The sequence below is a fragment of the Amblyomma americanum genome, chromosome 9 (assembly GCF_052857255.1).
Source record: "Amblyomma americanum isolate KBUSLIRL-KWMA chromosome 9, ASM5285725v1, whole genome shotgun sequence".
In the NCBI taxonomy this organism is placed as follows: Eukaryota; Metazoa; Arthropoda; class Arachnida; order Ixodida; family Ixodidae; genus Amblyomma; species Amblyomma americanum.
This window is the reverse complement of record NC_135505.1, coordinates 26,588,557-26,732,735: the sequence shown is the minus strand read 5'-3', so window position 1 is coordinate 26,732,735 and position 144,179 is coordinate 26,588,557. Positions and strand designations below refer to the sequence as shown.

Here is a 144,179-nt window from a genome sequence, read left to right as displayed (position 1 = left end):
CCGTGCTCGCCGTTGCAATTTGTTTTTCTTTGGGCTCTAAGACACCAGCCAGGAAACGTGTGCGGAAAAAGAAAAAATAATCACCGAACTCTGCAGCACTAACCTCAATGTTTCAACTCAACCATTGGACATCGAACGGGCACACCGCCTGAGCTGTTTTGACAAGAATAAGAGCAGACCCACAATAGTAAAATTCGTACATTTCTAGCAAGTCATTACTAACGCGCAGAATTTAAAGAGGACCAACTACAGCATCTCTAAAGACTATTGTCCCAACACTCGTATGACACGTAAGAACCTTCTCCAATTTGCAAAGAGCCAGAAAGAAAAATTCACTCTCTGTCACAAAAAGATGACCATTGCAAATGCCACATAAACTTTTGATAACGCGTCACAGCAGGCAGTGCCACGTACCCCGTGGCTATCGGCTTGTCACCAACATAAAGAGATTTCCAACCCCATTTCATTTATTTATGCTAACATCAGAAGCTGTCACCTAGACGTTATGTACTGACTAGTATCACTGGCACAACTGAATGCAACAGTCATAATAACTGAAACCTGGCTAATTGAATCCATACGTAACAACGAAGTACAGGCCATATTTCCTAAATACGGTGTTTTTCGCCGCGACCGCATAGGCAAACGAGAGGGCGCCGTCTTGATAGCCACTCATCGCAACCTTCAATGCTAGAGCTTAAAAGTAGACTCACATTTAAAAATTTTATTCATCTGCTCTAACGCCTCATTCCCTCCCACCGTAACCAGTGCTTGTTACCGTCCTCCAGATAGCTACGCTTCCTTCTTCCCTCCATTTCACAGCGCCCTTCACATGGTAACCACGAAGCTTCCACGTGCTACTATTTTCGTACTAGGTGATTATCTTCCCCGCAATAGATTTGTCTAACCCGTCGGAGACGTCAAAAAATTTCCGATCGTGCGATTTCATCAACACGTGCAAAATTTCGTTTTAACCCAGCTGGCGTGCTCTCCAACAAGACAAACTTCAATCGTTTAGCATACTTGATCTAATTCTAACGTCACACCCAGAAACCCTATCTTCACTTTATTATTTGCCAGGACTTAGTGATCATTCAGTCATCCACGCCACGTTTTTCAGCCACCTGCCCAAACCAAAGAAAGTATCGAAAACAATCACACTTAAAGATAAAGGCGATTACGCTTGCATTAACCAAGAACTCGAAGCTTTTTATAGTTGATTTCTAATCCACGTTGAACAAAGCACTCCTGAGACTAACTGCGCACTCTTCAAAAACCAAATGTAAAGCCTCATTAAAAGATACATTCCTACAATTACCATAACCAAGCGCCTTACATCGCCGTTTTTCAATAATACACTAAAGCGCCTTAACAAAAACAAAAAAAGGCTTTTTCGATCCGCCACACGATCTAAGAACCTGAACACATGGAAAAAATTATTATGAAGATGGCAAGTCTTATACATACGAAGCTCTCAAAGCCAAACATTAATTTTTTTTCGTCTACATTGCCCAATATGCTACGCAAAAAGCCCCCATCAATTCTGGTAATACATCAATCCTAAGTCGAATGATACGCTAACACTTTGCGACGATGATAGCAATCCAATTGCGGAGCAAGACGTTGCAGAAATCTTAAATTTAACCTTTAGCTCTGTTTTCACTCGCGAACCAGATGGTGACCTTCCTGAATTCCCTTCCTTTAATTTCCCGTCCATTCCTGATATTACTTTTGACCCTAATGGTATTTGTAAAAATTGTAGACTGTGTGAAACCAACGTCATCAGCAAGTATCGACGGCATTAATGAAAAAGTGCTCTAAAAGACAAAGCCTACTACTAGCGTCATATTGTCCCATATTTTTTGCCAGTCTCTTTCATTAGGTGTCATATAACATCACAGGAAAGTGAACAAAGTCATTCCAGTTCCAAAAAAGTGCACATCGTCTTCTCTTCATAATTACCGACCCATATCCTTCAATAGCATTCCTTCAAAGTTAATGGAGCATGTAATATTCTCAGATAATATGAAATTCCTAGTTTCTGTTAATTTTTTTCAGCCTACTCAACACTGTTTTCCAAAAGGTTTATCATGGGACACTCAATTAGCATTGTTCGTTAACGACTTAAGCTCCAACCTCGACTTTAACAGCCCAGTTGACGCCCTGTTCCTTGATTTTTAAAAGGCATCCGACAAAGTTGCTCATAAGCGGATTTCTGTAAAACTTTCACGCCTAAATCTTAATTGCTTTGTTTTGGAATGGATTAGGAACTTTCTTACTAACCGACAGCAGTTTGTTTTAGCTATTAAGCGTACATATTCTTATGGTTCTGTTCTGTCTGCTGTGACCAAAGCCACCGTCATTGGGCCCCTTTTCTTCCTTATTTATATTAATGACTTACCAGCTAGCTTATGTTCTAACGTACGTATGTTTGCAGGTGACTGCGTTATTTACCGCCCAATAACGAACAGTAGGGATATTCCACACCTACAATCTGATATTGAATGCGTAAGAACTAGGTGTAACAGATGACTAATGTCTTTACACGCGAAGAAAACATCTCTCCTATCCTTTCATAGACGTCACTTCCAACTTACATCGAACTATTCAATATCCACTTCCGAAATCACTGCTCTAATGGAACATAAATACTTAGGTGTTCATTTAACCTGCGATCTGGTCACATTAGATAACACAGAATATTAATGATGCTAATCGAGTACTCGGTTATTTCCGCCGAACCCTTTGCCTAGCATCACGATCAGTAAAGTTATTAGCTTATTTAACATTCATTCGACCCAAACTAGAATACGCATGCGCGGTTTGGGACACCTATAAATGTAACCTAACTTACTGGAAGCAACACAAAACCGCGCAGCAAAATTCATCCACTCGGCCTATTCCTATCATGTGTCACTGAACTAAAACGTAATGCTCATCTTACAAACTTAGCATACCGCCGTACTATTGCAAGACTATGCCTTTTTCATAAATTTTACTATCACCTTATGATCAAGTTTATTATCAGCCCTGCCCACCGCATCTCCAGCCGCACAAACCACCAGAAGGCCGTTTATTCTCCCCCTGCCCGGAATAGTGCTTATCTGTCATAATTTTTTTGTCCGCATTGCAATTAACTGGAATGACTTGCCCAACGCTGTCGTAATTCACTCCGACCCATCATCATTCAAACAACCTACCGAATCAACTATTTCCCCTGAACTCCACTACCTCATGTAATACCCCATGAATGGGGCCTTTGAGGTTGCAATTAATAATAAATAAAATAAATGAAAAGCACGAACAGTCTCTCATAGCAAAAGGGCGAAGAGATGCCGGAATAATGAATCTTAGGTCGTTATAAGGGAACAACAAATATGAAGTACTGAGAGGGATTTGAAATGGAACAATGGTGCCGGGGCTTATTTTAAAGAATGCGGTTCTGTGCTTAAGAGCAGAAGTTCTGTCGAGATTAGAAGTAAATCAGAGAGCAGTTGGAAGATTAGCGCTAGGTGTCCACGGAAAAACCACAAACGAGGAAGTACAGGAGGATATGGAGGGCATCGTTCGAGGCACGGGAAGCTAAGAGTAAAATACGAAGTATACGAAGAACGCCTGAGGAAATTGGACGGCAAGAGGTGGGCATCTAAGGCATTTAAATACTTATACACAAAGAGCGTTGACTCACACTGGTGAAAAAGAACTAAGAAGCTAACCAGTAAGTATGCCAGACAAGAGGACGGAGAAAGACAGCATTAAACGACAGGATAAAAACGCGAAGGTAAAAATTGGATGAAGTTAATGTAAAAGAAGTATAGTGTAGAACAATATCGATACTGGAAACTGCAGATCGGGAAGGAAGCGTTTTATGGTAACTCTAGAAGCAGTACCCTACTCTTTGAAGCTAGGTCAGGGTGTCTTAGAACGGGCAGCTACAAAAATAAATTCATCGTAGAAGATGACGCATGTGCTGAGAAGACGAAATGTCCCTGCTAAGGTGGATGCACATCGCTGCAGCTAAAAATCTCGCCATCCGCGTAAATACGTTCCTTATATCAAGAGAATTGGCTTCACACCATCTGAGGGAGCTCCCGAAGCTCATGCGTCGTCTGACTGGGTGGCAGTGAGCAAATGTCCTGCAGTCATCCCGGCAGCTGGACTGGGCTCCGAGGCTAGGCATAGGGCCACGGGTGACGCGCTGGCAGAGATGGCTTCGCCGGCGTCGGTCACGACGGCTTCAGCAATACCTCTTTTGACAACTGAGCCTGGGTTCAGCTCCTGGTTCCTTCTCTCGGTCCATCAGCGGCAGCGCACATCCCGCCTTCTCCAAATGCACCTCAGCCCGTGAGCGATCTGCCCTCTGAGCGCAGAACTCGGCAAACGGCTGCCCAGGCTCCACTGCTGGATGGGGCTTCAACCGTGCAGCGTGAGGAGAAGAGCTCTCCAATGAACCTGTCTTCAGCACCTCCATCCGTGCCACCGGCTTCCCGCAATTCACAAAAGCGCCCATCAGGGGACACTGCGCATGATTCTCTTCTACCAACTGCAGCTCACAAGGCAAGCGCTCCTGTCCCGCGTATGCCAACCAGGTGGCTGTGCTGACATCGGCACCGGTATCATATAAAGTGGCCATTAAAGCTCTGGCAGCCAAAAGCCTGACAGACATTCCAAACAGGATTCTTTATTAGAACCTGGACGAGTGTCTTGGGACCAAACGTTTTCTTGGCTTCACGTCTAGAATGAAATCTGATACCATCGCTGTGTGGCTCCTTACTTTGGCTGCTGTCGAGCGTCTGAAACGCTCAAGTGAATATCGATTACAAGCGAGATCTCGGTACCGGTCCAGGTGTCCCTAGTAGAAGGTTCGGACCTACAGCGCTGTGTTGTTTGCAACGTCGACGTTGCCGAAGACCAGACGACCCTACAGAGTGAGTTGTACTGTCCAACCCGCCGTGTCTTCCAAGCGTGGTATATGGGAAGGGGGCGTTCGTGCATCGTCACAATACAAGGCCCACCAACTCTCCCAGAACGACTTTACTACTATGGCTGTATTCTGCGGCCTCGCCCTTACAAACCGACTGCTGTCTATTGCTATAGCTGTTTCAGACCTGGCCACATGCGCCGATCATGCCCTTTTGCAACGAAAGATGAGGCTCGGCCACAAGGCACATCGTCTTACAGCTGCGGACTTTAAAATACTGACGACCACGAGATCACCTCTCCAACCTGCCCAAAAAAAACAGAAAGCAACTGAGAAGGTTCGGCGTGGGATCAGTAAGGAAGTGCCTCCGAATGAAAACAGAGCCCCGATACAGACATTCACTAGGTTTGCGCTCTTCAGTGGGATGAAGACGACTGGCCGGAGCTTTTTGAGCCCAATCCACCTGCAGCCCCTTCCCAACAGTCGTACAGTGATAAAGTGCATTCGTGGACGCATTCGTGGATGCGCTGTTTGTTTTACTCAACCATCCAGATTCAGCAACGCGGACTGTGCGCCATGCTCGCAGTCTAACATATGCTCCGGACATTACGTGGTGGTCAGGACCAGGGACTCCCTCGTGGCACCTGGAGCCAGACTGCTGGGGTAGTAACCAACATCCTATCATCATCGGTTTCCATCCATCAAGGGCCCGCCGATTACGCCGTAGGTGTTCTGTGGATAATTGAGACACGTTTCGTACTACCTTCGAAGATCTCTCTCTCTCTCTCTCTCTCTCTGATATCATTTAAACTACTTGCGGACTGCATACAAACTGCGCTGAATAAGGCTACTACTGTCACCGGGACGGGCGTGAATCACCCGGCGCCGGATGTGGGTCTTCTTAACCTGTGGGATGCTCGCCGACAAGCGGAGATGGCAGCTTCCCGAGACCCGACTTCTGCGCAAGCACGGACAAGGCTGAATTACCTTACTCCGTAGGCTCGCAGATATGAACGCGATCTCTCGCGACGGAAGTCGCATGCGTGGTGTGAGCAGTTCTCGACAAAGTCATCGAATGCTGCTCTCTGGCGAACGTTTCGTGCAATGGAACATGATTCCCGTCGTCCTGACGCAGCGGCCACAGCATGCTTCGCAGCTAACTTAGCTCCGGGTGATTTCGCCAGTGAGGCACCGCGGAAGTTTTTTCCCCCAAGTATGATGTGTTGCGTCCAAGGGTCATAGGAGCCCCCTTGGCTGCCATTCCAGCATATGTCGATAAGCTCCCATTCACAGACGATGCCGAGGGAATTGCAAGCCCATTTTCAATGTCCGAGTTGCTTGCAGCAATAAACGAAGCCCGTCGGAAGAGTGCGCTTGGTCCGGACTCCATTCCGTACGAGGTTTACAAGAACTTAAGTTCCGCTGTACTGCCCCAACTCCTCGCCACCATTAACAAGGTATGGATAGAAGGCGTCGTAGCAGAAACCTAGAAATCGGCTATTTTGATCCCCATGCCAAAGCCGGGGAAACTGCCGACAGACCTCGGAAATTTTCGGCCTATATCCCTAACGCCAACATTATGCAAGCTTACCGAAAACATGCTTGCCACACGACTGTCGCGGTGGCTTTAGATGGTTTCTATCATCCCGCCCAAATTGGCTTTCGTACGTCCATAGGTACAAAAGATGGACTGGCTGTCTTGGCGTCAGCAGTTCTGGCCTGAACTCGCAGCCACAATTTACGTACTGTACTGGCCATGGACTTTGAAATGGCATACTATAATATCAGTCATGCTGTCATCCTGGAATCGCTTCAGATGCTGCATTTCCCCGTTAGAGAGCGCAATTTTGTGAAGTCCTTCCTTGAAGGTCGACACTTTGCAATACGCCTCAGTGGCGAGGCCATCGAATCATTTGCGCCTCTTCGCGGCGTTCCCCAGGGATCGGTGTTACCGCCAACATTATTTAATATTGCTTTAATCCCCCTTGCTTGGCGCTTACATGATGTCTCTGAGATTAAGTTCTTATTGTATGCCGATGACGTAACGGTGTGGAGCCCTCACGACGACCTGATGACTCAAGCAGCAGGCCTACGATCAGTCATACGTCGACTTTTGCTTCTTCACTTGGTCTGCAGCTTTCAGCAAGAAAAACCACGTACGTGTCAATTGCCAACCTCTGGGGGTGCCGTAAACTCGCTGCAACGCCAATTCGTCTCCATCTATCCGGAACTCCAATTCAAGAAAGTTCGACCGTAAAAATCTTGTGCTTGACAATACACCATTCTGGAACAGATACTGCTTGGCTTTCTCTTGCTAAAAAGCAAGCAATTCAGCCGTTGGGTCTAATTAGACGCGATGCTCGCCGCCTAAAGTCAAACCTTACACATACAATGTGTGCACTCAGGGCGTATGCTTCATCGCACTCCATTCTACATCCGCCCCCGCAAGTTCTTCCTCCCTGGCGTTTTGTGCAGCTAAGCGACACCAAACCAACTGATCTACGTCGGCCATCATCTACCCGCGCGGCATCGTCGTTTCGCGACCGAATTATAGAGCAAGACGCCAATCTGCCGCATGGCTCCATCATTATTCATCATCCAGGCCTGCGAAACAACTGCGGCAGTTTACTGTCGTTGCAAGCCTGCCCTGAACAAAACGTCAATGGTTTCGCCTCTCAGAATCTCTTTCTTCCTTCTGTGCGCAGATGCTTGCGGTTCAAGGGGCACTTTGCTCTGTGGCCGCCGTTCCCATGCTACCTACGGCCCACATTGTCATTCGCAGCGACGCCCTTCACGTCATCCGCCTACTATGACGAGTCAATCGCATCCCAGAAATCTGCCAAGACATCCATCGTCTAGCGGCACGTATCCCGCAGCAAATCCGTATTGAGTGGGTCCCGCTTCACCTCTTGGGCGCACAAAGCCGCGCAGATTCTGCGACCCGCCTTTCGACCCCAACCTCGTCTCTGCCTCGAGTCCTTACTCTGATGACACCACCCTCCTTTTAACAAGAAAGGAACAGCTCCGGCGCCGTACACGTGCTCTAGTCCCTCCGTGTGCGGTAACCCTCCCCCGTGGTCTTACCCGTTCAGAGGAGGTTGCGCTTCGGAGGATACGGGTAGGGATTGCCCTAACTCCAGATGTGACACGCAAGTGGCCGCATTTCAAAGATTTATATCCCGTCCCCGGGTGTACAGTCTGCAAATTCAGAGCCTGTGAGGCGGATATCCACCACCTGTTGTGGGTTTGCCCGGCGATGAAGCCGACGAGAATTCGGCACCTGGCGGCGGTGGGTCGCGCACAGGACAATCCGAATTCCTATATTCCCTGGACACAGGGTCCATATCATCGTTCACTACATGTTTTCATTAAATAAGCCCACCTTTTTTCGCTTATTTAAGCATCTTACTCATCTCTCATTTCAAAACTTTTATGAGCTGAGGCAATAAACATCACTTGAAAAAAAAATGGCGCATGTGCTGTGTGTTTTAAATCTGTAGACACAAAAGAACACCTCATACTAAAATGTGATGCTATCCATACCGATGTCGATGCAGGCACAGGCACTCTTCCTGAGGTGCTAGGGTTTAGAGATAAGAATGGTCTTGTAAATAAATCTGCGGTTGAAATTAGGAAAAGCGATTGGAAGTTTGGTGGTTCAAAAGCAGAGAAGTGACATAAGGTAAAAACTTTAGGAAGACGCATTTAAAAAAAATGATGCATTTTAACAACTTACAACAAAGTTAAACAAAAATAAAGGCGAAAAAAGCTGAGCATTGTGCAACTGCCATCACTACGTTTCAAAGCGGACGCTCCTGGCTGCCATCCATCCATCCATCCATCCATCCATCCATCCATCCATCCATCCATCCATCCATCCATCCATCCATCCATCCATCCATCCATCCATCCATCCATCCATCCATCCATCCATCCATCCATCCATCCATCCATCCATCCATCCATCCATCCATCCATCCATCCATCCATCCATCCATCCATCCATCCATCCATCCATCCATCCATCCATCCATCCATCCATCCATCCATCCATCCATCCATCCATCCATCCATCCATCCATCCATCCATCCATCCATCCATCCATCCATCCATCCATCCATCCATCCATCCATCCATCCATCCATCCATCCATCCATCCATCCATCCATCCATCCATCCATCCATCCATCCATCCATCCATCCATCCATCCATCCATCCATCCATCCATCCATCCATCCATCCATCCATCCATCCATCCATCCATCCATCCATCCATCCATCCATCCATCCATCCATCCATCCATCCATCCATCCATCCATCCATCCATCCATCCATCCATCCATCCATCCATCCATCCATCCATCCATCCATCCATCCATCCATCCATCCATCCATCCATCCATCCATCCATCCATCCATCCATCCATCCATCCATCCATCCATCCATCCATCCATCCATCCATCCATCCATCCATCCATCCATCCATCCATCCATCCATCCATCCATCCATCCATCCATCCATCCATCCATCCATCCATCCATCCATCCATCCATCCATCCATCCATCCATCCATCCATCCATCCATCCATCCATCCATCCATTCACAGAGGAAAACAATTGAGAACTCAGGCATTTTAAACATGTCATTTCCGGACACATAGGTGTGGTTTACTGCATACACTTTTATGTGAAGCTTCATAATTTGCCAGATTGGCCGCTGTATTAATGACCGGCATGCGAAAAACGTAGAAAATATTAATACTAATGCGAATATCGTGCGGAACTTTGCTTCGTGTGGCAGCACGTGTAGGGCAGGATTCGTGAAGGCCATGATTATTGACAAAAGCGGTAATAAAGCTAGGTTCCTCCTAGAGGCTTATTATATCAGAAAGTTGATGGAGCGTTGTGTGGGTGACACGTCTGTACACGTATATTGTGCTGAATGTGCTTTTTAGATTCGTTTTTTATGAACTTGTTGCTCGGCTGATGTGTTTTGTCTGCCCCCTCTACGCACATGCTCGTCATTATCGTCTTGTATGTCTTGTACGACAGCATGAATAAACAGTTGGTAGCAGCGCTCGTAAACGTCTTTTGTGTCCTCTCTTCACAACTTAGTTGTTAGCTCAATTGCTATTTTTAACAAAGTAATAAACTAGAGATATAATTTAATTAATGATGCGCACGTACCATGAAGCTCCTTAGTGCAGCCGTGGCCTACGGTTATTTTTCTCCCTACGCCAAACTTTCCGGCGCTGAAAAATGAAAAGGATTTGCGACTGAAGGAATATTTAATTATGCATCATAATTTTGTAGCCACGACTGGACCGATAGTCTAAGTGCCTAGGACAAACAGAGGAGGGCAATTTGACATGCTCGGCGCGGCAGCTGCTATAGACCAGAATCTTGAGCCATTCTTCTGCGCGGCCATTTTCCACCGAATGGAGCGCCGCGTTGCGGGCGTTTCTTTTGGGGACGGCGGGGCTGCGGCAGCTACGCGGTCTCTCCTGCAGATGGCTGCGATTTACTTTTTCTGGCTACAAAAAAATATATTTCCGAGCACACTTTCACAACGTGGTTGTGTTGAAGTTCTTACGTTATCAAAGGGAGAAAATTGTTGTGTTAATCTTGATATTTAGAGTGACATTCACGTTAATTGTGCCGGCGCTTAGCTCATATCGCTGCCGTCTTGGTGCTCCAACGCAGGTAAAACTTTTCGGCCAATTTCAAGCATTAGCTGTACGGCTAGCATGCAGTTTTCAATTCCAATGCACTCTTAATCTTTCCTGCCGGCCATACAAGAATCCCCCACAAATACGGCTTTGTTGTCGTCTGCGTGATGGTGCGCCAGTTTCATCTACAGGTAATCGTTGTGAGCTTAACTGAGCCCCAGGGCTAACAGAAAAAAAATATTGTCATGGTTTCTGCTGTCTGGCGCATAAAGGCTTATTTTTGGTTAATATATCAAAGCTTGAATAAATATTAGCAGAGAAGCCAGGTTTCATGGATTCTGCAACCCGAAGTTGCGTTTAATTTATCCAGAAGCTCTCGGTGCGTCTTACAGCGTCGCATAGCCGTTTGACCAAGTTTAATAATATGTAATAAAATATTGTATATTTTGCTGTGATTAGGGCAGATACAAACAGGAGAAAGATACCACGGATAACCCTTTGTTTCACCCATCTCTCTGACATACGTGTGGAAATAGCAACTTTAACTGGTAGCAGTCGTGCTTACATTCCTGTACAAGAAATGTATTTAATGGGAACAACACCAGGATCAGCGCAACGGATGCCGAACATATATTGGTGATCGAAGACAAGCGCTTCGCCCGGACTACCTTCAATCTGCAGCTGGCCGATCCAGTTACCGCTTGCACATCACTGCACCGTCCAGTCAAATGAATAAACTTACATTCCGATGCGTAAATTTATCATGCATGGTAGCGCACGTAAAACACGGCAACAAATGACACGCCAGCAAAGAAATCTGTTTATAAGTACCGGTTTCTAGTCAGCGCCCTACCTGGTCACCTAGGATGTTACCTTAACGAGTAACAATGTTTCTCGGATAACCTTACAACAGACTGGTAGAGGGAAAATTTGAGTAGTGATGCACAGCACATACCCACACACGTTAGGTGATGGAGCGCATCAGCGACGGTAACGAAGAGCTTGTCCACCCGCGTTCTACGCGTGGCGCGACCCGCACACCGCGAGTAGCAGCGCACCCACAGCCTGCGTGCGAGGGTAAAAGAATCTGGAAGCGGATTGCTGCCGCGCTATCTTTCAACATGCTTAGCGCTCGCTTCGCGATGCACAAATGTGTAGATGTCGTGGGCACCATGAATACGTGATGTAATTAAAAAAACTACTTAAACGCAGCTCTACACCATTGAAATGATATTACTCAGTTGAGTGCGAGGCGGACAGGCGAGAACACTGAAAACTTACTAGATCAGCCATGGTCAGTGCGAGCCATCGTACCGCCTACTTCTACTGCGCACTCCATAATATTAGCTGTGAGATTATCGTAGATTGTTTGAACATTAAGATCGTCTTCCTCAGTTAAAGCCAGATACCGGTTCAGAAGTGATATCCTGAATTCCTCTACTTTCCCTTCACCTCTAACTTGTTAATGGGCTTCCGCTTGACTAGTTTCTTCCATTCTCTTCAAGTCCGAGCTAATTCGAGGCCTTACCATCCTGTGGTCGCTACAACGCACCTTTCCGATGACCTTCACATACTCCACAATTCCAGGTTGAGCGCTAGTGTTAAAGACTTTCATTTTTGGTCTCACCATTGGGTTCCTCCAAGCACACTTGCTGTTGTCTCCTTTCCTGAAGAAGGTTTTCATAATCCGTAAATTACCTCTCTCTGTAGTAACATCCAGGACATGCCAGAACAGAATGAACGTTTATTGATAATGGCGGTTCGTTTTGATAGAGGCTGCCCGAAGCAGGCACGCGTCTGTGCCATCAGCAGCGGGCGATACGGCACGTGGCTGGTACACACAGGGCATGCGTATCATGAACTATACGTCTGTGAACTCTGTTATAACTTTCCCCTGCTATTCCTGGAGCCTGTGCCATAGTCACCTACCGCGTGGTATTCGGCCTGCTTCTTGCCTACCTTAGAATTGAAGTCCCCCATCAGTACAGTGTACTGTGATTTTACTTTGTCCATTGCCTATCACACGTCTCCAGAGAAACTTTCAACGATCTGGTCATCATGGCTGGATGTGGGCGCGTAGGCCTGCACCGCCTTCAGCTTGTACCTCTTATTAAGCCTAATTAAGATAGCTGTCACCCTCTCGTTAATAATATAGAACTTCTCTATGTTGACTGCTATATTCTGATTCATGAGGAATCCCACACCTAGTTCTCATCTGTTCGCTAATCTACAATAGTAAAGTTCTTGCCCGTCCCTCAGTACTGTATAAGCCTCATCTGTGCACCTAACCTCACTAAGCGAAGGTTCTTCGTGTATACTCTTCCCTTATTTCCCTCGGCTGAGCCGGTTGGAGACACCTTATCACATCAAATTTCCCTCTGGCCAATATTTCAATCAGTGCGAAATAAGACCAGCAAGAAGAGAACAGCACAGTACTTAGCTTACAAGTTTTTATTGGAAAAATCAAAAGCAGATGTTATTAAAAACTTCATTCATGCACAAACCACATGTGGTTTCTCCGTTTTCTGCTGTAATCATTGCTTTTATAGGTTAGTAGTGACTAGTTCAAAGCCATTCCTCAGGCTTCTGACATGCAAAATACATCGTAAAATTAGCGTGAGATCACTATTTCGATGGGTAAAGCCCGAGCTAAGTCTAGCGATGTCTGTTGGTTTGTGACAAGTAAACAACCGTAAATCAAATAAATATCGCGACTAGGATTCGAACCTTAGGCGGCATAAGAGTACTAAGCTATCACCGCAGCTGAAGATTTCTCGTATTAACTTGAAACACACTCTCGCACTTTGGATTGTACGTCGTCTACTTCATCAACTAATACTGCTATCAAACTACTTAGGAACAGAGATCATCGAAGCTGGTGAGAATGCCAAGTCCGGTAGCTCGTTTGTAAGCAACCCTTAATTTTGCTATCAAAAAATAACTGAAATTTTTCGCGCTGTAAGATAACTAGGTGCATTTGTTCACTTTGTGCGATGACGGAATAGTAGTTGTTTTGATTTCTTCTTTCGTTATTTTGCCATTCTGCATTGTTGATATGAGCAGCTGCTGTATATAAGCGGCTGATTGGTCAGTAAAATGCTTGAGCTGTTAGTCAGCGCTCTGTTCTGTCACTTCCTTTGTTCCTTTGTTTTGTCTGTCTGCGCTGTAAACGCCTTTAAGTATGCACCGACTAGCCTGCAAAAACGTTCTCGCAACTTATCACGCTTTGAGCTATGTGGCGCTTGTGACAGAGAGATGAGCGCTGCATGCGTTGGCGCGGACAACGTTGTGGCAGGAACATGGCACTAGAGCAGTACGCGTTGGCTCTGACAAAATTGCTGCAGAAACGCGGCACTTGAGTATAGGCCAAACGCGTACGTTGGGTAAATTGGCATTGACGATGAAAAAGTTGGTGTCCGCAGTGGCGTCCGCCTGCAAAAAAACTTTGCATTCGTACGATATTTCGTGCTGAGCGATGCTACACCGCCAGCCATTTTTCTCCTTCTCTTCGATATTCTAAGTGCTTGGGATGGGCTAATAGGACCGGTATTGTGCAGGAGCTGCGCTGCTTATTTTTACACAGATACACAGCTACGGAAGGCGGAGAACAACGGTTACGCGTGTTTTATATGAACTGAGGTGTTATTCCCTTACTTCTTGTGTCTTCGTTGACTGTGTCCGTGCAAATGTATGCAGTACAGCTGTAACACAGCTTTCGATAGGCATCACGCTGTCCGCCATTAGCAAGTTTGAGAATAGGGTAACCGAATTCTAAAACTCCCAATTACCATCTTCTGCTAACTCATGCCGACGGTTTCACGGTCGTGTCGGCACAGCGCTGGCCTCGGGCCACAGACATCGACCACTCTCTTTTCCGGCCACACCAGGGGTGCATCCTCTATTTCAAAAATTTCTGGCCGCGAGCGTAAATGCACAGAACTATGCGGCAGACGTTTCCAGAAATACCGATTGCATATGGTCGTCTCCACAAGTAAGGGCGTCGGATCATTTCAAGCTGAGCTGTGCTGACTAGTCCCGCCCCCTTCGGTTTGCTCCCCGCGATGAGTCTTCCCAAGTTTCTATTTGCTTCAATTAACAAGAGAGGGCCCCGGCGTCGCAGCGACACGAGCGCCACAGACTGCGTGATTGCTGCCTGCGCTTGGGGGGGATAGCTCTTTCTCTCAGGATAGGGCACTCCACTCTCCACGCGCTCCACTATCCGCCAGCGGGGCGAGGCCTCGTGGTGGGCACAATCGCCCGTCAGCTCGTCCCGTCCGGACTTGAAGTTTCTTCCTTGTCCTAGAGTGGCCGAATGTTTGCTGGTGACCTTGCATCGGACGACTTCGATTCCTTAGTTTATTTTGTTTCTAGCTAGCGTTCTTGATGTTGCAGCAATAAAACCCTTGTTTGTGTCAGCCAGAGTGACGTTCCTATGCTCCCCTCAGAGCAAAGCCCGCCGGAGTCAGCATGCGCGATCACGGAGTGGGGTCCGATGGTTTTGACCTTTGTAAGGTGTGGTTTAGCGGGCAAGACGTTTTATTCCTCAAATTCACCCACACTGAGTCAACGTATATTTCTCCAGTAGAGTCGTACGAGTGCGCCTACCCTCATCGGCCCCTTTTTCTGCAAGACACGGTCGCGGCACGTGTTCGCCCATGACCGGCGTTTCTTCGATTAACTGCGGCACAACAAAGACATCGTTGGCAATTTAACCCTGTTCGTAAATGCGATTTACGCGCGACAGTATATTTCGGCCCCTGTGCAAAAACTCTGTTGAGAAGTCTTGGTGAACGTGCGATATTGACATCTTATAACATTTCTACACTGCCCGAAGACCACACATCTCCACGGTATTCTTCCATGTCCTACCGTGGTTGACAATACTCAGGTTTGAACAGTACACACAATGGTTTGTGATCGGCGCTCTCATGTAACGAACATCGTCGCATCAGCTAACCGGTCATTGGGTTTTTTGAAACGTCACCTACGGCACGCCCCTCAAAGTATTAAACTTCTCGCCTACCAATCACTCATTCGACCAAAACTAGAATACGCATCTGCTATCTGGAGCCCGCAACAAGCATATCTCATCAGTTCACTAGAATCTGTCCAAAATCGCGCCACGAGGTTCATTCATTCTGCCTATTCATACGACATCAGTGTATCGTCACTTAAACGACAATCAGGTTTATCAACTCTTGCCCATCGTCGTCGCATTGCTTCTCTTAGTCTGTTTCATAAGTTTTTTTACAGTTACCTCGGACAACCACCCTACATCACACCGCCCGCTCGCATATCTCATCGCACCGGCCATCCACTGCAAGTGTCATGCCAACGCTCCCGCACCGTCACTTTTTCCGCATCCTTTTTTCTTCGCACTGCTAAAGACTGGAATGGCCTTCCCCACGACGTTGATGCCATCACCTGCCAATCAAGTTTTGTGAACAATTTAAATATGCATTTCATAAATATCATGTAAGCAACCATATTCAACCCATATTTGTACTCCCACCCCTTATGTAACACCCCCAAAGTGGGGTCTTTAAGGTAATAAAGTGAAGTGAAGTAATTTACCAAAAGAAAACACTTCTGAGTGTGGAATTGTTCTGGAAAACTGGTCCTGCACATGTTTTGCGATCGGCTGTAACAATGTTTGGCGGCGTTGTTAAAAAGGAGCCGTACTCGTTTTCCCACCGTTCTTTTCAGTGTTTTCTCCTGAGAGCAACGCAGTCACGGCTGCGCCTTGAAACCCGCACAATGTCTGCCATCTCCTCTGCCGCCCCCTTTGTCGACCCCTCCCGCTGCTACAGTCAATGTAGTCAGTGTTCAGCGTTCTCTCCTGTCCTCCTCGCACTCTTCCGAGCAATATAATTTAATGATGTAGAACTCCGTTTAAGTCGTCTCTTTAATTACATCACGTATACATGATGTCCACAACATGTACGCATTTTTTTTCATGTAATGTACACTTTTTGAGCGATGTAGGCTACGCAACTGAGTTTTTTTCAGACGTGTGGTCCGTTACTTCTGTTGAACCCCTACGGTGATGCGAAACGAATGTATCTAAACAGTCTATGAGGCTGGCACTCACGACAAGTGTGACCTGTTACTCTGCAGCGCTCATTGTTTACCTTGCACGTAGTTTAAGCCGCGGCGATATGTGGCACCAATTAGGCGGGTATTCTTATATTTTGCTTGTTTTTTTTATAGCAAGAAGCAATCCTTATAGACACCTTCAGGTAGCCGCTGCTTGGTCAAGTGAGCTTCCTTTACGCCATTTAATTGCAGGTCACAATTGACGTCGCTGCACACGGTGTACACATAGACACATAGAGCACGTCGCTTTCGGGTAAAACTCGTTTCCACTCGTTCACTACACCCCGAGCGCATTTGTCAGAAATCGGGTTAAACCGGTTTCTTAACCAAAAGATGCGCTTTCAGAAAAATTCAATTGCTCAGAACCGAATATTCAGAGGCCAGACTTGAATTAACGAATGTCATCCACTTAATATGGAGCGGTGTTATTTTTTATTTTTTTAACCATTGTCATCCATGGCTTGCCGTAACCTTTAGATACGTTCAAAAAGTCTACGTTTCAGGAGCAAGAGGACAGAACAGAGGTACTGTCCGGGCGTCTTATTTGCACTATTGCTTAGTAGTACCATCTGCTTCGCACGGTTTTCTTTCCGTTGTTTGTTCTGCGTGCTATATGTTCTTTTTTTTTTGCTTGCTGCAGAGTAATTATCGAATTCCGTTATTTTTCTTCTTCTGTCACCCATTCATTGTTTTCTTTGTGACCCACCTCTCCTTGAGCCTAAATGGCTTTCGGACAAACAATATAAATGAAAAATATCACGCAGGAAAAGCGAATACAGGACGGGCGTCCTGTGCAACGAATAAAAAAATGGTAGGGTTCTAACCTGGCTGAATCGAGTAGAAGTGTGAAATCATGTGTTCAGCCTGGTTGACTCACGGTTTTGCTTTGTTTTAGCTATTTGGTTTTGCTCCTGTTCTTACCTTGGCGTGACTTGGTTTTACTATGGTATCCCTTTTGCGCACAGATTAAAGCTGAAGAAGACGACGACGTGCAATCCACACCGAAACAGTGTGTTTCGCTGTGCAAAAGAAAATCAAAATTCGTTATGTCTTTTCTCTCAGATTCCCCGTTATTTATGAGCCGCTTGAGATAAACCTGGTGAGTTTTTTTCCTTTTTGGATGTGCACTAAACCCTGACCAATCCCCCACCGTGCGTAAGTGCCATCGTATTTCAGGCAACAACAACAACAACAGTGTGTTGCAGTTAAACACGAGCCGTGCTTGCCTTCGGTGATAGCAGAGTGCTTTCTTGCAGCGGTCAGTGAAGCTGATCTCGTCGCGCCGCCGCAAGTTCGAAGCCCAGTCGCGGAAATATTTTTTTTTATTTCTCCAGATTGGCAAAGGTCACCCTCAAGGTAAAGCTTCACACAAGTTCCTTGGTTGGACCCGCGTTATGTACAGCTTTCGCATTAAAATGTAGCGCCCATCCTGTCCTCGCCTTTTCTGCATGACGTTTTAAAGCTGCATTCTTAGTTCTAGTCCCAGCAGGAAAAATATCCTCTCGCCGTGCGCTGTCGCTCGCAAACTGTGCTTGGACAGAGTTTTGCCTGAGGATGATTTCGGCATCCTGCAAGTGCACGGGAACACAGATTCACGAGAAAGGAACGTCAAGGCTTGCGTCGGGGGTAAAGAAATTACAGTCAAGGTTGACACGGACTGCCAAGTGAACTTTGCATCACATTCGACATTCCAGAAGGTAAGAACAACCACTAGTGTGAACAAAAGCTCTCTCATCCTGCGCACCTATAGCGAAGACGCTGTAGTGTAGCTAAGCACAGCCGCAACCCAGTGATGCTCCGAGCAATGGCAGGAGACTTTAATGTTTATAGTGAAAAAAGTTCGTCGCACATAGCTCAGTCTCGGCGCAAGTGAATTTCACGGCCTTGTGCATTGTGCAGAAACTGTAGCAAACCCGAACCATCTCCAGGCTGCAATAATGAAGTATTTTTCCGCATTATTCCGTGGCCTATGCTGTATTAAGAAGAGGCATGGTGCTCGAAGAACCCAAGTAACGCAGAATGTTGATTCAACGTTGTCCGTAAGTAGACTCCCTGGCAACGCTGGGCAACAAAATATGAAGTTACGTAACGTTGACTCATGGACGTTGTCTGAATTTTCACAGATTAAAACACATCGGTGTTTATGGGCATACATTGCACCAACATTGGGTGCATAAGTGTAGCCAACGTTTTTTAGTCTATGTTCAGACAACATTTGAGAACAGGTTATTTGCAGCATTTAATACTGACGAGGCCATTGGTGCACCGGTAGTGTAGTTTATTGAATCCTGCTACTGCTCTGAGCCAAGTGAATGCAGTGTAACTGGAGGATACTAAAGCAACTTAAGAGTAGTGCTCGGAAAGACACCTCCTTGAGAATTAGCATGTTCGTTTTTATGGAATGCAGTTCGATAATTCTCGCACAAAGACAGCAGCGCGTAATAATATGGCTTTTTTAATAAAAAAGTATTATCAACATGACGATGCTCACTTGTATTTCTAATTTTTGCCATCTGAAGTTCCAAAACGCACAAAACTACTACGCTTGATTGGTGAGCTTCACTGGCTCTAATGCCAGGGCCCCATGTGGGGAATATATAAGCTTGCTGAAATACACTCTCATACGTATGTGAGCGTAGCGCGGTGGCGTTTTCTGGTTCGTAATGTTGCTGTAGCATAGTGTTTCATGCATTATTGATGTCTGCCGAGGCAGTGCTTGCTGTGTAAATTACGTTCGTGAATGCACTGTAAAAAATGAGCACGTTGCGATCAGTTACTTTGGAAGGCTCTCTGCGCTGCACATTCGCAGAGGGTCATTATTTTTTTTTTCACGTAGGATATATGGGCGTAGGTTTTGCCCGAGTGCCGACACACATTAAGAGGCTATGTTACTTTGTGTACTTTTTGTCAATCGGGCGTCATAATCTCATATCAATGTTACCCAAATGTGGGCTGACGGTAGTCTGCAACGTTATCTGGTGACCAACACAAGTTACATTATCAACATTACGGCAACGTTTCACTCTGCCATTTGCGGCCATTCAGATAACGTTTCAGCAACAATTTGCGTTAATTGGAAAGGTTCTCAGCCAGTCATCACAGCCGCGCGGTTTGTCCCAGACATGCTACGAGAGCCACTCAGACAAGAACTTGACCACATGGAGGTCGAACGCATCATCCGAAAAAGAGACAAACCAACGGGCAGGGCGAGTTAACTAGTAATAGTACTGAAGAAGGTCCCATTAGAGTATGCATAGACCCGCGCCTGGTGAATGAATCGCTTAAGGGCAAACATTTATAACTGCCGAAGAGGGAAGAAATCACGACGGACCTCGCTGATGTACGCTTCTTCTCACGCCTAGGCGCTAATGCTGGGTTTCACCAGACCGCGCTCACTGAAAAAAAAACGTCCCGGATCTGCATTTTCAGTGCGCCCTTTGACCGTTGTCGGTGTATACGCTTGCCTTTTGGCATAGCGAGCGCACTAGTAGTCTTCGAAAAAGACATGTCATATTTTTGACCGCCTCCAAGGCATACATGTGCACATTGATGTTATTGTGGTGTGGTGTGCCACCAGAGCGGAGCATATCAACCGTTTGAGGAAAGCCTTGGAAAGAGTTCAGACCCATGGCCTGTCTACACTCTAACAAATGCAGTTTTGGCGTGCAAGAACTCCTTTTTCTGGGTGACAAAATCCGTGAACAGGGTATGCAGCCTTTAACTGACTGCGAGCGGCGGTACTCGTCGATAGAAAAAGAAGCGTTAGGCTCTGTATACAGGTCTGAACCTCTGCACGAGCTTATATATGTAAAGCACATTTTAATTGAAACTGGCAATCAGCCACTAATCATACCGCAAAACAATATCGGCGACATGACTCCACGCCTCGAAAGATTCTTCGCCTCATGAAGTACAGCTATGTCTTTAAGTACGTTCCTGCAAGCATCTTGTGCTTGTGGATGTTTTCCTTCAGGCGCCAGTGAGTGCTTCATCCCTCCAGAATTCACATGACTACGCTGAGATTCATGTCTCACTCTTGCTTGATATGGTCACAGAGGCGACATATCATCGATTGTCAGCAGAAACGGCAATGTCTCGGTGATGAAATATCTTATTCATAATGAGGCTGTGCAAGGGTAGTTAAGCCATACGAGTCGGAACTGAGTGCTGTGAATGGCGTGCGCTTCAAAGGCTAAAAATTCGTTTTCACTCAAAGCCTTCGGAAGGGAATGCTAGCTAAATTGCATGGTGGTCATATAGGAATAAAGAAATGCAAGCAGAAAAATAGCCTATTACTGTTTTACCTGGGATGGTAGCGTACATTGAAGGCATGATTAAAAGGTGACTCACATATAAAGAGTATGCCTACCGCCAACCTGCTGAGATATTCGTGATGAGACCGCTGCCAGGACACCCTTGGTTTCAGATGGGTGTAGACCTTTTCCAATACGCAGGCAAATCATACATCGTCTTGAACGATGCATTCTCAGACTACAAAGAAGCGGAATACCTGGAGGATACCAGTTCTTGAACTGTAATTTCCAAACCCACATCAATTTTTGCACGCCACGGCATACCAGTTAAAGTGTGCTCTGTTAATGGGCCCCAGTTCATTTTCGGTGAGTGTCTAGCATTTGCACGATACTAATATTAACCGCGTCACATCTAATCCGAACTTTTCACGCTATAAAGGTTAGGCCGAAAAGGGTGTCAACATTATAAAAAGGCATCCTAAAGAAGACTAAGTACTCTAATGAAAACTTATTTTTGGTGAGCTGCTCATGGGTCGCCGACTGCGCACTTGTCTTTCAGACTTCAATGCAGTGCGACCGGAGCATGTGCAAAACCGTGAGCCAGCCCACTCTGGATTGCCTCTGACCCCACTGCTTGCTGGCGACTGCGTTCGCTCATGGTACACCAATGCACAGGCTCGAAACATGATCGCGCCACGCTCATACTATGTTGTCACAGAGTATGGTAGAGAACAGAGCAGAAATTATCGTCTTCAGCCTTCGCAAGAAATGTCTATAATCCGGAACAAGTCCTAGCAGAGACTTCCGTCTTCTAGGAAGACTCGCACACCAGCGAATGAACCATACAGCGCTACTGTCTGTGCTCTGGATCTCAGCCCACCAATAAATCTACCACACAGTGAGGCCCTGTGCCCATTCACGCTACAGTCAGCACCTGCAGGCCCGCGACCATCATCAAGGACACGTCGTCCATGCCATAAGTAGATGTATGATGGTCCTTTCAGAGAAGTGGGTTGATTTGAGAGTGGCAGGCTTCCCAAACACAGAGGAATGTAGCGGAGTCTGCGCTTGTATATCCAACCATGCGCATCTCGCAACAAGGAAGCTAGACATAGGCTGTCAAAATGAAGCCCGCTTTCGCTCCCGTCTTGGGAACCTGATTGTGATGTTTTGATGATTGTTGCAGCCTGAACAGCCGTATACGATACAGTGAATGTATAAATAAATAATAAACGCCGACTGGCTCTAGGGCTGTGGAAAGAGTGAGAAGGGAGGAAAGCTATCAAGATTCTCCTCTCCAAGGCCGGTCACTTTGGTGTTGAATGGGAGTTTTCGCACTGTAACCAAAGAAGCCACGTCTAGTAGAGGCGAGGAGATGCTGCACAGAGGTCTATAGTTTATCAACACTGTGAAATAACTTTAACGAATGAGAAAAAGAAAGAAATATCTTATTTGATTAACAATTTCTTGATGCAACCTGAAACTTCTATGCTCATTGCATTAAAAAAAACATTCATGTATCGCGCAAAAACGAACCCAATTGTTTATTAGTTTTGATAAAAAATGAGCCCCAATTTTAAAATGTAGTGTTTTTCTCTATATACCATGAATAGTTTGCCCTTTCTTGATTTTTTTTCATTTTTCGCCTCTCATTCCTCAGCAGTGTTGTTTTACAACAGCATATATACTGCATTCGCTCAAGGTATTCTGACGATTGATTTCTCTCATGCTGGTGAACTATGATTTCATATATGTGACATAAGCAATATATAGTGATGTCTTTAATGACGACGCTGTGTAAAAAAACCTGTTAATTTCCTCATACTGTTATTTTTGTAGCTGTTTTTGTTCGTTCTCATGCTTAACCGACTATCATGAACCGCACACAAGCGGCAACGCTTAAACGGGCCGGCTTATAGTTGTGTAAATATATGAAAATTAACACTTGCTGTATTCTTATTGTGAAACTGTTCGTCTCACAAGACGAGTTGTACTTGAAATAGATATGCTCCAAAACCGCATTTCGACCCCAATGGTGAAAAAAAATAGAAATAGACAATGAGGGGCTTTATGTGCACAGTGAGTTGCATCTGGCACAGGAGAAGGCGCGACGTGCACACTCCTAATATAGTCCATCCATGCTCTCAACATACGCCAAGTATGATTCCTGCACACTCCAATAGCACGCACCGTACATTTTCCGCCCTTACACCTGGCGAAAGCCTCGCACAGTGTAAGCATTATCCTAGAGTACACTATTTGTTTCGTTGAGCATATATCTTGCGTTGCGCTAGGTTTTGTTTCTCAGAACACGTGGAATTTACAACATATTCATGCACTCTGAAAGCGCTGACAATGCTAGAAAAGCAGACTTTCTGTGGCGGAGTCGAACCCACCGTTAAAAAATAAAGGGATTCCTGACGTCACCTCAATACTCGAATGGGATAGCATTACATTTCACATTTGTTGAAACTTATTTTGCAACTTCAGTGTGTGTTTGAATAAGGTTCTTTGCAATAGTAGGTCCATCAACTGCAATATTTCGATTTCTAGCTGCACTAGCAGGCATGCTCAATGCTGTGAAAATGCCGGCATTTGCATATATCACATTTTTTTCTCTCATTTTTTGGTTTAGATTCTCTATCTGGGTTGCTGTTTAGAATTTTGGTTGCTCACAGCCCGGTGGGCAAGTTGTGATGACGTCAAATGTTACGTGAGCTCTCTGGACCAATCATATTGGCCCATCAGGGTAGATAGCGACGACGTAACAAGGGAACGTGACCTCTCTCGACTAATCAGTGAATTTTGTGACACCAGGCATTGGCGGGGTTTGGGTGTGGCAACTCTTTACTGTCGCACTAAAACTGTTGCTCCTTCTGCTTCTTCACTGAGGTCCCGCGAAGGTCCGAGTGGGCCTCCGGTGTCTGGAGAAGTGAACGAGGCGGCAGGCATTCGGAAACAGGTCATATCATATATTTCAAACGTGTACAGCTCTTCCCCACGAGGAGTCCGGAGACGGGAGAGAGAGAAAGAGAGAAAGATGGGGCAGGCTGAGCAACGCGTGCCTCTAGCAGCACCTAAAGCACTTTGCCGGGGGCCGCCGGCTGTCAAGGAGAACGAGAGGCTCCTCTGGGCGCCGCGACACTTTCCGACCGTCGTTGGGGCTGCAGCATACGCAATGCCTCTGCGAGAACATGTGGTGCTACTTTCTTACGCCGAAATCAACGCGGCGGCGTCTTATGCTCCTCTTGACTACTTACTGCAGTGGAGTGGATGCTAGGAGCGTGATGCGACGACTTTCGTAAGTGTGCTGTTCTCATGCGCTCACGACAAAATCTCGCTAGCCTGGAAGGCATCGTCTCACGCAGGTATGTTTGAACTGCGCTCCAAGTAGCCCTGAGGTCTTCAGCAGCCACCACCACAAGCGTTTATATAAAAATTGAATGGATATAAAGGGAAGTAGGGTGGAAAGAGAAACTAGGAATGAGATTGTGTTCTGTGATTAAGGGTTAACCTTACTATTTGACGAAGGGTGTTCCTGTCTATAATTTTAGGCTATTCTGGTGAAAAAGTCATAACATGGCCGTAAAAATTTGCTCAGGCATCTATAGCTGCTGAGTTACACAGGCAGGTTTATTGCCTTTCCACATAAACTGAATTGTTAAAAAAAAGGTCATGAATCTCGGAGACCTTTTGAGAAGGCTTGAAATAAGTTCTTTTATCTATGAGCAAGTACTCAAACTTTTTCCAGCCTGCAAGCTCAGGTATGAATTATCAATCCATCACTTAATCTAAAGATTTCAGCGCTCGTTATTGTTTCAAGTGGCTCTTGATAGGGCGCAAGAGTTAACATAAAGTATTTTCAGTTAAAGGCTCCTTTCTGAAGAGGGGAATAGAGTTCAACTTAGCTGGTATCTCTGAAAAAGTAAAAGCATAGCCGAGACGTCGATGCGAGCACCGTATTTTCACGTTATTCTTACGTCAAATACAATAAATATGGTAATGTTACCAGTTGACTGCATCGCAAGTCCGTGCCACTTGAAGCAAAGTTTTCTTTGTGAGATTGGCTATGACTACTGATTTATATGTCCAAACTAAGCGCAGCACCAGCCACAGGCGCAGTCATTGCACAGACTATTCGTGAATTGGTGGCGTATCACCCCTTTCTGACGCCTGTACTTAGAAACAGCACACGTAAAAGTACACAATCTAGTAACCTCAGAGATGAGTCGCAGCGCCTAGGAGAGCCTCTCCCACGACTGCGCACGGAGCACAGCGCGCCGTCAGCCTTTTTCTGGGCGGACCCGCTTTAGCCTCAACATCAGCCCAGGGGGCGAAGGAGGAAAAAGCTAGGAATGCTTTTGTGACATGTCGACGTTTCTTTTTCCTGAGCTTGCGTAAACAAGCAGAATGAGGGAATGAGCTGCGTGATGATGTGTTATTTCATGTGTCCGACCTTAACATCAACAGGAACATTTAACGTAAGATCTACACTAACAAAACTCAGCTTAGAACTCTAGTATATCGCAACGTGTGCGCATATATTTGCGGCTGCAGTTTAGATTTCCCGCTGATTTAGTGCACAAAACCTCAAATACGTCTCCATATGCCTATGTAAACCTAAATGAAGCTCACAAAGTCTGCCCTCAACACCTTGATCAACGTCCAATGCCAAATCAGTGCTCTTCATTGTGCATGTTTTCAATGAATGCAAATAGTACAAATGTCCGCTCATTAAACGGAAAAAGATGCGGGCTCTACGTGACCCATACTAGATTTTCAAACTAAATATTGGCTGTTTTGGCGACACGGCGAACTGAGCCAAGAATAATTTCAGCGTGCGACTCGAGTTCCTCGCGAATGCGAATAACAGTGTGTTCATGGTGGACACTTTAAATGCCGCACAGCAACGGGAAGGACGTGTACTGTAAACATCCGCAGAGCACTGTGAGCTATCGCGGTAGCGAACCAATTAAATCGTGAAGCATGTGCTCGAAGGTCTGCGATTTTCATGCTGCTTGTCACGATAGGCCTAACCTCGTCTATAAATGCAATGGCGAGCCTCGGGGAGTCGGCTGAAGGCGGGCGCCGTGCTCCGTCCGCGCCCTCGTGCGTACACAGAGGCAGACACTCAACGAGAAACGCACAACGCCAGCAGCACAGCAGTAGCAGCAGCAGCAGCAGCAACGCTTTGCATAAAAACACTTGGAAAAACTTTGACACTGTACATATGTTTCTGATATGTATGCGAAGGACATCAGAGAAAACGAGAGCGTGGACCGCAAAGAAAGTGCGCGGCGGGAGTGCGCGCATATCACAAGGAGGCGTCCCCGGGGACGGGAGGGACACGACACACGAGCAGGGCACCGACAGCTTTGCGCAATGGCGGCGGCCGCCACTGGTGGGCACCCATTCGCTAGCACTCACGGCCACGGAAAGTGGGAGTACCCTGTTCCTTCCTTGCACCAGTGGCGACACTTCATAGATCTAGCAGCAAAGAGTATCACAACTTCATGTAGCGGTCATGTCTGAAGAATAATTTCCGTGCCCTGAGCAGCACTGCCAAAACTTTCCAGATCTTGTTTCGGCCTAGTAAAATTGCCGTATACTACGCAGGTGGGCTCCCCCGAAAGGGTTGGCTGTAAGAGATTATCAGCCGAAGCGTCTTGAATGGTAGGCTTCACTCTTTAACACCATGTACTCTACTGCCCGCTGAAGGTTCATCTTCCTTTTTGCTTCAGAACACGTTGAGGCACAACGGCTACTGTCATATGGGTGCTTAGAGGGGAAAAAGAAGCTACCTGTATATTTCATGCAGAATTTATGGTGCGGAATAACTGAGCAGTTTGGACGGATAGATGGGAATCAATAATGCGCCTTGGGAATTAAATATTTTGGGTACGAATGTCTGCTGAAGTGAGATTCAGCGCCAGCTCAACTACCACTGCCACCTTCACCGCAACAGCTTCTCTGACTCGGCATTACAAGATTCAGGCATCAACGGGGAATAGATTTCACCGGAAGCTGTTGGTGATGAGTGAAATCTGTCGAAAAGAAATGCTACGGTTTTGCTAGATAATAAGTGAAGTCGGTGCTTTAGCTAATAGGATACCTGTTTTTCGCAAACGTTGAGGTGAAAAGTTTCCACACTTAAGTAGAATACCCGTCATTCTTAATCAATGTCTTCGGAACTGGCTCAGCTTGTATGCATAAAAACAGCTAGTTCTTTCACTTTTTTCACTTTTTATCGAGAGTCTGGCATAAAGACGTTCGACATCGCCGTCGATCGAGGTAGATACCAGTGATACAACGGAAAGGCTCCAGTTCCTGTGGCCGCCGGTGACAGCGAATGCGCGCTCCGAACTCAATACGATTCACAGTGCGCCCTGCAGCCATACATAGCAAATGAGCAACTGGATGGCTGAAATGAAACATCGTCACACCCTGTGGTAGAAAGGAAGTGGGACCCTGATTACTCGACATCTTCCACCACGATGACGCAGTTGTTCATGGCTGACGACAGAGTTCTCCGCGGGTGACATCGCTGGGTGGCAAAACAATTACACATGCGCTGAGTGAATATTAACAAAGCAGCGCCATACGGGGTCGCAAGTCTTCAACAGGGTTGCGAAGTAGGATCATCTCTTCTATATTTACTCCAGTCATTTCAACGGAGGTCGCCTCTGTCTAATCACTAAGTTCCCACATTTCCATCATTTATGCCATAACAGCTACCTCAAGAACCCCTTCTTATGATCTGACTTTGCGGAGCCTGTTTCTCGCAACGTCTCAAGTAGATATGCTCCCATGTGGAAGATAATGTCTCTCTTTTACAGAGCGCAGATCCAGGCAGCAACGTTATAACAAAATAAGATGGTAATTCAATGTGAGGTGAGGGAGTTTTTTTTTCGCTATTAATTTGCCTAGTTTATGTCCATATACTGATATCAAGTGGGAGCTTCAACTTTGGAAACTCTAGTGCTCTAGGCCAATTGCCTTGTTCCTTGTGCACTTTTTAGCATCATATATAAAAGAAGTAGTTATTAGCCCAAGCTTAGCTTCACTGCTATGTTCCAATCATTCAGTTTGCGAGGCCCCAAAGATAAATGACACAGCGACTCCACATCCCCGACAGGCGACTCCACACACTGCTCGTGTGATACAGATGGCACCAACAGTAACAATGCTTAGTAAAGATCAAGCGTCATGCGTGCACAGAAACAAGAATGACTGCATGCTGTCCGCAGACGCAGCATCATTCGTCCACCCCTTTCAACTTCATTGCAACGACATTCATGAATAACCCGTCGATGCAACGGCGAGCATTCCTTTGACTCGACGAACTGTGTCGTCGCTTCGGCACCATAGTTTAAAAGCATCAAGTGCACTCGCTCGAAGTGAAATCTCTGTTGGACGTGACAAGGAAACAATACAAGAGTAATGATTTTATGTTGTTTCGGCTTCACGGCGAGTCCAACAATTGCCTAAGTTGACTCGATGCACCAAGCGCGAAAAAACTATTTCGAAAAAAGGGCAAATTTGCACATTTGTGAGGTGATGGTGAATGTAAAACTCTGTTTTAAGGCCTTATCCTTAACAAGTTTTAGCGAGTTTATAACCACTGCAAAGTTAATGTCCTCCAACTTCGCTGCAACAGTGACTACCATGGCCAACGAGAACAGTAACCGAGAGGTTCAGGAACACTTTCGTCCCGTCTCAAGACGGGCATCACACACTTGGCTGAAAACATGGCTGAGAACTTTGTCCGTGGCCTTCACTATAGCAGGTTTAGCGGAAGGCATAGATTTAAAATCGTGCGCGGTTGTGTCTTTCGCACCGCTTAGGCTTCGCAAGCTTTCTCAGCTTAGGTCTTGAAGAACACGTTTAGAGGTCGCGGCGAAAACACGCGTCTGCAGAGTTGATTCGCCTGCGTTACCATGAAGCGAAGTGACCAGGCTAGGCTGGGTCTGAGGTATGCACGAGTTGAGACAATTGGGCTAGTTAATACGGTGACATGTTAGGGAATGCATCTTAGACAACCGTTGCATCCTAGAGATGTCTCGTCTCATGCCTGATTTTCCACTTTACCATTGTGCGTTCCCAAAAATGCCAAGGAGCTACACTTCGTCTCACTGGTTCTCGAACAGTGCACTTCCAGCGGGCACTTTTCATATCTTCCCTTTCACCACAAGGACTTTGCACCAGCACTTTTCCAGAGCATGGTTGCGTGAGTGGTAGAAATGACCTATTCCAGTATTGGATCTCGGACAACATTCTATCAAGCCTAAGATCGGTGGCACGTTCGTACAGGGCTGAGCCTCTTGGGATCTGAACAGACAGAGTGTAGTCACAAGCATCGGCTGGAATGTTTCCGAACTTTACCACTCCTTCATGTTGAAAAATACAGTGTGAATTCCGTAAACACGCCAAGATTTCGGTATTACTCTGCTTATATATCTACGGATGATAAAAATATAGGCAACAGCACGATGACGACGCAGTCGGGCAATGAGAGTGGCCGGCAAGGACAGTGATACGAGACCGAGGCTGCTGTCAACCTACTTCCCAGTGCTGGGAAGAGCACCTGTTATAACCTGCTTTGCCACCTCGCCACGACATCAAACTTTCGTCGTGTTGTTGCCTGCACCTCTGAGTAGTCTGTCGTGAGGGCGGCGTTGCACGCCATCATCCTCATTGTTTTCATAATGCACGCGTAGCACTAATTCACATTGTTCTGCCAATAATGTGCGCTGCTTCTCAAGAGTGCTCTGACCCTTCGCGTACTGTCGCGTCACTAGAGGATAAATGCACAAGCCGCGTCTTCTAGGCGCCAGAAATCTGACCTTCCTCTGAGGCTTTTCAGTCTGTACCTTGTCAGCAAAAAGGAGAAACTGCTTCCCAACCTGGCACCGCGAAACAGCAGATTTGGCACAAAGCTACCACGCGCGATGTCCCCGCAAGCTACCACTGAAACTGCGGCCAGTAATTTCGACAAAAGCAAGATTAAACTGTCTTTACGCAGATATGGTGAGATGAGAACAATAAGAATTGATACCAACTGAACACGAGGGTGATGCAGAGAAAAACTATTTCCGGGGAGCCTTGCATCCCTGCTCAATCCGTACTCTCATCCCGACATCGCTTTATCCCTTCTGGTTCATTACTTTATCACTGTCCAGCTGTCAGTTGGGAACAACTACATACGTATGAATGCAGGCCTTTAGTAACAAATGTCAACGAACTTTATAAGAGACTCGTAAGATTCTGCACTTCGGTTTTCAGCAGTCAACAGAAGCGAAATTTTGCGTTGGAAGACCTTGGTGTCGCAATCGAGTACAATGCTTTCCGGATACAGTACATCAATTCTTAAGCACTGAACCGCTTGCCTCTCCAGACTGCGCTGTTGGGGTTGAAAAACATGAAGCATCCGTGCCTTCGCTAATGCAGCCAACTGAGCTTATCGTTTGAAAGAAACAGAAAAAACAAAAGCAGGTTCTCTAGATGTGTCGAAAAACAGAACATAAAATTTTCTGTCGTGAGAACAGATTTTTGCAATATTTCCGCCCATTCACTTGTAGTAACATAAATTTGTATTGATGCGTGCTGTGTCTTGTTGTAGCGATAGAACAGCAGGAACGTTCTACAGAACAATACTACAATAGTACAGAAACATTTCTCATTACAACAAGACGACGTAATATTGTGTCGTATTTTGGGCAAGGTTCTGTCGTTTTTTTAAAACTAAGAGCAAGTCTACCATTGCAGTTACTATTGCTCGAATGGAAGACACCATGACAGAGACGTGTTCTGCGATGCCACTGAAATAAATCTGTCAATTTCACGAGCCGGAAGACTCGCATGACGAATTGCGACCTTAGCGTTGAGCAGGATACATTTATGAGTCAAGAGGTTATGGCATCAATGTAATAAATGTTGCGTGAAGAATACAGGCTCATATCGACTGCTGCATACTTTTGCTGTGGCCCTCTGTACATATACTGTATTCCTAAATGAATTGTCGCCTGAATTAAGGTTGTTAAAAGAATTTCTTGCCAAGCAGGACATGCTTTTCATGCTCCCTCATCATGATATTTCCGCCTGAATTAATGTCATTAAAAAGTACTCCTTGTACAGCAGCCTGTGCTTTTCATGCACTGTCATCGGTTCACCGAATTAAAAACTCTTTTTCGGGGAACCTAGCTTAGGACTAAACTTATTAAGATTGTTGGCTCTGTCCTCAGCTAACTAATCTTACACCCCTCACACACAGCAATCCTCAAAGGCGTTTCCAGCAAAGGCGCCTTGTACTACCTCAGGAGCAAGGCCAGAAAAGAGCAGCCAAGGTGGTACACGTAGCATTTAAGAGAAGGAACAGTCGTTGGACTCTAGCACTTCAGCGACTTTAGCGCCCTAGCGTTGCATAAACGGGCAGAAGTGAGAGCTACAAAACTCAAGTGGTGTATTCATTCGTCGAAATGAGAAATTTTTTTAATAATACTTTGTTCATGAAAGGACTACTGATAGCTGAGCACTTTTCTCGTCATCAGGAGCGGGTTTTTTTTTTGTTGACCTGGCCACCATGACCACTCGGTGCTGCTGCAAAATTTTTTCAACCTTGAGATCATAGCATAGTATAAAGACACGTCAGAATACTAGATCCGTACAGACTTTTTAAATTTGTGGGACGTTTTCAAAGATCGCTAGCGGTTTAGATTGCCTTTTTGAGTTTAGTTTTCTGTGCGTGATGGCGCTGCGATCGCGGCGTTTCGAAGGCCGCTCCTCTGGGCGTCGAAGGTCTCTGACGTCCGCCTTCACATTCAAAGAACTTTGCGGAAAAGGTGCAACAGTTCTATGATGTAGATGCGCACCGTACGCCTTTGAAAAAAAAAACTGATTTTGTAAGGTCTTTGCAACGCCCAGGTGACGGGTATTACTATTACCGGAGAAATATTACCCTGTCGAGAAATAGTGATATTGCATTTGAGCACATCACTCCCATAAGATGTAGTCAGCATTGCGAAAACACTCTATATATGTGCAAATTTTTTGTATATATAAGCCACATTATTTCCTCAAAAACAATTACGCGGTCTGCATGTGTTCAGTTACGTATCTCCAAAAGATTCACGTCGCAAGCCATGAGCTTGTTTCTTACGCAAGCAAAATCCTTGCAATAAATCAGCTAAACAGCGAAAGTGAAATGGGTTTGGAGTAGCCTGAGAGGACAATCAGCCACACATTGAACTTACTGCCGCTGTGCTTAACGAAAAACAAGGCCAGCTGCGCAAGCGCTCTTCTGTAGATTGTTTCCAGCTCATATCCGTAGCAACTGCCTTTTCCTTATGAAGGAATCCCGCTGATAATATTCCTCAAGTCATTCAGAAATAATATAGGCAATTAGTCTATTGCTTCCTCCGTGAAAAATCACTTCAGCCACAAACAAAATTTAGAGGAAAAATCAAATCTGAGTGCGCCTAAGGTTTTCCCTTATGCCTGGTAGAAACTAGCTGTTCATGTCGCGAACAGAACCTCGAAAGTTTTCACCAATGACCCTGAAACATTTCCTCATCGCGATCCGAGAGTATTCGCTTTACTTCCCACGTTTAACCCTTGCGATGCCTGCCAAGAAAGGGGCATACCATGAAATATCCCACATAGTTATATGGCGCGCCAAAAGAACATAAAAATCGTGTTGCGAGTAAAACATCCACGAGCCTAAAAATGCGTTAAAAATGAAGCAAGCAGCACTGATGAGGGTGGCCGGGAAAACGGCCTTTTAAATTAAGTTTTTCATGTCTCGTGAAGTGCCTATTTACTATTGACAAAAATAAATCTTGAAGACAGGCGCAAACAACTTCTTTGAAGTGTAAAACTCTGCCAAGGCCCTGTGATTCGACTCTACCGTGGGCAGGAGGTTCTCAAGATATATCGGATACAAATCATGACGTTTTCCTTAGTGTGGCTTGCGATAATACACTTATTTGGAACCTGCTGTTAAGTTTAAAACTGCTTTCTGAATGACTAATTAGGCAAATTTATGGTGCCGTCAGTTCTTTTTTTTTCCTCATGTTACCAGCATTCCTGAATGAAGCTAAATGAACCTTAAATTCAGCGTTAACTGAAGTTACCGAATGAGTTCAAGGGCTTTGTCACTTTTTCACTGTGGTATTTGGTTTATGATAAGCTGTGTTTAAGTTTACTCTTGAACCTGATTTTTAACATATAGTCTGCTAAATATGTGTGATCTGTTTTCAAGATGTCAGTTCTTTTTTTTTCCTCATGTTACCAGCATTCCTGAATGAAGCTAAATGAACCTGAAATTCAGCGTTAACTGAAGTTACCGAATGAGTTCAAGGGCTTTGTCACTTTTTCACTGTGGTATTTGGTTTATGATAAGCTGTGTTTAAGTTTACTCTTGAACCTGATTTTTAACATATAGTCTGCTAAATATGTGTGATCTGTTTTCAAGATGTCACAAACTTTATAGAGGCAATGACTTTAAAAACGCTATATATAAGAACAATAAGACAGTGGCCCCTTTTTTGAACATAGCAGGGATGAGCGGACATACGGTTGAAGATATCTCGAAAAGATTCCAATCTTAAGTAGGCTCACTAAATCTATCTCAGTACAAGCTCTTCCCTTATCTCTACGTTCGATGGCAACAGGCGTGTCCAACCTGAGATTGAAGGACGTCAAATAAAAGATAAAACTTTGGAGACTCTTACCGGCATAGATCTTGAAACGATTACAACCGAAATCTCCACAGTGACCCTTTTTTGCCTTGCGCGCTAATATCGAGTCCAAACTTGCCATTTAGCGGCAAGAGACATCTGTCGAAAGGTTTGTACTTGAATATTTATTAAACTATTATCGTTGAGGTGGCAACATACTTTTCACCACCTCAGGCAAGACGCTAAAATTTTACCACAAACCAGTTGTCCTCAGGCAGATATGCTGCCTTGAAAAAGTGAAAAGGATAACTATGGCCTGCATCTTTCGTTTTCTTTCTACTCTTTTCCATCTTAGCAAATGTCATGGATCGCACAGTTGTATTTTTTAAGATGACAACAAAGGCATGTTGCGTGCACGTGTGATCACTTATCGTGACCACTTGGTATCGTAACAGCACGTCCACAAAGTGTGTCGGGACTGATCTGATAGACACCGCAACTCCACAGTTCTTTCAGGCAAAAAGTATCTCGGATATAAAATACGTACTATACAAAAATGTACCGCAATACCGACTGAGGCAGTCCGATATCAAGGAACACAGGTGCCGCCCGTGGAATAGCAGTGAGGGAGGGCATCACAACAGGTGCCGATAAATACTTAGTGCCGTTCCTTAAGCTTAATGTTTGATGGGATAAAGCTTTGAACCACAGACTTAATTTTCAATATTCTTATTAAATTTTCACGGCAACTTATGGGGAGCCGAAGTTAGGACACTCACTGTGCCCCAGAGTCGCATCGACTTTTTGTTCATGCGACGCTACTTCTCTTGAACCTCTTATCGACAGTACGCCATGGGCGCAGAAAGGAAACGCCCTTGCACTTTCATGCAGCGGTATCGAAAACATAGGTGTGATACCGAAGAGCTACGATTCGTGCGAGGTTCGCCATTTCGGTATCTGCCACTGGCGACCAGTCAGAGTTAGCCCGTGCCCGCACGGCTGGGGCTTTGGCTACGGACTGGGCTGGAGGGCGTGCCAGCGAGCCACGGCGCGACGCGGGTTGGCCAGCATGTCCCGCCAGTGGCGCTGGCCTTCCTCGGTGGCGTCGCCCCCGGGTCCCAGCTGGAAGCCGCCCAGCGACGACGAGCAGGAGACGCCGGACGAGCCGTGCCTCCACACGGCGACGCAGAGCTGGGCGCGGCCCAGCTGCTCCTCGGACACGTCGAAGCTGAGCGCCTCGTTCCAGGCCGGCTGGGCGCTGCCCTTCTTCACGCTTGTCTTGCGCTTCTTGGGCTTGCGCTCGCCGCAGCTGAGGCTCACCTTGACGTACGTGTCTGCGAGTGCAGGCGCCACAAGAGGGTCGCAATAAAGCACAGGTTTAGGTAGACTTTGAGAGATAGGGAGGGACGCGGAAAGAATAATGCGCAACAAGCAGCTTGACGCACCCGTCAAACTTTTTCTAGAGGCAGCAGCCGGAGGCATACTGATATAACGCACACATGACACTCGTTATTGGAAAAATCCAGTGCGCGGAGTTCTACGCTGCAGAATAAAACACTGCATGCATATATATATATATATATATATATATATATATATATATATATATATATATATATATATATATATATATACATATGCATTTATTGTCACGGGTTGTTCAGACGACACTTTCACTTCAACTATATATAATCATACTATAATGAAGAACGCGCTGCAACTATACCCTAACGTAAACACAAATAATATAGAAAATTCATGAGGGTATTATTAGGAGCAATGCACAGAAAGAAACAGTGAAATCATAGGCTACACTGGTGAAGTAGCCGCATGCCGACAAGATGCTCGCTACAGTCACAACACAGGAAGACTGAAACAAAACCATCACACCATGCAGCTGTGCTTTTAAATGTCTGCGCTAAGCGAGTGAAACTATATACATCCTCGATTACGTGCATTTAACGTTCATGTTGTTCAATAAGGGACACAGGGGACAAACTGAGGATGAACTGCGTCGATTGGTTAGCGCGTTCTAATGCACATATGCTACTTTCGGTTAATATTGAGCTCTTATAAGCAAGAAAAGCCCAATCAATTAAATGCAGCCATCACTACCACAGACAATGATGTCCTGCTATGATGCAATACTTTGCTTTTGTATCCAAATCTCTGACGCTAAAACACATCGTCATCAACTTGCCATCATGGAGTCCTTAATTCTCTCGATGTCAACACGAACGTCACGAGTTTTAATTTAGTGGAGGAAAAATAAATTTTCGGGTCAACTCCAAAGTACTCCTATAAATACAAGTTGTGCAGCAGAACTAGCGTCAACAAAGACGCAATCAACTAAACAATACAAAATTCAATACTTGAATACAATTGGTAATATATTTCCGGGAATCCCCAAAATGCAGTAGATTTCTAATAACAGGGTAATCAATCACTGAGTGGTCAGAGAGTCTGAATCGAGAGCTTCGAACCAACTCTAAGACCCGAAGACAGTAGAGAATTTTTATCCGGAAGATGCAATCCTGAGTTTCCCGCAATATTGGCTAGAAAATGAGAGAGGAGGAGTTTTTGGGCACAAGCTGGAAGTCGCACATTCACAGGCCTTTTTTCTTGACACAACTTGCTCACAACTGACACCAAATATTTCGAATAGCCAATCGCTGGTTTCTGAGGACATGCAGACATCAGACTTTGCATCCAAGCTACACGTATGAGTACATGGTGTACAAGAGGTATGTCGAGAATTCGCGACATTAGGCAGTAAAAGGTCGAACTTGCTTTGAACTCCCGATGAAGGAGACAGACATCTGTGGCAGTCAGCCTAATAGAACCGACGGACTCTATCACTATGATTGCCACTGTGTAATTAAATGCATAGGTGAGTTCAGGCAGTACGTTGCAATTTTTACTTTTTCATATTCCTTCTTCCAGTGTACTTCACTCGGCCAGTGAAAAGTTTAGGGGAATCTCCCAAGGTGCAGTAGATTTGTAATAAGAAACTAATTGCTCACTCTTATCCACCCATGCGCATCCGGAAGGCTACAAAGGAAAGCTCTACAGCTTCCATAGAAACGTCGTAGTTAAATAAAAAAAATTCTAGATGCGGGGTTCGAACCCGGGACCACCGCTTCACCGGAGCCGTCGCTCTACCAGCTGAGCTAAGCGGGACGGCTAGTATATAGTAGAGCGAGAGCGAATTTATTAATATCTCCAAGTGGGAACAGAGTTTGTGAAATGTTTACGGGAATCCCCCAAGGTGCAGCAGGGGGGGGGGGGGGGTGCTGAACTCACCAGGCTTGTCCTTGTCCGATTCGGGCACCAGGTTGGCCGCCTTGAGCACCACTACGGTGAGCCTCCCTGCCGATGGCAGGTAGCTCAGCGAGAGGAGCAGCTCGGGCCAGTCGCGCTTCGCCTGCCGAGAGAGAAGGCCACGCTCTGGAGAAGAACGGCTCACGCGAACTTCATGCTCGTCCCCGGAGCGCTCAGCTTGCACGCTAAGCATTTATCGCAAACTAGTTTCTTCATATTGAAGTGGCAGCGACTGAATGTTATGCGCAGCACATTCTTGAAAGTCGAACTCAAAGGACTGCTTAGAAAGCCTTGGAAGCTTGAAAGACGTCACGCAGGAAAAATTGCCGTTGAAGAATTTTGACTGCGAATGTAGGAAATGCTACCACGGGACTGTTATTGATGCACGGAGAACCAGACACGTTGACAGCAGTACGCTAAAAGAGTAGGAAATCAGAGAAGAGAAAAAGAACTGGGCGCATACCTTGGTCGAGAGAGCAACTCCTCAGGAAAAGGAATGAATAGGGGACCACGAGCTACAGGAAACAAACCATGTGTCTGTCTGTTTGCACCCTACTGTGGCGAGACCTGCCATTTCTGTTGAGTTTGTTTTATGTTTGGGCCCTTTGCCTGTCATAACAACTATGGGTTCAAACAAGTGTGTGGATTCACTATGAAAAATGGCAAAAATGAGGCTGCAAGGAGATATTTCTAACGTATTTAGGGGAATTACGCGGGGGTAGCCTCCGGATGTAAACGGAATGTGAGCATATTTATGAAATCTTAGTAGCCGGAAAGAAATTCTTCGTTTTTCGGAGCTAGACTCAGGAATCATTGTCGCATTATTAAAATCTGTCAACTTTGGTACAAGACCTTTTAGAAATGCTGTGTGCTAAACAGATTTTCACAGGAAAAAAGAGAGACGAAAGGACCAAAGCCCAACTTTAATAACCGACAAACGAAGGCAGGAGCGCTAATATGGCGGCTGATGTCCACGTGAGGGCTGCATGAAATAGTGTGGACCAAACCAATAAACCAGTAATATGCTCTCTCATGCAGCTGGCGTGTAAGTGGACAAAGGAACTGAGAGTCACTCTTTAGTGGCGTTATGGACAGGACTGAAATAGAACATGTTTGTACACGTGCAGTCAGGTGTCAGGAGGAACTCGGCATGTCATTTTGTTTATGATTGTATTGCAAAATTAACATATTTGTTATCTCAGCCTAAGCGAAGAAATGATTGTACAATTAAAAAGTTTTAGTTATTAAGCACAGTGATAAGGCATATATAGACCAACTCTACATAAGTCACATCCAGGCCACTCATGGTCCGTGCATGGCTGTTGTGGTCGAGCTGGAAATCGCGGGGACGCCACAACAACGAGTGTGGACGCCAAATGCATTCCTGCATGAAAACATGCCTCGGAAGAACCAAGGGAGCAAAACTGCCAGAGAGCGGGTCTTCGTTTCATATGCACAGATTTGTGCTAAACGGCGGCTGCCGTCACAATTATCTCATCATTTTTCTTTCTTGTCTTAAATCAACGGGAAGTGGTGTTATGACCATGCATTGTATACAGGTAATATTTGTGCGATTTTATATTAAGTGAAATCTGCATACTTCACTATGGTAGGCGACTAGAGTGTGAATTGCATTAGTTTATGTATGTCTGCCAGAGTAACATAGAAGTCCCCCAAACAGCATACTTCTTAACAGAAAGGTTTTTTGCATTTTTAATCAGTCAAGCACATTAAAAATAGCGAAGGCTGCATTTATAACATGTGTAAGTATTCTAGCTCCTTTAGATTAATGTAACAAAACAGACATTCCGTAGAGGCCTTCATGCTACCGCTCAACAACGGAAGAGGTATATAGTAAGGAGGCACATACCTGTCAAATTCGAGCTAATATTAAATTGTGACTATGGCAATCATTCATAATCTAACAAAAGCAAAGTACACGATGTATCTTAGACTGCTATCAGTACCTCATTACTGCACCGAATGACGCAGAATATAAAGGGCCCGTCAAGAGTGATATTTTTAACATCGATGAATAGCGTCGTAAAAGCGCCACAACTGGCCGCTTCACATACCACATCGCTTGAGTGGAGTGGTTGCGCTCGCTAGGCTTACAACTCGAGAGAACGTAACGGTGGTGATAAAATAACGTAATAAAGTTGAATGGCGCAAAGGAACAAACACAGGAATACACAGGTACAGAAAGAGCGCCTACTACCAAGTGAGTTTGTTGCGGAAAACACCACCTTTATACGCCAATATATTATCACTATCAGTGCGTTAACATAGCCAGGACAAGCTAACAAGAAAAACATATATGTACCGAAAAAGATCATATTTATGCACAAAATCCAGTGAATTGCTATTCACAGTACAAGAGATAAAAAACTAACGAACAGGATAAAAGGATGGAACGACATGATCTACAGAGGACTATCTAAACAATACAGTTCCCGGCTGCTCAGTTTGACCGACGAAGTGCTTATGCACGTGGGCCCACCTTTCTGCATGTGGAATGCTTGGATAACTTCCCTTTAACAAGCTCTCTGGCTTTGCCGATAAACTTTGCCTCTTCCAGCACCGGTCCGCAATCTTTACAATTTCTGCAGTGATCAGGAAGCTTCCCACTTTCACTGCTTTTTATTTTCCGCGTGTGATCACTTGCTCTCTCGTTGAAACAACGGCCAGTCTGCCCAATATAGACATGCCCACACTTGAGCGGTATCTCGTAGATGACTTCAGATCTGCACTCCGTATAACGCTGCCTATGCTTGATAGCATATGCTTGGGGGTTGTTTGTCCATCATAGAGCAAACCTTGTCAACCTTACATGATGCTGAAAACACCACGTTCACTCCATAACGACCCCTTATCTTCTTTATGGTCTGCTCTATTTTGTGCAAATACAAAATCGGCACCACAGGTCTCTTATGTCGCTGCTTGCTTGGTGGAGCACCGCTCGAAGAGAGTTTAATCTTCTGCAGCAAGGCTTCACAAAGATAACCAGCTTTGCTTAATCTCTGAAGTTGCTTTTCAAAGTCAGCCTGCACACAGTGGGCACATGATTTTGAGAGAGCGGCGTGTAAGCACGTCATGGCAATACTTCGTTTCACCAGTTTCGAATGGGCACTGCTGAACCACACGAGGCTTTTCTGGGAGCGGGGGTTATACACCCAACACACATAATCTACGCTAGTGAAATCAAACTGAATGTTCAGAAATTGGATCCTGCCCCCTTGCGACAGTTTCCAAGTGAAGGTGAGGCCTTGGGAATTGTCTCTAAAAATGTTAAGAACATCAAGAACAGTTTCGTCAACGTCAAAAGAGGTAGGCGGGTAAAAAAAATAAAATAACCACCAACAAGCCAGAACCCCGTCTGACAGGTGTCCGGTTTAACTGCGCACAAATGCGCTGGTCAATAAAAGCTAAAAAGATGTCACATAAAATAGGGGCTATACATGAGCCAAGGCAAATTCCAGCACATTCTTTGCAAAAAAAAAAAAACTTCTGGTTAAAATCAATGCCAGTGGATTGCAGATAAAATTCAAACAATGAAATCAAGTGGTCACTGGTGATTCTAATAGCGTTCTGGAACCTTACTTTATCAATATCATTTACGCTCTCACGAATGGCTGTAAAGAGGTCACCGTGAGGAACAGAGTTATACAAGTTTTCTACATCTATAGAGAATGTTCATGATGCTTTGTCCAATCCAGACCTCATTTCAGTTAAAACCGAATCAAATTTCTTAAAAATAAAAACGTTATCCACAGAAAGGTGCTTCAAGGAATGTTGCAGAAAATTACACACATGGGATTGCAATGTCCCCTTTTCCGATAAAATAACCCGCAAAAGACACTCAGGTTTACGGGTTTTACAAGTGAGGAAAACGCTTAACACTTTTTTTTTTGGCCGAGTGTACCAGCTTCTGCACAGATTCTAAATTTAGATCTTCTAGTAATTTTAAAGCAACTTGTTTGTACTTGTTAGGACGAAATTTGTTTGGTTTAAAACCCTTTTCACATACCTTGCTCTGGTTTCGTTCGCATAAGGCTGTTGGGAATAACAACAAAGCCTCCATCTTTATCAGCTTCAATTACAGAAAGATTGGCTTCTCTTAAAGTTCTTACCACACGCTTCAACGGCGGATTACTAGAAGGTCTTTCACTCACACAGCGGATAACGTCGTCCACTCCGTCACCTAATGCTCTCTATCGGTGTTGTACACTGGCTCGTGTGGCGACATTCCGTACCATCCAGAGGAGTGGAGGTTGCTGGCTGAAAGCTGTACTTTGGGCCTAGCTGCAAAGTGTCCAGTACTTTGAAGGGTGGTTCAACGTTGCCCAGCTTGCTGACCAGATAGCGAGCAGTATTTTTTTTTTGGTCTCTTGGGAAGGTGAAGTCTTGCCTGTTGCCAGATGAACTCTGTTAAAATGGCCGCTTATTTTTTGAAAGCCTCTATCTTTTCCTCGGTGCTTTGAGGGCTCTGGGCGTCACGCACTAGGACAAGCAACCAGTGTTGTAAAATACGGATTGTCCCCGCATTTCTGATTTGAAGATCTTGTAGATCTTCCGGGCGTGGCCCCATGACGGTTGCACGCCACCCAAAATGCCTTGAAGCTCAGGTATAATGATCCGATGCTTTATGCAGTAGGCAAAGATCCTAGCATAACAAGTGGAAACTGCGATAAGGTTCGTGCGAGAGATCACAGGCGTAAGTAACAGAGGTGTACGCAGAAAAGAACACAGAGTAGAAGAAATGCGTTGCAGAAGTACTTGCTGTTGGGCTAGTTGGTTCATCATAAAGTTCAATGGCGCAAAGAAACAAACACAGGAAGAATCTCCGCATCGCAAACATCAAAGTATTTTAATTAGGACAACGCAGTTAGTTGCCAAGTGAAAGTTAAAAATCATTAAATGCACAACCATAATTTCATACATATTTTATTCTCTCTAGCATAGCTTTACGTGCCGTGAGCTATCTGTAGCAGGCCATCTTTCGTTAGGGCCCATTATTTTTTTAGGATCATAACTCACGCTCAATCGTGGCTTTCTGATGCTAGATGCGACAATGATTGACGCAAATATTCGGTCTTCGTTCCATGCTTACGTCCCTCGATTGTTGCATTGATGCCCGGCGCCCTACTGGCTACGAAATACTTCAAAGGTGAGCATCTGTAGTACCGCGTTCGGCTTCCCACACTTTATAGTGTCGTTCCCAGTGCACACCCTGTGTTGGGCGATGCGTTGGGATTCTCAGCGGTGCCTCTCTCACAAGTGGGCTCAGACCGTCACGCGGGATGTATTATACGATAGCTTTTACAGAGAAATACCACTTGAGCGGATTGCAATCCACTTTATAGAAGTGGTGGCGTAAGTGAAAGTTCGCTGAATTTACGTGTAAATGTAGGCGCTCATTTTGATCAATCGAAATAAAAGGAGAGCATTTAAATGGAGGCTAGAGGCGTTTATTTTACGGTACTGAAAACTAAAAGCATGTACTGCGCACCTGACAATTTGGATAAAACGCATTATCTTTGTACCAAGCTTTGGAGGCCCCATTTCGAATTTTGTAAACTGAGCGAGCTTCTCTGTGCTTTCACGCACCCGTTTAATAATGTTTACTGGCTGGCAAAGGTTTCCAGTACCTATTTACACATGAATGCCTGTCTTCCTGAGGCTTCCGTGTCATTTTATTCAAACACGGGTTCTTTCTCGATTTCTTGATACTGATGGTAAGGGAAGCGTACTAGCCAGTACTTTCGGGTACTTATAAGGCTACAAACCAGCTGCGCAGCCATACGAAGCTGAAACAGACTAGTAATGACGAAGTTTTCAAGTTTGGCGCTGCGAAGCTTCAAACTTGCTGTGCCCGAAATTTTATAGGGGAAAGTTGCTGCATGTCTGCCAAAATAATGTTCTGTAACCTGCACGGAGGGCGTCATGATTCTCCAAAATTTTCGCTGAACTGAAACTTGCGCTATCCTAAGATTGATTCAACACAAATTTTCATTTCGTAAAACAAATTTCTGGTGCGGAATAGAGAAAAGTTCGTTCAGCTGACGTTTGTTCAAGCAAGCCGCCTTGATAGGTCAGTGGTTATAGTGCTCAGGCTGCTGACCCAGAAAACGCGGGCTGGATCCCGGCCGCGGCAGTCCAATTTCGATGGAGGCGAAATTGTAGAGGACCGCGTAATGTGCGATGTCAGTGCACGCTAAACAACCCAGGTGGTCGAAACTTCCAGAGCCCTTCAATACGGCGTTCCTCATAGCCTGAGTCGCTTTGGGACATTAAGCCTCCATAAACCATAAACCAATTGTTCAAGCGGAACTTCACTGTATATCGCAGTTTTCGGCCTCAGGAGTCCTTAAGTATTTTTGTGCGTTCTTTCCTTGGAATGATGGCGCTTTTTTTTTCATCACCACTGTATATCGCAGTTTTCGGCCTCAGGAGTCCTTAAGTATTTTTGTGCGTTCTTTCTTTGGAATGATGGTATTTTTTTTTCATCACCACTTCACTGTATATCGCAGTTTTCGGACTCAGGAGTCCTCAAGTACTTTTGTGCGTTCTTTGTTTGGAATGATGGCTTTTTTTTCATCACCAGGGCCCGATGGTGTGACGTACTCCGCACTTGCCAACCTTGGCCAAGAAGCTCGAAAGGTTCTTTTGGACACTTATAACAAGTCATGGACTGCTGGCATAGTTCCTCATGATTGGAAGACCAGTCGTCTGGTTCCACTTCTTAAGCCGGGGAAATCACCGCTCGACCTTTCATCGTACCGTCCAACTGCACTCGCCAGCTGCGTCGGCAAAGTCATGGAAAGAATGCTGCTCACACGCGTGGAATGGTACTTGGAGCGATATCAGATTTATCCAACCTTCATGTCATGTCTGGGTTCCGACGGGGCCGCTCTTCTATCGACAACGTGGTTGACCTTGTAACGTGGGTGCACCACAGCAAAAGTTTGAAAAGATTGACCGTGGCATTGTTTTTGGATATCAAGGGCGCGTACGACAACGTAGCGCATCAGGCCATTTTGGACGCAATGGAAGCTGCTGGGATCGGAGGCCGCACGTTCAGCTGGATACGCAGCTATTTATCAGAGAGGTCGTTTTTTTGTCCTGACTGCGGACGGACCAACGTCCTTACACCGAAATTCGCGCGGAGTCCCTCAGGGTGGAGTGCTGAGCCCAGTTCTCTTCAACCTTGCTCTCATCGGCCTGGTCAACGTATTGCCACAATCTGCTCAGATCTCGGTATATGCAGACGACATCTGTATTTGGGCATCAGGGGTGACCCGTCCTCAAGTTCGTGCAAGACTTCAAAAAGCGGCATTGATATTTACAACTTATCTTCGTTTGCAGGGCCTGGACATTTCGACCGAAAAGTGTTCACTTGTGGCGTTCACGCGCAAAATAATGTCACGTTACACCATTCACATCAATGGCGACGCCATTCCCTATGAGAGAAGCCACAGATTCCTTGGTGTTGTCATCGACTGGAACCTCTCGTGGAGTCCGCATACCTACGACATGAGAAAGAGGCTAATTTCGATTGTCCACGTCCTCTCCTTCCGCGCGGGAAAGTCCTGGGGCGCATCAGTGCGCTCGATGCTACAACTGTACCGTTCCCTATTTCTGGGTTACATGCGGTACAGTCTTCCGATATTCAGTTCCATTAGAAAAACAAATATCAAGACTCTTCAAAGTGTGCAAGCGCAAGCTCTCCGTATCTGTCTTGGCCTGCCTAACTGTGCATCAACAGCAGCAACGGTCCTTGTTGCCCGGGAACATCCTGTTACTACATACATTGCTGTTGACACCATGAGAACACATATTCGGCACCTCACACGGATTCCCTGTCAACACCTGGCACACTCCAAATAATTAGGCAGCGTACTGCATTCGCCAAAGTCATTCAAGCCCATCGCGGATATCTTCCATCGCAGTTCACCCCTGCGTCAAGACCGTGCTCACCCTTATGGAGTCTTCATGAACCTCGGGTTCACCTCTATATTCCTGGCATTACAAAGAAAGCTGGTGTATCACTGCCCGCTCTCAAACAATTGACATTGAATCACTTGCATTCTTACCACAGTCACCGCATACATATTTACACAGATGGATCAGTTCACTCGACCAGTTCTGCGGGGTCGGTGGTGATACCGGCCAGATCCGTGTTCATGAAAGTGAAGACGACCTATCCAACATCTTCAAATGGTGCGGAACTCGCAGCCTTACGGGCTGCGGTAGAGTTAATCACTCAAGAACCTCCACATGACTGGACGGTTTTCACCGACTCTAAAGCAGCCCTTCAAGCCCTGCAAGCTGCGCTACGCCGCGGGTCGCAGGAGCAACTTGTTGCTGAGATCCGTCTACTGTACCACGGCACCGTTTCCAAAGGTCATGACATCATTTTTCAATGGCTGCCAGGACACTGTGGTATTAACGGTAATCACCCGGCCGATGCGGCTACGCGTTCTGCTCACAACGACGGACTTCCAGTGAGGATCCCAATATCGAGACCTGACGCTGCGACCGCAGCGGTGGCCAAGTGGTTGAGCATCCGCCTCGTATGCGGGAGGTGCGGGGTTCGATCCCCAGTGCCGCCGGGTACCCACCGGTGATACAATGGGTACAAGCTTTCCCCTGGTCTGGTGCTCGGCTTATTTAGGGTGAAATGCTTGGGAAATGGGTCTTTGACCCCACCTTGAGAAAAAGAAGAAAAATACCTTGTGACATGGCGCTCTTTGGCCATAGCTGCCCTTGCGCCAAAAAAATCCATAATCATCATCAATCATCATCAGACCTGACGCTGCGTGTGGGCTTCGCCCTTTGGCGCTGGAGCTCACACTTTCAGCGTGGAGCACGGGAGAGTTTTGCAACCTACGCCTCAAGGCACTGGAACCTGAACTGCGCCTTCGTCTTCCACGTAACTTAGAACGTCGCGACGCAACACTGTTATGCCGTTTATGGATCGGTGTTGCATTTCTTAATTACTATGCTTTCCGGATGGGGATGGCCGACCGCCCTGCCTGTGAGAGCTGTGGTTGTGAGGAGACCATCGCTCATCTTCTCTATGAGTGCCCTGCATTTGCGAGTGCAAGACATACACTGTGTTGCGCCCTGGACCGCCTTGATCCTCGCCCATTAACAGAGCAAAAGATCCTCGGTCCGTGGCCACAGCAGTCGACTGCCCTCAAGGCATACAAGGCACTCTTTGCCTACTTGAGAGCGACTGGATTGAGTGACAAATTGTGACAGCGTTGTGCGTGTGTGTGTTATGCCTTTTTTCCCTTCTCTCTTCCTCCTTTTAGTCCCCTAATCCCTCTTTCCCAGTGCAGGGTAGCCAACCGGAACCCCTTTCTGGTTAACATCCCTGGCTTTCCCTCCTCCTCTTTATCTATCTATCTATGGCATGTGAGGCGAGTGGGGCGCTGCAAGCGAAACGGAAACCGTATTTGGAAAGAAAAATAATCGGGAGTTACTTGTTGGGAATATAAAAATTTCCCGTAGTGATGAATGTTTACTAAATTGTTATGCAAAATTCTGAAAAAAATAAAACAGCAGAAAACTGCCAAGTGTTTACCCTCCTGCTGTGTCCACATGCAACGTAAGGCACCGCCGTCTTGGGCTCCGTATAACTTTCGCAGTGAAATTTGGTGTCCCTACTCTGAATGGCGCAGTGTATGCGGCTCCGCTTTTACGCGACAGCGTATACAGCTCGTTCGGTCGAAAAGCCGTTGGCGCAGTAGTATTCGGCACCGGGGGTCGGAAATATCTGGGGCTGCGTAAAAAAATTGTATCATGGTAATTGTGGTTCCAGTGATTGATGACTGATTGGTGTGTGAGAGGCGACGAATAGTTATGAAATCTTTGTAATTAATTGATTACATAAAACAAAAAAGTGAAAAATTTGATAAAGGGGTTTACAAGTGTCAACATGTTCAGAATGAAAAGCCAACGCTTGATAATGCTAATTACAAAAATTTAGAGTGCGTAATTGATCACTTAATTAATTTGAACAATTGAAAGAAATGAAAAATGGGCTCAAAGGTGTCCTACTGCTCAGAATTGAAAGCCGAAACCACATCGCGATCGCGTCATATCCTTAACGAGGAGCTTAGGCGTCCACTCCAATTTTTATACTCCCCCTTTTCACTGCATTCATCCCCCCCCCACCCGGTGGGGGGGGGGGGGGACGGCTCTGATATGCACCAAGTCAAAAACAGAGCTCCCGGCTCGCTTCTTCATAACCCCCTTCACCCGCTTTCGAAACTTTGCGAGTTCCGTCAGCTTGGCCCGTAGACACAACTGTTAAAAAAAGCTGGTGCTTAACGCGGGGTCACGTGACCCGAAATGACCAGTCGAGAACACCGCGAAATTTAAAATTTTCTCTTAGTCAAGAGCTGTCACGTGTCTGTGATGTCACCACAACTTGCCGTCCAGACTGTTAGCAGACTGCCCACCACTGCCAAATTCAGTGTGGTCGCCGCCTGCTGTGTTTGACACAGCCGCCTGCTGGGGCAATTGCGCCTCGCTTAACCGCTGCACCATTGTGCCATGTGGGGTATGAGGACTCCCCGCTAAATATGAATACGATTGAGATGGTTATGACGCCATAAACATCGCGTAACGCCCAGTGAGCAAATCATAGGGCACCGCCAAAGGTGACAATGTGAGGACCCCCATAATTTCGAAACAGGTCCATGCCAGGAAATGGATTAAGGTGAATAAGTGGGTTGGATTAATATAATTCCACATGAAAAATTCATTGGAACGTACTGTAACATTCTAGGCTGTGATGACTGATGGACACCTAATAAAGGCAATGAAAGCGGTTCCAACCGGAGCTTTGGCGGTAAAATCGCGAGATCGTTGGACACCCATTGTAGACACCACAGCAGAGAGCCTAAAGACTGATGCATTGTTTTTAAAACTGTGGCTAAGAAGGTCTAGAAGTTTTGCAACCCTGAAGAACTAACCCACGGTAAAATTTAGTAAGCCACATTATACAGTCTACATTTCACATTCAACGCTCTTATGAAGACCTAGGTCATGAAACAGATTTACACATCTTTATACTGCTAGAAGCCAGACAAAACACAAAGCCCTGCCCAAACAACCTGGGTTACGTGAGTACTACGCCAGCGTTCTGCGAACTGCAGCAACAGCCGCTGACGAGACGACAGTATAATCATGGTGACTGTTGATAAAAACCACTATCATGAACCGCACCAGCGTGAGATGATTACAGGAAATGTTGCACACTTTTCGAAGCTCTTTCGAACAAAGTGTCCGCGCCACAACATACGTCCACATTCATCATCATCATCATCATCGCCAAAGTGCGAACTGATGCTCGCCATAGATGTTTTCTCTCTCACAGCTATGTCACAGGCGTCAGAGCTTTTGGGGTGGCAAGAAAATCACGAGATTCATGAAAACAATCTCAGTGTGTCTTTGTACATGAATGGTCGGCTAGTGACGTAGCTAGCCATAGCTCTTACATTCTTCAGTAACGAGAGCCAGCCAGACAATGGGTAAAGTGCCGACAGATCATGAAGCCATCCTACGTAATAAGGTGTCCGATATGATCAGCAACAATTAGATGCGTTGACAGGCTAATCTGTTCACGATCGTGCAGGAATGGATGATTAGCAATAATGGGGCAGGACACAATGATGCAGACGTTGATCGGCAGCAGAGGGTCACTGAATGAATCAGGGCTATTTATAGGTGAAATTGACGAAAGGCAAGTTCACGTCTAGAGTTACAAGCGAAATTTTCAAGGCAAACCAAAACACAGAAAGAGAACAAAAATGAATGGGAACTACGCCGTAGGCCACAGGAGAAAAAACTTACTCTCAGCAATGATAAGGCTACCCTGGCAACGACATGTTCTTGCGCTTTTGCATGACCTTGTCACTTTATTTTCTTATCCTAAATAGCACGCCGGGCTTCTTTCATGTGTTCCCGTTAGGCGCCTTTGTATACTTGAAATCAGTTCTGACCAGACTTTTGAAAGCTAAGGCTTTAGTTTTTCTCTTCTATTAAATGCTTTATTTGGTTTCACTTCCGCGTTTGTTTTTGGCTTTGTGTTTTTAGAATTTTGATAACAGCTCCACGCGCGGCCTTACCTTTTGTCTGTTCCTATGTATAGCGGAGCCTATGTTAGTACCCTTCGGAAGCTTGAAAGAGCCTGCGTCGTGTGTGTCGTCCAGTTTCGCACCATATTCGTAAGATTTTGACCGGCACTGGAGGCACCACCTCAAGGTTATTCAAATTTATTTGTTTATTTGCAATACCTACTAGATAGTGACGAAATATTACAGAAAATGGAGCGAAAGTAGTAGCCTTGCTAGTTATCACCATCTTCAATATAATGATTATGAGACTGACTACGCCCACTGCAGGACAAAGGCCTCTCCTGTATCTGCCAATTAACCCTGTTCTCTTATAGCAGATGTGCAAATAATTATCGAATCCTAACTGACTCAAAAGCATTGACAGCAGGGCTGACAGCACGTACGACAGAGGACGAGGTGGCCAAGGACATCAGGAAGAGATTGTAACTGGTGCGAGACATCGGAACAAGTATCCAAATTATACGGACACTAGGCCACACTGGCACGTACGGGGGAAACACAGCCGTGCAAGCGGGCGGGCTTGATCAAACGTACAGCGCCCCACACCGCAACTTTCTGGCGAACCTGGTAGATCAGAATCCCCACCGAAAAGTGATCAAAGAATGCTCCCCCGGCAGAGCACTTATGCACTACGTTAGCACCAAAATAAAAGCAGACAGCAGGCGTCGGTTATCGCAAGGAGCACCAGCGCCGGTGATCTACACTATAGGGACAGCACACTCGGCCGCAAGAGAACTTCTTAAAGTTATTGCAAACGCTACGTACAGCCCGTGTATACTTAACAACGGGTGTCTTGCCGTTCACGACGCACCTAAGCACAACAGATGCACCCACTACCAAGAACACTGCCGAGAAGATCTAATACCTCTAAGATGGACTTGCCTACTTTTTCGCGAGAAATACACGAGACACGAAAACATGCCGCATGACGACATACCCACCTTAGCAGAGCAGATATGGTCAAGCACTGCAGCACAACATGCCATCGCGGCATACGGTAGTGAAGGCAGCCTGCTCCGAGTAGTGTAGGAGAGGTCAACGGACTTACGACGCGCAGCTCTGAAGCAATGAACCCGACCGACTAGAAGTTGCTCTTGCACCTACACCCCCATGCCTCCTCCTAATTCTCCAACAGCGACAAAGTGGCATCCCTCCCTGCAATAAATGCTACATTCATTCATTCATTCAATGCTTTTCATAGCTCACTGCGTTGCCTTTATTTAAGTTGAACCGTTTTCGTTAGCCGCCACGTGTCTGCTCCATAGGTGAGTACTGGTAAGATAGAGGTATACAATAATAAAATAACGCCAGAATAATATGAATGGTGTGCAACAAGAAAATGCAATATTGCGTATAGAGGTCGACGCTGACTACACAAGGCTAGGTACCGCGCCAAAAAATGGCTGGTGACCTTGACTATTGGTATTAAAGCCGAGAGGGTGGCTGAACTGTTGCGAACTCCTTGGCATGAAAGACTGAAAACACGCTTTGGTACGGATTGACAGTCCTCCTACTCTATGACGGTTATTATTATGAGACAAGTAAAAACTATGATTGTTGATTTAGATAGGAAAGGAGGAGGCCGGTTTTATTCGTCATGCGGGCAACTATTGAAGGCAGGTCAGGCTCTGGGACATGTCAAATCTCTTCGCACTCAGATGTTGATGTGTAAGGTGTTTTTTCTAAGTGTGTATTTGTGTCCATCTACTCACTGCCGTGCAGCTAGGCATGGATTTATTTATTTATATATTTATTTATTTACCCACAGCGCCCAGTGGCATTACAGTGGCGGAGGTGGGTGGGGGGGGGGGGTCGGTAAATGCAGTAAATGCCGGAGAGGCCACTCACCTTCTCGGTCCTGTCAATGTCGCACCACACCTCGGTCTCAGTCGTGACGTCGACGTCGGCCAGCGGCACTCGAACCTCTCCTGTCACGTCGTTTCTCGAGAATCGGTCGTAGTCGAACACCTGCGAGCATGGGGACAAGAGTCAGCATCGTGGTCTTACATTATTGAGCACCTGTGTGACATAAGCACTGCATGCTGATCATGATGGCCCTAGCAGTAGAGCATGCTGCACGGAACACAGTACAAGCGTGTACCAGTATGCTTTCATAGATAGCGAGGTAACACTATGCAGGACACTTGATCCTCTGTTTCTCTTTTGTTCGTAATTGCCTATTAGATGGCACTCTAGACGTTGCAGGAGATGAGGACACAAAGAGGACGCGGACAACTCTTGTCCGCTGACACTCTTGTCTGCTGACTCTAGGAGACGCTCTAGGATTCTAGTTTTCTGCCATTAGGTTAGGTGGGATGATTTTCAACGATTTCCCTGATCAGTTGCCTTCAATATAAGTAGAATGCATCTCAAAATCGCGCAAAAAAACAAGAGACGAGGAAGGAACCAACAGGACAGAGTGCGGAACTTTAACTGGTTTATTACAACAGTGCGTCACATTAGTACAATAATCTTAATCACTTTGTAACATCACAAACGATTATCACGTGACACTGGTGCGCAGACATGTACGGGACATCATGCTATCTAGATATGAATACTCTTTATCAGAAAGGTTTACCGAGGTTTTGCTGACACACGAGCCGGATTCCTTCTTCGTTCAGTAGGCCTCGTACCCTTTTCTGCTTAGTTTAGACCCGAACTTATTCAGGATAGTGGTATCGCGGAACCGAGGCATGCAACCATGGCAGTGGCGACAATGGTTGGCCGTGTGTCCTCCCCCCGCCAATGCGCCTACTCTTGCGTGGTGCTCCTGAAGTCTGACGTTTATACAACATCCAGTTTGTCCGAAGTAGCTTTTGCCACAGGACAGGGTTATACGGTAAACAACTCCACTTTTGCACGGGACAAATCTTTCTGCGTGCTTGATACCGCATTCTTCCTTGTGCTTCCCCTGCACCTTGTTGCATAGGCCGGCCAGTTTTTGGGGAGCGGCGAAGACCACCCGCACGTAGCCCTTCTGAACCACTTTTTTCAAGCGATGCGAGATCTGGTAGTAGTATGGGATGGCAACGGGTCTCTTGCGTTGCTCTTCTTCCCTACGGCGGCGCTCAGGTACGCCCCTGGCTTCCCTGGCAAGGGCCTCTAGCACAGAGGTGATTAACTCCCTGGGAAAACGCGCACTGGTCAGCCTTTTTAGCTGGAAACCCACGCTGTGTGCCATTTCAAAATTGCAGGACTTGTCCAGAGCAGCACGCAGGCAGTTGTTTTGGGATACCTCTTTTAACAAGCTTCGAATGAGCTCACTGGTGGCTTAAATTAGCTTTTTTTGAGCGAGGCTGATACCTCCAGCACGCTTGGGTTTCGCGGACAACAATACAGATATGAAGGAATTGCAAGGATTCTTGCGCTGGCCGCTCATGGGTGAAGATAAGACCAAAAAAGCACTCGGAGAAGATTTCTAGAACCAGGCGCACCGCAGCCATACCCCCTCATGCATAACCTCTTTCAGGAAAATAGCGTAATCATCCCCGTATCTAAAAACCTTTGCCGAATAGGCTGTGTCAAGGCGTTCAGCAATTCGCTTGTCAAAGTAAGATAAAAATATCTCACTCAACAAAAGGGCTATGCAAGAGCCAATACAAACGCTACGCTTTTGAATGAAGTTCTTTCCTTCAAAATTGGCAATGGTCGATGAAAGATAAAACCCAAGCATTTCTAAAAAGCAATCTACACTTAATCCGCATGCATTCTAGAAGGCCACAGGGCCGTAGTCATCAATAGTATATTTAAGAGCGCAAAAGAGTTTGTCCTGATGTATAGAATAAAACAGGTCGGCTACGTCTATTGAGAAAGAAAACAAGGATTGATTCGAGCTTTCGTGGTCACGAAGAAATGCTATAACCTCTTCAGAATTCTTTATCATGAACGGGTCCGCTATTCGGAGTATACGCAAAAGTTTTTGTAAAAACTTGGATAAACCCCCTGCCATGTATCGCGCTCTGAAACAATGGCTCTAAAGGGAACGCCTTCTTTTCCTAGATTTGTCAGGTTGTGCCTGTCACACAAGGCCAACGCTAGTTTTTTCAGCCTAGGAGCGCTACACTTCATGGCGGAAAAGTTTTTTGAAACGGCTTCCTTCGCTTTTTACGATAAAGTGGAATAGGTAGAACAGCGAAGCTACGCTCTTTATCTGAAATCAATAAGGCGAGATCATTGTGCTGGAGATAATCGATGGTTTCTCTAACTTGTAGTCGGTCTTTTTTTTTGGCCTTCTTTGACACAAGACAGTTAACACCTTCCGATATGCACCAGCCTATTTCATCTTCAGACATACGCCTAGCTATATCCTTAACCAGGGACAAGAGTTCCACTGGAGAAACCTTAGGCTCAGTGCAGAATTTTGGGGCCATTAGACAACTTATCAACAAATTTCGGCACAGTGCACGGACCGACATAGGAAACTTTTCCTGGTTGAGGATCGACACTTCTTCGACACTCAGGGGCGTACCTGAGCACCGCCGCAGGGAAGAAGCGCAATGCAAGAGACCCGTTGCCATCCCATACTACGACCACATCTCGCATAGCTTGAAAAAAGTGGCTCAAAAGGGCGACGTGCCGGTGGTCTTCGCCGCAACCCAAAAACTGGCCGGCCTATGCAACAAGGTGCAGGGGAAGCACAAGGAAGAATGTGGTATCAAGCATGCAGAAAGATTTGTCCCATGCAAAAGGGGGGTTGTTTACCGTATACCCCTGTACTGTGGCAAAATCTACATCGGACAAACTAGACGTTGTATAAACGTCAGACTTCAGGAGCACCACGCAGTAGTAGGCGCATTGGCGGGGGGAGGGCATGTGGCCGCCCATTGTCGCCACTGCCGTGGTTGCACGCCTCGGTTCCGCGATACCACTATCCTGAATATGTTCGGGTCTAAACTAAGCAGAGAAGTGTACGAGGCCTACTGTATTAAGAAGGAATCCAGCTCGTGTGTCAGCAAATCCTCGGTAAACCTGTCTGATAAAGAGTATTCATATCTAGATAGCATGATATCCGTACACGCCTGCGCGCCAGTGTCATGTGATGATCGTTTGTCAAGTTACAATGTGATTAAGATGATTGTATAAATGTGACGCCGCACTGCTGTAATAAACTAGTTGAATTTCCGCGCTCTGTCCTGTTGGTTCAATCCACGTCCCTTGTCTTTTTTGGGCGGTTCCAAAATGCATTCTACGAGTAGTCAATAACTAGCCCGTCTCTCCCTAATTTACTTCCATATAAGGCCATGAAATACGCTGACAGGCAGAATACATGTACGTGTATGTCGAGGTATAGCTAAACTAGGAGCAGATATACATGGAAAGCTGAACAGAGGGTTAGGGCGAAAGGGCGAAGCGATGCTACGATAGGGCATAACGGGGGTACAACAAGTATGAAGTACGGAGAGTTACATTTGGAAAGGTATAATGGTCGCAGGGCTTGCTGTTCGAATGCTGTTCTGTGCCTAAGGGCAGAATTTCAGTCGGGACTAGAAATAAATGTGAGAGCTGTTGGAAGATTAGCACTAGGTGCCCACGGGAAAACCACAAAGAGGCAGTATAAGGTGATTTGGGCTGGGCATCGATCGAAGCACGGGAAGCTCAGAGTAGAATACTATATGAAGAACGCCTGAGGAAATTGGACAATAACAGATGGACAGATAAGGTGTTGAAATGCATAGGCCGAAAGAGCGTTGTCTCACAGTGCCAGGAAAGGAGTAGAAAGCTAATCAGTAAGTGTGCAGGAAACAATGACGGAGGAATAAAGAGCTTTGAACGACCGGTAAAAACGCAGAAGGTAAAAACTGCATTAATGCAGTAGGAAAACAAGCAGATTCCACAACAGTAGAGAAAATGGAAATGCCACATCAGGAACGAATCGTCTTATGATAACTCAAGAGGCAATGCCCTCTATGCAGCTAGATCAGAGTGTCCTAGAATGCAAAGCTACAAAATAAATTTAATCAAGAAGATGACACATGTGCAGTGTGCCGGGGTAAATCTGAAGAAATGAAACGCCTCGTACTGCAATTTGGAGGCATTCATCCTGACGTCGATGCAGGCCCAGTCACTCTTTGTGAGGCCCTAGGGTTTAGAGATGACAGCGATCTTGGAAATGAATCAGAGGTAGAAGTTAGCAAAAAGCGATAGGAATGTTAGTGGCTCTCAAGCAGGGAGATTCCGTAAGGTTACAAATGCAGCATTAAACTTGTAATAAAAGATTGGCGAATTTATAGACCAACTTGCTACACCGATAGCACGAGTAAAGAAATATAAAGAATGAAAAAAAAAACGAGATAGAGGAAACTGACAGCACCCGGTTTCAAAGGCGACGCTCCTATCTTGCATTCATTGATCTATCCATCCTTCGGAAAGGGCAAACGGGCTATTCACTTTGCGAACCAAAGTTTTCAAACTGGTATGATCTCAAAGCTCTCGCAACAAGGGCTCTGGAGCATTTATGACAGGGAAGATGGGGGGGGGGGGAGTACAAGGGAGGAGGTTTTTTCAGATTTTTTTAAAGTGTTTCTATTAGGTAATTCGGTATTGCTATTTCGTTTTTGCTGTTTGGCCATTCGTTTATTTATTTTTTACCACCGTTTGATACAAGATGAGTGTATATTTACTCCTTCTTTAAGAATGGTAGGAAACTTGGGGTGTTCTCAAACCACGCACGCACCCCACTAAAAATAAAAATGATTGACAACTTTAAAAACGTCTTGCAAGTTGGCTCCCAGAAAGATATTTCCCCAACCAAAATTCGCCGCGTCAGCAAACTCGGTTCGCACATCCTGCCTTGCCCACAAAATGAGTTAGCACGAGTGGAGATGCGTTAGTCGCGCTCCGTTGAATTCCTTTACGAGAAGAGAAATGGGGACATAACCTTAATCTTCATGGACTGAAACTCCGGGCAGTTGTCACCAGATTTAAATATCGCGTGTAAAGGGCAGTAGTTGAAACAGAAGAATGTGGTACCTTCCCGTCATCGGTGCTCGTATCAACTTGTTCCTCGCATTCGCACTTGAGGTGCCTCGATGAAAGAAGTGCGCAACAACGGCATCGTAATTTCACAGATAAAAAGTGCCACTTTCGCAGCAGCTCAGGTGCCAGCTTAAAGAGCCAAAATTGGTGGGACGGCGCTTGAGCGCGATATTCCGCCATCAGCAGAGGGAACACTTGAATATCGCCGGCTTTGATTTGTACTCGGCGCGGCATCATATAGCATGTGGTCGAACTAGTTGGGGAGTGGAGAACATGATCAGCAAACAGCATCTGTTTTGTCGCCTCTGCTTGTGCCCTGCGTGTGCGCGCTGTTTTCTAATAAAGTTAATCGTATAGACGACAGCCAAATGGCTTCTAAGCAGCAGCCTGCTGCCAATAGAGTGCGTTAGCAGGCAGTACGGTAAATAAGCTGACCGCGGTAACTACTGTCGAACAGGCAAACTCGGTTACAGTGCCGACGACACGTTAACGATTAGTTGTGCGGCTGTGTGTCAGCGCTGAACTTCGTAGTAAAGACAGTCGTAAACTCGGCGTTGAAAAAAAAGCACAGAAGGTTAATCTGGATACCTTTTGCACTGTCGGTGCCTAATATCCTGTTCTCCTCATCTAAGCACGGCACACCTTTCTCCTCATGTAGCCGAGGGGCGCTCGTTTCCTGCTACGGAGTGGCATCAACATGGCGGGTGCCGTGCAAGGGACGTCAATGGACTCCAGAACTGTTTTTCCGAGTGCAGGAGCAAGATTTTGAGTTTTATCATTTATTCATTTCATGTTATGTGTGCATAATAAATTTTGTATTTCCTAAATATCTTTTTAATTTGCACTGTTCAAAGGTCTATCTGTCCATGCATAGCAAACTAACTGAAATAGACAGCTTTATAAGTGTACACAGAACGAGTGATAAACTGCACTGAAGAAGTTGGGGCAGAGTCTGTTTCAATTCTGCTAATCTTCCTCATGAATGCGGATCAGACAATCAACGACATTTGTTGCGTTATGATTAGTGTAGATCACCGAAATACAATGCTTTACGACTGGCTACGCAGTAAACTACAAGCAATTGAGCTCCACTGCTTTACATTATTTAATAATGTATTACAGCTGAAGCGGGTGTCAGAAATATGATCCAAACCTGCACAGCTTAACAAGCTGTGGGCTTGCAGTGCACACTGGGGCCCATACGCTCTAAGCAGAAAGGGGTAAAAAAGGGATTAAGCTGTCCTCTAGCATCCTCCCTTCCATGAAAGGAAGTGCCCTAGAGGGCAGCTTACACTCTTTTTACTCCCATATATCCGCATTCATGTTTAGAGTGCACGCAAGGGCGACCAAACGCGATCGGTCTAAATTGCCTTGTAACTGCATTCTGTAGCCAAATTCGTAAAGCTGCTTATGCTCACTTCACTCCATGATTGGCTCGTGCGTGAAGTCATCTAGAATAAGTTTTGCTTGCGGAAATGTTTTCCCCTCCAGCTCCGGAAGGCGTCTCATAGTTGACTCGTCATGCATTGAAGGAAGCAATTTTTGGACTGTGCATCAGCAAGCTTCATACTTTGCTACGTCCTTGTTCTCGTAATTTGTGCTGCTAAAACTAACCCCAGCCTTGCAAACTAACCCGACCTTGCAAAGGCTCTACGCAAAGACATTCCAGAGCGGCAGTTGGTTCCTGTATTACGTCAGTGCAATAAAGAATATTCTCTAAAGTGCCCCTTACGGCTGTACAGACAGAAGAAGCAGTCGCGGACCACGAAACAAGCTTTATATTACACACAACTAAAAAAGAATTAGCTGTGGTGCAACCCGGCTTAACCTAGTAAGGGGAACGAAAGCGCTGCTAGGGTAAACACACGCCACTCGCCATAATGTACCGAACGGCGCCTCACGCGATTTCCGGCAGTTGCGATAGTGCTGTAGGCTCCGCATACGTAGCTGTGGTGAGTCACGTGACTCGATAGTTGCGACAAGCGAGCGTCGTCGGCTCAACGCACGTAGCTGTGGCCAGGCGTGGTTAGTCACGTGGCGTGACGTCAGAGACAAGGCTCTGCACCCTTCGCTCCTTCTGGTTTGAAGGTCGAATTTCATAGCCACATGAACTTCAGCTTTGTACGGGAAGAGTAGAGCTTTCGCTCTAAAAAGGTCGCTTGGTATTTGTAGCGCATTCTTTTGGCTGTATGAAGCGCCTCCTGTTAGTCATGTCGTCTTTTGACACCACACGCCACTGTTATATGATCAAGAGAATTAGTCGGGGTGCATCAGCAGAGCTGTTGCATGCGGGGGTTGGTTTGTATACTACACAAACCAGGTGATGTTCTGCCTCAACATGACGTACGTTGATTAAAGAGACTCCAGGGACGACTTCAGCCAATGCTGGCTTTCAGAAAAACGCAATTCAGTCCATGTTTCTGGCTATGTTGGTGTTTGTTCGACAAGAAAAGAAGGTTCTTGCACTGATAAATTTTAATTTAAAGTTGCTTCTAAGAGTAGGACCTACCGCTATGCGCGCCCCTCCGACTAACTTCGAAAGCAGCTGCGCCATCGACGTCACACTCCTATAAATTCAGTGGCTACAGAGAACATGACACCGAAGAACCATTTGATCTTTGGTCCAGGTAAGAACAAATTCCCGTAATTATTATTGCAGCAACGACGTGTTTCTTGTGGTGCTGGCGTGCTCATGGCAAGTGTGTTCGCTTCTTGCCGATGTCGTTGTTTCACTCAAGCATCTCTTATTATTGGCAGGTGACGTACAGTGCAACCCTGGCCCTAACATGCAAGAGCTTGCCGCTGAAATCCGTAAGATGGACGCAGACATAAATTTCGTCAAGAATGAAAACAAAGCTACAAACGAATCTCTCGCAGCCATCCATGCTAAGCTAGATGCGGTGTTGTTAATCGAAAATACACTCACAGGTGTCGAAGGTAGAATCGGTCAAATAGAGCAAAAAATTGTCTCAGTTTGCAGGACAGAGCGATAATCGTGGCAACAGAAGCAGGCGTTCAAATTTTAACATATACGGCGTAGATGAACCAGTAAATGAAACACCGGAATGACTTGAAAATAAAAAGCAGCTGAAAAGATTAAGAGGAATCTAGGGGCGTCTATTCCTGGCTTTGAAAGAATGCACCGCTTCGCATATATGAAGGAAGGCAAAGCCTGACCTGTGATTCTTAGGCTGCTTAATTTCAGGGACAAAATGAAGGTACTGAAAAACTGCTGAAAGTTGGAAGGATGAAATTAGTCTGTCAGCGAAGACTTTTTGTTTTTGAGTTCGGAACATCAGGACGCAGCATTTTGACAACTGCAAGCCCAACAGAGCCAATAAAGAAGAGGTCTTTTTGGTTTTCGATACATTGAAATAAATGGCCAACTATTTGCCTGGGACGAATAAAGAAAGGCAGAGCGACCAATGAAAACAAACGAAATCGGTTTAAGGCAAAACTGATTCAAGCTCAAACAACGCAAGATGTTACGGTAGTGGGCTTAGACTCAAAAAGCGTTGTTTGTAAGGTAGTTGAGCTAGAAGCCTTCCAGCTTGTTCATGCGCCTAACCTTATCGTTGTCACCAAAACTTGTCTCTCTCCTCTTATATCTAGCAGTGGTATTTTTCCACCAGGATACACTGTTCTGCGAAAAGACAGAGGTTCTCGTAGTGGTGGCGTAGCGATTCTTCTCAAAGACGGGTATCACGCTGTGCCGATGCCAGATGTGGTCAGCTGTGCCGCACTCTGGTGCAAAGTTCTCAAAGTAATAAGGGAGTAATTACTCATTGGCATCCACCGAAGCGCAGCCACAAGGCTACGAAGGAAAGCTATACAGCTTTCTCGGAAACTTCGCAGTTGAAGAAAAATTTCTCCTGGTCCGGGGTTCAAACCCGCGACCACCGCTTCACCGGAGCAGTCGCTCTATCAACTGAGCTAACCGGCACGGCAACCTCATGGTAGGGCGAAAGCGAATTCTTCAGTAACTCGAAGTGGGAACAGTGTTGGTAAAATATTTTAGTGGATACCCCCAAGGTGGAGTAGATTCGTAATAAGGGAGTAATTATTTATTGGCATCCACCCAAATGCAGCCATACAGATACAAAGGACAGCTATACAGCTTTCTCAGAAACTTCGCAGTTAAAGAAAAACCCCGTGCCAGGACGAATTTTTTTAAACTACGAAGTTTCTGAGAAAGCTGTATAGCTTTTTTTTGTATCTGTATTGTTGCGCCTGGGTGGATGCCAATGAGTAATTACTCCCTTATTACAAATCTACTCCACCTCAGGAGATTCCGCTTAAACATTTGACGAAAGTCCCCATAGGCAATCCGGTTTACTAAATAGGAACAATGTACCAGCCTCTGAACTCTAGCCCCCACATGCTACATGATTTAGCTGAATACATGTAACGTCATCTTAATGGCTCACAAACGATCATGCTAGCTGGTGACCTTCGCCGTATATCGTGGGAAACCCTAAAAAAGGAAAGCGTGGAAATTGCCTGTGCGCACCCGCTGCTTGATATAGTTTTTCACTTTGATTAAAAACAGATTGTTCTTCAATTTCCTTGTGTCACTGACAGCACTCAAACCATTCCAGACCTCATGTTTGTTAATAATAGGATTGTAACCGATGGTCTTTCTTGGGAAATATTCGATGGCTCTTCACATCATAAAGCAAGCAAATTCAGTTTGACGTGTTGGCAGAAAGCTGTCGAAGGTCAGTGTATGACTGGGATCACTCAGATTACTTTAGAATTTCTGAACATGTGAAACTTTTTACACCAAATTGGAAGTTCAATATAGTGATTGGAAGGTTTTAGACAATACGCTATGGTTAGTTTTCAAGAACAACGTTGAAAACTACTTGTCAAAATACGTACCAACCAAAGCTAAAACGTGCGAAATGTTAGTCCGTGTATAAAACGACAAATCATGCAATTAAACCGAAAAATTTCCAGGCTAAGCAAACTTAGAAAAAAATAATCGTTATCTGGATACAGCGATAAAATTCAAGACACTTCCATTGAATTAAAGCTAGCCAATAAATTAACAAAACAAAATTACCTTAAAGTTACTCTATTATCAAATCATCAAAATTCGGGCCATACCTGCAAGTTCACACAACCAACGTATTCTGCCGCCGGGTGAAGCTAAATATAGGGCGAAAGAGTTTGATGGCTAGCTTGCATCCGTATTCACCAGTGATAGGGGCGTCATACCTAGCACATGCTCCCACTGCTGCTAAACCACCAGTATATTCAATGAAATATTACTAACAGAATTTGGAATACTGTCATTATTGCTAGCCATTGACTTTAAGAAAGCCAGTGGCCCTGATATTATACCTAAACCAGATTATTCTCAAACATACTGTAATATTCGTGGAAGAAACCAATTTCATCAGCAGCGGGCAACATGAATTCTGAAAAGGCTTGTCAGCTACCACACAATTATTTGAAACCATACCTGACGCCGCCGCGGTGGCTCAGTTGTTATTACGCTCGGTTGCTGACCCGAAAGACGGGGGTTCGATCCCGACTGCGGCGGTCGAATTTCGATAGAGGCGGAATTCTAGAGGCCCGTGTGCTGGGCGTTGTCAGTGCACGTTAAAGAACCACAGGTGGTCGAAATTTTCGGAGCCCTTCATAATGGTGTACCTCATAGCCTGAGTCACTTTGAGGGACGCTTTGAGGAATCATAAACCATACATGACCTCGTCGTAACTATTGAGAAACTGGGGGCAAATTGGCCTCATATTTCTTGATTTGAGCAAAGCCTTTGACTGTTTCACGCCCCAAAATTATTTCATGAACTTCAGTTAATTTCATGGTCTGTGATTATGACAAATTGGTTACAAACTTATATCACAAATCGATTTAAGTTTGTAGAATATGAAGGGCAGCGTTCGGTCTGCGTTGAAGTAGCATCCGGTGTGCCGCAAGGCACAGTTGGGCTCCTATTCTTTTTCTCTCAAACTTCAGTGACATTGCAGATAACATAACTTGTACAATTCGTTTGTTCGCAGACGACTGCATTATTTACAAGGATGTCATGTGTCATGAGGGCCAAGTAATTCTTAGCAACTCACTCGTGCCTGTTTCGGAATGGTGCCAAAACTGGCAAATGATGCTGAACCTTGACAAGACACTCTGTACAACAGTGTCTAAAAAAAAAACCTAATTTACACCTGCGGAGTTGAACGTAGACACATTGGACGAGGAAAAACATTTGGGTATTATAATAGCATTGAATTAAAATGAAACACATTAGTTATATAACATCCAAAGCACTTTGCACACTTTTTTTTATTAAACTTTCGCTCAAATCTGCTTCACCTGACACCAAGTTATTAGCTTACATCTCAGTCGTTGGAAGAAATTGAAAATTGTTTTTTTTTAGGGAGAAGAAACGGCGCAGAATCTGTCTCACATATCGACGGACGCCTGAACCGCGCCGTAAGGGAAGGGATAAAGGAAGGAGTGAAAGAAGAAAGGAAGAAATATGTGCCGTAGTGGAGAGCTGCGGAATAATTTCGACCACCTGAGAATCCTGTGTTCGAATACTGCATATTTGTTGGTTTCCGTCTGCTAAAAATTGTATTGCTGAAATGGAAAGCCTTCGGCGGAAAGCGATAATATTAATTTACAACTAGTACTGTCGTTGCGATTCCTTCACAGAACTCTTGCAAAAAGCCGGTGTTCCAAGCATTCAAAATCGTGATAAATTCCTGTGTCTTAAATTCTTTTTCTTCTCTTAAACGATTCATTCATGATTAATAAATACATAATCTTTTTTAAACGTGCAAATTCAAGAACAAAACATAGCAAGCACTTAAACGAATACAGATCCGAACTACACACTCATATTTTCCTTCTTTGCTCAAACCATTCTAGATTAGAACCTGCTGTCGAATGATGCCGCCTGCAAAGCTGTAGATGCCTTTTTAAACGGCTTGTCAAACCAAGATAGGGAGTGAGTGCTGCGATTTAGACTTGTTTGCTTTTTGTTACTTTTAATATTGGTTTGATTGTAAAAGCGTCTTGATTATTGTTTCATATAATCCAGGGTAAACAGAATGTATGCATTTTTTCAGTCCGTTTACTGCAACAGCTTCCTCCGTGAGGCTAGCGGTGTGTTGAAATAAAATAAGTAAATTACATAAAACACGTGATGTCAATACCGAGAAGACACTGTGGTCACCGACTTTAAATGAATGGCGGTGTAGCCTGCCCCCGGGGGTGCGTGCTTTAAACACTTTCCTTACACCGATGCAGTTTGCTTGCTGAAACGGTCATTAGTCTTAATATATTAGTTAAGAAATGCCCGTATGTGTTTAAAGCAGTTTCTTCTCAGCTGCGGGCCAACTGAAATCTGTCCTCCGGCGTGGGTCAGCAACAAGGCTAATAAACGAACGAAATGATGGAAGGTTTGGTATGATCGGATTTTGGCCGCTACAGTTCTGGTCGTTGAAGTTTCTTCGTTATCCGTTTTTAACTTTGCTCATACTTAGGCCGCTGCTAAGGACCGAAAGAGTGCTTAGAGAGAGGTCGTTGGTTGGCTACAGTAGTGAAGAGCGTGGTGTGGATGGTAATAAGAGCGAGATAATTTGATCTCAAGGTACCTACAGCCGGCCACTCGAGAAAAAAATTGTCCACATCCTATTGGCGAAAAGGCTAACTAGAAGCTTGTGTACATCAACAATGAAGTTCTTGTGGCTGCGGTTACGCACATGAGGGTAGAATCATCCTGTACAGGCTACTGCCCTATAGTTTACGAGGGGCAAAGAGACACAATACCTAACAGGCGCTGAGCATCGCGATGACGGCCACCTTAATAAAGCACGCTTCGGGGCATTGTTTAGTTTCAAGAAAAGACGGCCACCTTGGCAAGTAATGTATCCCTAATTAAGAGAGACCGATTTAGAAGTTTACCCCATGCTTCTGGACCGCACTGCGTGTGTGTTTGCGCGCCACCAGTGTTCCTGACCAACAGAGAAGCAGGTGCTCCTTAAGCATGCCAGTGCTTCCTTCGCCGCACGTGTGCAAGACGCATCGCAAGTGTGCAACCTCGATCTTTGTGCATATTGAATCTTTTCAAACTTTCTTATTTTCTCTCACCCCGCCACTGGAGGACCCTAAATAGGTATTCATGTAAAGGAGGAATAAGCCATTTGATACTATGTACCTACCATGCCCGCTGTGTCACTTTGTCGCTTGTAAACTTTATTATTGTAAACGCTGTTATCGTAAGTGCAACAACGTGTACAAGAAGTGACGCCTATAACGGAGAATCCTTATTATGTTTAGCCACCGCTTCAATATATGCACGGTTCCTGTAGAAGGCCCAGCTTCGAATAGGCACAGCGCAGCCCGGTGAGCCAGCTGTCGTGTACAGTAGTGGGAATTCGAGAGGGAAGCGAGGAAAGAAGCAACGAAAAACTTGGGTGGGGTTACGATTCCCCTTTTAATTGTAGAAGGCAAATAGCGTTATCGGGTCGCGTTCGCACCGCCCCCTCAACACGCACATAACGGCATAATTTCTTATTAGCACACTCATAGTTACTCATGTACGGGTCAGTACGTGTCTCTAATGCAGTTCACCAAGTCAAAGACCACGACGGCTTTCATGACTGTGCCCAATGGGTAGCATGCTGTCTGTCAGTTCGAAGATCCTGGTTATGCTTCCCACCAAATCTAAATTAACCCAATTTCAACTCAATTGCTCTTTTCTTCTTGCAGGACGCACCCCGAGAAATTTGGCGCCAATCCCAACATTATTTGACCTATTGGTGAAGTTTATTCTTTGCTTCCATCGGGACTTTTCCCTCACGGTCAGTGACGGCGATGCCGCCACACCAACAACGACAACGACGACGGCCTGTTTTATGCGTAATGTGCCATTTTGTGAGGAAAACAACAACACGGTACACTTAGCGCCATCGCATTAAAAAAAAGCGGCTGTGACGTGCCTGGAACAGTAGCGTCCTGGAGGGCACGTCGTCGAACGAGACGGGGAACTTGAAGGTCTCGTCGAAGAGCGGGTCGGTGGAGCGACGGCGCATCAGGGCCTGCCGCTGCTTGCTGTCCACCTCGGGGAGCAGTGTGACCCGGACGCACGGCTCGCCGAAGCCTCTTCCGCCGAGCTGCTGGTCCTGCCGGGGCCCGCCAAGGTCCATGGCTGCGAAAGGGGGTGTTGTTAGCCATGCTTGGAACCAACCCGCCCGCGCTGGCCGCAGCGGTCTCCAATTACGACGTTGCGTAGTACATGGATTTCACTCCACGTTGCAAAAAATTTGGCCGACATTTAAGCTCCGCCTTAAGGGTGTGGACCAATGGCGTTAATGGGTCTCTTAAGTGGCCTGGGGCTACCTTTGCAAATCACTTCGTAGACACGGCCGCCGTTTTTTGTTTTTCTTCTTTACTGCCTTTAAATCTTGCTTGTACTCTTAGCTTTTCATTTATTCATTCCATTTCAAATTAATTTTTTATTCACCACAAGACACAAAAGGCCTTCCTTTAAATAAGATCAGAGAATGTGCCTTCTAGGGGTAGCATATTTAATTTGCGACCCAATTGTCCCGGGCTCGATTCCCATCTCAGCCCAAGTTAGTTTTCTCCGTGATTAATTTACGTCAGATTCTCACATGCAACAATAACACTTTGCTAATGTTGCGACCTCCAAATAAGAATTTGTCTGAGGTTTTACTGAATTTCATTTCCGTGTGACGTCACTACCGAGTAAATCATCGATCAATGGGAATTTCGTCCTCACACCCTCGGGGTTGCCGCCGTACGTGCGCTCTAACGCTATCTGCAGTGGTCGCAATCGCTCCGGGGCTTTCCACAACTTGGCGAGCCTTAATGGATGCTCTAGGTTGGGCACATAACAATCCCCAGTAATTCCTGCTGCAGAATTGATATCGTTGATTCGTTCAATTCTGAAGTTATTTTGGCTGACAACGAAGTTCGTAATAAGGAGGAAATTACTCATTCACATCCATTGGTATGGGCGTAGCTCACTGGCCTAGCTTTCATTTGTTGCCGTATGGCTGCGCTTTAGTGGGTTTCAATGAGTAATTTCACCATTATTACAAATCTACTCCACCTTGGGGGATTCCCCTAAACATTTGACCAACACTGTTCCCAGTTCGAGTTATTGATAAATTGGCTCTGGCCCTACCTTACGCTTGCCGTCCCGGTTAGTCCTCAGGTGGTACAACGACTGCTCCGGTGACGCGGTGGTCCCGGGTTCAAACCTCAGACCAGGGCGAAATTTTCTTTCATTGTGATGTTTCTGAGAAAGCTGTATAGCTTAATTTCGTAGCCGTATGGCTGCGCTTAGGTGGACGCCAACAAGTAATTCTTTCCTTACTGCAAATCTACTCCACCTTGGGGGATTCCTCTAAACATTTCACCGACAGCGAAGTTTGCACTCAAAGCTTCCGCTTTCTGCACGAGGTTTGCTAAAGCGTGTTGGTAGGTGCAGTGTCACGACCTACGCAGCACGCAAGCATCGCGCAAATAACCTTCGGCCAGTTGCAGGTGTCAGTGAGATCTGCACCTGTTTTGAGCAGCCTCTTTGAGAACCCCCACATGCTATCTTTCCCAGCCATTTAAATCAAACGAGAATTTTAAAACGTAACTTTGATTAACGCGCTCATGATGGAATTCGCAAAAACTGACGCAAATGGCTGCTTGTCATAAACTTCTTGAAAATGAAACCGAAGATATCCATAGCTGCAAAAACTGTCGACTTTCTTCCAGGTCTTCAGCAGAGCAAATCAGAAATCGCGGTATAAAAAAAAGAAAACGTTATACCGCCACCATTTATGCATTGGTTCTGGTGGTAGTAGGGGATTGAGAAAGACTGCTCACAAATATGTTTACAAAGTAAATTGCCTAGAACAAATTGCCGCAATTTCTTCGTCAGAAAAAGGCATGGTCCCTTTTGTTCCCATTACGCTGAAAGAGTTTAAAGTATGTACGAAAAAATAACTCGATCACGATTGCAATTTTTTTTAGGACACTGCCCGTCGTCCGTCGAACGATAAACGAGCTGTTAGCCAACTATGAAACTTTCTTCTTCTCCAACTTAGACGATAAACAAGCAAACAATCACCCTGCTACTCACCTCCAGTATTATCTCGCAAATCGATTCACAAAACAAGGTTCGCGCCTTACCGGCTTGTTCTCGATAATTCACTTTTCATTCTTTGTGTAACCGCAGCGGCGGCCACGTGTTGAGAATCCGCCTCGTATGCGAAAGGTGCGGGCCGCCGGTTACCCACCGGTGATACAAAGGCTACAAGCTTTCCCCTTGGCCTGGTGCTCGGCTTGTCGTGAAATGCTTGGGAAATGGGTCTTTGACCCCACGTTGAGTAATCGAAAACACATTGTGCCATGGCGCTATTTGGCCACATATGCCCTTGCATCATAAAAATCCATCATCATCATCATTCTTTGTGCTGATTTTCAAGAGAGATCATGATATATCTTCTCCCCTGGCACAGGGGTAAGGTGGGCACCTTAATTTTAGCGAGGATACACTAGTAAAACCACTGCGTAAGTCTTAGTTTGAAGGTAGTAACGGCCATTATACAAGGTACCGTTTAGAATCACGTGATGTGAAAAGGGCATTGTTTCCAATCCTGCATTTTGACCGCAGAGTAACAGCGGGGTATCAAGAGGCGTTAGAATAACGGCTGCCACTTAGTGGACACCGAGCTCTTTGATCACATCAGTTGGAAAGCTCCTCCTCGAAACCTGACTAGACCAAGCAGCCACTTTCCGAAGGCTAGCAGATGGCGGCGCCATCTGGAAGCGGCCGATAAGATTCATCAGCGTTTGGCGCGATAGCTATCCGAAAAGCTAAACTCTTTTGTTTGTTTTGCTTAACAGACTATTATATTATGGCGTTCTTGTTACTCGTCTGCTTTATTGGTTTTCTTGCCAGGCGCTAGCACGATTGTTACAACCTCGGAGATGGTAACCTAAGCGTAGTTTACGTTACTGTGACGGGTGTCACGACAGAATTAAAAATTGGCAGTGTATTAGCTCCGCTATGCCAGTATATACGTAGCGAGAGCTGCAGTTCCCCCCTCGTTACACATGTCGAGATTGTTCCGGGGCCCTCCACTACGGCACCTCTTTTTTCCTTCCTTCTTTAACTCCCGCCTTTATTCCTTCCCTTACGGTGCGCGGTTCAGGTGTCCTCCGATATTTTAGACAGATACTGCGCCATTTCCTTTCCTCTAAAGCAAAATTTTCATAAAACGCCGGTGCACTTTGATGTGATCCATGCGACTGGCGTGGAGACCGACACCCGAACCGAACCGCGGCTGTGAGGGAAGGAAAGCGAAACAAATTGATTTTAAGGAAAGAATATTACATATCTCGCCTATCTCAAATATCTCAGTGGACCCCCGAACCTCGCCGCAAGCGAAGGAAATTGAAGTTTTAAGAAAAGAAAATGAGCTTGTCTCTGACATCATGCGCCGCGCACGTGCTGCTCCTCTCTGGTTTCGCGCATGCGCACTATCGTCCTCGCAGGCTCACGGCGAAATGCTCGACTAGGTAGCGCATTGTAGCTGTCGCTACAAAACCTCTGAGTTTTGGCGGAGCCACACCGCTGGAATTCAATACCTTATTGGACGTTTCGAAGTTGGTACCGTGCAAAGAGCTTTTAGTAGAAATGCGGATATGTGTTTGGGAGGGAACCAGCCGCTTTCTTTTAAGAATCAGTATACTTGGACCCTATGGTTGCGTGTACTGCACTGAGTAAGGTAGTTAGGCAAGAGAGAAATTTTATTGCTTTTACAGAGTAACCTTTTTGGGGTGAACAGCGTCGACCACAACGTCCGCATAGTACCTTGTGACCAAAAACTCTGGCACCTCTGGATCGCCCGAGGCGAAAAGGCTGTGAGTGTTTCAAAGGCACCTAACATGCGGCAAGAACGCATTCACAAAAAGGAAACCACAAATGCAGCATGACATTCCTGAAGACGAAGAACAAAGAGAACGACATCCAGCTGGTGGCCTATCCCCTCAGCTTGAGCAGCGGTTTCCGTCTGAGCTCTGTGGCACTGCAGCTGTTCGGCGCTCCGGCAATAAACCCCCAGTCCGTAACAGCTTGGTGGAGGTTTGGGGTGCGCCTTCACGCTCGATGCAGCTTTAACCGTGGGAGCTTCACCGGAGACGCCTCCTCGCTGGTCTCCCACCTGCTTCAGTCAGGGTCCACGCGTGGCTATGTGGCTCCCTCAACTCTGGGCACAGCCAAGCAGTTGTATCGCGGGCCCTGATTCAGTGCTAGTCAGGACGGAGAATACGTTGGCGAGTGGCTATCCAATTACCAAATGCGTTTATTTTGTGTTTAGAAACACTTGAACCTTGGCGCAGGTATGTAGCTCTTCGGAAGCGGTGCAATTGCGTGTGGGGTCTAAAGAGAAAGCCTGAAAAATAAGTACTGCACCGCATGGTTGTAGCCCTGATGCCTTGCTTCCAGCGCCGTCAAGCGTATTTACAAAGTGCAAAGCCTCAATACGGCCTGTCACTATGCGCACGAATGGTTCCAGGTATCATTGGCACTCCGACGGGGCGCTTCCGTCAGTCTGTTTGAAGCGTGGGAAGAGTACGAATGCGTCCTTGCCACGATTACAGCACTACTCTTAGTTCTTTCCGTCAGTCTGTTCAAACTGGTCGATGTGGAGCGAGACATCCAGGACTTCGGAATCTTACAGAGGCGTGAGGGCCTGCAGTTAGCTCCCGAGACCCGCCGCATTTTTCGGGCATAATGATCATTAATAACCAAAACTCAATCTCAGGAATGGTACCCGGCGCGTACTATAGGCATGCTTCACGCGAATTTCTGCGCGCTGAGGTGTTTGTGTTCCCGGTAACTATTGGTTCTTCATGAGGTGTTTCAAAGACACTTGAATTAAATGTTTCGGTCGGAGCGAAAATCTTATTTTGGTTTCTACGAAGGCAATCTGATATGCTGTATTTACTCGCAAATAGGACGGATGTTTTTTTTCAAAATCCCGCTTTCCACATTCCGGGGTCGACCAATACGCGAATCATGGCTTGGACGTAGCGCAAAACCAGCTGCAAACGAGAAAAGTAATAGCACACGCCAAAACACGACTACAAAGAGCCTTAAAACCTCGCCGCCTTCGAGTCAGACGGCAGTTGCTTTTACCGTTAAGATTCAAAGGTTTCAAGCGCCAATTGTTTTAATGCGGAAAGATTACTAGCACCATTACAAGAAATATCAGTGAAGTGTGTGTGTACTCGCACGTGGCAAAGAAAATACCAGCGATGACAATAAAAATGTAGTGACGTTCTCAAGCGGCCGCATGACGCACACAACAATCTTAGCACTGCCACTTGAGGCAATCCTATACATGCCGGTCGTGCGTATATACTCGCCACTTGCAATGTGGCGCCAGTTTTCCTGACATTCGTACGAAAATTGTTGCCCCAGTGTTTGTCCCTTGAGCAGGGCATGTAATGCGAAGGCATGATAACTGCTGGTTCTCAAAGGGACTCTGAAAGGGGCTCTGAATATTTTTGCGGTATGTCTGGGACGTTATAGGAAGCCGCTTCACAAATATCCTCCAGCAGGAATTTTTAATCCCTTTTGTGGAAACTGAGTTATATGTAATCAAAATTTGAAATTTTGAGTCTTCGCGCATTTACCTCTCATCTCTACACTTTTTGCGAGCTTAAGTGTCGCTCTCCTCCACCGGTCCACTGAATCGGCCCCTCCGCCGGCTGCGGACGCGCGCGGGAATTCCCCGCTGGGCGGAGTTTGCTCTGCGTCCAATGATAGCACTCCGCTGCTGACGCAACGAGTGCTGCACGACTCGCTGCGAAAGCCCGACACCCGTGGTCACCGCGAGGCGCGGAAGCGGGAGTTTTGAAAAATTTATTGTGAGAAGGAAGAGGCTGTAGGAGGCCGGCAGGAACGGATGGTGACCGCTTGCGACGCTGGAAAGATACACAGGAGGATATGTATTTGGCGACGCTAGTAGAGAGCCCAGGCCAGAAGTATCGGCTCTTGATACGGTCATAGGTCTTCAGGTGACCGAAATGACCGGCAGAGGCGTCGTCGTGGTAAGCCTGCAAAACTTGAAGACGAAGGGAGCGAGGCACAACGGGAACCCCCGGTGACCCGTAGGGTGGCAGGTTAGCGGTAGAGTGTGCCGTGCTGAAATCTGAACTGGCGAAGCTGGCGGCGCGAGCGACTGTTGGGTGCCGCTGATTGGCCTCGGAGACGATCGATGATAGTGCGGCAGTATGGATCAGCCAGCTGATGGGAGGGCAAATCGGCGTGGACGGCGACTGGTGCAACCACAATGGGTACACAATCCAGAGGGAGGTCGGACGCCTGAGGTGAAGGGCACGTTGTTGAGGGGGCCGCAGCGTGAGTCCGGGAGTCAGGCGACGGGCATCGAGACAGGGCGTCAGCATCGAGGTGTTTTCTCCCGGATTTGTAGGTGATAGTGAAGGTGTACTCCTGAAGACGTAGCACCCAGCGACCCAAACGGCCGCACAAGTTCTTCAGTGTCGACAGCCAACAGAGCGCGCGATCGATGATCGGTGATAATGGTGAAGTGACGGCCGTACAAGTAGGGGCGAAATTTCTGGATTGCCCAAACAACGGCGAGACACTCTTGCTCTGTTATGGTGTAGTTACGCTCAGCTGTAGTAAGAGAACGGCTGGCATACGCTACAACCTGCTCTTGGTTGGCATCGTTGCGTTGTAAGAGAACAGCGCCAAGGCCTTGTCCACTGGCGTCGGTATGGAGAATGGGGGGGCTGCCTCATCAAAATGGCGAAGCACAGGCGTTGAAGTGAGCGCCTGCTTGAGGGCTTAGAAGGCCTCTTCGCAATCAGTGGACCACAGATAATGCGTCTCAGAAGTCAATAGCTTATGGAGGGGGGACGCTATGGATGCAAAATTATGTATGAAACGGCGGAAGTAGGACGCTAAGCCCAGGAAGCTGCGAAGTTCTTTCAGGCGCTGGGGGCGAGGAAAACTGAGGACAGCGGCAATTTTTTCAGGATCAGGTCGGATTCCGGCCTTACTAACGATGTGGCCGAGTACTTTGATGCTGTTGCTGGCAAAGTGGCACTTTTTGGTATTTAAGTGAAGACCGGCTTTCGCAAGGCACGTGAGAACTCCGTTGAGACGGTGCAAGTGCTGGGAGAAGTCGGACGAAAAGATGATAATGTCGTCCAGATAGCAAAGGCAGGTCTTCCATTTCATGCCCCGTAGGACGGTGTCAATCATGCGCTCAAATGTGGCCGGGGCTTTGCACAGTCCGAAACGCATCACATTGAATTCGTGAAGACAGTCCGGGGTAACAAATGCGGTCTTCTCCTTGTCTGATTCGTGCATAGGGATTTTCCAATAGCCCGAGCGGAGGTCGCGGCTTGAAAAGTACTCAGCGCCTTGGAGGCAGTCCAACGTGTCGTCGATGCGAGGGCGCGGGTAGACGTCTTTATGGGTTGTCTTGTTAAGGGCACGGTAATCCACGCAGAAACGAATTGAGCCATCTTTTTTACTGACGAGAACGACAGGAGATGACCAGGAGCTTGTAGACGGTCGAATGATGTGGCGCGAAAGCATGTCTGCAACCTGGTCCTCAATGATCTTGCGCTCAGAAGCGGAAACGCGGTACGGACGGCGCCGTACAATAGCTGAGCCGTCCGTCTCTATGAGATGGGACGTTACAGAAGTCTGGCCTAAAGCGGACGTGCACACATCAAAGGAGTTCTGGTGGGTCATAAGAACTTCTAGTAAGGCTGTCGACTGCTCAGACGTAAGGTCAGCGCTGATGGCGGCTGCGAGCGCAGAGGAAGAACACGGAGCGGGAGTGTCAGCTGGTAGCACAGCACATGAAACCGGGTCGGTGTCGAGAGGGACAGGTTTACCCTCAAACAGGAAACCAATAGTAGCGCCTTTGGGTAGTAACATGGACTGGCTGGTAGTGTTCAGCGCCGTGATGACCGCGCAACCACGGACGAAAGATGTGAAGCAAGAGGCAAGAGCGATGCCTTGGGAGGTCCAGCATGGCGAAGGCATGACTAAGGCATCGCCGTCAAAAGCGAAGTCTAAAGTTGCAAGGATGAGCTGTTCACGGCTAGGGGGCAGGGCGAAGTCAACAGCAGCGACCACACGTGGTGGCGAACAGTCAGACGAGGGTGTCAAGTCTGGATCTGCTATGTGGATGAGGCGGTCGTTGCAAGAGATGAGGGCAGAAGACGACGACAAAAAGTTCCACCCCAGGATTATCGGATGAACGCAGGATGGGAGGATAACGAATTGAATATGATAGCACTGGTTAGCGATGAAAACACGCACAGTGCATTGGCCAGTGGGGTGGATGAGCGTGCCGTTGGCTCCACGGAGAGGCGAACCGGTGTATGGAGTTGTGACTTTGCGCAGGCGGGAACACAGGGCAAGGTGAATGACGGAGAAAGCGTCACCCGTGTCTATGAAAGCTTGAGTCCACACCCCTTCAACACACACTGTCAACATATTCGACGGGCGGTCAGGAGGAATTTTAGAGTTCGCACGGTAAGCAGCTTTCCCTCCCAAAACTGCTTCGTTTAGTTTTCCGGGCTAGGAGAGAAGGGCTGCGAGGCGGGACGAAGAGGTGATGAGCGGCGAAAAGGTGAAGAGGAGCGGCGGCGAGTAGAACGGGAGGACCGAGTGATATCCTGGGAGTTTGGAGGCGATGGGGAGCGACGGTAAATTTGGGAGAACGGCGAGGTGGAAGTATCAGGCTGGCGCACAGGTGCACGTTCGAAAGCAGCATAACCGCGTCGTTCATCTTGCTGTCGCCGGCGACAGACGCGTGAGACATGACCGCGGATCCCGCAGTAGTAGCAAGTAGGACGGGGAGTACGCCAGGCTCAAGCATAAGGCGTTGCTGGAGGACACGGAGCCACGGCAGCCACGTGACCGCAGACAGGCTTTGGAGTAGACGTAGGGACCGGGGCGGGTGGCCTCGAGGCAATGTCGGCATAGGTGGGCGGGCGAGAAGGTGTCTGAGGGGTGGCAGGGGCTACGGAGCAGGTGAAAGCGGCCAGCTCATCTTTGATGACGCTCCGCAAGTCAGGAGTAGCAGGCGGGATATTAAAGGTGGGAGGGCCGAGAGTGGTGGGCTGCCCGTAGAGTTCCTCGCGTATCAGGGCACGGATGACGGAACGGAGGTTCCCATCGACGAGGACGCTGCCATCACTGAGGTCTGGCTGAAGGCGGCATGACTGCAGCTCATCCAGGCGCTGGCATGTGGAGGTAATGGCAGATACGCTGGAGGGGTTCTGGGCTATCAACGCGTTGAAAGCAACGCTCCCAATGCCCTTAAAAATGTGGCGAACGCGCTCCGACTCAGGCATGTCAGCACTAACGCGGCGGCAAAGAGCAAGAACGTCCTCGATGTAAGATGTGTAGGACTTCCCAGGCTGCTGAAGGCGCGTGGCAAGCTTCTTCTTGGCTAGCTCAGAGCGGCCTGTCAGCGTGCCGAAAATTTGCCGCAGCTGCTGTGTGAATGTATGCCAGTCGGCGATGTCATCTTCGTGATTAAAAAACCACGTCTTTTCGACGTCAGTCAAGTAAAAGACGACATTCAGCAGCTTGTGGGAGTCATCCCACCGGTTGAACGTACTGACCCTGGTGTAGTTGTCGAGCCAGTCGTCGACGTCGTCGCCACGAAGTCCAGCGAAGACCTGAGGGTCGCGTTGACGGCTGGTGATGGTCCAGGCTGGGGCAGCCGCAGCAGCCGGGGAAGGCGACGGGGGTGAGCGCGTTCCGTTGCCTTCCTCCATACCTGAGGGCTGCAGACGCAAAAGACGGCCTGATCGGAGCTCCGGGGAGAGCGAAAGACGGGTCCGAAGCGAGAGGTAGGGGATACGAATAGCACCTCCACCACTTGTGAGCCACCGCTTGCACAGGCGTCTTTTATTCGGGAACAGCCGGGCACAAAGCGCGCTCCCCGGAGCCCAGGAAAGCGACGATGATGATGATGGGGATATACAGATGAAAGAGGTGAAAGTTCGCGCAAAGCGCTCACAGTATAGTAAATTATCGGCTCGCCTTTGAGTCTTCTACGCGGCATGAACGCTCGGTCGCCTGTACTCTACATAATGCAAGCATTTCATGCCAACTTCAAACACCCTTTACAGGGACCCTTTACGGGGCACGCAGTGTTTACCAAGAGAAGGCAAGCGTAGCAGGGGGCGGTAGAAGGTTAGGTGGGCGGATGAGGTTAAGAAGTTTGCAGAGATGCGGTGGGGGCCGCAGCTCGCAAATGACAGGGTTAATTGGAGAGACATGGGAGAGGCCTTTGCCCAGCAATGGGTGCAGCCAGGCTGATGATGATGTTGACGAAAGTTTGTCCTACAGCCTTCCTGGTGGTGTCATACGACCTCTCATTGCATATAGCCTACATGTGCTATTCAAGTTGGAGGCGAGCTTGGGACCAGATTCGAACCGACGACATGTGCACCTTCAATATTATGAATTCGTGGACTGTTCACCTGTTCCCTTAAGACGCAGCTTAGTGTCCACCGAGATTGGAGACAGTCGCTGCACCATTCCCTTCGCTCAAAAATCAGTTTTCACACCACAATTGTAATGCAACCGTTCGTCGTAGAGCGCTACGAATGGTGTCAAACGCGCATTCTCCCTCACGGTATGTGTAGGATGGATTCGTCGAGATGCCCACCCTACACTAGCTTTGGTGGATGGAGCAAGTGACAACTCAGCCCCTCCACGTGCCCTTCAAGCGGCCCCAACCTCTCCGGAGACAACACTCCTTCAAGAAAAAGAAAACGTCCGGCGCGTCACGCGAGCACTTCTCCCACCTCAGGAATCCACCTCTGTGGCGCTTTTGCGAGCTGGGAAGAGGTCTTGCTTCGAAGGTTACGCCTCCGTGTCGCCCTCACCCCAGCGGTAACCTGGCCGTGGCCGACACAGTATTAATGACCGTTCGGTGAATCCTGCCTCTTCTGTCCCGTTCCTGTCTGCGAGGTGGACACTAAACACTTGCTTTGAACTTGACCCTCTTTGCATGCTGTCCGGCAGAAACACCAGCTCCGGTGCGGACCGCCCACAGGCCGTCCACCGGATGTGGAATAATGGATTTTTGGGCCGCACCGCCTGACATTACGGGGCGTCCTTCGAGAGAGCAGTTTGTATCTATATTTGTAAATACTACTTTATGCCAGCAGGCAGAGTGTTGCAATAAGAAAATTGTGTGCATGTGTGTTGTTGGGTGTCAGTGCTCTCGGGGAGAGTAACGCTTTCGCATTCACATAAGTAAGCAGTCTTAAGTGTACCTGCCTAATTTTTTTCAGGAAGAGCTGTGGAAAAGTTTGGTAGTATAAGACCGATGCCATCGACACAGAGGAAAAGAAATTGTGTAATGAAAAGCAGAGATTTTAGCCGGCGTGTAAAAATCGACAATATCGTACTTTCCGTGGAGAAGGGAATTAGTGGAGACCGGTGCGAAGATAACCGTACAGGCCCACCGATTCATCCCTTCGGCGACTGCGCGCTTCGGAGGCCTCCTCGCAAAAACAAAACTACTCCTCAATACTTCACCAACTTTGAGCAAATGGTTGAAGTGTTGTAGTGAGAAAAGAGTCCTAGGCCACCAGAACGTATCCCAGAGTCTTCAAAAGATTTTAAGCGAGCCGCTGTCATCGGCGTGAAGGCGTCCAGAAACTGAGCAGGGCCACACAGAGTTCGACGTGTAAGAGAAACGTATGACAGCTACAGTTGAAGGCAGCAAGAGTGCATTTTGCGTGCAATGCGAACGACAAGCATTGCCTGCAGCCATGGAACGGGTTACTGCCTTAACGCATGAGATCGGCTGTACTGAAATCGGACGTTAAGGGTGTCTCCAGAACTGAAATGACGCCATGACGTCTCGCGTTTCTTCAGGCATTCCGAGGAACGAAGCGTGTTCGCGCTCAGCGCAGTGTGCCTAACCGGCGATGGATTTCTCACGACATGCCGCCGCCGTTACGACATGAGGTCCGCTATGGCGGTCTCATTAAGGATTTTTATAACAGGGGGACCCTATACGTACGGGGGATATGGTAATCGAGAAGTGCCAGCAGGCATGCGCAGAACGCTAACACCACTTGGATTATCGTTCCGCGCTTGCGCTCCGCTATTCCCCTATCTCCTTAAGCGACAAGGTCCCCCTATTCGAAAACTCGCTATTGGCTATTGATTACACCGTTGATTGCAAATTGGCGGCTAGGAGCTTCCGTTTCAAGAATAATGCGAGGTTTCAATTTTTTTTCTCAGTTGTCATAGTTGGGGGCTGGCCTATATGGTGTATCAACCAATATGCGAGTAAACGCTGTACTTTTATTGCTCTCCTAATCGACCAAGGCCAGAATCGAATCTAGTTTACTGTATAGCATAGTTGAGGGGCCAGACGACGCCGTTCCAAATATGCAGGAAAACAGCACAGGACAATCCGGCTATGGCCCACTTGGCTAGATCGCTCCCACCGCTGATAGACGGCACAGCACTTTTACACTTCCGGCGAAACTCGGCCCCGCGCGACGGATAAAAAAAATAAAAGTTTACCAGCTTAGCACATTAATCAACGAAACTGATTTGCATTAGAGGTGCGAAATGGCAGCACTGTTTTCACATTTCACAGGCGGCAGCCCGGTTGGGCATCTCACAGGCCCGTTTGGGCGTCTCTATGGTGACGTGCATACTAAGCCTCCTTCCAATTTCAATCATCGGTTCAAACGCATTCCCGGCACACTTCACAGACTCCAGGCCTCGCTTGGATGAAGCCAATTAGGCACCCTAGCTCCCAGTGTTGTCTTATTCGCCGTCTCTACCCTTCGTTGGTTTTGAGGAAAGGAAAAGCGCATAACCGGCTCACAAGGTCAGTGGACGCGTCAATCACGGTTTGAGGTGGCGACGGCGTCTACCTAGAAAATGAGGCCGCTATGCGTCTATCCTTTTCTCAAAATCAATGGCGGGTTTAGACTGCAATTAAAACAAGACCAGGACTCTGCGCTGTCGCCGCGCCAGCCTTTCGTCCTTCCCCATGTAACGCGTGTTACGCTTAACTCTAGCATCGGCCTTGCAGTTGTATCCCCTAGCTTTGGCTCTTAAATTAGCCTTTCACAGGTTTTCGCTGTGAAAGGGTTCCGCTACTGCGCGAGTTCTTCCGTGGAAGGATGGAGGGAAATGTACCGCAGCAATCGACACATTCCAAAATATTTTTTATCCCAAACCAGGTAAAACCCTCAGAAAAGACAATTTACGCTCAATCTCGCTAATCTCTTGTGCAGCAAAATTGCTAGAGCCCGTGGCTCTCAAAATACTAATCTATGTCATGGATGACAACACCTTTTACTCAAAGTGTGAGGGTGACAACAACACAATGCTAGTTTTCCGTCAGCGCCTTTCCACGCAGAAAGGCATGCTTCAAATCTCCACCGAAATCCTTGACCCACAGTTGTCCATGTAACCCAATGTCAAGTTAGCCTGGGATGTTTCTAAAGCGTTCGATAATGTTGCACATAAGGCCATCTTCATCTCTCTAAGTACTTTAAACGTCAGAAAAATAATGTGTGACTATCTAAGAGCCCTCCTCGCCGACTCAATGCTCGAACAACTCGACTCCGTGGAAACCAACCCCCTTAACTCACGCTGCACCCGCACCCCCCAAGGGGCGGTTATCATCGTTATCATCAGCTTGACTGCACCCACTGCACGACAAAGGCCAGTCCTATATCTTTCCAATTAACCCTATCTCGTGCCAGCAGCGGCCACATTATCTCGGCAAACTTCTTGATCTCATCAGCCCACTTAACATTCTGCCGCCCCCTGCTACGTCTGGCTACTCTTAGAATCAGTCTGTTACCCTTAATAACCGTAGGTTACATTGCCTTCGCATTACATGCTCTGCCCAAGCCGCTTTCTTCCTCTTGACTTCAACTAGGATGTCTTTAACCCGCGTCTGTTCCCTCACCCACTCTGCCCTCTTCCTGTCTCCTAACGTTAAACCTACTATTTTCCTTTCCATGGCTCGCTGCGCTGTCCTTAAGTCGAACTCTTTTCGTTAGCCTCCACGTTTCTGCCCGCATGGTGAATATCTTCTAAGAAGCGGTATATTTTGCCCTTTCCGCTTTAACCTTAATATTACTCTCAGACCTCTAGCTCACAAGCCGAGTGCATTCCCACTACTTTTGCACACGCTGTATGTTGACGACATCACGCTGCGTACCTCAGCACGCTAGAGCACGCGGCAGATATAGCCAATCCCACGCTAAGAGCATAGGCGTAACCTGTTCTCCACAAAAATTGTAACTGCTCGTGATGAAATTCCAACCCAAGGGTTCGAATTCTCCCTGGATACAAATGTCGATCTATAACCAGGCAATACCGGAAGTCCGAACCCTTAGGGTCCTGGGCATGTACTTCCAAAGTAACGTCCGGAACAATGTGGTGCTCAGCCACGTCTGGGCATGTAGTGCCAGTACCGACCTTCTCATGTGAACACTCACGAAGAGGCACTAAGGGATGAGAGAGGCTGATACGCGAAGGCTCCTTCAAGCCTTCATTCTCAGTCGTATCACCTATTCAGTACTTCACCTAAATCTCCTCGTCACAGAAAAGGACGAAAATGAGTCCCTCAACAAGCTCATACGTCCGGCGATTAAGCAGCCTTCCAGATACCTAAAACCGCATCAAAAAAGAGAAATTTGTGCAACTCGGAACCCATAATGCTATAAAAGAGCTTAGGGAGGCATATCTTATTGCACAGTATGAGCGACTTTCTCAAGCAGCGAAAGGAAATGGCATTCCGTACAAATTGGCAAAAGAATATAACACAATGCATAGCAACATTCAGACCATTACTGGAAATATAGCACACTATATAATCATACCTACCCCCACAACCGAAAAATACGCACCCAACCAATGGTCAGGGCCGCCGTGCAGCCAGACCTAACCCTTGCATGCTCCATTCTACCAGCAAAAGTCCACGTAGACGCGGCAAAATATCTGTCAAGCAGCTTTTTTGCACTTGCTCTAATGGACATTGAAGGTTGCTTCATCTCGGTACCTATCGTCACTAAAACCATTCCACTAATAGAAGCTGAGGATGGAGCCATTTCACTCGCCATTGCGAACACAAGGGCGGGATACATTCTTAGCGAGTCCAAGTCTGCAATCCTAAATTTCGTAACAGGAAGAATCCGTACACCAGCTTTGTTCATCCCAGCCAAAGCAGAACAACTGAAAGAGACAATCTGCATCACATTGGTCCCCGCCCACTCCTCCCATACGGGAAATATGGCCATGCACAACCAAGCCCGAGGGTACGTCGACCGGCAGTGGGCGACCCGCATCTTCGATCACTGAGGCAGCGCACGGTCACATACCAAGACATCACACTTCATTACCGAAATAAAAGAATAAAATATCCCCCCTCCGCAAAAGTCCCTAACCAAGTAGGAGCAGGTCAGCTGGAGACAATTGCAAACCCCTACCGCGCCGAACCCCTACATACATTACCTCATGTACCCGCTGGTTCAGAAGTTATTCTCAAGCGAATTTAAATCACATAATATACGAGTACTCTAAGGGCCCGCATCCTTAAGGATTTCGACTCCCAAGACAAAATCAGTGGAATACTGCGTTGCTCAGCTCAGGTCCGGAGACACAACTCCGGACAATGAGCTGGGCCCTGGATGTCGCCAGTCACCTGTCGCCGTCCTTGTGTCTTTTGTCTATGGTAGTCTACTTGCGCCAAGGCGGATTTTTTTCAAGCTTCAAAAAATGCTATACTAACTCGCCGAGCAATAATCCTTACTAAGATATCTCAAGATGACGCCTAACCCCTCACCCTCGTTTTCTTTATGACAATAAAGTTTTACCACGACCATTCTTCAACTGCGACCAGCGGAAGTAGATCACGTCTTCGATGTGACGGGGCTAAGAAAAAGTAAAAACGCTGCGCCAGGCCAATCAGTGCCAGTACGATCAATCAGCCTTCGAGACCACCCTCTATTGGTTATTAGCCACAGATGTGTGAGCCTTTTCGTTCAGAATATATCTAGGGGGCATTTTTTCTAAATATGTACTGTATATTGCTGAGCGCACAGTTCCGGAATGAGGTGCGAAAAAGGACAAAATTGATTGCTGACTTTAGGACCTATTGCACTTTGGCAAGTTCTGCAAATCTATACAATCGATACAGTCTTCGAGACTGCGATTGCGATATGCAGCATATAAAGTGAAATATTAAAAAGTCCGGAGTACGCCGCGTTCTGCTCTGGTCCGCCTAGATACTCGCCCTTTATCAGAGGATGAGATCCTGGGGCCGTGGGCACGGCAATCGACTGCCCTCAAGGCCTACACGGCACTGCTGTGCTATCTGAGAGCGACAGGCTTAGGGACAAGTTCTGACTGTGCCCCTCGCCCCTTCTCTCTTACCCTTCACAATCCCCTCAACCCTATTCCCCACCCAGTGCAGGGCAGCCAACCAGAACACTCTTTTGGCTAATATCCCTGTCTTCCCTCTCCACTTCATCTCTCTATTGAAAAGGTAAATGACAAAATTAGCTAATTATTCTCGTAAGCGTGACAGCTATCTCGTTGTTTTTTATCCGCCGAGTCCATCACACACTCAGTGGAGTTAAAATCCTCGTGACCATCAGCGTTCTTTTTTAAAAAGCTCTACAATACAATACATCACCCTGCTGTCGCAAACAAAAATCACCGTCCCAAGAGAAAATGCAGCGGCCTGTTGTAGTTTTTGTGAGTAGCTTGTGGGCTAAATAGGGAGCTGGAGAAGAGGCGCGCAAAAAATTGCTGGTGGTTTAGCTCTGGTTAAAACTGGAGTGACGCGATAGCTACAGCTGGCCGAATGGAACTTGCTGAGTTGAATTGCAAAGTCAGTCTTTCGCCGCTCCGTTTCGCTGGGCGTTGCTTCTTCATCTTCGTCCCACTTGACACGGCGCATGCGCACAGCTGCTGCAGCTCGGTTTAGCCAGCGCGCCGCGCCGCGCCGCGCCGCGCTGCCAGCAGCAGCAGCTGCTCCGCACCACAGGACGAACCACGCGACCAGCCACGGCGCCGCGCTTCCGGCAGCTGCTTCGCACCACGTGACCGACCACGTGACCAGCCACGCAACCGTGGCGGCGCCGCCACGCTGAAGGCTAGAAATGCTACCGTAATGTATCTATCGCTACAAAACGCTGTCTCGTGGCGTTTCTCTTTCGCCAGCTTCGTACATACCCCGAGCAAACGAAGCACGCAAGAGGCGAGTCGTTGCGAAACAGCTTGCATCGGGTGCGTCCGAACACGTCCGATGAACTTCCGAATCAAAATATGGCCAAGTCTGATGTACTACAAAGCATGAAAACAGATTTGTTGATTGCACTCAGGGAGTGGTGTACGAGCTTTCACCATTATGTGTAGATATGCATATGTTGGACGAATAGGGCGGTGCTTGAATGAAGGATTAAGAGAAAATAAAAACGATGTAGCTAATAGCAAGGGCCGCAGCCTAACACTTTACTGAATATAATGCACAAATACGCAAGAAAAATAGTGTGAAGGTTTTTTTTTTATAAGTGCAGGACTCACAGACCGTATCACGAGTGTGACCGTATCACGAGGGAGACCATCGAGGCTTAAAGAATCTTACATCTTGGCGACCGAAACGTTAGCTCCGCTTTCGTTAGCGGACAAAAAGCTGGTGCACTTCTTCATCTCCACCATCAGCCTGTCTACACCCACTGCAGGACAAAGACTCTCCCATATGTCTTCAATTAACTTTGTCCCAGTAAACACATAGCGGGGAAAGTTGGTGCATAGCTTCTAGAATTCGGGCTCAACAAAGGCAGCACACAGAGTAAGAAAACGGCGGGAGGGATAAGCGCATGTCCCGTCCTTCTCCTATTCTGTGTTCTGTCTTTGTTGCGCTTGAATTATAAAAACACTGTCCCACTTGACAAGGCGTAAAGAAGATAAGTAGCTTTGGTGTTCGGCTTGCGCACCGCACCTGTTTCCATCTGTGACGCATCAAGCCATGGGTATATAAACAGGTAAATTTCTGCAAAAATATCAGTTGCAAGGCAGTGCTGTGCTAGTCCTCTTCTGTCTACGTCCTCGCCCCTTGCGCCATTTCATCAAACACTAGGGCAGTACTGTGAACAAAACGAAATCTGCATGATCGGTTTTTCCCTTATTACAGGATTAAAGGCAGGACAAGACATTCTTCAATTCCACTAGCGCAGTCAATAACCACACGCTGTTCGTTCTATTTGCGTACGAAACGGCAATATTTTTCCCGCGAAAGCATTTCTTTATAGAAGCCATTTAGAAGGAACAATTTAGAGGGTAAAACGGCAGCCATGTAATGCCTTATGCGTAACGGGTTAGGTAGACACCACCGCAACGTATTTCAGAGCGCTATTGCGGTGTCAGCTGACCGAGGCAGCCAACTATGCGTGTTTACTCACAACTAGCTGGGAGTTTGCAGTGCGAATAAGACAACAACGAAGACTAGATTATTTGCTTCGTGCGTTGGACCCGTGAGGTGGGCCAGTAACGCCATCGAAACGAATACCGCCAGCGGAAAAAGGCTCAGTATGCATGTGAGCGTATAGACGCTGTTACTTTTCGCCTACGACGCGCGGTATAGCCGGCGCGGATGCAACGGACGCCGGGGCTTCGTTCAATGTGGCGGTCATTTTGGGCCCGTTCAGTGCTGCCGCAACGCCTCCCGCCAAGCGCGTCAAGGCAGGTTTCAATGCCACGTGTCTTCGTGTGTGCATGTGTGTGTGTGCATGTTGGTGCCCACGCTTGTCAAAGCGCGGCAGCCGGGGAGAGGAGCTCCCCAACTGGGAGGCGAGGAGGTCTGACCGGCGCCGGCCCGGCGGACGCGTCACGTCACGTCTCAACATGTCCGTGCGTCGCCGTCTCGTGCGCCTCATCCCGAGCCGTTCCTTCTTGCCCTCGACTCCGAGGGTATAAAGGCAGCTGCCCCGGACGCCAAGAAGAGACTTCGATTTCTTCCGTCGAGTAACGTGGTCGCCCTGACCGGCTGCTCTTTTGCGATGCTAGAATAAACAAGTTGTTCTGTTGGCAGTCGACTCATCCTTTGCCAGGACCTTCGGATGTTTCCAGCTGTGCCCCAGGCCGCCAGGCCAACGCTACCCTTGGGGCTTGCGACCCATTTGCAACTGGTTGCCAGCGGTGAGATCGCGACAACGGAGGCCAGCAGCGAAGTTATGCGGTCAACTGTATGCTGAGCAGCACAACGACCATCCGGGAACAGTGCAACGAGCCCTGTGTGATGACTGGTGGCCTGCAGCGGAACGACTGCGCTGAATTCTTGGCTGCGAGGTTTGGTGAGTGCGGGACTTTCTTCTTCTGAGTTTTGTCAGGCTTTTGTTAGTGTCAGAAACAGAGCTGGTAATTGTGTTGTCGTTGCTGCCGGGTTAGTTTGTGGCAAGACAATAGTAGGCAGTAGAGAAAGCAGCATTCGGAGCAGCCATGGATTTGAAGTCGTTGCGCAAACCGAAATTGCTGGAGCTTGCAAGAGAGTTGGGTCTGGATGTCTCAGACAAACTCAGAAAACCAGAACTGCTAAGGGCTATTCTTGAGTTGGAGGCTGAGGATGACGAGCTGTCGGAATGCCTTGAGACCATTGAGGAGAGGGAGCAAAAAGAGAAAGACGAGCGCGAACGTAAAGAGCAAAAAGAGAAAGACGAGCGCGAACGTAAAGAGCAAAAAGAGAAAGACGAGCGCGACCGTAAAGAGCAAAAAGAGAAAGACGAGCGCGAACGTAAAGAGCAAAAAGAGAAAGACGAGCGCGAACGTAAAGAACAAAAAGATAAAGAGAAGGAAGAGCGCGACCGTCAACACGCTTTGGAAATGAAGCGTCTCGAGGTAGAGATGGAACGCGCTCGTAATGGAAGTCAGGCACACGCTGCAGGAGAACGAGTATCGTTCAAAATGACTGACCTGATGCGGCCGTTTAAGCTTGGAGAGGACATTGGTTTGTTCCTGGTTAACTTTGAGCGGACGTGCGAGAAGCAGGGGTTCTCTCGGGAAACGTGGCCACAGCGCTTGCTCACTTTGTTACCTGGCGAGGCGGCCGACGTAGTCGCTCGCTTGAAGAGAGAGGAGGCAGAGGATTTCGACCAAGTGAAATCGAGTCTGCTAAAAAAGTACAGGCTGTCAGCGGAGGCGTTCCGTCGGAAGTTTCCGGAAAATGAAAAAGGCAGAAGTGAGTCATATACAGAGTTTGCCTACAGGCTTATGTCAAACATGCAGGAGTGGCTCAAAGAAGAGAAAGCGTTTGGTGGCCACGAGAAAATTCTGCAGTGTTTCGGGCTGGAACAGTTTTATAGTCGGTTACCTGAGAACGTGCGGTACTGGGTCTTGGATAGGCCAGACGTTAGTACAGTGGCTAAAGCCGCCGAGCTAGCAGAGGAGTTTGTGACGCGTCGGGCTCGCGGAGCTAAGGAGGGTCAAAAGGGTGAATTTTGCTCCAAGTCTGAGAGGCCGAAGTTCACACCCATGAGAGCAAGGGAGGACACACGTAGTGCGGATGTGAGTGAAAGCAGTCCGACCGAACGTAAGGAGACGGCGGCAGCCGAAGCCGAACGCAGAAAGCGGTTCTAGAAGAGGCAAGCGCGCGTGTGTTATACGTGCCAGAAGCCGGGTCACTTTTCGGCGCAGTGTCCAGAAACCAAAACAAAAGTCGTGTTTTTGTCATTATGCAGCACTGACGAGAACATGAAGCTTCTCGAGCCTTACATGCGAGACTTCCTCGTGAACGGGAAAGAGTGCCGAGTGCTTCGTGATTCCGCAGCTACAATGGATGTAGTTCACCCCTCTTACGTAGAACCTGATATGTTCACGGGCGAGTGCGCATGGATCAAGCAAGCCGTGGAAGCTCATAGCGTGTGTCTGCCCGTAGCAAAAGTGCTTATTGAAGGACCTTTCGGAGCAATTGAGACGGAGGCCGCAGTGTCATCTATGCTGCCCCCCCAGTACCCGTACCTATTTTCGAACAGGTCCGATCACCTCCTGCGCGAGAAGGGGCTTTTGTTTGGTGAGGCTAGCGTTCAGGCCTTAACCAGATCGAGAGTTCGGGAGCTCGCTGCAAAGGCGGTAGTTGCGGGGCCGACGTTGTCGAACAATGAGAAAGGGTCGGAGGCGCAGCAAGCTGATATTCAGAGCACGTCCGAACTGAATAAAATTGAGCCTGTAGCGTTGAAGGCACCAGGTACTGGAGAGGAAATGCCCGACACGGGAAAGTTAGAAGAGCTATCTGCAGATTTGCTCATCGCGCCTACGTCAGATGGACTTAATAGGTTGCTAAAAGTCAGCCGGTCGGCTTTGATAGCCGAGCAAAAAAAAAAGGATGGCAGCCTAGAAAACATGCGCTGCAATGTCAAGGAAGGTATCGCCAAGAAAAATGCTCGTTTTGTGGAAAGAGGTGCGGTCTTGTACCGGAAGTATCTAGACCGCAGGGGAGTGGAGTTCGATCAGCTGATCGTGCCTCAGTGCTACCGTCAGGATCTGTTGCGCTTGTCGCATGGCGGTTCGTGGTCCGGACACCTAGGAGTTAAGAAGACTAAGGACCGTCTCTTGCAAGAGTACTATTGGCCAGGGTGTTTTCGTGACGCAGAACACTTTGTGAGGACAAGTGACACCTGTCAGCGGGTTGGCAAACCAGGGGACAAATCGAGGGCGCCGTTGAAGTTGGTACCTATCATTACGGAGCCTTTTAGATGGCTCGTTATGGATACAGTGGGACCTCTGCCGGTAACAGCCACGGGGTACAGACAGATTTTGACTGTGATCTGGCCAGCGACAAAGTTCCCTGAATCAGTGCCGCTTAAAGAACTCAGCTCAGTTGAGATAGTCAATGCACTACTGTCCATATTTGCGCGAGTTGGTTTTCCTGCGGAAATCCAGTCAGATCAGGGCCCAGTGTTTACTATCGCTTTGACGACAGCCTTTCTCGAAAGGTGTGGGGTAAAGCTGTTACACAGCTCAGTGTACCACCCACAGTCGAATTCTGTTGAGAAGCTCCACTCCGTCATGAAGCGCGTGTTGAGAGCATTGTGTTTTGAACAACAAAGTGATTGGGAGATGTGTCTGCCTGGGGTGATGTTTGCATTAAGGACCGCGCCGCATGCGGCTACGGGGTTTTCGCCAGCTGAGCTGGTGTACGGTCGCTCGCTGCGGTCTCCGCTTCGCATGCTTCGAGACTCGTGGGAAGGCAGGGGCGACGACCCAGTCGTGGTCGAGTACGTGCTTAGGCTCCTCGAACGCTTAAGAAGGGCACAGGAGTTGTCAGGTGAAGCAATGGCAAAGGCCCAGCAGAGGGCCAAGGTTTATTATGATCGGACAGCCAGGGCCCGTCGTTTTGAGGTGGGCGATGAGGTAATGATATTGCGCACATCGCTACATCGCTAAAAAACAAACTCGACGTGCAGTGGGAGGGCCCAGCACGGATTGTTCAAAAGCTGTCGGACGTTAACTACGTGGTGAGTCTGCCGGGAAAACGGAAAGCACAGCAAGTTTACCACTGTAATCTGCTCAAACCCTATAGACAACGGGAAGCAGTGGTGTGTATTATGGTAAACGTTCCCGAAGAGCTTCCGGTCGAGCATCCGGGACTAGGCTGTGTGACGAACAGGGAAGGCACTGATCAGGTCATTAGTGACTTAATCATTAAATCACCGCTGTCGCCTGAGCAGAAAACCGAACTACACCAACTCTTACAAGAGTTTCAAGGTCAGTTCTCTGAGAGGCCTGGTAGGACTTCTGTCCTTACTCATGAAATAGAACTTACCTCCCCAGAGCCAGTGCGATCCAAGGCGTACCGGGTGTCACCCCGCCAGCGCGATATTATGGAGGCTGAGGTAAAGAAAATGCTACAGCTCGGTGTTATTGAGGCGGCTGAGAGTGATTATACCTCCCCTTTGATTTTAGTTGAGGTACCGGGCAAGGAACCTCGTCCTTGCGTCGACTACCGCAGGCTTAATTCCATCACTAAGGATCAAATTTATCCGATCCCTAACATCGAGGAGCGCCTTGAGAAAGTTAGTAGCGCTCAGTTTATTTCCACCCTAGATCTTGCCAGGGGTTATTGGCAGGTTCCACTTACAGAAGAGGCTAGTAGGTATGCGGCGTTCATTTCACCAATGGGAACATTCCGTCCTAAAGTTTTGAGTTTTGGTTTGAAGAACGCGCCATACTGCTTTTCAAGCCTCATGGACAAAGTGTTGCGGGGACAGGAAGAATTCGCTTTACCGTGTTTAGACGACGTAGCGATATTCTCCGCATCCTGGTCTGAGCATATGGCACACTTGCGGGCAGTGCTAACCCGCCTGCGCGAAGCGGGCTTGACAGTCAAGGCTCCCAAGTGCCAATTAGCACAGGCCGAGGTTGTCTACCTCGGTCACGTGATTGGACAGGGTCGTCGCCGCCCCTCTGAAATAAAGGTGGCCGCTGTGCGAGACTTCCCGCAACCGCGCACGAAGACCGATATTCGGTCGTTCTTAGGTGTCGCCGGCTACTATCAGAGGTACATCCCCAGGTACTCCGATATCGCGGCTCCCCTGACGGATGCTCTAAGAAAAACAGAGCCCCAAACAGTCGTCTGTGGCGAGACAAAGGAAAGAGCTTTTAGCGCCCTAACAAGCCAGCCTGTGCTACGATCACCAGACTACACAAAAGTCTTCGTTGTTCAGTGCGATGCTAGTGAGCGAGGCATGGGCGTTGTACTGTGCCAAAGGGAAAATGGAGAAGTGGAACACCCCGTCCTGTATGCTAGTCGTAAGCTGACCTGTCGTGAGCAGGCGTACAGCGCCACTGAGAAAGAGTGTGCGTGTCTCGTGTGGGCCGTTCAGAAATTGTCATGCTACCTAGCCGGCTCGAGGTTTATCATTGAGACGGATCACTGCCCTCTCCAATGGCTGCAGACCAATCTCTCCCAAAAATGGCCGCCTCCTGCGGTGGAGCCTCGCTTTGCAACAATATTCCTTTGAGGTGCGTTACAAAAAGGGGAGTCTCAACAGTAACGCCGATGGCTTAAATCGAGGCCCCTAACGTAGGAATCCGCCTCAAAGTTGTTTGTTACTGATGTTTTCTTCCTGAGGCAGGATTTTTAACATATTGCTTTTGTTTAGTGTTTCAAAGTGATGACGTGCTTTCTAGTGCAATTTTCCCATTTGTGGACGCGTTCTGAGTGCTGCTTGACTACTGTAAGGAACTAGGCAGTAGTATAAAAGGGGAAAGAGCCTGGCAGAGCTTAGTGAGGGTTGTCTCGTGCTTGCTGACTGAGCGGTTGCGTTTCGGCGTAGTTCTAACACTTGCTGGGAACGAGAACAAAAATGGCAACTCTCCCGAAGTCACTTTGCAGTGTCCTGTGTGAACCTGAACCTGAGAACGAGGCCTTCTCTGTGCGCTGCGCTTAAGCAACGCCGAGGGACGACCGATTTCGATTACGAGCATCATCGAGCGACATCCCTCCGGACAGCGGATGCAGTCCCCTGACCATCGGGATCTCCTTCTCCCGGCGGGGCGGTCTGTTACGTTTCGCCTACGACGCGCGGTATAGAAGGCGCGGATGCAACGGACGCCGGGGCTTCGTTCAAAGTGGCGGTCATTTTGGGCCCGTTCAGTGCTGCCGCAACGCCTCCCGCCAGGCGCGTCCAGGCAGGTTTCAATGCCACGTGTCTTCGTGTGTGCGTGTGTGTGTGTGTGTGTGTGTGTGCATGTTGGTGCCCACGCTTGTCAAAGCGCGGCAGCCGGGGAGAGGAGCTCCCCAACTGGGAGGCGAGGAGGTCTGACTGGCGCCGGCTCGGCGGACGCGTCACGTCACGTCTCAACATGTCCGTGCGTCGCCGTCTCGTGCGCCTCATCCCGAGCCGTTCCTTTTTGCCCTCGACTCCGAGGGTATAAAGGCAGCTGCCCCGGACGCCAAGAAGAGACTTCGATTTCTTCCGTCGAGTAACGTGGTCGCCCTGACCGGCTGCTCTTTTGCGATGCTAGAATAAACAAGTTGTTCTGTTGGCAGTCGACTCATCCTTTGCCAGGACCTTCGGATGTTTCCAGCTGTGCCCCAGGCCGCCAGGCCAACGCTACCCTTGGGGCTTGTGACCCATTTGCAACAACGCCAAAACGGGCCTGTGAGACGCCCTACCGGGCAACGTCAAAACGGGCTTGCCACTCTAGACTTCTCGGCTGCTAATGCCAATCAGCTTTCGCTGATTAGTGCACTTAGCCGGTAAGCTCAGGTTTAACAGTTTTTCTCTTACTTGCCTTCAAATTGTGAGAAACGCCTTGTAAGTGAAAATGTGGTTTCCGCTGCGAGTGAAGAGACAAGCATGCACAGTTTGTGGCTGTGCGCGTATCCTCATCCCGGTAAGCATAACTGCCGCTGGTTACCCCCGGTGACACAATGGGCACAAGATTTCCCTTGGCTTGATGCTCGGTTAATTTGTGGTGAAATGCTTGGGAAATAAGTATTTGGGCTCTCCTTAAGAAGACGAAAATACTTAGGCCATGGCGCTCTTTGGCCACAGACGCATTTGCGCCATAAAAATTCAATATCATTATCATCATCCAATAAGCATAATCACATGATAAGGACGAGTGTATAGCCCGACAATGTGCATGTTTTACTCTTCACGGAAGCCATCGTGTACAAGCGGTATGAATATATGCGTCGATCTGCGTGTTTATCTCAGTCGGAAAACTGAACAGCAAAATTTCTGTCTGCACAAAAATTTTCTGTAATGCTTTTGCCACAAAACTTGCATTAACAACGAAACTGCGTGTAGTGACTAGAGAAAAGAACGACAGATAAAACTAAGGTGCTGCAGGAAAGTACTACAAAACTATAGAAAAACATGCCGTTACCACAGACTACAATTTTTGGTAGTTTGTATTTGTATTGTATTAAGGCGATGGCAGTGCATCATCCTCCTCATCATCTTCATTGCGGTCGTCAGGAACATCCGGATGATAGCGACGATTATTCACTGAAGGTGGGAACTTAGACCACCGGTGTAGACGGGGCGAAGTTCTGGAGAAGGAGCGAAGGCTGCCTAATCTGCGACACTCAGTTTTGAAAACCTATCGAATAAAGTGTCGGAGGGACATCGCTATGAAAAACCGGAAAAGGGGTGCCATTAGTCAGCAGACCAAATTTGAAGATAAAGGACGATGTAGGCCCACGAAGAGGCAAGTGACTGTAGTCTCGACAGGAAAGCGATGACGCTTTTACCTTAATGTTGCGCACAAGTACGCCTAACAATGCATTCAATTTGCTGAGCAATAAACATTAATTTAGCAAATGCGTGGCACGCTTAACAGTTGAAGACCAGATGTGAGACAATTTCTTTAATTAAAAGGGACTACAGTAAATGCTTAAGCAGATAGGTGCCCTACTTTCGATTGAGCAAACACATTCCGAGTAAAGGCTTTTTTTGCGATAAACAGCTTGCCTGCCGTACAATGCTGAGATTAGCCGCGTCGGGCTAAACCGAAAAAAAAAAGAACTTCCTTCTCAAGCCGGAACAACGTTAACAACGCAGTTAGCGGGCAGTCTAGCGCTTTTCCAGGGTGTTTGCAGTGGGTGTAGTATGCAGGCTCTGAATCAGCGCTTGAGAACTGCTACCATCAACCTTACTGCATCACTTCTACGTAATTTTTGATGCTAGAAAAGGCGTCATATAAAGTGGACAAGAGAAACAAGAAGGTCATGTCTAATGTTCTTGGACAAAAATTTTCCATATTGGAAAACTACAAGGTACTGGTAATAAATATTGAAGGTATGGATCAATTCTCTCGATAGGTAGCAAAACCTTTTTTTATAGCGTTTCGATTGCTCGCATCCAGCAGTTCAGACTGCCGTAGAAAGCCGATGAGGAACGCTTTTGACGGTGGCGAAATCATTAATAGCAACAAAAAAAATCAAGCCTGTCGACAGGAGGTCTGCGGAGTATTGCTGAGTTTCATTGAAATCTTAGAATATCTAAAAAATTGCGCTCATAAACTATTTCCCTTTCAAAAAAATATTTTGTCTAGAATTGTTGTGTATGTGTTCACCAGCTGCATTCGAAACATGACATCGATATCAGTGCATTTCTTTGCATTTTGGTTCCGTTGCGGCGCTTACGTAAGAGTCGGCGTCTAAGCTCATCTGTTACATTCCTCTGTGTTTAAACGCGACAGCTCACAAAAGGATGCGTTCGCGAAAACAAAAGCCGAAAATTTCTTTTTAAGGGCAGAAATCTGAGCAGTGTGGAACCCGCTCTGCGAACCAAAAGTTTTTTGTTGCAGTCCAGAAGAGACGGTTCAGCGCCAGAGTGTAAAATTATACACGTGCTAACCTATGTAGCAATAAAGATTATGGTTTGTTGTATGGGGGTTTGAAATAACAAAGCGGCACAGGCGGTGAGGAACGCCGTAGTGAAGGGCTTCCAAAATTTCGGCCACGTGGTTTTTTTAACGTGCACTGACATCGAACAGCACATGGGCCACTAGAATTTCGCGCCCATCGAAATTCAACCGCCACGGCGGGGATCGAACCCGCGTATTTCGGGTCAGCAGCCGAGCTCCGTAATCACTGATCCTCCGCGGCGGCTAGCCATAGATTGTGCTTGTTTTGATGCAGGACATTAAAGTAATAATAACTATTCGAGATTCAGTGTTAGCTTTTAGATATAGCTGTCACGATGTAATAGCGAACCTAAGAAGTCGCAACTTATCCAGCGCGTCGGGCGGAACGCATAAAAATGTTTCAATGATGTATTGGAAGAGGGCTGATTCGGACTGGTTCGGAGATGTTGGGGGAAAGGATGCAACAGAGCTAATAGGGCCAGTGTTTTCCATGTACTCGTCCCGTCTTAGCGCTATTCTTCTCAGTCAATAATGTACAGATCTGTTCGAGCAGGCCGATGGGCGGTTGGCATCACTTGCTTTCCTTCCATTAAAGAATAACTGCAGTCTATGTACAGAAAAAGCGATTCCGAAACGATGGCCAGTGGTTTGATGCTTCTCTACAGTGACCTTGTTAATCTCGTGATCTTCGTGAATTTTGTACGATGTCGTACAAAATTGCTTGAATTTTGTACGACATCGTTAAGAGGCGCTGCACTGATAGGACGAAGTGATAAGGGGGAGCATGACACGGCAACATATTAGCAGAACTGGTGAAAATTTCGCTGTTGGATAATTTGTGTCAGCACAACAATTGGGCAAGATGAAATTCCGAGCTCTAGCGCTACGTCACCGGCGTGTACAAAAACATTGACCACCGAGCATGTAGGCATCTGAAAGGTTTATAAACCTTTGCCATAGCGAAATTGTATAACGCGGGAGAAAAGTCAATTTTTTGCAAATACTCCAACAATGTACTCTCAGAGCGGAAACAAAACTGACTTGGGTAAAGGAACACTCAAAACCAAATATGCTTTTTAACGTCGACCTTCTTTTGTGATCCTAAATGTAGTCAGAGCATCGAAGTGGCATATAAAACCATAGACTAGAACCAAAAGCCACGTTCTTTGGGGTTCATTGTCGTTCCTGAAAAATCCTGAAATCCTGAAAAATGTCGTTCCTGCATCATTTTCATTTGCTTTCAATTGGGTTTGAGGCTCTTCTCTTTGTTTATATCTGCCGAAGGATTGTTATTATGCATTGCATTGACAAATACACAGACAGTGCGTGAGCCAACCTACCAAAGTTTTTGCGTTTACCCGTAAGTTATGATAACCCAACGTGGCACTCAGTGTTTTCTTCTACGGACCTCTCCTAATTGGGCGGCCGCACACTGCTTGCTGGACTTCAGTGTACACCTGCTGTAATTACTTCCAGCTTGCCTGCGCCTCGTGCACATAGCAGCCAGAGAGCAGCGTAGCCATAGATGCACAGCTTGGAAACGTTTATCTTTACATTCGCATTCTTTTGTTTCCAACATTTATAATGCTAATGCGACGCTGTGTTTGTCTTCTGCTTCTGTCCAGTTTCTGCGTGCATGTGCTTCAATTTTCGACAGACCGTTGCTAACTCTGCCAGTTAGCCACTCTTACGCAACACCTGTGCAGCACTTGTGCTGGTTACCTTCTGCTGTACCGGGACCCATAGTTTTAAAAAACGGAGCAACACAACCTTGACTCCAGCGATGCGGTGCAACGCATAAGTCCGTCCACTCGCGAAGGTCTTATCAATATCAGCGTCATCACCATCAGCCTGGCTACACCCACTGCAGGACAAAGCCGTCTCCCATATCTCTCGAATTAATCCAATCCTTTGCCAGCTGCGCCCACCGTATGCCCGCAAACTTCTTGATCTCATCCGCCAACCAAACTTTCTGCCGCCCACTGATACGCTTGTCTTCTGTTGGAATCCACTCCGTTACCCTTAAGGACCAGCGGTTATCTTGCCTTCGCATTACATGCCCTGCCCAAGCCAATTTCTTTCTCTTGATTTCTACTAGGATGTCCTTAACCCGCGTTTGTTCCCTCACCCACTCTGCCCGCTTCCGGTCTCTTAACGCTGTCCTTGTCCATAACTTAAGCTGAACCCCTTTCGTTAGCCTCCACGCTTCTTCCCCGTAGGTGAGCAGCGGTAAGATACAGCTGTTGTACTTTTTTCTCTCGGGAGCTGCTATTTGGGTCCCACCGCGTTCGGGAGCCACGAAAAGCCGCGTGGGAGCGAAAAGGAAGAAGGGCGGCCGACTCACCTTCAATGACGTGCACGACCAGGTCGGACTTGTCGAAGTCGTACTTGAGGCGGAAATGGAGCCTTCCGGCGTGCGTCGGGGCGGAAGAGTTGGCCGAGGCGGAGTGGGCCGAGACGTCGCGTGACTGGAAGAACACGGCCTCCTTCTTGCGGTATAAGTCCGGCTGGATGCCACCTGCGGTTCCGCGGGCACCACTTCCTTTAAAAGAGGCCCCGTTTACTGCGTAGCCAACACGTCCGCTACTGCACGAACGGGAGCGAGGAAGGATCAAGCCGAGCTTTCCTGTGCAGTGGAGCAACTACATGGGCTCTAATTGGATGGATGATCGAGGCTGAACCGTTAAATCGGGTGGCGGCTCTCGCCACATAGTTGTGACTTATAATTTAGTTTGGACATAAACTCGAGACGGGGAACGCTCCTCTTCGCATTTAGCGCTATAGCCATTCAGCGAGCTCCTTCGCAGTGCGGATGAAATTTCCCCCTGACCTTGATTTTAGTCACGAATGATAACAACCTTCGCATGCTTATTCCTACCGATTTAAAATACATTTTTCCTCAACTGTTCTTAAATCACAATGCTTAAATAAATCAGCCAAGTTGCTTTCAACTGCAAGGAGAAGTTCTTTACGGAAAAGTTTACAGTATTTCTGTTTAACTTATGTGCATTGGCAGTTTTCAATAATTCCAAAGAAAACAACCACAATAAAACGAAAAGTTTCAACACACCAGCACTCACAACAATTTCAACATTACTTCAATGACCAATATTCAGAAAATCCCAAAAACTCTCAACGTTTCACCAACAAAAAAACAATGCTATTTAAACGCCAATTTTCCGAAGTAAACCGATAACATTTCAATAATTTTTCAACAGGAAGCATTGTGTACGGAGGGTGGCTAGTGTTTCTAGCCCAATCTTCCTACCTTCGTTCACCAGACCTGCTGTTACCTTTTTCTTAGCAGCACCTTTCGCCCTCTGCATTCCTCCTAAGGCATTCTTTGCTTGCTCTTTTGTTATTGGCGGGATGTCAAATTGTTCTGCGCTACTGCTTCCCTCATGAACGCTCCGATTATATTGGCTGCTGCATAGATTTGTGCAGAATTCTGTTATTTTATCTATCTCAGCCATATTGCTAATAGAGAGTTTTAGTTTCACGTACGTAGAGGGTTCACGTACGCAAACGTGAGAAGTCTACGTAGCCTGCACGCAGGTCGTTTGAAACCCTTATAGTTACACGTACGCGAAGCACGCCGCGCGTTACGCCTAGCGCCATCTACTAAGAAACACAGACACTGGCTGTAGCCTAAATCATCCAAGACAAGTCTTTAAGCCAAGCCATTCATAGCGAGACCGTTGCTATGACGACGACGAGGTTTAGCAGCTGAAAAATCGCCCTTCTGTCTGCAAAACAAAAGCTATTTGTCGCTTGAAACCTCATGCGAGGGTAAGAATGGGCAAATCGAAGGCGAATACAACAGTTTAGAACACGATATCGCCTCGAGGGATTAGCGACGAAGCTGTTATCGCTGTGAAGCGGCGGGCTGGGCGCCGCCATGTTTGTCAACGCTACGTACGCAAGCAACGCAAAGACCGCAACGTAAAGATCCGAATCTCACGTACGTACGTGAGACTCGAGCATACCCTCTGCGTTCTGCGCATGCGCACTGGTCACCCGTAAGAGCTCTACGTACGTGAAGCCTCTACGTACGTGAAACTAAAGCTCTCTAATGACGTTACATACATCTTTGACTTTGCCTAGTTTTCTCTTCGTCGCTTTTAGGCTGCCTTAGTTCTTTAGAGAATGGCAGGTTCTCTCAATATTACACTTCCTTGTGTCAGTTACCTTGCGCTTATAAATGAGCTTTCATTGCTCCGCCAGTTCCACTTTGCCTGAGAATAGAACAGAACATCCACTTTAGGGCAAAGGCCTCTTCTAATCCTCTCCAATTGTCCACTTTCTTCTCCAGCTGCCGCCACTCATATCCAAAGAAACTTCGTAATCTTTTCTCTCCACCTGACTTTCGACAGTTCCTTCGAATGGGCAGTGGTCTTCCTGGAATGCAGCGTTCAGAAACCACGACGCTGTGACGCTTGTTTGTGCGGTGTTTGAAATGTCTCCATACACCTGTACTTTTTCCGCTGTTTTCTTGAAGGCATGTTTTTTTTTTCGATCGAGGCATAAATGAAATTGAACGTGCACTGTTGAAGCTTTCGGAAACAGCAGGTGGAGTTAGCCTTGCGATTATTCTACTGACAACTGCTACTCCATGAGGGCAGCTTAAAAGTAATTAAAGTAACCGGAATTTCGCTAGTGGAATTCAGCGACACGATTAATGTCAGCGCATAGTCATCCTGCATGCCTTTTTTGTAGTTATTTTTACTTGTTGCCCTTGTATCCGTATATCGACATAAGTATTCGTTCTGCTTGGATCTGTAACATTATCTACAGTATGAAATAAATTAATGCGGCAGTCCTGTGGTGCAGTTCTGTGACCAAGCAAACCTGTGTAACAGCGCATGCAAGCGCTCACAGTAGATGTTCACTGCCACTTTCACCACTCGAAGTCCAAGCCAGTGTCCTGAAGAAGTTCAAGAGGAGGGAGGATGACGCGCTGCCTGGTTTCCGTGCCTGTAAACATTGCCTTGCAGAGAGGACTACGCTGCGGTTCAATAAGCCAATACTATGCTGTTCACTTGCCACACATCCACCGATGTTTAAGTCGGTGTATCGTTCTATAGTGGTTGTTTGCCACTGTAATTTGACGACAAAGCGTACATTTCAATGCTTCTGTTCTTCAGCTCTCTTCAAAGGGTCGCTTCGCATATCTTATCGGTACTGCACAGCTAGTCCGAAAACACCTGATGTGAACCATCTGTACTAGACTGAACTGCCAAGGGATTCCGGATTCAGATTTTTCTGCGCAAGTTAATGAGCTCGCTGCACATAGGCTAAATTATTCCTGAGCCCTCCAACAAAACGCAGCCGCCTCTCTTTTTTCGCTCACTCCTTCCATGCTCCCCTTCCCTTATGGCGTAGTTGGTGTGTCCACCGCGTATTCAAACAGCTCGCACACCTTTCATTTCCTCGAAACCAACCATTGTTTCGACGCAGCCGAAACGCAACAAGGCGCCCGTGTGCTGTGCGATGCCAGTGCACGTTAAGGATCCCCATGTGGTCGAAATAATTATCCGGAGCCCTCCACTACGGCACCTCTTTCTTCATTTCTTCTGTCACTCCCTCCTTTATCCTTTCCCTTACGGTGTCGTTCAGGTGTCCACCGCGATGTGAGACAAATACTGCGCCATTCCCTTTCCTCAAAAACCAGCTTTCATTTCAGCCAATAAAATAGTGCTGCAACTGTGCTCTAAGATTACTGAAAACAGGACGCACAGTCTCAATGAGTGGCACAGGAGAGCGAGTGAGGTCAGCGCGCTTTAGTACCACCCCACAGTCTAGCTTACGGGCTCTGCAATCTGGCACGAAGTCATTCTGTCACGACGCAAATGTATCAATTCGTCCATGCTCCTTTTCTCGATTGAATTCCATGCAAGTGCACCAAAAACGTACCGCAGACACAATGACCGAAACTCCGCCCGCCGTTCACTCGCACTCGTTTATTCAATGAATAATAACACTGCCAAAGCGAGTTAGCGCATTCCTTTCTTTTTGTTTTGGATGTCATTGCGTTCCAGGGCGCGCCCAAATACTCCTAATTTTTTGTTACCAATCCCCCTTAGCTACAGTGGTGTATCCAGTGCCGATGTACGCGGGTTCGAATCCCGGCCGAAGCGGCCTTATGCCGATGGAAGGTAACAATAACTGTGCACTGTGTGATGTACACGTGCGTTATAGACCCCGACGTGGTCGAACGTAATACGTAGCCCTACACCGTGGGCTCCCTCATAGTTCACATGTACCTCGGGGATATTAAATTAAAGATACTATGATATATTCCACGCTGTTTTCTTTCTCGTGCTTGTGACGTTCCCGGCTTTAAGCTGAGGGCTATCATTGTTCATTTTTTTAGAGGTGGGGGGGGGGTACCATTGTATCCGCTCTCTCTTTGTTGACTGCGGCTTTGTTGAGTGCGTGTTTTTTGTGGGAGCTTCATTTTTTTGTATACTTAATCTTCGACCTCATTTTAATTATTGCAACAGATATGCTTGGTACCTCCGAATCCGGAACGGCGGCAATTAAAAAACAGCGCTTATATTACAGTTTTTGTGCGCCTCACTTGATCTCAAGCCTACTTGTGACGTAGCAACCACCGTTCGGCTGCTGAAACCGAGGCCGCAACTGCATAGGAGATGAAATTCAATCATTAATTACTTGCCGCGCGTGGGTGAATTCCGAATGGCAGTTTTAAGTTCCGAAAGTTTTGATCGTTGTTTTAAAATAAAGGAAACGTAAACACCTACGGAATAATAAATTATGCGGCTATTATCGGGTACCTCTCCACTGAGGACATGGTGGAAGGGAAGAACTCAGGAGAGGCGGTTACGTGAAGGCTCCCTGTGCTCCTCCTGCCACTCCCGGTCTTCTAGGTGCTCTTGCGCATGCGCAGCAGGCAATGCAGGAGGCGACGACGCTGCGCCGAACGTTACTATTGGCTGCGCCGTCAGCCAGACTCCCAGCAGACCGTGCGAAAGGGCATGACTTGCGGCGCACTTTTTGCGTGCAGCTCGGATAGCGAGGGCCTCTCCTGAGCTTTCCTTCCACCGTGAATCAGAAACATATTAACAATATTGTGAATGGAGAAAAAAAAGTCAGATAATTTCATCTATAACAGCTTTGAATGCACTTCAATTACATCTTTTAGCAAAACAAACTATTTACATTAACAAAAAAAGTAGTTTTCAGCCTGACATTTCTATTTCAGTTAATAAAATAACATTACAAAGTAGATATTCCTTACATAATTTCTTTTTTTATACAAGATAGGCTACACGACTGAGGCAAGCCATTAAAATAACTTTTCATTCCCCTCGCAATAAATATATCAAGTCCTCTTTCCTTCCTGGGAATCCTTATGAATGAAGTTGAGTGGACAATGATGCAGTTTTATAGATTTTCCTGCAGTTTTTTTCACATTCATATATATTTGTTCCATCATCAAGGTACTTTGTGTATAGTAGTGCGCTTGTTGAATCAGAATGTTTTTTTTTTTTGCTTTTGGCTATCAAAATTTATTCCTGTATTACACACTGCTAAAATGTCAGCTCTGATAGCAGTACTTGTAAATAAATAATAAATCAATGCTTTCTGTCCCTTTGCACTGTATGATGATGATAACGCTGCACAAAAGCAACAAAGCGCAAAGAGAGGCAGTCACAGAGTAACCGCAAACGTTGCCTGGTTTTTGAGACCTGCTCCCCTTTCGCCCAAGAAGAATTGTAATTTAGAATAACTGCGTTTTTCTGGTGACTGCCTTCTCACAAAGTCTTTTGCGCATGTTGCGGTAAAATTCCTGCTATAAAAATTAGACACATAGAACACTCAAACTACCGTTGCTACTGTTCCTTTAACTGCCTAAAAAAATAATGACGCGCTATATTCCATTGCAGATGCGTTTCGAAGCGTTTGGCAACATCTTAAGGGGGCTGTGAAAGGTAGTCTCAAGAAAGATGCGATGTCCCTAGGATGCTAAAGGACGCCGCTTCACAAACATCCGGCAGCAAGAATGTTTTAGATGCTCTTCGTAGAAGCTAAGTTATCTGTAGGCAGCATTTGAACTTGTGCGTCCTCGCGCCTTTACCTCTCCTCTCGTCCCTTTTTGCAAGTTGAAATGTCAGCGCTCCTGGTCACGCGGGATTAGAGGGCAACGAGGTCGCGGACGCACTAGCTCGAGGACATACCAACCGAGCGGGCTCCAACCCCGACTCAAGCTTTCTCCCCGAAGTTCCCGTCACCTTCAACACACGACTCCACTTCCTAAGAACACAACGACAGCACTTCCCCCCTCCACATAAGAAGCTTAACGCTCAGGAAGCTCGGGACTGGAGGCAACTCCAGACCGATACTTTCCCCAATCTTTACAAATACAGCATCATTTTCCCCGAGCGATACAGAGGCGAATGCCCGTGGTGCGAAGACCGGCCCGATGCATACCACATTACATGGGGATGTAAGGGCCCGAAACCCCCGGACATCGCAACACATAGAACGAAGGAGCAATGGGAGACCTCTCTGCTCAGCTCGGAGCTTGATCAGCAGCGCACACTCGTTGCGCAGGCTAGGGAGGCGGCCAAGGCCAGTGTAGTCGTGAAATGAAGACATCACCCATTGTATATTTCTCCTAGAGTCTTACATTTTCCTTGTCAATAAAGTTTTCTACTACTACTACTACCTCCGCCGGCCCCTCGCACTCGCCCTCTCCGCCGGCTTCCCGCGCGCGAACCAATGGCAGCAGTCCGCTGCTGACGTAATGAACGCTACATGACGTAACGAGCGCGGATTCGGGAGAAACCGCAGCGCCACAGGTCGCCGGTAGGCGTGAAATAGATATTTTTGAAAGCTGTATTATAAATCCTTCGCTCGCCTTTGAGGTCTTGCACGCCCCATGAACGCTCGTTGGCCTGTATTCTGCATAATGCGATCATTTTAGAGCCAACCTCGAACACCCTTTTCAGGGAAGCTTTAAGAGCGCGTGTCGCACCCGACGACAGCAAAGCTTGCAGGAGGAGCGACGCACCGACTGCGTGCACCGCGTAGCAGTGTGAACCGGCAGACGGCAAAGGTAGCGCGAGGCGTATAGAATTTAGCTTCACTTTCGGGGTGCGTCGCGGATACAACCGCAACTGTGAAATCGTGACAGTGGTTCATGCAAAAGCTTAAACAGGTTAATGCTAAGCTGAAAGAGAGCGACGCCCGACGGGGCGGGGAGGGGAAAGAGTGACCTCACCGATGGGGCTGGCGGGGTCCTGCGCGTGTGGCGCCGGCGAGAGCAGCGGCGACAGGGAACGCGGCCTCGGTGAGGGCGGCTCCGGCAGGGTCTCGGGCGACGGCGTGCGGCGCTCGCCCGATATGGAGAGCCGGTGCACGAGCAGCGGCATGGCCCTCGCGTCCACCGACTTGGCGCGGGCGACGAGCGGCGATCGGCGCAGCCGGGCGGCCGGTCCTTCGGCCTCGTGTTCCATGTGCACGTCCGGCAGCGAGAGGCGGACGCAGCCACTGCACTCCTCTTCGTCTTCGCCCCGGTCCCGGAAGATGGACAGGTTCTGCGAGACGCCAATGTCTAAGCACCTGCTCTTGTGGAGAGTTGAAAGAGCAGGTGTACAGATCTCACGTCACCGCACCTCGTGCTTGCTTCGGGAGTGCATGTGAGCAGTCCAGCGGGCAATATGGCGACGGCAAGGAAAGGCCGAGAAAAGGTCTATAGATCTTTACCTTTATCCATGTAGAGATCGATATAAAATTACATCGACCTTTACATGGGGTACATGCAGATTTGGAAGTGCCTTTCTGGGCTGTTGCGCGCGTTGCGCCACCGTTTCCGTGTGCTTGCGTCGTATGCACACAACAGTCCAGAGAGCAATATTGCGGCGGCCAGACAGCGCCCACGGGGAATATGTAGCTAGACTGATAACAACACAGGGTAGAGGAATGGTCACACTGCACTGCACGCTGTATGGTCACAGCGCTCGGGCTAAGCAGTAACCGTCGCTGTCTCCTGCGATGTTTTCAATCAGGCCATGGCGAGCCAACGGGCGGAACTTAGTATGCAGGAATCTAGGTATGTTTAAATGTTAAAATTTGCAGCTTTGTGCACTTTCTTCAGGTAGAGTGAAAAAAAAATATTTTTTTTATATTGTTACATGAAATCCACACTCGAAATTTATGTACACGAATTTATGTTCGCGCACCAAGTGCATTTGCACTGGAGGTATGTACCGAGTATGGAATGTCCAATAAAAAATGTTTCTTTTTTTTAGGCAAAGTTGAGCTCTGTGTTCTGTGCAGCTGGTGGGGACTGTATGCTGAAAATTACAGTACATACACACACAAAGTCCGTACAACACTCGCATCTATATACTGCGAGCGAGATGCAGACTTTAACACCAAATCATTGCCGATATAGAGTGCAGTCCGTAGACTCTACAAATAACACAGCGATGATACGGAATGATCGATTGCCTGCCTGTGACGGCACTGACGCAGGAAATTCGGTAGTTAGCGCTTGATTTTTTTTTCTTTTTACAATTTGGACCAAGTTGCTTTCGTATAAGAGAGCAGCCAAAATGTACGCACCTAATATTTCTTGGCAGCTTCAGTGAGGATGTTTGTGTAATTGATTAAAAATTTATTAACTGTTTTCAGCACTGGTGGCAGCTGGCAGGTGGATCAAATAAAACTAAATTTTTCGCAAAGTTTCTTTGAGTATCTCGAATTTATTATTATTTCGAGCATACTGATAGCCTCACGCAAGAGGCTTTGCATTAAATGAACTAAAAATGCCTGCGTTCTGGTTTCTGTGTAGGAACTGAAACAACAACAAAAAAACTCGTACAGTCATATAAACTGTAAAACTAACAAAACCCCGTGTACTGTGCTATGTCAGCGCACGTTAAAGAACCCGAGGTGGTCGAAATTTCCGAAGCCCTTCATTACGGCGTCCTTCATAGCCTGAGTCGCTTTGGGATGTTAAACCCCCATAAATTAACAAAAAGTAACAAAAAGCAAACAAGTCGAAATCAGGAAGCTTAATCCCAATCTAAGTTTCACAAAAAATAAATCAGGGAAGAACCTTCACCTCACCGCCGTGGCTCAGTGGTTAGGGCGCTCGGCTACTGATAAGGAGTACCCAGGTTCGAACCCGACCGCGGCGGCTGCGTTTTTATGGAGGCAAAATGCTAAGGCGCCCTTGTGCTTTGCGATGTCAGTGCACGTTAAAGATCCCCAGGTGGTCGAAATTATTCCGGAGCCCTCCACTACGGCACCTCTTTCTTCCTTTCTTCTTTCACTCCCTCCTTTACCCCTTCTGTTAGGCGCGGATCAGGTGCCGAGCGATATATGAGACAGATACTGGGCCATTTCTCCCCAAAAAAAAACAATTATAAACCAAACAACCTTCAATATGGCAAACTGTTTGGAGCTTAGAACAACCTCAGAAGGATTCACGAAATGGCGCTCAATTAGTCGGTCTTTGAGACGTTTGCTTCACCCACTTTGATCTGGAACTTCTTAGCTTCTTAAGTTGTTCACAACCTCCGCTCATTAGGCTAGTCTTCTATAGCGGATAGGTGTCAGACACTCTATAGTCATGCGCGGAAATAAATTGCTCTCTATATTGTGGCCCCGTGCTCTTAATGATCAGAATCCACAGCGAATCTAGGATTGCTGGCGCTCGACCGTCTAAACAGTGCCTCGAAGGGCCACTTAAAAGTACACAATCATGGTTGTGCCCGTAAAAATGAGCTGTTAGGCCCTGTTCCATTCCCATGTATGTTGGTCTGATAGCATTCAAATAGGACTGTATTTATCGCGGTTGAATCTGTCTCCATTCTGGTATCATATTAACAGCTCCATAAACAAAGCGTCGTGAGTGCGATTCCAAATAAGCACCTGAGCACATCTAACTCTGGACTATCTTGTGCAGATTAAGACTATGATCGCTTATCTGATGGAGGAAATTTAACTGAGAAATAAAAGATACAGGTTGTGTTTCCAGTGGTAGTGCAACGCTTCAGGAAGCTTCAAGAAGCTTCGTCCTGTTCAGCACCAGTGACTGCCTCAGAGGACGGGAATATTTTTCAACTGGTTGCTTTTCCATGCTTCGGAATCCTCTTGACCTTTGTAGTGTCATACGTTGCGAATCGAGAGAGGAAGATGCTCGCTTGTTTCGCCTCCGCACCAAACCTGCGTACACGGCGGTATGACTAAACAAGATCACACTATCTCATTCCAACTTCATATGCGAAATGTGATATTTTGGTGCATATATGTACAGAATTTCCTTCTAGTCTGGTCAAGTTTTCATGATGGGCTTGAGATACTGCTGCGCAGCTTCAGGAAATTAAATGTGTCATTGGACAACGTCGCTCGCATTTTGCACTTGACCATAACTTCTAGCTATACCTAACCTTATACCCCTGCCACACGGCAAATTTAATGTCATTCCAACCAAATGACATACGATGCATCGAATGCCATCAGTGAAGAAAATCGAATGCCACTAAGTGACGATCAGTGAAGAAAAAAATAGTACAATTGAAAGACATCTGTGCGCATAAAAGATGTTTGAAATTGTTATGTAGTGTTTTAAAAGCGGGTGAGAACATTTCTGTAAAATATTATAAACTTAAAATGTTATTTCCGGCAATTCTCCAGCACTTTAGCCATAAAAAGCCAAGCCAAGTATATACTCAACCACAAATCCGATAAACGTAAACAAACAAAATGGCTGACGCGGCGGCGCGCTGAGCGTGGAAATGACTTCCAAAAGGTGAAGTGCCCAGTTACATCTTTAAGGACTTGCGATCTAAACGAACATGGAACGCCAACCGGCAAGAAACACGCAACCCAAAATGATCGACGGTCGCGGGAACGGCCCTGCTTCACGGTCGGCCGCTGCCGTTGGCTGCTGCTGGGACCGAGAGTAACAGCTATACACGGTAGCTCCCAGTGTCAAGAGGTTCACACCAAAATTATTATTTCTTTAGCAGAAGTAAATAAATAGAATTTCTAACTTTGGTGGTGCGAATGCTATTTTTTGTGTCGCTTGTTTCTGCTGCGTATCTGGTGTGGAGAGTACACATTCGGTTGCAGATCGATTGCGAATGAGTTCCCCAAACTAATTCGATGGCGAACGTCATTCCAACCTAATGACATTAAATGTTCCCATGTAGCAGCAAATTAATGGCATTGGGTACTAATGTCATCCGATGGGAATGACATTAAATTTGCCGTGTGGCAGAGGTTTTAGTCCTTTGGAATAGTGAAAAGTAGCAACACTTAGTGATAACATGAAAGCTCTCGTTAAGAAATTTTGAGATGACACTTTTTATTGGACCTAACCATGGTCTGCAGTATGTACATAAATAAAATAAATAAATAAATTACATTTTTAAACAGATTTCACATGTCTTCAATTCTTACGAGCAGCTAAATTTTAGAGTGATTTGTGTTGGTTAAAGATAAGAACGGTACCATCCCACGAAGTGGTCTAGTGCAATGCTTAAACAACCCTTCCTACGCGGAATCCATGCATTAGCCTGTGTGTTGCATCTTCAGCATTTCTTGGACATGGTGGGTATGGCGAAATCAACGGACAGAAGATGAACGCGAAAATATGCTCCTCTCTCTGATTAAACGAAATAACAGTTCCATGCTTCTGGCTTTTGTGAAGTCCGGCGATGCATATTTAAGGAAGCGTTTAATCGCGCACACAACATGCGCATAAGTTGGTGTGAAGAAAGCACTGTAACAAAAACGACGTGCCGCCGTGAACAGAGCGAAGCGGTAAGCATTATCGATGCATCCGAGGTAACAAGAGGAGCTTTTCCTTTTAATGAGTGAAATACGACAGAAATATCGAAAAAGCCACAAGTTGCTATAGCTCACCTATAGTTTAAATTTTCTGATGATATTTTGTGATGTGTTATTTATACATGTGAAATTAACTACCACAATGTTAGTGCAAAAAGTTCTGAGGATGTCTATTTATATTTATTTAATTATTTATTTGTTTATTTATTTGCAGATGCTGCTAGCCTTTTTTAATGGGATATGGCAAGTTTGGGGGAGACAGATATACCCTGAAAAAGATGCCCGTTCAAAAAATCAGAAAAACAAGAATGCACTTTGGTACAACCGGAACATAAACTGTTGGACAAAGATTTCGACAACATAAATGCACCGTCACAAATCAGAGAACAACAAAGCAAATTTACACAACCGAAAAAAAGGCATTTGATTTGTGCATACAGTCATTATATAGGCCCTAGCTTAGCATGGTTCAATTTTTGCTTGGAATACAAACATATGTTTGTTAACAATGTTGGTTACCATCAAACAATGTTGGTTAAGAATCTGGTTGTAGATGGGGAATCAACAAGAGCTTGGCGCAAAGCGTTCCATTCCAGCATTGCATTTGAAAAAAAAGAACAGAAAATAGAAATGTACCTATGTAGAACCTGAATTCTTGTAGGTGCTTCTTCACTTTGTGAGTATGAATTCTCATCATTGGTAGATATAAATGCTTGCTACTGTCGATTCATTGTAAATTGATGTACAGCTGGTAAACAAGTTTAAACGAAAAGAACTTAGCCTGCTTGCCAACTGTGGACCTGCTGTATCCAGGAGTTTTAAAACTGAAGTGCAACAATCGTGCTTATTGCAAACAAATCTGGCTGCTATGCGCAGAGTGCTTTCTAATTTAGTTATGTTTGTATTTCATACAGGAACTAAGACGCTCTGCCGTACTCCAACACCGGTCGAACTAGTGAGCTATATGCAAGGAGTATTGTATCAAGGGTGGGGGCTTTCAAGATAAACCAAGATGTTGAAATGTATTAACATTCTTTAATTTTGTGTGCTGAAGGTCCCAATAAAAAAAAAGCTTCTTTTTGTCTAGTTATAGTAATGGAGCTTGCTTTCATCACGTCGATAACCAACTGTCGCGTCTCGCACCAAGCTTATATCTCCGCAAGTACATTGTTTAGAGCTGGCTGGCCTTCGGCGCTACTTAATACATTATACATATGAAGCAGTCTCCGGCAAATATGCGAACAGTCATCACCATCATCATCATCATCATCATCAGCCTTACTACACCCACTGCAGGGCAAAGGCCTCTCCCATGGCTCTCCAATTAACCCTGTCCTTTGCGAGCCGGACCCACCCTTTGCCTGGAAACATCTTAATCTCATCCACCCACCTAACCTTCTGCCGCCCCCTGCTCCGCTTACTTTCTCTTGGAACCCACTCCGTTACCCTTACAGACCAGCGGTTATCCTGCCTTCGCATTACATGCCCTGCCCAAGCCCATTTCTTGCTCTTGATTTCGACTAGGATGTCATTAACCCGTGTTTGCTCCCTCACCCACTCTACCTGCTTCCGGTCTCTTAATGTTACCCCTATCATTTTTCTTTGCATGGCTCGCTGCGTTGTCCTTAACTTAAGCTGAACTCTTTTCGTTAGCCTCCACGTTTCTGCCCCGTAGGTGAGTACCGGTAAGATAAAGTTGTTGTACACATTTCTCTTGAGGGAAATTGGTAAACTGCCACTCATGATCTGCGAGAACTTGCCATATGCGCTCCACCCCATTCTTATCTTTCTAGTTATCTCCCTCTCAAGATCCGGATCAGCTGTCACTACCTGCCCTAAGTAGACGTGTTCCGTCACAACTTCCAGGCTCTCGCTGCCAATTGCGAACTGTTGTTCCCTTGCTAGGCTGTTGAACATAACCTTCGTTTTCTACATGTTAATTTTTTGACCCATCGTTCTCCTATGCCTGTCTAACTCATTGATCATGATTTGCAGTTCACGTCCTGAGTGACTCAGCAAGGCAATGTCATCAGTGAATCGCAGATTATTTAGGTATTATCCATTTATTCTTATTCCCAACTGTTCCCAATTCAGGCCTCGGAATATCTCCTGTACACATGCGGTGAACAGCATTGGCGAGATCGTGTCTCCTTGCCTGACGCCCTTCCTTATTGTAATTTTATTGCTGACTTTATGGAGGACTATAGTAGCTGTGCAGTTGCTATATATATCTTCCAGTATTTTGACATAAGGCTGTGCTACCCCCTGATTACGCAATGCCTGTATGACTGCTGAGGTTTCCACTGAGTCGAATGCTTTCTCGTAATCATTGAAAGCTATATAGAGAGGTTGGTTATATTCCGCGCATTTCTCTATCACCTGATTGATAGCGTGAATATGATCTATTGTGGAATATCCTTTACGAAAGCCTGCCTGATCATTTGGTTGATTAAAGTCTAACGTTGTCCTGACTCTATTAGCGATTACCTTAGTAAATAATTTGTAGGCAACGGATAGTAAGCTGATCGACCTGTAATTTTTCAAGTCGTTGGCATCTCCCTTCTTATGAAATAAGATAATGTTTGCATTCTTCCAAGCTTCTGGTACAGTCGAGGTCATAAGGCATTGTGTATACAGGGTGGCTAGTTTTTCTAGCACGATGTCCCCTCCATCCATCCTTCAAGAGATCTGCTGTTACCTGATACTCCCCAGTTGCTTTTCCCCTTTTCATTGCTTCTAAGGCTTTCTTTACTTCATCTTTCGTTACTGGCGGGATGACGCATTGCTGTGCACTGCTATCTTTCTCATTAACGCTCTGATTACATTGGTCTGTGTAGAACTCTTCGGCTACGTTAACTATCTTATCCATATTGCTAACGACATTGCCCTGCTTGTCGCTTAATGCATACATCTGGTTTTTACCATTGCATTGTTTCCTCTTCACTGTTTTTAGGCTACCTCCGTTCTTTAAAGCATGCTCGATTCTCTCCGTATTAAACTTCCTTATGTCGGCTGCCTTGCGCTTATTTATGAACTTTGATAGTAGAGTACAAATTCCTTGTTTCGATAGCGCTATCTCTGCAGAAGTCGTTGCAGGAGTCCGAGATGACACTTCAACTTCTGGTAGGAAACCATTGACAGTCGTGAACACTTAGGTATAGTAGGTATGAAATCCCTGTAATTTGTGACGGTGGCAGGGAAATATTCTTGTGCTCTTTAGTCGTAATATATCGCGAAAGCTTATTTAGTGAGATTTTTATAAAGTAACTAATTGTTTTCTTAACGTATAAAAAGTTGGCTTATTTGACCACTGATCTTAAAGTACGACTGAAGATATTCATTTCTGAGCTTTCTGCCTCTAGCGATTTTACTCTTGGCATGAATGACGTATCGTGTTATGTGTTGGTACGCTTTTCTGGTTCTTTCTTTTCTGGGAATGTGGAATGAGAGACATCGGTCAACCAAGCCTTTAAACAAAGACGAGAGCCCATCATTTGTAGTCGCAAGTAAAGTATATTTGAGTAATGTGTTTGGCTCAAATAGTTAAGATGCAGAATTGATAATGTTTTTCTCGAGTATTTTGTATTAAACAATCTATAGGACTTGAAGCTGCAGTGGAATTTTTGTTTATTTGTTTGCTTGCGTACGTTTTGAATATTTCTGGCAGGCCTACGTTGTTTGCCTCTTTAAAATAGGCCGGGCCTTTCTTGAGAGTTCGTTGAGACAGTGCCACGAATCCTTTAGTCTCGGTGTGCTCAATATCTTTGCACCTGGAAACTCCGGCAGTTTATAAAATATACTCAGCAACCCTGTCTGGCTTGGTTTCTCTGTCTTCTCGCCTAACACGCCCGCAAACGAGACTGGGCGACAAACCGCAAACCGCCCTCAGAATGCAGTAATTCTGCTAATAATGACTGGATGTACACAAAACCCTGTTGAGTAAGCATCTACACTATTATTAGTAAAAGAATACCATGGGTAGAGGAACGGCTGGAATGGGAAAATCTGTTCTTTTGTACTCAGGCAGCCCACATTGCATCTTAGGGAACCCAAATGTTTAACAGATTCCATTCTGAGAAGAACCTTTTTAGTAGTAATCTTTGGGTGGCCTTGGTAGTTTGTCTTTCTGCTCCGCAAAACTATAACGAAAAAACCAAAATAGACCGCTCAGAACCCTGTATCCGAAGGGGAAAGGGTCCCCTTAGCACGCGGTTTGCTGACACACGTGGCGTCTTAATACGACTCCTGTGTTGTGTTGGGTTTTATGGCACATAGGCAGCTAAGGCCATCATGCGCCAAACTCAAGGTGTAGAATTGGCTTTCTGTAGAATGTTTACGAATATCAAAAAATGCCGATGGCGTAGATGACCTAAAAACATTGTGCTGCCTAGTAAAAGAAGAGAAGAAATTTGGAAATCGCTAATGGTAAAAGCCTTAAAGAAGGTCAGGCAGCCTTAGCGGCTATCCTTGGCTAGGCAAGGATCCTGAGGCTCCCAACCAATCAAATAAAAAGCCTCAGCCTACTTCTCAGGAATGAGAAAGTGGCTGAGGTGTATCATGTAATAAAGGGAACCAGTGGTTCAAAAATTACAGTTTTTCGGGGACGCCCGCTGCTTTTAAAAAGCTAAAAACGGAGGGTATGTTAACAATGGCATTATCAGCTAAGAGCAATGTTGGGTGAAAAGGAATGTATTCATGATAAAATTGAGTGAAGTACTTTTTTCTTAGTTTTTCTAGTTTCACACATGAGAATAGAATGTGGTTAACAGTAAGTTCTTCTCCGCATTCCTCGCAACCAGGTTTATCTTGTTTTGTTAGCAGGAAGTTGTGCGTGAGGTGCGTGTGGCCTATTCCCAAACGGCATAAAACCACTTCTTTAAAACGTTCCTGGCGCACACATGACTTAAATTCACCCAAAACTGGTTTTACAAAGTGCAGTTTATTATTCACTTCGCTGTTCCAACGCGACTGCCATTTTTGTCTTAATTTCTGTTGAACTAATTTCATGCAGTCATTAAAGGGTATATCTACTTTTTTTATTTCCTTGCCCCGAGCTTGAGCGGCACACAAATCTGCTCTCTCATTTCCTTTTATTCCGACGTGGCTCGGGACGCAGCAGAGTTTAATGTTTTGTCCTCGAGCTGTTGCTGTTACAATGTTGTGTATGATGTCCCCAAGTATGGGAGTGGTTGCGTTTCTAGAGTGGAGGGCTGTAAGTACACTTAAAGAGTCTGTGTAAATAACAGTGTTTTTGAGGTTCTCATTTAATATCTTTTTTGTTGCCACACATACTGCGTAACATTCTGCGCTGAAGATGGATGCGCACTGTGGAAGTCGCATTGCTGTCTCCGAATTTCCTCGCACCACTGCGCTTCCTACGTAAACATTCGTTTTTCAACCGTCAGTGTAAAAGTCCGTAAAACTACTGTATTTTTCTTCGAGTGCAAGGAATTCCTGTACTATATGTTGTTTTGGAGTTTTTTTTTTTTGGAACTGCGTAAGGGAAAATCACAGATTGCCGGAAAATTGTGCCATGGAGGCAGTGGAGCTCGTCTTCGAGCAATGGCAGGTAATGTGTCCAGTACTCCGAGGTTTTGACACATCTCTTCAAAACGCAGGATGAGTGGCCTGATAGCTTGTGGTTTATTGTTAAAAAGTGTTCTTGATGGGCACTTTGCGACTATGGGGTAACATAGGTGTTTGGGAAGCGAACGGATTTTTAAAACGTACGAGCACGTGAGCATGGTTCTTCGGTCCTCGAGTGACGGTTCGTTGGTTTCTACATAAAGACTGTTAATGGGTGATGTCCTGTAAGCACCAGTGGAGAGACGCAAACCCAAGTTATGCACTGTATCTAGTCGTTTAAGGTATGATGGTCTCGCTGACCCATACACTATACATCCATAATCAAGGGTAGAGCGTACTACAGAGCGGTAAATTTTTAGAAGGCATGTCCTGTCGGCACCCCAATGTTTTCGTGACAGTACTTTGAGTATGTTGAGGGATCGGGAGGCTTTCTTTTTCAGTGCATTTATATGAGGCAGGAAAGTGAGCTTTTTGTCAAAGGTTACGCCTAGGAATTTGTGCTCATTTTTCACCGGTAGCTGTGTTTTGTTCAGGTGTATAAATGGGTCAGCCTGTAAGCCTCGCTTAATAGAGAAAAGAATGGCCACGGTTTTCTGTGTGGAAAACCGGAAACCGTTCTCGTCTGCCCAGGTCACCAGTTTATCCATTGTCAGCTGTATTTGTCTCTCGCATGTTACCAGGTTTGAGGATGTGCAGGCTATTTGCAGATCGTCAACATAGACGGAATACATAATGGCCTTCGGTATTACTTTGGCTATGGAATTTACTTTAATAACAAACAATGTCGTGCTCAAAATACACCCCTGAGGAACCCCGTTCTCTTGAACGAAGCCCCTGGACACGGTTGATCCTAGGCGCACTTGAAATGAGCGGTCGGAAAGGAAGTCCTTCAGGCAGTTCAACATCCTGCCACGGATGCCAAGATCTGCTAAGTCACGAAGGATGCCGAACCTCCAGGTGGTGTCGTATGCTTTCTCGAGGTCAAAAAAGACGGCAAGACAGTGCTGTCTGTGTATAAAAGCCTCTCGGACAGTATTTTCCAGGCGAGTTAAGTGGTCTGTTGTTGAGCATGCTTTCTTAAAACCGCACTGATGGATGTCAATAAGCTCAAGAGATTCAATCAGAAAAGTTAGTCTTTTATTCAGCACACTTTCGAATGATTTGGCAAGGCAGCTGGTAAGGGCTATCGGCCTGTAACTAGTAGGGGATGTTGGTTGTTTTCCAGATTTCAGGAATGGTACAATAACTGCTTTCTTCCAGGCTTTCGGCAATCTTCCGAGCACCCACACTTGGTTAAAAAACTTCAAGAGCGCCTCCACAGATGGCTGGGAAAGATGTGCTAGCACTTCGTAATGTATATTGTCAGGGCCAGGTGCTGTCTTTTTTCCGGCCGAGAGAACTTCGTTTATTTCTTGGAGTGTTATTAAACCATTGTACGGTTCTTTTGTGCAGCCCGTTGTTGGAAGTCTATGTTTCTCCACTGCATGTTTATGCTTTAAAAATGTTTCTGTGTAGTGTGAAGAACTAGAAATGTTTGAGAAATGTTCTCCCAAGATGTTTGCCTGTTCCTCTATATTTGTCTGTGTACCTGGAGCTGTTAAGAAAGGAATTGTGTAAGGAGAAAAGCTTCTGTTAAACTTGTGGACTTGTTCCCACATTTTTTTGGACGTAACTGAACTATTTATGCATGATACGTAGCTTCTCCATGATGTTCTTTCGGCATTTCGGCGCATGTACCGAGCTTTTGCTCTCGTCTTTTTAAAGTTGAGGTTATCTTGAGTTGGGTATCTTCGAAAAACTCCCCAAGCTTTATTTTGCTTCTTTTTTGCTTCCCGACATTCCTGCGTGTACCATACCTTATTGTTTTGTCGTACTATTCCTGACGATTGCGGAATAGCTTGGCACGCAGCATCAATAATGCAGCTTGTAAAAATTTCATTCAGTTCGTCAACGTTAAGACTGTTTGAAAATAATTTCTCCAGTCTAGCCTTTTCTCTAAATAGTTGCCAGTCGGCTAGGTGTAGTTTCCAACGGCGTGGTTTACTAGGGATGACTGATGGTGGCGATGAAAAGTTAATCACTACCGGAAGATGATCGCTTCCGTACGGGTTATCGAGAACATCCCACTTAAAATCGGTAAAAACGGAAGAAGAGCTAAAAGATAAATCTATGCAACTCATTTTTCCTGAGGCTGGAGAGCAATATGTGGGTTTGCCTGTATTGAGTAGGCAAACATTATTGCACAGAATAAAATCTTCTCATATACGGCCCCTAGTGTCTGTCTGTTCACTCCCCCAGAAAGGGGAGTGTGCATTAAAATCCCCAACTACCAGATATGGCTCTGGTAGCTGATTAAAAAGTGATTCTAGGTCATGAAGTGTTACTTTGAGGTGTGGCTGAAGGTATACTGAACATATGGTAATTGTTTTAAAGCTAATGACGGTGACTGCAATGGCTTCATAATTCGTCTGCAGCTGGATTTCACGTGTTGCAACACCGCTCTTAACAACCACAGCAACACCTCCAGAGAGCCTATCTGCCTGCTCACGGTCACGGCGAAATACTTTATAATTCTTAAAAATATTTTTTTGTAAAGGTCCCAAATTGGTCTCCTGAAGGCACAGTGCTACAGGAGACATAGAGCGTAGGAGATCTGTTGCATCGCTGTAGTTATTTAAAATTCCACGGCAGTTCCAGTGGATAAGGAACGCCATGATTATTTTAAGGAGGAGTGTTTTGAGACCTCAGGTCCCTCCTTGTTGAGGGCCTGTTATCGTGGTTTTTTCTTTTTTCCGGTCAAGAGAGCCCCGTCGCCGTTGCAACCGAGGCGAGCTTTGACTTGTATCCATTGCCTCCATGGAGGCGCTGGAGTTCCGCGGGGAACCCGCGGGCAGGGGAGTGGTAGACTCCTCCCGAACGGGGGAAGCCTTGCGGGCTGCCGACTTGGAGGACGGCCGGCCCGTTGTTGGGGGTGGCATAGCAGCTCTCGCTGCATCTGCCAGGGGCGCGGATGGCCCTGCCTCAGCCTCACTAGGTGTGAACTGGGCAGGTGCCTGAGACCGGTGTGATGCGCCGCGCCCGCGCACCACATCGGCGATGTTTGTGTGGGGTGTTAAGGAGAAAGTGCCTTGCGACATTGCATAACGCTTTCTTGCCTCTTTAAAAGTGATATTATCTTTTGTTTTTATTGTAATGATTTCCTTTTCTTTTTTCCAGGCAGGACAAGACCTTGAGTAAGCAGCGTGCTCGCCTTCGCAGTTTGCACAGCGTGGCGCGGCGTCGCAGCCGTCTGATTGGTGGTCATTGGAGGCACATTTAGCACAGGTGTTGCGGCCGCGGCAGCTCTGGGAGCCGTGACCGAACTTCTGGCATTTGAAACAGCGTCTAGGGTTGGGGATATAAGGGCGAACGGAGATTTTTGCATAGCCTACCTCGATTGACTCGGGTAGGGTGCATGAGGCAAACGTCAGGACCAGGTGTTTTGTCGGAATCTCTTTGTTGTCTTTGCGGATTGTAATTCTGTGGACGTTGGTAACATTCTGAGGGTTCAGTCCTTCAAGCATCTCTTCCTCTGTTAGGTGCAGTAAATCATTATCTGAGATGACACCACGTACTGTGTTCAATGATCTGTGCGGTGTAACAGAGACAGGAATATCGCCAAAAGTTTCAATGTTTGCAAGCTTTGAAATCTGAGTTATGTCGAGCAGTTCGAGGAGGAGGTCACCACAAGCCAACTTTGTGACTTTGTACTGAGGGCCCAGGGATTCTGTAAGAACTCTTGAAACAAGGAACGGGGATATTTGTCTGGCTGGCTTTTCTGTTTCTTTACTGTGGACGATGTGGTACTTCGGAAAAGTTGTCTTCTTTTTGCTGAAAAACTGTGTTGTGACATCGGTCCGTCCTCTTTTCAGAGGGCGATCATTATTAAGCAGGGAGGAAGCCATAAAAAATTTTGTTCTTCGGCCTTGGTGCCAGCCGCCCACCATGGAGCCCAACTAGGGGACAGGAGAACTTGAAAACAAGTCCTGCCCACGCCAGCTGTACACCATTGCTATAACCGAATATGACGAAACCCAGGATAGTTCGCCACACAGGGTTAACCCTAGCCGCCAGGAAAAAGGAAAAAACCAAGGAAGGAGGAGGAGACAGGAGAGTTGTAAGAAAGATGATAGGAAAGTAAAAGATGGAGGGGAGGATAAGGAAAAGACGACTGCCGATTTCCCCCGGTCGGGTCAGGCCGGAGGTGCCGTCTACAGGAAGCTGGGGCCAAAGTGGTGTGTTGCCTCCACCGAGGGGCCTTAAGGGTCCAAACGCTCGGCATCGGCTCAACCACCAGGATCCCCTTTTCCCCGGACACGGCGATGCCACGCACGGCGAGGCGCGGGTGCTCGGGTCCGTGGTGATGCACAGTTCACCATCATCCCCTTGCGGGGATGTCCCTGCGGATGCTCGGGAACCCGCGGTGTCGCCACTCACCGTCGCGACGCCTGCAAGCTGCAGGCGCCCCCCTGCGGGGCTTAATACGACTCATATTGGCTCCCTTGTAGTCATTCAAACTGGCCTTATACGTGGCTCGCTTTTAATCAGAGACATGCTAGTCTTCTCCCTTAAGTCCACAACTCTTGTGGAAAAAAAGTCGCATAATTTCGGTTCTCGCATTTAGCTTATTTAAAAAAGAAGCAGTCTCCTGAAGTATTGTTTGCGTAATAAAAGTCGCAATCGTCCCAGATTTTTCAGTTCACACTCAATGGCGATTCCTGTAGTAAGGACTGCCAGGCAACAAAGGTGGACTGTCCAACGAGCAATCCATGAGCGGGCCTCAACGTGGCCCGATGGGAGCAAGTAAATGTTTCTAACCTAATTTCCCTTTATTTTGTGGTTTTGATGACTTTTGCCCTCTAAGAAGAAGAAAACGGAAAAACACGTTTCTTTTCAGCTTTGCTCTGTTTCTAATAAAATTATGCTGCTTTGACCTGTGCTTGAGTGCCGAACGCATTTTTCCTCAGAGTAGCGTGACGTTGTCTGGCAGTCTCCTGCCATTATTCCATGACTACAGCGCAACAAACGGGACGTAGAAGAAGGACACAGGCAGGGACAGAACAAAGCGCTGCCTATGGCCTTCTACGTCCCGTTCGTTGCGCTGTAGTCATGGAATATAGACACCAACTCGCCCAACAACTTGCCTTGTCGAACTGCCATTATTCCCGTACTCCAAAACCACTGCTCTGTATTACTACCTTAAAACGAGAAGCCTAAGCGCACTTCATGTCTGCTTCATTTTGCTAGTACCGCAGAACAGCTCGTATTCATTTTATTTTATTTTTTCTTTGGCCCGTCATACCCCGTATAACCTCCGTGACATAAAAATAGGACACAAATTTATGTATCTCTCTCGTCCTAACGTTCACGCTGGCTCTGACAAAAGGGTGAAAAAGCACGAAAAATTACTGGGTGTACTTAAAGAACTCACGTTCGAGCAATTGTAAAGCATTCAAATTCTTACAATTCCATCCTGGCCCGTGTACTGTGCGATGTCAGTGCACGCTAAAAAACCCCAGGTTGTCCAATTTCCGGAGCATTTCACTACGGCCTCCGTCATAGCCTGAGCCGCTTTGGGACGTTTAACGCCCACAAACCAAACCATGAACCAAATTCCGTTCCTCTATTATTTCTATTCTACTCCAATTGTTTTCCTATTCTATTCTAATTTTATTCTATTCTATTGTACTTGATAGTATTGTAAGTACTAGTGCTGAGTATTATTGGTAAAGATTTCGTTTTTTCCCCCGCCTGTGATGACGTCACACCGTTTGGACTAAAAGCAAATTTTTTAACGCAGCCACTTTTAGAGATACGCCGCGCTTTCGGGGCGACTTGCCATCTATAGTGCTTTCGCATTAATGATGCGGTGTGCCTTAAGCATGACTTAAGCATGGGACGCATGTCCGGCGCGTCGTTCCGGACGCCGCTTGCAAACTGCGGCTCCACTGCAAGCAGCTACACACGGAGCAGCGAGCACCGGCGCGCTGCTTTCTCAGCGCGTACGAAGAGTACATGATCAGAATCAGCACGCTCGGGGGACATCTGACAGCACAGTGCGGCTACATAACAGTAAGATATTGAAACACTCGAATAAATGAGTTGGCATTCCCCAATGGCGGTCGACAGGTGGCGCTGCGATATCTAATAGCACGAACTGTCACAGAAATCAGAAATTATATACCTTAGAAAATAGAAAATTGCTTACAAGGGGGAAGCACAAGAATGAGGGGGAGGGGGAAGAGGAAAGGCAGGAAGGTTAACCAAAAGAATAAACCGGTTTGCTACCCTACACGGGGGGCGGGGGGGGGGACGAGAGGATATAAAGATGAAGGAAAAAGAAAGTAGAAAGAAAATGAAGCCGGTATGCAAAGTCAGCAAGCGCTCGGTAATCACAGCCTATCGTGCGGACCAGAATGAGATTACCAGTAAACAAAGAGGAAAAAGTATGAACTAACTAGGCAAGGTGGGGCACTCGTCACTGGACTAATTCAAACGGGGTGCCCATTAGGCCTATCTGTTTGTCTATTAAAGCTCGGCTGATGCACTTCTCCCAGCAATCCACATTTACTGCAAGCCGCCGTGAAAGATTAAGTAAGGGTAGCTGTGGACCACACCACCGTCTCTCTGGATCAGTGATCTCTTGGTGGGCCGTGAAGAGCGTGTAGACCTCACTTATTTCTTCATTTCTGGAAGCAACAGGAAGTCCAATAGTTGGAGGTTTGAGCAGACGGCGAGTGGGGCACAACGCAGGCACCCCCGTGCACAATCGACGGCACACAAACAAGAGTGCTCTGTTGATGGATGGGAACAGTGATCGGTGGGGCTATCCAAGCAAGTGGTATATGCTCCTCAAAAAGCGTATACATTCTAAAGCTTTTCTTGAACGCAACCATTTTTTGCCCATCACATAGTAAAAAGGTGGTGTGTAAAGATGCAAAACTTCTGTCACATGTGTGCACTTGTCTTCCGAACCATTGCCAACAGCTGCAACGACGAAACACATCGCCAAAGTAGTGTCTTTTTGTCGCCTACTGATCATTATGGAATATAGGACGACATTTTGGCTTACAAAAAACGGTTGCCACCTGGAACTGACGAAGTTAAATCCAGTCTGGTAAAAGTATTTACAGAAATATTTAGCATCTCCCTTACAAATATTATAAACCCTTGTTTTCGGAATGTTTTCGGAAGCAATGAAGCTGGCTCGTGTGGCTGTTATACAGAAGGGTGGTTCTGTCAAAACGTAAACAATTACAGACCAGTCTCTCAGCTTCGAAACTTAGCAAAGATTGTGGAACATATTTGCATAAAAGACTTGTTGGCTCTGATGATGAACCGTATAATAGCAAATGAACAATTCAGGTTGAGCAAAAATAAGTCGACTGAAATGCACTTGTTAATGTAAAACAAAACCTACTAGAAAAATTGAAGGAATAATATTCGCAATTGGCATATTTCTGAATTTTAGAAACACTTTTGACTGTATCGAACACGACGTGTTTCTAAAAAGTTGTCATTGTACTGAATTCGAGTCAATGCATGGTAATTTTTAAAACGCTACTTAAGCCCGAGAGCTCTCAGTTCACATACATATTTGGTACAAAATCTGATAGTGGAATTTTAAAACATGGCGCACGGGAAGGATCCTTGCTTGGACCGATGTTATTTTTATTATACATAAACGATGTTGTAAACAAAAAAGATAAGACAAAGTTAATTTCATATGCAGACGACAAGAATGGGTTCGTGTCAGGTGCCAGCATAATAGAGATGTTTCTCGAGGCTAACGAACGGTTAACAGGGGTCGATTCGTGGCTTCATTCAAACAAACTTCAATTAAACACCAATAAACTAAATACTTACTTTTCCGGCCGTGATGAAGGCATCCGCCTGCTAACTTACATTTAAAATATTCCAAACAAAATATCATGCGATGTCTGATCCATATATTCTGCGAAGAAAGGCCGCGTTTCCGCACACAATATATGGCGATCGAAAACTAAGCTCTCTGATACCACATTTCCTCAAGGAAAATCCTGAATAGTTGAAACACCGTTCACTGCCACCTCGGCGGAGCGATGGGGACGAAAGCCCAGAGACTTCTTTCCTGCACGAAAATTAAAATACAGTGCTGGGCTGACTTAGTGCTTTAGTCATTACACCCTGGTCTTTATCTTCACTCTGAAGGTTTTAAAGATGTGTACTCAAAATGACTTGTGATGCAAACGATATGTAGCTTTTAACCGACCTATAGTTTCATGTTATGTCCTTTTTACCTTAACCTGTTATTGCGCTTAATTTGCTGTATTATGCTCTTGTGTTACGTGGTTTATGTCCGTAGCAGCCAAAGAGTGCGCGGTCCGGTAAAACATGTCTACAGCCTTTTGTCTTGTCCCCCAAGGCGTTTCTGTAACGGAATGTCTTGAAGAAAGGAAGAAGGAAAGAAAAATGAATGAAAGAAACAGAGAAAGGAAGAGAGAAAGGAAGAGAGAAAGAAAGAAAAAAGGATGAAAGAAACAGAGAAAGAGAGCAAGAAAGGAAGAAAGAAAGAAGGAAATAAAGGAAGCAAGAAAGAGAGAAAGAAAGAGAGAAAGAAAGATTACCCGATTTAAAAGCCTGTGAGCTTGGGCAAAGGGAACCACGGCACATGTGTTTTGGCCTGCAGGTGAACGGAGCATTAATGCATTTAACCCCACAGACACCGATCGTCCGAGGAAAGCTTGCGCCCATTGCGAACCGGTGGAGCTCGGCGGCTCTGGATGGAACCCTGCACTTGCCGCATACTAAGTGGATGCTGAGATCACTGCTACTATTGCCGCCCTTCAATGTCGATTGCTTTTCCTCGCAAACTGCGGTTTGTCCGAATGTCCACATTGTACTCTGTACTGATTTGAGATGGAGGCTAACTAAAAGGTTTGGACTGAACTGAGGACAATAGAGAGAGGTATGGAAAGGAAAATGCTAGCTAAAACGTTATGAGGCAGCAGAGAGCACAGCGGGTCAGGCAACAAGCGTCATTAACAGATCTCCCAGTGAAAACAAAGAGAAAGTAATGTGCATGGGCAGCGAATGTAATATGAAGGCAAGGTAACCGGTAACCGTAAAAGGTAATAATAATGATTGGTTTTCGCGGGAAGGAAATAGCGCAGTATCTGTCTCATATATCGACGGACACCTGAACCGCGCCGTAAGGGAAGGGATAAAGGAGGGAGTGAAAGAAGAAAGGTAACACAGCGAATTCCAAGAGGGGCAAGCGAGGGGGGTCAGAAAGTCAGGTGGGCGGATGAGATTAGGAAGTGTGTGCAGATAAGAAGGCCTCCCTCGGCTGGCACAGGACAGGATTGATTAATTAGAAATATATGCGAGAAGCCTTTGTCCTGCAGTGGGCGTAGCTGGGCTGATGGTGATAATCATAAATCTATGATGTAAATACTGAGTTAATGGACACAATACATCTATTACGGCGCGAAGTACCAAGCAGTCCCTGCATTCTTGTACTGCAGTTTTTGTCTTCACATGTTCATATTCCTGCTGGTCATAACGGGAGCATATTTATCTCACTCACCGCTACAGTTCGACTGCGAACTTTTTACCGGCACACCTCGCATGTTCACGCCACAGACACGTTCGATACTGTGGCTATTTTTGTTCCAAGGTCACAACACCTGAACGACGAAGCACCCCGTTATGGAGGGACCCGAAATGATTTCGATCATCCGGCTTTTTTTTTTCTTGCGCGTGCACCTAAATCTCAGTAGTCGGAACCATTTCGGCACTTGGTCTGCTCCAAAACGCCACTGCCTGCTGGGAGCCAATTCGTCGACCAGTTTTTCTTTCTTTAAGTATATCGCCACAGACACTAAGGACAGAACGGCGGCTGCTCCCAATGAGATGCTAAAAGCTCTCACATACCGGCTTACTGCACAGGTCGCTAGTTCTGTTCTGGGGGAAATATCGAACAGAAATAGCCCGCTGATATTATTGCGTTGGCGACCACCCAACGGGACTAATGTGCAGCAAGTGTACAACACACCCCGTTAAGCATCCGTCGCGGTGGCGCAGTGGTTTTCGAGATGAAATCCCAGCAGTGGTGTCCGCTTTTTGACGGATAAGGGATGCAGAAAGGAGGGCGCGCTTTTAGGTACCAGTGCATGTTAAAGACCCTGATATGGTGAAAGCATAGGCATAGTCCTTCGGTGCGGCAGCAATTATAGACTGCATCAAGCTGCGCGTCATTATTAGCGCACCAACCAACACACCCTGATGAGGGTGCTGCACACCGATAAATGTTGACAACATATTGTTGAAAATTGTTTCATGCCATCGGGTAGCGTTGAACTGACGTAAAGCCAGTTCTTTGGATCTCGAGTGTGACACAGAGCATTCGTCTAAGCATCCGCCTCGTATACCGAAGAAGCGATGTGCGCGCCCCCCGCTCCCCCATCGGTTTGCAGCGGGTGCAAGCGTTCCCTCTGCTCAGTGGTCAACTTTTCTGGGGAGAAATGCTGGGACGAACGATATTTGACCACCACCACTCGCGCCAAGGCGCTATTTGGCCAAAGATGCCCTTGAGAAATTGAAATTCATCATCATCCGCACTAAAGACATAAAGCGTAAAGGATGCATCCCAAACAGATGGTGATTTAAAGCCAATAAAATGGCGCCGTCGGTAGAAACGTGCACTGTTTTTCTTCAGACGTCGTTTGAATATTTCTGGCAATAAAATATAAGTATGTCGAAAATCTTGACCTCATACGAAGTGAAAAAATTAACCAATGAATATTTCAATTGAGCGACCGATGTGCACCAGCAGTTGAGATTGATTGATTGTAGCTGCGCACGAAGCAATTGCGACTATTGCGGTACTTCCGACACAGTTACCAAATCATTATTTCTCACGTACTCCTGCTTCGTGCCCATCCACCTAAATCCCTTCTGCCCAGGAGCTCGAGGCCAGTTCACCGCTCCAAGAACAAGGCCTTGCAGATTTAGCTACTTTGCGCAACAGCTCTGAATACGCTAAAATTTGTTCACAACGGAAAAAAACATTTCAGAGCAGTGTGCGTGGCGGGTCAGCGATAATATATGTCGGCGCTGTTTTTCACAATCAACTGGTGGAGAGGGGACATGTCCGACTGGTATTGGCATCACTGTACTTTTCACCTGCTCAAGTTCTCCCGGCGTCCATCGCTTCTGTATTTGTATATTTCTGCGCCGAACCGCTCACGTGCAAGCCCAGCAGCCTGTTCTGACGTTGCCTGTTGCACATCGTCAACAAGTGCCTGCATTACGGCTTCAATGGCGCGGGCCTTGTAAGCATGGCCGCACACGATCAGCCCAGTCGCTAAAAGCAAGCGCACTGCCGCTTAGAGCACGAAATCAGACTGCGCATTGGCTTCCCAAATCCCAGATACCGAAACGCACTCGCACGGAAGACGCGGCTTCGTCCAGTGCCGCGCCGGGCCGCCACAGATTTGCCCGGCCTTCAGGACGTGTGCGGGACCTGATACCGTAGGCAAGACACACTATCGCCGCGTGCTGGTAACTCCGACCGAAATTTGCATCGCCAGGATGAAAACGCCTTTGCCGACACCGCGCAGCGAGCAGAAACCGCCTTTTAACACCCATTGCGCAACACCGAGCGGCGAGCCTGCCCGGCTCCGCATTGTCCCACAAGCGCGGTGCCTTGCACCGCGTATCGAGCCGTCGACCACCTGTCACCTTTTCTTTGCTCCGTCAACCCCCTCAACCTCCTCGCCCAGACGCTTCTGCGCGCCGGCTTCCCGGTGAAAAAGAATACGAGAAAGAAAAGTCGGCAAGAAGGCAAACTACGCCTGCTAGAGGAGACGCACCATCCTGGCCAGTATGCACCGGCAGACTGGACTTCCCGGCTGAGGAACTCTCGCTCCGACCAGCGACGTCGGGAAGAAAGGAGCTATGCCGCGAGGGGTTGCGACTCACCTTGAAGGCGAGCCGCTTCCAGTGGCCGTCGCTTCCCCAGCTCCTGGAGCGCGCCGCCATAGTGCCCGTTGACGACGGCGACGCCGAGGACGCTGACGACGCCGTTGCCGCCGTAGCGGACACCGCTGCGCATGCGCGGATCGATCCGCGGGGAAAGTGTCGCTGGCAGCGCCGCCGCTGCAACCTGGCGCGCAGCCCTTCCCGTTTCCTTTCCCCTCAGAGCGGTGCTCGCGGCCGGTGCCGCGTGCGCTTGCCCCGCGTCTGACACCTTTTCTTGCTCCACACGTACCGCTGTATTTGCCGATATTTACGATTTTTCTTGCTTATTCGTCTTCGTCTTATTCTCCTAGTACTGCTGTTGCGCAAATGAAGATTGAGGCTGGGCGGCGACGGGCACTTCCTTTCCCATTTTCTTTCCTTCCCTTTCTCGGGTGTGCCTAGTTAGCTCACTCTCCCTCGTTTCATATCCAGGCCCGAAGCAGCATTTACCTATGTCTGCGCTTATCTGCACGCACAAGGGAGGTGGAGTCGTGATGCCCATTTTTTTACCAGGTGGGGGCCTAGGCTTTCTGTCCTCCTTTATTCCTTCTTTCTCTCTTTAATTCTTACCTTCCTTCTTTCCTTCACTATTTCTCTCTTTCTTTCCTTCCTTTCTCCTTCTTCCCTTCTTTGTCTCTTTCTTTCTTCATGTATTTCTTCCTCCCTTTCTTTCTTTCCTTATTTCTTTATATATTCTTCCCTTCTTTTCTGTCTTTTTTTTTGTCTTTCTTTTTTCCTTAATCTCATTCTACACACCATTATTCCCTTCCTTGTTTCTTTCCTTCTTTCCCCAATTACATTTCTTCCTTCTTTTCTTTTGTTCAGTTATGCCACACGCCATTAAAACGTAACTATGATTTATGCTGCTACCGTCATTGCCTATAACTTCTGCTCATTTCACGATTTTATTCCTTTTGTTTTCTTTTCACTTTTGTTCTCATTTTGCGTGCACGTTTTCTTAGCTACCTTACATCTCAGTGCTATGTATCAAGCTCTCACACTTTATAGCCCACTCAAACAATCAATCGATCAATCAAGAGATGAATATTGCTGATAAGACAACAAATAAATCAAGGAACCTTTTTGTCAGAGTGCACTGGAAAACGGTAGCTACCAGCACTCCGAAATAGGGACAAAACCAGCAAATTAGACAGGAAAGTGCCTACGGTTTCAAACTTAAGCTCAACAGCAAAGCGAAATCAGCTTATGCCGATATCGAGGATCACATAGGCTAAGCTTTACAAGAGCCATCCAGCCGGAGAAAAATGACGAGGAGGCGCTCATAAAGAAAACAAGGAAAGGGAAGTTCTCAAAAAGAACTCACCAGGCCGCAGAGATGCTGAGTATTTGTAAAAATAACCAAACCTGACAAGAACAGTACGTGTTCTCAAGAAGAGGCAGGCTACTGCGAAGCTCGAAACTAAGTGGTGACTTTGAGGTGTTGAATGATGTGCACCATAGAAAGCAACCTTTGTGGATAACCACCCCATATTCGGTAGAAATGAGCACCCGCTGTGTTGATGTGTGAGGCAGAACTACTGGTGCTAAAGTGAATGCGTCCTTCGATATTTTGTTTGGCTCTCAAATCTGAAATAGAATTAGGATCCTCAGCTGTTGGACACTGTTGTTGCATAAGGATTGTCCAAGAGGTTATCTCTCCTAAGGGCTTAATTTCATCGCTAAAATTAACCACAATGGTGATGTCATGGAGCTCTCTGTTAAAGGAGGAACGTTTCATGTGTAGCAATGAAGCCGACGATGACAATTTGAGAAATATTTCCCCTGCAGCTCTTGCTATTGCATTTAAATGACGGAAAGCTCTGACCGTGGCGAAACTCGGCTGTTCCGCAAGGAAAAAAGCAATATAGGCAGTGAGAAACTGCTGGTATCTTTTTTTTTAAGTAATCAGCGCAGAAAGTTGTTCTGAGGGGGCATATATGAAAAATAAAGAAACAGTAGTGACCCGTACGTGATTCGAACACGCAACCTTCTGATCTGGAGTCAGACGCGCTACCTTTGCGCCAACGAGTCAACGTGGCGCAGCAGGCAGCAACAGCAGTCGTTGAGACCGCATTTACCAGACCTCGCTTCTTCTATGGCTACTTTCTTTTCTCTTGGTCCTGATACGACAGACATGTCCCTGTGAGCATTCAGCTTCACTGAGTTTGCACAGTATACTGATAACTGTTTTCTTTTTTTGTTGTTGTTGTGGGGCGCCCTCGTTAAGACCTCTGACAAAGCCTGAACTTAGTTGTGCATCAGGAAATGTTGTCGCCCCTGTCCGGACAGCAGAGCCAACTGTGACACCAATGAAATTCGCGTTTTGGAGTATATTTTCGACTGTTTTAAATTTAAGCATGTGCTCTCACATTTTGCATTTTATCTTTTGAGGGGAAAATCAAAAATTGAGCTTCATATAGAATTTTGAACATTGGAAAGTATAAGGTTAATGAATACGTGGATCACTTAGTTTACTTGTCGAGAGCGAAAGAACTTAATACCAACTAAATGAAAATCATGGCAAACTTGTAATTATTACTTTACACTATTTATGAAAATATAATTTGTTTACACCTTTCTACTTGTCAAAGCTTGCATCTCACTTTCCATGATGAGTCAGTGTGCTTGTATCTTTGCTGCTGTAGCGCTGTTTACGTGAGAAAAATGCATATTTAATGCTTTAGTCAAAGAAATAAACAACAGAAAGTCATAACAGTACCGATTCCAATTTTATCAAACATTCGAGGCTATTCACACCGATTACTCGCGCCAACACGTTTTACGATCTGAACGAAGCAAATGGTTTAGCAAAATATAGCATTTTAAAACATTTTGCAGATATACTTAAACGGTTTATGGTTTATGGGCGTTTAACGTCCCCAAGCGACTCAGGCATTGAGAGACGCCGTAGTGAGGGGCTCTGGAAATTTCGACCACCTGGGGTTCTTTAACGAGCACTGACATCGCACAGTACCCGGACCTCTAGAATTTCGCCTCCACAGAAATTCGACCACCGCAGCAGGAATCGAACTGGCATCTTTCGGGCCAGCAGCCGAGCGCCTAAGCACTGAGCCACCGCGGCGGCTGAAAAACTGTATATAATATATCCTAATAGGTATCATTACCTACTGAAACCTGGTGTTCCTCAGCCTTATCGGCTGATGATTGTAACTCCATCAAAAAGAAGGAATAAAACGAAGCGGCACCGCATTCCTCCTTCTCCGCGCACATCACCTCTCTCCCCTCTGTCACCCACTGCCGACCGGACAGTGTGCCGAGCTTCGGCCGTCGGGTGGCAGCTGCGACCAACCGGGGTCGCATTCACGCTACGCGTCCGAACGGCGTCAACGCGGATCCCGCCGGCGTGGGCCCGAGTTCCCGGGGGAAGTGGAGGCAGCCGCCAGGTGGACGTCCTCACGCCGACCACCCCATTCCGGGACCGGAACACGCAGCCTATCGCAACGTGAACTCGCCTTATGAAAAAACCTGGCGCTATCAAACGACGACCCAGAGAGGACACAGCGCTGTGTGGGCGAGTCACTCGCCCAACAGCGGTGAGGGTACCGGGGTCTACGGGTGATTATATTTCTGCAATGTAAATGGGTAAATATTTTTGTAGCCTGGCGATACATGATTAGGCCAGAAATGACCAGTTGGATAAAGCCGCGATAACAAACACCGACAGAAACAACGAAACTAGATTAAAATTCACGTTTGGTTTCAAAACCCCATGCCAATATACGAACGGCACTCAATACATTCTAAGCCTCACAAAGAAGGTAGCACTCCGGTTAAAAATTGTATGTTGTAAGTTATCTAGCTTGACGTTCTAAACAACATTTCGGTTATGAGGAACGCCGTAGTCAAGATGTTGGGATTAATATGGATCTCCTGGGGCTATTTACGTACGCTGACATCCCACAGAACGCGGGCGCCTTTTGAGGTTCACCTTCTGCGAAAAGCGGCCAGAGCTGATTCCGGAACCGTAGGCTCTGTTCCCTAACCATTGAGCCACGGACCGCAGCGCGTTTAGGACTCCCGGATTAAGAAGACAGTGTGTAGCGCTAGGCTACCGGGAATCCTGCTTGTCCTCATCTTCGTCATATCAGTCAAAAGTATGAGCACTAAAGCTTGATCGGGGAGGGGGTAGGGGGTGCTAATAAAAAGATATCGACTGCATTGTTGCGTCACACACACGTAATTTACACCGCCCAAAGGAAAGACCACGAGAGAAATTGTAGAAGCGCTGCCGCGGTGGCTGAGTGGTTATGGCGCTCGGCTGCTGGCCCAAAAGACACGGGTTCGATCCCGGCCGCGGCGGTCAAATTTCGATGGAGGCAAAATTCTAGAGGCGTGTGGACTGTGCCATGTCAGTGCACGTTAAAGAGCCCCAGGTGGTCGAAATTCCCGGAGCCCTTCATTACGGCGTCTCTCGTAGCCTGAGTCGCTTGGGACGTTAACCCCCATAAACCAAGAAATTGTAGAGGCCGTTCAACTTCGGGAAGGGGCAAGAAACTCCATCAGTAAACCATGCATTATTCTGTCTGATAAGGAGATCGCGTTACTTGGTGGTCTTTGAAGTTCGCGCGCATCTTTGTTCGATTTCATCTTTGTGTGTTTTACTGCGATCTTGTGTCATGACATCGTTCTTCATTTATGAACGCTAATTAAGCTCTGTGAATAAACCCTTAGTTGTGATTCAGCCCACCAGAACGACTATCTACAGGTAGATGGATCGCAGTTGGTGGTGAGCAGTTGTTTCCTGCTTCACCGCACTCCTCCGAAAGCTGTCAAAACTGGAACCAAATGATGCCACTAGATTGGCCACTGCAAAGTGGCGCTGCCGCCAGGCGACTTCCCTTCAGCAGTGCGAGTTGTCATCTATGACGCTTTTAGAGGACACGTGGTCAGGGCATGCACGAGACCAAACATGCTGTTAACCTCAGTGACTGACTAGCATCTTTCGCGCGCGGAAGAATGCTGTCAGCGCGAGCACCACCTTGCAGTCTCCGGAGGTTATTTTTCTAAAGCAAGCTTTACTGCCTCAGGGCATCCATAATGGGCGAAGGTGTGACGAAAGATGTAGTAGTGACTAAATTAATGAAAAAAGTAGAGAACGATCATACGGTCCCTGCGTCCTGGCAATATATTGTCACGGACGCCGGTAAGACGTTCAATCCCTGGCAGAACAGAACCCGGCGAGCACACTGCGCAGAGCGTAGCCGGCAGGGCCTAGCACCGAGCAGAAGAGGACGAAGACCGGCGCGCGACAAAGGTCGAAGACAGACCGCACGGGGGAGCCGGTAGCGAGATGGCTAAACTAAGTCGGTGGCAACCACAATATACCGGTTACCCAATGATGACGTGGGAAATGGGCCCAGTAAGTCCATGCCGACTTGGTGGAAAGGATTTCTCGGCGGAGTAATGGGTTGGAGCAAGCCAGCCGGCTTGAAAGGTGGTTTCTTCCGACGTTGACACTCGCGGCAAGTACGTACATAACGCTTGACAGTCGCAGAAAGCCTGGGCCAGTAATAACGGTGACGAACTCGTGCCATCGTTCGAGAAAACCCGAGGTGGCCGGAAGGAAGCTCGTCGTGGCATGCCTGCAAAACGTCAGTGCGGAGCGCCGTTGGAACCACGAGCAGGTAAGCAGAGTCCGTCGGGGCGTAATTTCGTTTGTAGAGGACGCCTTCTCGCAAGCAAAACGACGACAAGCCACGCGCGAATAGACGAGGCGGTAACGAGGCGGTCCCTTCAAGATAATCGATGAGTGGCCGCAATTCCGTGTCGTCCCTCTGGTGTTGAGCGAGGTCGGACGTGGTCAGAGCACCAATAAAGAGGGGGTCATCTTCGAGGTCATCAGAGCTGGACGGGATAGGAGCACGGGACAAGCAGTCTGCATCGCTGTGTTTGTTGCCCGACTTGTAGACAACTGTTACATCAAATTCTTGCAAGCGAAGGCTCCAACGAGCTAGCCGGCCCGAGGGGTCTTTAAGATTCGCGAGCCAGCACAGTGAGTGGTGGTCACTCACGACCCGAAACGGGCGACCATACAAGTAGGGCCGGAACTTCGTTATCGCCCACACAACAGCTAGGCACTCCTTTTCAGTGGTTGAGTAATTGGCCTCGGACCGAGACAGCGTGCGGCTGCCGTAAGCAATCACACGCTCAACACCATCTTGCCACTGGACGAGGACTGCACCGAGGCCAATGTTGCTGGCATCGGTGTGAAGTTCTGTATCCGCCTCCTCGTCAAAATGGGCAAGAATGGGCGTTGTTTGTAGGCATGTGCGGAGCTTTTCGAAGGCGTCCTGCTGTTCCTGTGCCCAGACGAAAGGCTGATCGTCTTTTGTCAGCCGGGTGAGAGGCTCAGCCAGCCTGGAGAAGTCTTGCACGAAGCGTCGGTAATATGCGCAGAGGCCAAGAAACCGGCGCACAGCTCGCTCATCAGTGGGAGTCGGGAACGCAGCTACAGCAGCCGTCTTGTCGGGGTCGGGGAGGTGTCACAACATGGCCCAAAAACTTAAGCCGTTGGTACGCGAAGTGGCATTTTTCGGGTTTTAGAGGTAGACCGGCTGATCGGATGGCCGTCAATACTGCACTCGAGCGTTTGAGATGTTCTTCGTAGGTCGCAGCGAAAATAACCACATCATCAAGATAGACGAGACATGACTGCCATTTGAGGCCAACCAGGACAGTGTCCATCATTCTTTGAAAGGTGGCAGGAGCGGTACACAGGCCAAAGGGGACCACCTTGAACTCGTACAAACCATCAGGCGTTATGAACGCGGTCTTGTCACGGTCACGTTCATCGACTTCGATCTGCCAGTACCCACTGCGTAGATCAAGAGAGGAAAAGTATCGGGCATGACGCACGCGATCGAACGAGTCATCAATTCGGGGCAACGGATAAACGTCCTTTTTAGTAATCTTGTTGATGCGACGATAGTCGACGCAGAATCGGAGAGTGCCGTCCTTCTTGGCGACCAGCACAACGGGCGAAGCCCACGGGCTTGTTGACGGCTGGATAACCTCGTCGCGGAGCATTTCCTCAACCTGCCTCCGAATCACCTCCCGTTCTTTCGCAGACACTCGATAGGGGTGGTGTTGTATAGGCCTCTCGCCTTCATCCACTACAATGCGGTGTTTAGCGACCGATGTTTGTCGAACTTTAGAAGTGGTCGCAAAGCAGTCACGAAAAGAGTCGAGGATCATGTGGAGGCGGTGTTTCTGATCGGCGGTTAGGTCGGGGTTCACGTCAGTCATAACGGGGGCGTCAGACGTCGATGCATGGGTATCGTTGAGGGAGCAGGCGCAGTGGGAGACTGAGTCACTAATTTCATCGAAATAGGCTATGGCGGTTGCTTGCGGCAAGTGGCGGTATTCGGCGCTAAAGTTCGTAACAAAAAGCTGCGTTCGCAGTCCGCGGAGAAAAGTAACACCCCGCGCAACGCAGACTTGTTGACTCAGCAGTAACGACAGGTTACCTTCCGCAACCCCGTGAGGAGTGTGTGGGTTGGAGCATTCCACAGTAATAAACAAACTGGAGCGTGGTGGTAGCGTGACATTGTCATCAAACACGCGAAAAACAGGCCTGTCGGGCTCGCTGCTGTCGGCTATGGCACAATGAGGTGAGAACGTCACGACAAGTTCGCGGAGGTTGATTATCGCACCGTGTTCCCGAAGAAAATCTAACCCGAGGATGAGGTCCTTCGAGCAATGAGCCAACACAGCGAAGCAGGCAGTGAATGTGACACCACGAATCTCCATTCTAGCGGTGCAGACGCCAAGCGTTGTCACCAGTTGGCCTCCAGCTGTCCGGATGTGTGTTCCAGGCCAAGGTGTCGGTACTTTCCTCAGGACAAGCGTCAGACCACGACTCATGACGGAGAAATCGGCGCCGGTATCTACGAGAGCAGTCACGCGGCGGCCATCAACGATGACCGAGATTTCAGCCGAAGCTTGGTCACCGTCAGAAAAACGCTGTGTGAGGGAGGTCGGACTAGGGGATCGTTCTCGAAGTCGGGTTGGGGCGTCAAGCGGAGGCGTCTCCGTTCGTCGAAAAGTCGTCGGACTTAAGGGTCGTTCAGATTGTCCAATTGAGGCGTCAAGCGATGAAGGCGTCTCTGGGCGTCGAAAGGTCGTCGCGGCGTGGGGTCGGAGGTCGGGTCGCATGCTAACGTCGGTGAGCGGATGATGTTCGTCATTATGTCCGGTGACGGCGGCCCTACCTCCGGGGGTCGCCGTCCTCAGTTTTCCCGGCGCGGGCTGGAGGGCTGCCGGACGTATGACTGGCGAACTGGTGAAGAAAACCGTCGAGGCGACGGTGACCTGGACTGACGTTGGGCAGTGGGTACAGGTAGGCCTTTGGCCGCTAGGTACTGATCGATCTCGCGGGGTCGTTCACCATAGCGCGGCAGGGGTGCGTCGGGCGAAAAGCCGCGCAGGCCAATCCGGCGGTACGGGCAGTGACGACGGATGTGGCCTGCTTCGCCGCAATGGAAGCACAGGGGCCTGTTGTTCGGCGTTCGCCACATGTTTGCCTTAGTGACGGGTGGGCGGTCGTCTGTCAGCGCTGTCGTATGCGGGAATCGGTGGGACGGTGCAGTAGGGGCAGGAGAGTAGAACGCTGGCGGTGGTGGCGCAGGACTTCGCAATGTCTCGCTGTATGTCATCCCATAGGGCGCTGGCGGTGGCGGCGGTGGAGTGGGCTGCACCGTACGGCGTATCTCGTCACGGACAGCCTCCGAGATGGCGGTGACACTAGGAGGCTGCTCCACAGAGCGAAGCTTCTGCAGCTCTTCGCGAACGATGCTCCTGATGAGCTCTCGGAGGGAGGTGTTCTCATCCCCGGGCCTCGGCATGTGGCACCCCACAGCAGTGATGTTTGAGGAACGGCCGTAGTGCGCAAACCGCTGCTGCAGGGCGCGCTCCATGCCTGCCGCCTCCTTTGCAAACTCGGCGACTGTAGCCGGAGGATCGCGCACGAGCCCAGCGAACAATTGCTCCTTGACGCCCCGCATCAAATGGCGCACCTTCTTGGCTTCCGACATCGAAGGATCAGCGCGGTTGAAAAGCCGGGTCATGTCCTCCACGAACATCGCCACGCTCTCTTTTGGCTGCTGCGCTCTCGATTGCAGGGCCAATTCAGCACGCTCCCTCCGCTCGTTGCTGCTGAACGTATCCAGCAACTGGCGCCGGAAGTCTTGCCAGGTGTGGATGGCGGACTCGTGGTTTTCGAACCACGTCTTGGCGGCGTCCTGGAGGGCAAAGTAGACGTTCCGAAGCTTGCGGTCTTCGTCCCACAGATTAAATTCAGAGACCCTGTCATACCCGTCCAACCAGTCCTCCACATCTTCAAACTTGTCACCATGAAACGGCGCGGGCGTACGAGGCGAATGAAGAAGCAGCGGTGGCGGACTCACAGTTTGCTGGAAGGTCTGGCTGGCCGCCGTAGAGGTCATCTTGCGGGATGGTGCGGCGAGGGGACTGTACTCGGGAGCTAAGCCTTTCAAGCGGCGGCTTGACTTGTGGACAGGTGTCGTGTCCAGGGGGTGTGGCTGAGCGCTGGAGGTTCCTGGGACCTCTTCGTACATAGATCGGACCCAGCACCTCCACCAAAAATGTCACGGACGCCGGTAGGACGTTCAATCCCTGGCAGAACAGAACCCGGCAAGCACACTGCGCAGAGCGTAGCCGGCAGGGCCTAGCACCGAGCAGAAGAGGACGAAGTCCGGCGCGTGACAAAGGTCGAAAACAGACCGCACGGGTGAGCCGGTAGCGTGATGGCTAAACTAAGTGCGGCAATATGAAGCAGGGTTTGCAGGATATTTAGAAATAAAGAAGTGCCGCCTTGCCTCGAGCTAGCACCAACGCGCACGGATTCCAGCTAATGGACTTCCATGAACGGCAAAGGCCAGACTGCTGCTTTCGCCTCTGCTTTCGTTTTACAATCAGACAACTGGCAATGCGTAAAATCAGCGCTAACTAGCATGCGACAATGACTATGCACAGAATGATGCAGCACGTTCGGGACGCCAGTGCAATGTTCCTACGACCCTGCCACCCTCCCATGGTCCCGCATGGCTGCAAGGGCGCAAAATGACAACGAACACAAATAAGCGTTTCTAGAAAAAATGGTTCTAAAACACCGCAAAAAATGGCGGTGGTTCAGCTCTGGCTAAACCTGCAATGACGCGATAACTAAAGTTGGCTGCGTGGAACTTGGTCTCGTGACCAACCACGTGACGATCCCCGTGATCAGCCACGGCGCCGCGCCGCCAGCAGCTCCACCGCACCATGTGGTCAACCACGTGACAGCGTGGCGACACACCCACAGGTTGGCGGCGCTGCTATGCTGAAGGCTCGAAATGTTACCATAGTGTAGCTATCGCCACCAAAAAGAAAAAAAAACAACGGAGAAGAAGAAAGGTCTACACAGGTCGGGTACTGACTCACAACTAAGCGTTTATTAACATAACTTAGCGTTTATAAACCAAGAACCGAAGACATGACAAAAGATCGTAGTAAAAGCACACAAATATTATTTTGAACGTAGACGCGCGCGACACTCAAGCACCACCAAGAAACACGGCCTCCTTATTAGACAGACTAGTGCATGGTTTGCTGATGCAGTTTGTTTATCTTTCGTGATATTAGATGGTTCTACAGCTTCCCTCGCGGCGTTTTCTTCGGGGATGTAAATTACCTGTATGTGAAGCAACAATGCAGTTTTTTTTAGCACCCACCTCACCGCCATCCCTCGGTAACGCCTTGCTGCGCAAACTTTTGACTAACTCGACGATGACGACAAGTGAAGTTTGCCCGTGAACCTAGTAACACAAAAGCGTCTTCTTAATCCGGGAGTAATAAACGCGCTGCGGTACGTGGTTCAATGGTTAGCGTACGGAGCCTACAGGCCCGGGTTCATCTTCGGCCGTGGCGGTCGCGTTTCTGTGAAGGTGAAGCTTAAAAGGCGCCCGCGTGTAGTCCTATGTGAGCGCATTAAAATCCCCATCAAAATTAGTCCGTACACCTTCACTACATCGTTCCTCATACCACACGCGCCATTTAAAACGTTAAAATAGATAACTTAGAACGTACATTTTTTAACCAGGATTCTATCGTTTCCGTAAGGCGTAGAAAGCATTGAGTGCCCTTCATGTAATATCATCGGGTTTTCAATTTAAATGTAAGATTAATACTACGTTAATTGTTTTATCGCCGTTGTTATCGCTGCTTTCTCTGCCCCGTCATTTCTGGCCTAATCATTGGCCTCCAGGCGACACAAATATCAACCCATTTACATTGCAGAAATATAATCACCCGTAGAACCCTGTACCATCACCGCTATGTGGGCGAGTGACTCGAGACGCGAGTTCACGTTGCGGTAGGCTGTGGGTTCCGGTCCCGGAATGGGGTGGTCGGCAACCGTGAGGATGTCCACCTGACGGCTGCCTCCACTTCCCCCGGGAACTCTGGCCCACGCCGGCGGGATCCGCGTTGACTCCAGTCGGACGCGTAGCGTGAATGCGACCCCGGTTGGTCGCAGCTGCCAGCCGACGGCCGAAGCTCGGCACACTGTCCGGTCGGCAGTGGATGGCCGGGGATAGAGATCGAAGAGATTTGCGGTCCCGTTTTTTTTTCATACCTTCTTTTTGATGGCAGTTACGAATCACGAGTGAGTAAGGCTGAGAAAAGCCAGGTGCCAATTGTTAATGATGCCTATTACGATATATTACATACAGTTTTAGTACGGATACTAAATGCTTTAAAATGCTATATTTTGCTGAAACTTATGCCTCGTTGAGGTCGTGAAACGTGTTGGCGCTAGTAATCGGTGTGAATCGCCTGGAATGAATGATAACATCGAAATCGGCTATCTGATATCTTTCTGTTGTTTATTTCAATGACTAAATTATTAAATACACGTTTCCTGCACGTAAACAGTAATACAGCAGCCAAGATACAAGCGCACTGACTAATCATCGCAAGTTAGATCCAAGCTTGGATAATTAGAAACGCTTAAACAATAAATTGTTTTAACAACCAATTTAAACAAATAATTAGAAGTTGGCCACAATTTCTCTTTAAATTAGTATCAAATTCTTTCGCTCCCCGCAGGTAAATTAAGAGCTGCCCATATTCGATAACCTTTTTCTTGGCAATATTCCGAAGTCTATATGCAGCTCAATTTTTATTTCCTCGCAAATTACAAAATGCAACTTGTTAGAAAGCATGCTTAAATTTAAAACGTCGAAAATATAGTGTGTATCCTGTATTTCATCACTTACACAGTTGGCTGTGCTTACCGGACAGGGGCGTCAGGATTTCCTGATACACAAGTCCTAGAAAATGGCTTGCTTTGTCGGAGAGATTAACAAAGGCGTCCCAGTACAAAAAAAGGAAAGAGTTTTCAGTATTCTGTGCAATGCCAGTGACGCTGTAAGCTCTCAGGGAAATGTCTCTCTTATCAAGGCCAAAAGAAAACAAAGTAGCCATAGAACGAGCGAGGTCGATACGTGCGATTTCGACTGTTCTTGCTGCCAGGAGTGCCAAGATGACTCGTGGAAACCGCTCTGAACGGCTGTGTCTTGAAATGTTTCTAGCTCAAAACATCGCATCGGGCGTGGGCCGAAGTCCCCGACACCTGAATTTTCCACGGACACGTATAAAATTGTCCTCCCTCGACATCCTAGCGGTAATGTTGCCCTCAACACCGTCTTTCTGCATGCTGACCACAAAGGTTGCCCATACCGTGCTCCCGACATCCGGGACGCGCTCGCGCAGATTCTGAACCTCTGTGAGGTTCTATGTATTGGCCGGTACCAAATGAGCCACGTTTGGATCGTTACCTGCGAGAACAGTTTCTCAAAATAGAAGCTTGTTGACAAAGCAGAGTTCCACGTCAAAGGTCTAAAATGTATTCTGTTTGACCCGGACACCAAAAATGTGCTGCTTTGGCTCCCGCGCTATATGAAGCACCGGAGGATTATGGAAGCTTTGCAGCCTTTTGGAACTGTACAAACGATCGAGCGTGAAAAGTGACGATGCCCTGGAATGGAGCACATGGAAACAGCGCACCGTGAAATCTCGCTCACGCTTAAGGACGGAGTGTCAGCAAGTAGAATTCCTCACACGCTCCACGTTTTCGGGATACAAGCTTCAGTTGTGATCCCAGGCAGGCATCCGCTGTGTCTTCCTTGTAAGCGTGTGGGCCATGTACGGCGCCGGTGTCGTACGCCTCAACGCACCCAATGCCGACGCTTTGGGCACAGATTAGAGAACTGTGTCATTAGTTATGGTGATATTTTACGCCAGGGCAACTGGACACATGAGGATGAAGTGGTGTCAGAACACATTATGGATGTGTCGGATGTTGTGCAAGCGGTGGGTGAATTGTCATGAGCTAGCAACAGAAGATGGACCAAAGACTACTGCATCAAACAACTGTAAGTGACCGCTTGCAAGTACGGACAAACGAAGATCCCCGTCACCGGAATCAAAGCCACCGGACCGGGGTTTGCCTGAGCCCGCTACTTTGAGTCCTGTGCCTGCTGCTCAGAAGCCATCTGTCACCTAGCGATCGCGAGAGCTGAGCAGCCCTTCTGTGGAGTAAGTGGAGGCGCTACAGCCAGTGAATGTGCGACATGCCTTCTTCGCCGGTGATGCCCCTTCGTCACGGGAGTACAGCAGTGCATCGCCTGAAGTCTCAGCCTCTATTGTGCTCGGTACCCCGTCGGCTGCCAGCGTGGTTGCGAGCCACTTGGCCCACTTGTGTCACAAAATTCGGCGCATATTCGAAAAAAAAAACGGCGCTGCGCGTAAGCAATCGCGTCCGCGCGCTGTAAAATAAAAAAAAAACAGCGGGGAAGGACTCCCGGAGAGCGTGTAAACCTTGCGTGGTCTTTCCACTCAGCTCGCCGGCGCGGCACCAAAGTAAACATAGCCACGCGTGGCGTCGATTACTCTAGAATGTCTGAGTAGTTTTACTCATCGTCGACGGAGAAGGCATGACCGCGATAAAGTGATATCCTCACTCCTTCGCTCTCGCGCCAGCGTCTTCGCATGCGAGAAGGAACCAGAAATTTCTCGGAGGTGGTCTCCGCGATCGACCAATGGGGTCGCGCGCCCGGCGCGAGAAGGAGTGTGTCACATTCATGATTTGTTTGGTATTTTTGCCGCTTGCTAAAGCCATCGCAAATAGTGAAAGTGGCGGGTTACAGGTGTTCTTTAGTGTGAAGACCCATAAACTTTATGCCCCGTTTCGTACAATTGTAAGTGAAAGGGGAACATGGCAGAATAATGTCAGCAGATTCCTACAAAAAGTGTTGAATGGCTAGAAGATTAATGATCCCTTTTTGGCGAGGAGTTCTATGGATGTAATTCAGTTCGTAAAGGACAACCAAGATGTAAGATATGCCTTTTCGGTTGATGTTGACGACCTTTTTTATTCCGTTCCGCACCGAGAACTGTTTGCTGCTGTCAAGGAATGTATTGACGATAACGGACCCGTTCAGTTTCAAAGTGCGTCGGGGATGACCGTAGAAAACTTTTTAGCGCTTTTAGAAATTTATTTGTGTAGTACGTTTATCGTCTTTGACAAGGAGTTTGATCTGCAAAAGAAGGGGATATGCATTGGGTTTTGTGTCGCCCCGGTTATATGTGATATCTTTTTAGCATGCATTGATTGCCATTTGAGCGATCATTTTAAGCAATCTAAGATTGACTGCGTTCGAAAAGTGTTTCGTTACGTAGATGGCTTTTTAATTGGTTTAGGCAAACATTGTGCCATTCCCAATGAGGGTACACTTATGAGTGTACATCCGTTCAAAAAGCATAGAAGGGGGCTCACTTTCACGTATGAGCTCCCGGTTGAAGACAGCCTACAGTTTTTGGATGTAAGAATTAGGTTCATGAATAAGCATGTGTGTTGGTCTTATTTGCCCAGAGCACAAAAACAGCTATTGCCTTATAATTCATCCAACTCAAAAATTTTAAAGAGAGGGATTGCAAAACTCTGCTTAGAGTCTGCACTCCGAAAATCTTGTGTGCATGATATGCAAGATAGTGTTGAGAATCAATTGGCTAGGCTTCAGGCAGCCGGTCTCCCTGACTCGGTTGTTGTCGCTGTTGCGGAAGCTCTATTGAAGAAGTTGAAGCCCGGAACTCGGAAGGAGGCAATAACCCCTCCGCAAGCTAAAGTAAAGCCTGAAGTGATGCCCTACGTGCACAAAGTATCCCATGTCCTTAGAAAGGTGGAAAACCGGCACAATGTGCCGTTGGTCTTTTCAGCCCCTCGGAAGCTTGGCCAGTTGGCCCGACGCCTCACAGGTGAAAACCAAAAAGCTGGGTGTAATAAGAGGCACGGGAACCGTTTTGCGGAATGCGCCACAGCCGTTGTGTACGAAATCCCCTTGACGTGTGGCAGGTCGTACATAGGGCAAACGGGGCGCTGCGTCAACGACCGCCTTAGGGAACACGCAAGAGACCTAAGGAATATAGGGAAGGTGCTAACCTTGTCGAGCACTGCACAACTTGCAAGGATTGCACACCGATGTTTTCGGGAGTAAGGATTCTGAGCAGAAGCAAATTAAAAACAACCCGTGAAACGATAGAGGCCTATGTATTAAAAACGCTGGGTCAGGATGTGTCATCGATACCTCATTCCTTTTGTATAATGCAGAAAAGACGTTCCTTTCAAAGTTTTGCGGTAAATATGTGATAAGATTCTGTTTTCCTATTTTTTCCTTTTGGTTCTTTTACGTTGTGCGCTTGCTCAGCTCTAAGAGTATTTAAGCTGTGTGTGGGTCTCTGATTAAACAGTTGTCAGTCAGTGTTGTATTCGTCCTTCATCTTTTCCGTCTTCCTTTCTTTGGCTATGTGCCGTTGCGCTGGAATACTATGAATGTGACTCAAGAATACCAACTAGCCCAAGAACTGACTCTACTGAGAAGGAGTGTGTGCAGTTGAAGCTGCGTGTATGTGCGCACCCGCCTTGGCGCGAACAACGAACAGACGCGGTCTGCGCCCATAAATGAGGGGCTTCAACCGCTGTCGGTGAGCCCGAGCCGCCGTTCAAGATTTCGAGAAGCGCGCCCGCTCGACTCCCGGGAGAACACCAAACGCCCAGCCACGGACCAGCGAGACAACGTGCGCCAGTCTGCGGATCGGCCCCGTCGTGATCCTCAGGTCGTCGGACTGACGCAGTGCCCGGTGAACAAATTGTATTTTGTTTGATTGTCTCTCTCTGTGTTAGTGCACTTTAGGTGCAAGTATTTTGTTGAATTGTATCTCTCTTTATTGTTACTTTGCACGAGTTTCATTGTATTTGTAAATCACTTCGTATCTGCTCGTACGATTAATTGTGAAATCCTCTGTATCGTCTCTTTGCTGTATAAACTTTGTTTTGTTTTGTGAACCTTTGGCTCCGACCCATTATCTGGCTTGCGACCGGCGAAAGCTGGGCACCAAACGACCAACTCCTTTGTCACTTGGCAGGTGGTCTTCGGCTGAGCTTGTACGCTGAGTCGAGGGCATCTCCTCTGTGACCGAGACCTCTACCCCTACACGCTCTAAGGGTGTCTGGGAGCGTACGCAAAAGTGCGCGAAGTGGTGACAACTTGGCTTCTTGGGCCGAAGCCTTGGCTGTCTCGGAAGAGGCAATGAATAACAGCGCACCTTTGAAGGGTCCTGCAGATGATGAGGTGTGTGTCGGTGACGATTATCCGAAGGCATCTGGTGTGGTGGCATTGGGAAGGCTAACCTTAAAGCGAAGGGCTTTATCTGCCCTCCAGGCAGCCGACTTCCAGGCGGCCCGCTCCACTGCAGCGGATGGCGTTCAATAAGACAAGCACCAAAAATGGTGGGGCGTCGCAGAATTTCAAGTCGCTACCCTTAACATTAGCGGTATTCGTAATCGTCACAGGCAACAACAGTTACGACATCTTTCGAAGAAATGGGGTCTGAGAGTGGCCAGGAAACCAAGCTGTCCTCTGAATAGGAGACTCAAGGCTGCTCTCGAGCCTTTTTTCTCAGGATTCAGTGTTATCGTTAGTCACTCGAGGGGCTTATCTGGACTGTGCATGCTATTCCTGGCCAACACACTGTGGACTACTGCTCTGTCGTATCGCACAGATGATGACGTGCGACTTACCTGCTGTGACCTCGCAATTTTGGGTGTACAGTGGCGAATTATTTGTTTTTATGCCCTTGTAAAACAGCGCGTTAAGAGGCTATTTTTCCTTTCACTAGTCGACCATTTGTGCAGGGATTGTAAAATTGTGCTGTGGGTGATTTGAATTCTGTTTGTAGGGATGAAGGCCGAGCAGTGTTAATTAAGCGTTATCACCTGAGTGCTGATTTACTTTTTGTTTGGCATGCGCATACAACCTGGTAGATGTTTGGCAAGATAAGGCACATAATATTTATTTCGCTCTTTTTGAGTGCTACACTAGTGCTCGGACTGACAGGATTTACACTTCAGTACACATGTTTGTCCATATTCAGTGATCACTGCATGGTGTCTCTTCAGATAAGGAGGTACAGTCGGCGGATACTCCATCCTCGTTGGGAGCTGTGGAAGTTTAATAGATGTCTGCTCTTAGATGAAATCTTCAAACGTGCTGTATCTACGTGCTTAAAGGACACGTGGTCACGCGGTGAGTTCTCAGTTTTGCAAACATGCAACTTATTTAAACAAGTAAAAAAAAGCATGGCTATTGAAGCCTCAGCAAGAATAGCGTTTTTGAAGAAACATCATTTTTGAGAGCTCGGCCGTACTGTGGTTGAGCTACAAGAGCTAGAGAGGATTAGCCCAGTTGCCCCCCATGTAGAAGATATCACTGGCGTAAAAGCAGAGCTTCGGTAGTTGGAGACGGAAAAAGGGGGGCCTTGGTAAAGTCTAGGTCCCGTAGGTTCCTGGATAAGCAACCATCTCGTGGGGCCCTGAGTGCTCTTGCAAAAGACTGGTCTTGCTAAAGCCGTATTGGAAATTCAGTATGGTGGTTGCCCACATAGCGATGATCCTGGAATTACTGATGCTTTCTTTGACTATAACCGGAAGCTGTTTGTCTGTTGTGCGGGCATAAATGTGAGATCAGACTGCAGTCGCTTCTTCGAAGCCTTTCCTTGACTTGATGATGAGGAGCGTGCTTTAACGAAAGGGCCTATCACTTTGCACGCAATTAAATCGGCCATTTATGATCTGAGGGCTCAAAATCGCCTCTGCCAGATGATATTACTAGCGAGTTCTATAAAACATTTTGAAATTGCCTTGCGCCTGTTTTGATGGAAGTTATTCAGGCTTATTGTTATTAATGTTGTTATTTGGCCCCTCGCTTTCTATTCTGCGAATACTATATTATTACAAAAAGCACAGATGCAGATCTGTTTCAAACAGTACAGAGATATCGTCCAATTTTCCTCTGCAACGTAGATTATAAACGTTTTGCAATGGTTCTTTGCAGTCGCCTGCAGCTAGCTGACGCTGACTTTATAGGCACGCATCAGGCCTGCGGTGTCATAGGCCGCAACATTCAAACCCATTTTCATATTGCGCATACAGTGTTGGAGACAGTATCAGATGAGACCGGGCTACTAGCTCAAATTCGGACTGACCTTTCCAAGGTATTTGATAAAGTTCGTAACGATTTCTTGTTTGCGGTGCCGCCGGGTACCCACAGGTGAAACAATGGGATAAGCTTTCCCCTGTTCTTGCGCTCGGTTTATTTATGGTGAAGTATTTGGGAAATAGGTCTTTAACCGTACCTTGTGTAGTCGAAAATTCCTCGTGCCATTGCGCTCTTTCGCCAGAGATGCCCTTGCGCCATAAAAATTCATAATCACCATAGAGCAAGTCAATATTGGAGATGTTTTGCATAGTCCATAAGACTGTGGCATAAGGAGTCCTATACAATGCTACTTGTTAAACAAGAGCTAACCAAACCTATTCCATTGAAATTATCTTTTCGAAAGCCTGTCCATTATCGCCTTTGTTGTTTTCCCCATATCTTGAACCCCTTTGCCTGAGTGTATTTCTAACTACACAGCTCTCCGTGGTTTTTCCTTGGCGCAATGTGAGATTAAGATTTTAGCCTATGCAGATGATGTCGCCAGTTTTTATTCTGACAAAAAGAGTGTGCTTGAGGCATTACATTTTACCGAACAATTTTGTGAGGTATCAGGTGCGGCTCTTAACATAGATAAATCCGAGGGGTTTAGGTTCGGTCATTGAGGTGCACCGGTCGCCATGCCAATTTGGTGACATAAGCTGGCACTGTGGGACTCTTCTGTACCGAGGGGTTCCTCTCCACCAAATTCGACACAGTGTAGCCTACTGGGATTCACAGATAATCCCCATGAGGCGGCAAACCCTGGCTTGGGTTTGTAGAGCCCGGTCAGTGTTTGCTCAGGCGCAAGTCTGCAGCATTTTTATTCGCAAAACTTGCCTAAGTACCGCACGTTCCCCACTATGCGTGGAAGAAAGTGCAGCTGATGCACAGAATACTTGCAACCTTCGTATGGCGTTCCCAATGGGAACTCATGCGTGGCGATAACCTATTTCTTTCTCTAGTTTCTGATGGAATACGCCTTGTTCACTTATTCGTGTATCAGTATATTCGCGTTTTTATTTCTCAAATCGGAAAACCAACCTTTTTTAGTTGTTGTGCTTCTCAGGCGTCTCACTGCTCATTTGCTTTCCTATTCGCACCGACGAGACACACTCGTGAGTGGCCCTTATGGGGATAGCTTAAGGAAGTTTCTGACACCTTCAATTTCCCCACTGTGCGCTTTTCTTTAGACTACCTGTATAGCCTCTGAAGAAAGCAGATGACTCAGACACTTACCGAGTATTTGTTCCCTGGACCGTTGTATCGGCAATCTTTTCTGGAGTTCCTAATGACACCAGTGTTTTTAAACGTGTTAGGCGAATGTGCATTTTTTCTGGTGCAAAAGCATTTTTTTTTAAACTGCATACATCAACGCTGCCTGTGAAGGCATGGCTTCATGCTGAGATGCTTGCCCCATGGACGATGAATTGCCACCTGTACAATACGCCGAGACAATTTACCATTGTTTTATTCTGTGCATTGATGCTACGTTCTGCTGGGACATATCACAACGAACAATAAAGGACATTGACATCACACCCTGCAGAAGCCGTTTTTTGCCTGTGCAGAAAAACTGTATTGTGCCATAGGATCCCTTTATGTTTC

General features: G+C 47.1%; 1 protein-coding gene and 1 non-coding gene across 2 annotated transcripts; both read right to left on the bottom strand.

Moving 5' to 3' along the window:
- Positions 1-33,219: 33,219 nt before the first annotated feature.
- On the bottom strand, positions 33,220-124,056 carry LOC144103806 (synaptotagmin-5-like). The gene is made up of 7 exons (XM_077636507.1): positions 123,925-124,056; positions 101,753-102,068; positions 94,850-95,023; positions 65,036-65,244; positions 50,937-51,056; positions 36,922-37,042; positions 33,220-34,952 (listed from the first exon to the last, which is right to left on the bottom strand). The coding sequence occupies exons 1-7, from the start codon at positions 123,982-123,984 to the stop codon at positions 34,630-34,632; spliced, it is 1,323 nt and encodes a 440-aa protein (XP_077492633.1). The 5' UTR covers positions 123,985-124,056; the 3' UTR covers positions 33,220-34,629.
- Positions 124,057-125,922: 1,866 nt separating this feature from the next.
- Positions 125,923-125,994, bottom strand: TRNAW-CCA (transfer RNA tryptophan (anticodon CCA)). The gene has a single exon. It is a non-coding gene; the product is annotated as a tRNA-Trp (tRNA).
- Between the last annotated feature and the right edge of the window lie 18,185 nt (positions 125,995-144,179).

Excerpts from the sequence above, each read along its gene's own strand:
- LOC144103806 (XM_077636507.1), bottom strand. The coding sequence starts at position 123,984 with ATGGCGGCGCGCTCCAGGAGCTGGGGAAGCGACGGCCACTGGAAGCGG. Across the intron at positions 95,024-101,752 it reads GGACCCCGCCAGCCCCATCG|GTGGCATCCAGCCGGACTTA; the intron begins GTGAGGTCACTC and ends GCGGAACCGCAG. Across the intron at positions 51,057-65,035 it reads CCAGGACGCTACTGTTCCAG|GTGTTCGACTACGACCGATT; the intron begins GCACGTCACAGC and ends CCATGCTCGCAG.